The following is a 134,402-nucleotide window of genomic DNA, read 5'->3' as shown; positions in this document are numbered from 1 at the left end:
TAGGAAAATTCTGAAGAATTGATAAATCCCAATAACCCCGACGTGGTCCTGAAGCGGTGATTAGGTTGATGTAAGTTGAATAGTGAGGGCAATGTACTTTGTATTTGCCATGACGTGGTGGGGATATACCAAGATGTGGGAAAGTAGAGTGTTATGTTCTTTCGTGACAAAACTTTTAGTGATAAGACAAAAGTGTCACGAATAATAGGAAAAACGACGACATGCATGCAGAGTTAATGACGCCACAACATGGCAAGGGTATCGTCATGGCATGGCGGTGCGATGAATTAAAATCTGATAAAAGGAATGAGAGGTCCTTTCAACTCTTATTCTTCTTATTTACGTTCGAGAGTTGTAAAACACAAATGAAGGGTGATTTTGGCTATGTTCTAAAGGAATAACAAAAAGAGATTAAGAAATGGTTAATATGTTATCATCCATCACTTCTAGAATCAAAATGAGTTATATGTTTTGCTCAATCTATTATTTAGGGAAAAAACGAATTTGGGGTTTTGAAACTTTAACTGTGTTATAAGATTTCTGTTGTGAAATTTTTATGTGTAATAGTAAGTAAAAGTGATAATTATGTGATTCTAAGAGTTCATAGAGTGATAATAACAAGTATGTTCATGAATTTGTAAGTCGATTATTATAAACCCTAGAAATAGAAGTTTTAGATTTTGGTGAATAGAGTTTAAAATTAGTCAGTTGAAGATACATAGGTGATTTATTTGAGGTAGATGATTAAATGGAACAATTGAATATTGTGTTACACACAATTAAGTATTATGGAACCATGTTATGGTGTTCCTAGTTATGAACGAGTCATAACACTTAAGATTTATGTTGTTGAACTAGGTTCCGATGCAGCAAGAGTTGGAACAGGATTTCACAGAATTGGAACAAGCTCATATCAACCAAATTAAGGCAAGTAGTTTATGGTAACTCACATTATAAGTTGTGTTATGTGGTTTGAAGTTATGTAATCATATTTACATTGTTAAAAATGTTTTATAGAGATATTGATATGAGTATTGCAATAAGATTTATAAGAGCATAAGTCTATTAAGTCTAGAGTATACCAAGAGAAGAGTACTTGTGTTGGTAAAACCATATACGAGTTTCTTTTTATGACATGTTTTAAACACATTATAAACGTCATAATGAGTTATAGGATAGTGTTATGTTATATGATATAAACTTTTAAAGACAGAGAATGTGATTATGTATTAAACTTTACAAATAAACTATTCACTAAGCGTGTGCTTATTTTATGAGTATGGTTTGGTGTTAAGCAGGAAACATTAACCAAAGCAAGGGCAAGACAATTATGGAGAAGTATAATATATTTTAGATAAAAGTTAGTGTTTTTTGTAACACTTTTGTAACACCATACATATCTAGGGTGCACTTTTTGTATGTTTTGTTTATATTACTTTTGTTCTAAATACCCAATTAAATATAATGTTTTGATATATAATATTTGGAAAATGTTTATGCATATTTTGTGTATAATGTCTGATGAAAAATCTAGTTATTACACTATGTGTTGTAGGGTCTTAGTCATTTTGAACAAGATCACTAGTGAGCATATCATTGCTTTTGTGGGCTTGTAGGTTTCCACCATATGTGGGCCCGAAAGTCTGGGCTAGAGCGTGACCTTCATGGCACACGTTATCTTGAAGTTTTACGGGATCTTTATCTTCATAATTCTCATCAATTCTGACGTTTTTTTAAAGGAAATCTACCTTGACAAAACAAAACATCTTTATTAATTGTGATTCTTTTGTCTTAAATGTCATAAACCTTGTATACTTTGGTTCCTATGGGATAACCTAAGAACACACTTAGTTTTCCTTTTCTTTCAAATTTATCTCCTTTTAAATTCATATTTTTTGAAATTTATCAATTGACTAAGTTCAATAAAATCACTTTTAAAAAAAATAAACTCTCAAAAGTTTTCCCTTTGATGAGGGTACTCCAAACATATTTTGAGCCCAATGTGATAAGAAAAAAAGGTCTATTAAAATCCCAAATATAATAAAGATTTGTAAAGAATTTATCAGTTTACTAAAATCATTAATAATATTATCAAAAATATAAATATAGCCGTATCATTTACACACACACACAAAAAAAAAAAAAAAAAAAAAAAAAAAAAAAAACAAAACAAAAAAAAACAAAAAAAACAAAAAACAAAAAACAAAAAACCAAAAACAAAAACAAAAGACACCAACTAATTAAAAAATACTTCTAGTTTTTTTTTAAAACAAAATTATCGATAAACTATTAAATCAATTATATTTAGCGTATCTTTTTTTATGCTTAATATTTCCGAACCATTTAACCTTTAATTTGACATTGATGACCTTAAGAAAAGTTTTACAAACAATGAATCAAGTATCTAAAAGCATATTAACTAATTCAATGAAAGTCTGAAACATGGAAATTTGAGTTTCATTAACTTGAGAAGAATCTCATTTAAAATATTTGATTCCAAAACAAATAGTAATAAGAAACTAAAAGCTTTATCAAACAAAAATCAGAAAATATAAACATATAAAAAAACCTAGAAAAAAAAACCAGAAACGAAAAAACATATATAAGAATCAAAAATTAAAATAAAAAGTTTAATGTTGATCAAATCTTATGTAATATCTTCTAATTACTTTAGAGAAATCAGAGTTTTGCATAAGGGGATGACAAAATCATCAGTTAAACACATAAGAATCTAACTTCAAAAATCGGATTCTAAAACAAACAAAGAAAGAGAAATTATAAGCTCTGACAAATAAAAATTAGAAAGAAAAAAAAACGGTTACAAACAGATGAAAAACAGAAAAACCATAAACGAAAAAACATAAATAAGAATCAGAAATAGGGATGGCGATATGACCCGACCCGTTGGAGAACCCGGTTAACCCTCCCCGACCGAGGAAGGGTATTCCCCGCAAAACCGGGTAACGTGTATGTGGTCGGGGATCCCCGTATGACAGAAAGTGGGGATGGGGACGGGTATGCTATTCCCAACCCTCCCCTTCCCAGTTTTATTATACCCACATATACATATAACATCTTAGTATTAGTATATTTCAATTCATTATACATCGAGTACTATCCTATAAATATAAATATTATAGATTTTAACTGAATTAAGCCCATGACTGACCCAATTTGAAATTTTCATGACTGAATTAATAATATTCCGATCGTTGCATGACTTCATTTTTGAGTTGGAGCATATATGATAATAATGTTATTAAGTCTATGGCATCAACTATGTTGATCAAATTTGAGAAGTATTAGAATATAATACATAATATTATGAGTGTAGCAATTGTCTTAGACCCTAGGTATAAGTTAAAGTTGATCAGTTATTTCTTTCCAAATTATATCGGGAAGAAGCAAGAAGTGAGATTATGCAAGTACGCAACATAATTACTGAGTTATTTGAAGAGTATAAAAAGAAACATGATGAGAAACAAGGTGCTTCTTGGAAACAACAATGTGCAACAAACGTCTCTGAATGAAGGGGTTCTACTTTAAGAAAATCAACATGGGAGTTGGATTTCGAGAATATGCTTTCTGAGGATGATGTATTTGAAAAAACTGAGTTGGATGATTATTTAGCTGAGATATTGTTACCGAATGAGGAGGGCTTTGACATATTAATATAATGGAAGTGTATTGGATCTAAGTTCCCTATATTACAGAAGATTACTAGAGATATCTTTGCCATTCCAATTTCTACAGTTTCTTCAGAATCAGCTTTAGCATGAGCGGGAATAAAGTGACAAAACAATGTAACCGACTCAAACAGGAAACCGTTAGGGCATTAATGTGTAGCCAAAGTTGGTTATGGAAAGAACTTCAAGGTAAATTTTTAACAAATATATCAATTGTTAAATCATACATGTGTATAAATATTATTTTTTTCTAAAAATAAGTTATATATGTTTCAGGTAAAAAGCAAGGAGAGCCAAAGGCTTATGATCAGATAGTTGCATATGATGAGGATGTTGAGTAATTTAAAAAAAAAATTAGAACTAAATACTTGAAATTTCTTTTTTAATCATGTTCTCATTTTAATGGTTATTAAATTTTATGATTTATGTAAACATTCTCATTATAACATATGGTTTTGATAGTTTATTAAATTGGATTCTTTTGGCTTAAGTTGATTTATTATGACATATGGTTTTGAACTTTTGATAGCACGAGGATGAGTTGGAGATGGGCCAGGGATTGGCTGGGGATAAGCCTAAAATCTAAAGGGGAGGGGATTAGATTTCCCTCATTCGTTGGAGATGGGGCTGGGGATAAGGATAAGGTTATAGACTCGGGGATGGGGATGGGGATGGTAAACCCTGCCCTAACCCCACCCCATTGCCACCCCTAATCAGAAATTAAAATCATAAGATTTGATGTTGATCATGTTGGGTTTAATACAAACAATCATATGTGTGCATGCAACCTTAGTATTGGATCTATGTTTTCACCATTAGTTATACAGCTTTATGAACACAAAAGGAAACCTGGCATGCTACTATAATTTTCGAAATTCATATATAAAATTAGAATACATACCTTTTGTTGTTATATAGCAATAACAACTAGTTCCTTGAATTTCCTTAGCTCTTGAAAGCAAGTACCACAAGTGTAGTACCTCTAATGGAGTCACAAACACCATATGCAACTTGGATGAAGAGGAGAAGAAAGGAGAGGCACCAAAAACGGCTGGAAACCCTAATGGAAGTGTTGTCCACGTTTTTGGGGCTTAAGGATCCCTTTTATACATGTAGGCTATTAGGGTTTACAACTAGGAAACCCTAATCTGACTGCTTAGGCCCTAAGCAGCCCATGGACTCCTTAAACATATCCCTTGGACGATTTCTAATGGGCTTCCCATAGAATTCGTTCAACCTATATATTATTAGGTGATCCATAGCCTAATTATAATTATCTTATAATTACAACTTCAGTCCCCTAAGTTTAATTAATCTCTTTTAGCCACAAAATTAATTCTTGACCAATATTAATTAAACAATATGATTTCTCCTTTAATATATTATTCTCATATTAATAAATCATATTTAAACCTTTCTCTTCTTAAATTATCCTACATATTGCTATGGTGAAGGCAACCCAAAAGGACCATGCTCATAATCGGGTCAAGTACATACCAAAACAGTTATGGACTTAGACACTAATCCAACAGATCAAACCTTATCTAGTATCTTCTAATCATTCCAGAAATCAAAGTTCAACACAAATGGGTAGACAAAATTAAATCAAAGTTTAACACAAATGGGAAGACAAAATTATTGGTCAGATACATAAGAGGGGTGAAATCAGCAGTTCAACACGACAACACAGAAGGAGTCGGTAAGATTGTACTTTTCAGTAATTATTTAGTGAGAAGTAGATTACAATGGACTGCAACTCGATAAGTACAATAGAGAAATCGTTTGAACAATTGAAAAAACATAAACGATAATACTGAACTCAAGATTATGTATGCGAGAAGGAGAAACGATTTCATAAAGTCATAGCACAAAAGTCACCAAGACTTGGCTAATGAAATCACAAAGTACTTTCTTAGAAATTGTTACAAGACAATTCCATATACGTGAAGTCTCATATTCAAAGTACATTCCTTTGAACATCCTTCTTGCATAAAGTTTCTAATCTAAACACAGATTCCCAATATCCAACTCCCAATATGGAAACATTTCCACATTTGCCACATGACAACTCATTCTTAATAGAATCTTATCTATTCATAATAATGTCGATATGGTCCATCCAATACCATACTCCCAACTTCTCACAAGCAACCAATCCTCAGCGAACTTTGGATTTTCCTTTGATAGTTGTTTAATTATTTTAGTCAAAACAAATTCTAGTCTTTTTTTTCCTCTTAATGCGTTAGACAGTTGGAAAATTTTAGAATGGTAAAATACTATAGCATTTACAATCGATCCTATACCCAAAGCGTATGGGACACGATGCATAATGTCTTACATAAAGATATGATACTTTACCAATCTTTTGCCATAATATTTTATGTGTCATGTTCTCACAATTCGAACTATGAAGAGGGATGTCGTAATCATAATCGAATTTTAAGAACACACAATGTATCCTTTGACTGAAAATATTAAAATTTCTTAATCTAAGCTTTAGATTTTGAAACGGAGTATAATATTCTCTCCCTTAATGATAGCAAAATAACTTTTCAACCCATGCAACTTTGCGAATGGAATCTTTGTTTTTCTATAATTAATATTGCTAACTTGCAATACTCGCCATAATAATCATACAAGCATAACACTTATGCTCCCACTATCATGATGATTATCATATAAGAATAACATTTATGCTCCCACTAGCTTTGACATGTATTTAGAAAACAAATGACCTTCCAGAAAACAATGCCTATTGAATTTCTGAAATTCATATTTCTAATACCAGATGCTTTGATAAGCCTTTATCTAAGCTTCTTAACCTTATATACCTTTGCCTTAGATAGCCCATATGTGTGTTTAAACAATTCATAGCTTATGTTACTAAGTTCCAAATGTTGAAACTAATTGCCAAATCTCACAATTCGAACTATGGAAAGGGATGTCGTAACCATAATCGAATTTGAGAATACAATTTTCACAATCGCTATCTTCTTAAAATCTCTCTTAGTGAAAGCATTTCCTCACAGTCATTTTCATGAAGGAGGGAATCTTATGACACTTAGATTTTATGGTGTATGAGTTCCTATCCATGTGAATTTGCCAAAACCAAGGTTTGCGACAAATCCAAACTCATATGGACTGAACTTTCTTAATCTTGATTTCTTGCCCTATGGTAACACGAGTGCCCACCATGTCTTCCAAGTAGTTTAGTAACTTGTCCTTACATATCAATGTACTTTCCATCGACTAAGGCTTTAGTATGTATTCAAATGAGAACTCATAGAACTCATATACACAATTAACTCAATTGGAATGGCACAAAATAATGTCAGCACGATAGATTGTAAACCTCAAGTCATGTGCTAGTGATGATCGATAAGGTTTATTCTTGATTTGTTCTTGAAACCTTTCAAGACCATTAAGACTCCCACTGACTCTTTAACATATAAGATTCTCTCGTCAAGAAACATTTCTTGACAAACCAAATATTCAAGAGTTAGTGTAGTTCTTATCAAGACAAAACACTTCACACAATTAGTCCTAGTTGGTCTTTGTCTTATCCAAGACAGCACAACTTACTAATTTCAAATGTGCAAGAATAAGTAAACTTTTCCAAATTCCACATTTGATGAGTGTTATAAACCTACTTAAGACTTTTCACTCAATGTCACAATCTTGACTCTAAGACTTGATATTGGAACGAAGTATGATTGACTTATTGATTTAACCATTTCTACAATACTTGATACCTCTTCTTAGACATGCAATTGCACTAAGACTCACTTAGAGGATCTATTGAGACACGGTTCTTAATCTTTAAGACTTATCATAAAACACAGTAAAAGGTACTCTCCCTTCTTCTTAGAAAAGAGAAACTTTTATCTTTCTGCCTACTTGATTCTTCTTTATTCGTTCTACTATTCATTGAAACTCTTTCTATCAACTTAGAATTACACTTAATCTTATAAGTATAATCATATTTACTAAAATTTAGTAAATCATGACGAATATCTTTGTCACTCTTGTAGTGGACTTGATCAACGCACAACGTAGTGTACTTGATCTCCTAGTCCTTCAATTGACACTTTGTCAAAGAATTAGTCTAAGTTTCCCAAATGTGAAAGTTTTTCATTCATCATACAATACACATTGCATGATCCAAGTTTCTGTCCAATTGAAAGTTGGGTGATGAGAAACTCTCCTTACATGGTATACTCTTGACACTTCCACAAATAATACAATTAAGAATCAAATCCATTATTGCTAATAATAGAAACATTCAAACATCAATTTTTTCATACATGCCATCGCGAGGATAAATAAATAAGATAAAATCAAAATTCATTTTATTGCGGAAAAATTTTGTCCTTACAATGTAATTCAATTGAAAAACTATGTTATTACATATTTCTTAACAATCTATTCTAACTCCAAGTAGTAGCTCAAGAATCCATTCTTCAAGTAATGCGATCGAAATCCATTTCTTCATGATTAGATTCAGCTCACTTCTTTTCTCAAGCTTCCTCTCTTTTCTTCGATCCTACAAAACATTAAAATGTAATCTTATCACATCATGTATTAAGAATCTAGAATGGGAACTCAAAAGAGTTAGATAATGGATTTTACCTGTAGTAGAGCCATACGTCTTGACTCTCCCATCTCTTAGATCTTTCAGGTAGTTAGGGCAACTTCGTCTCCAATGCCCCTTCTCTTGGCAATAAAAGCAAATGGACTCCTTTGGCACAGCACATCGGACAATCACAGACTTAGTTCTTTCTGGACTTCCAATGTTGCCAGTGTCCATTGAAGTTTGGGAGTTTGATTCACTATACAAATTCGCTTGATCAGCACGCCAAATCACTGCTGATTCAGCAGCTATAAGCAAATAGGTGAGATCAATTAGGGTCACATCATGGTCCATCATATAGTACTCTCTAACGAACTCACTATATGATTCAGGAAGTGACTGAAGAACCCAGTCAACAGCCAACTCGCTTGAAATCTCGACACCCAACATGCTTAACCTATCAATGTGTGACTTCATCTCTAAGACGTGTGCACACACAGGTTTCCCATCTTCGTGTTTACTCGCCAAAAGGGATTGAGTGAGCTTGAACTTTTCAAGCCTTTGAACTTTTGGGTCAGGGAGAATAATTGGAGGAGGTGGAGGAAGTGAAGCGTGACTCTTATTTCCTTGATCGTATCTCGGAATGTCATCTTCATTTGGAAAGCTTGTTCCAAAGGATTTTGGAAGACCATTGTAAGATTCAGACATCTACAAAACGGGAGAAAATTCAAGTTATGTTGATTAGAATTCTTGATGTAACACCCAAATGAAACATCAAGCTAGGATCCAACACAATACTCTACAACCTAGAAGAGGGATGCCGTAATCTAGTTGCAGAATATCTGAAGGTAGGTAAATGACGATTTACCAATTTCTACCATGAAAAACGAAAAAGAAGTTTAAGTTTTAAATGAATTGAAACTCCTAGATCTTTTGAGATTCATTGAACTTTTCAATGGCATGTTTAATCTCGATTATGCCCTACTATTTGTGACTGGGATGCCGAGGATCACAAACAAGGTGTGAATAACCATACGAATCACGTGGTGCACCCAATGCTATTATCACCTAATCAATGTGCCGGTGAACCACACACGCTCCATTGATCTATGACAAACATCGAGCCACCCTTCGCCACCAATGTCATCCCTAAATTAGTGTGCCGGTTAACCACACACGCTCCACTAACGTTTGACAAGGGTACAAAGTGTAATTCCATGGGTTAGCATACAATTTCACATTTTGCCTAAAGTAACTATGATTTGGGAATTTGAAAAAGCATTTAGTTACTTTGTACTTCATTATACTTATAATGGAAGGTTTCTGTCCTATCCTACCTGTTCGGCTAACGACCCTCCACTAGTCAAGAGTGCGGTGGGTAAGAGTGGATACCCATTCAATCGCCATTTTATAGGCAATTTCCTTAAACACCCCTTATAGACTAGCTTCGTGAATGAGGCCTACTAACGGTAAGACTGACTTTTTAGTTATACATATATAATATTAAACTTTTAATGTTATACATAGTATAAGGGTGTATTTTACACTTTTAAAATACTAGGTGGTTTAAATTATACTTTTAATTAACCAAAATCATTATGGATTTATTAACTCTCTTTTAATTATACACTTAATTAATTTAATAAAACCATAAGGGTTTAATTTGAACTTTTCAAAATTAGGGTTTTGGAATTTAGACATTCAAAATTAACTTTTAATCAACAATTTAAATTCCAAAACTTGAGGGCAAGTTTTGAAACTCTTCAAAACAATTAGGTTTTAATCTCACTTAAAATTTTCGAATTTAAGACATTTAAATTAAAATTTTAAATATTAAAATCACAAGGGATTATCTAGATCATGAGGATAATTACCATAAATTAAACAATTAATTTAAATTATTTAAGATATCCTAATCCCTTGAATCCCTCTCTAAATCTCGAAAATAAGAGATGGGATAATTCAAGATCTTTAATTACCATATTTAACAATTAAAAGATAATTACAAGATATGAGATTATCCAAATCCCTAAAATTTAGGATCTAACCTTGGGGAAGGAGGTAATTTCGAAAACCAAGGGTTGGATAACCCTAGATTTCAAAATCTTGGAGGCTAAGGAAAGGATTTGGGAAACCCTAGCAAAAATCGTCATCTAGGGTTTTGTAACCCTAATTGCGAAAATTACCTAGCCTTTAGGGTTTATTAGCCATAAACCCTAATATGTCAAGTTCATAAATTTGAATAAAAGTTAATTGAAAACAAAAACCATTGGCTTTGATACCACTGTTGGGTTTAATACAAACAATCCTATGTGTGCATGCAACCTTAGTATTGGATCTATGTTTTCACCATTAGTTATACAGCTTTATGAACACAAAAGGAAACCTGGCATGCTACTATAATTTTCGAAATTTATATATAAAATTAGAATACATACCTTTTGTTGTTATATAGCAATAACAACTAGTTCCTTGAATTTCCTTAGCTCTTGAAAGCAAGTACCACAAGTGTAGTACCTCTAATGGAGTCACAAACACCATATGCAACTTGGATGAAGAGGAGAAGAAAGGAGAGGCACCAAAAACGGCTGGAAACCCTAATGGAAGTGTTGTCCACGTTTTTGGGGCTTAAGGATCCCTTTTATACATGTAGGCTATTAGGGTTTACAACTAGGAAACCCTAATCTGACTGCTTAGGCCCTAAGCAGCCCATGGACTCCTTAAACATATCCCTTGGACGATTTCTAATGGGCTTCCCATAGAATTCGTTCAACCTATATATTATTAGGTGATCCATAGCCTAATTATAATTATCTTATAATTACAACTTCAGTCCCCTAAGTTTAATTAATCTCTTTTAGCCACAAAATTAATTCTTGACCAATATTAATTAAACAATATGATTTCTCCTTTAATATATTATTCTCATATTAATAAATCATATTTAAACCTTTCTCTTCTTAAATTATCCTACATATTGCTATGGTGAAGGCAACCCAAAAGGACCATGCTCATAATCGGGTCAAGTACATACCAAAACAGTTATGGACTTAGACACTAATCCAACAGATCAAACCTTATCTAGTATCTTCTAATCATTCCAGAAATCAAAGTTCAACACAAATGGGTAGACAAAATTAAATCAAAGTTTAACACAAATGGGAAGACAAAATTATTGGTCAGATACATAAGAGGGGTCAAATCAGCAGTTCAACACGACAACACAGAAGGAGTCGGTAAGATTGTACTTTTCAGTAATTATTTAGTGAGAAGTAGATTACAATGGACTGCAACTCGATAAGTACAATAGAGAAATCGTTTGAACAATTGAAAAAACATAAACGATAATACTGAACTCAAGATTGTGTATGCGAGAAGGAGAAACGATGTCATAGATGAGCCGATTTCGAGAATTACGAGGCTACATAATAGAGATTCATGAGGAGTCCATTATGTTCCTTGATGACATACTATTCCCGTTGTTTTACTGTTCCAACCTTCCGATCCATATGTTTTTGGACTGATTTCAAGTAAAATATACATAAACTACATTTTATATGTATACATACCATATAGCCCATAAACTTTGGGCCCCTTAGAGGCATGGTCCTTGGGCGGTCATCTGGGTTGCCCACCGTCAGGATCAGGCTTACGTTTGATGCATGTCCCAGTCGTTATGCCAAATGAAGAAGCCATTCTCATCAAGGTAGAGGCGAATGCACACTCCTAGGAGGAATTAAAGTGAATGGAGTTTTTGTGGTCCAAATTTTAAATGCATTTTTTCCGCTAATCGCTTAAGCAAAGATGGGTATCTGTAGGGCCTTACACTCACAGACTCACTACCAGGTTTTAAGGGAATGTGGTGATCGTGATTCCTCTTAGGAGGAAAAGGTCGGGCTAGTCGCTAAAGGCTTTGAATTTACTCAAAGAAAAGACTTGATACAAGGAACTATACAAGTATGGTGGGAGGCCTAAAGTCTTTCACGTTGACCCGGACCGACATGACGTTTGCTGTGAATCAAGTCTTTTAGTGACCTTCAATGTGGTGTAACTTTATTTCCTAATTTTGTGTAATGTAGGGGTTACGGCCTTACGGACGAGGAACTTAAATGAAGTGGGAATATGAAAAGGGAGATTGTATCGAATGGGGATGGTGGTCCCATGAAATCCAATAGAAGAAGAAAGGGCATGGGCTGCCAAAAGAGAATAAACGGGGAGAGGAGAGACACGGTAGAAGTTTGCCAAGTTCGCAGGGCCGGCCCATGGGCCGCCTGGGCAAGCTGGGCGACCGCCTCGGGCCCCCAAATGCCATAGGGCCCCCATTTTATATCTCTTATATTACATGTATAGCATTAGCCCATTAGGTTTAAACTTATTGGACTGGTTATTATTGAAGCCCAATACAACAATACTCCGTCTCTTAGTCTCTTACCAATGCGCGTCGTCAACCAAAAAGAAAGCGGGAGAAAGAGGAATCAGGAACAATTGGGCGTGCGAGAGTACCGACTTCTAAGGCACAATTAAATCTTCAACGATCGGCTATGAAAATTGATATGTTTTCTCTGGATTCCAAGGTAAGGAATGGTCTCAATAATCGGATTCTTCTATTTCTTCTTCAGTTTCAATTGAATCGATCTATTATTTCCTCCCCAATTCTCCCTTTTCTAATTTCCGATTTGACGATTTAGTATATTTGATTGCTTCTCTTGTACCGATTTCTTCCCCTATTCTCTATTTTCTACTGATTATTGCCTTCTATTTTCGATTTTCAAGTTTAATTTTTTTTTTATGCAATAGAACTAGACTATTGAGAATCTGTGAAGACCACTGAGTCGTCACAGACGAAGACAAGATCAATCGAAGAAGCATTAATCCCACAAAATCGTTGTCTCATTGTCTTCTCGGTTGTGAATCTTTTTTTTATCTGTAAGTTCTAATTTCTAGCATTCATATTTCTTATTTTTCTATGATTTTCTATTTTTTTATGAATCTGATATTCATAATTTTATGCTTTGTAGAATCAATCCAGGAAAATGACCTTTTGATTGTGTGATTGTGAATCCCTGTAACTCACTAACTCTGATTCTATATCTGTAAGTAGCTTTCTTGGTTTGTATTAGAGATAAATTATTATTCATTTGCTTAATTTCAGTTGTTTAATGTTAATATTTTTAATCTAATTTTTTTTAACTTCAGAATTTTCTGTTGTAGTTGTGGGGCTTTTTCAATTGGCATTTGACAATTGCTTAGAGGTTATTTAAAGGCTTACAACATCAACAATTTACCAATTACCATCAAGGCAACACGCAGTACGTATAAAGAACGAGAATCCTTCTTTTATTATTTGTTATCTGTTTGCTTATTGTTTGCCTAATTGCCTTTTATCACTTTATTGAATATGCATCCTAGAAAGTATATGTCTGGAAGTGAAAAAAGAAAGAAAAAACAAAAAATTGAACAAGATAATGAAACTCAAAAAGGGTCTATGCAGAAGTTTTTTTTAAAAAAAATATAGTTCTGCTTATGTACAAGTAAATGAACAAGATAATCTCATACATGAAATTGTTTTTAATGAGCAAGATAATGTCTTCAATGAAAATGTTGATTTTGATGATGAAAATATTAATAATGAAGATGTTAATGTCAATAATGAAAATGTTAAGAGTTCAAATGAGAATGAGAATAAAAATGTCATGAATGATAACAATAAACAATGTATTCCACCTTTAGATATATATAATCCTAGTAATTGGGAAAATCTTGACAATAACTTAAGAGATATTTTGATTGAAAAAGGGACAATAAGAGAATCAAATTTTGTATATCCTAAAGATAATCTATCTAGACATTTTTCTTATGCTTCTTATACTAGAAAGTTAAGTAATGGTGAGACAAGTGATCGAAAATGGTTAATTTACTTAAAAAAAAGTTGATAAAGTGTTTTGTTTTTGTTGTAAGTTGTTTAAACCTAATAATTATGTTACTAAAATTTCTTTAGCAAATGATAGATTTAATGATTGGAAACATTTATTTGATAGATTTAAAGAACATGAAAATAGTTCCCAACATCTTTTTTGTATGGATTCTTGGGATGAACTAATAGCAAGATTGGATAAGAATAAAACAAGTGATAATGATTTACAAAATAAAATTTTAACTGAAAAAGAACGTTGGAGGCAAGTTTTAAAAGAATAATTGTTGTCATTAAATATTTGGCAAAATATAATTTGGTTTTTCGAGGTACGTTGGAGGCAAGTTTTAAAAGAAATTGTTGTCATTAAATATTTGACAAAATATAATTTGGCTTTTCGAGGTTGTAACGAAAAACTTTTTCAAAAATCTAATGGTAATTTTTTGGGAGCAATAGCATGTTAGATACATAGAAAATCATCAAACTCATCTTCATTATTTAGGACACAAAATTCAAAATGAAATCATTTCTGTTTTAACTAATAATGTTAGAAATTCTATAATTAATATTATAAAAAAATCAAAATATTTTTCTGTTATCCTTGATTGCACATCCGATGTTAGTCATCAAGAACAAATGACTCTTGTTATTCGATGTGTGAACATGTCTAATAATAAAATAAAAGTTGAAGAATTTTTATTAGAATTTTAAAGGTAGAAAATACATCGGGTTTAGGACTTTTTAATGAGTTATTAAATGCAATTAATTCTTATGGTCTTAATATTGATGATATAAGAGGACAATGTTATGATAATGGTTCTAACATGAAAGGAAAACACCAATGTGTTAAAAAACGATTACTTGAAATTAATCCAAAAGCATTGTTTATGTCGTGTGCTTGTCATAGTCCTAACCTCACGGCTAGTGATATGGCTCATTCTTGTGCTAAAGCCATTTCTTTTTTTAGAGTTTTGCAACGCATTTTTGTATTATTTTCAAGTTCAACCAAAAGATGGTCAATATTACTCGATATAGTCTCTAACTTAACAGTAAAATCTTTATCTAATACACGTTGAGAGAGTAGAATAAAAAGTGTCAAAACCATTAGGTTTCAAACTCCTCATATAAGGGATGCCTTGATAGAATTAAGTTCATCATGTGATGACGCAAAGTCTAAAAGTGAAGCTGAAAGTTTAGTTCATGCTATTGAAAGTTATGATTTTTTACTTGGTATGGTAATTTGGTATGATATTTTATTTGCTATAAATAAAGTTAGTAAAAAAAGCAAACCAAAACTATGTGTATTGATGCCACAATTTATCTATTAAAAAATATGATGACATTTTAAAACTCATAGAAATGAAAGGTTATACCATTAGTATCGATAATATTAAGGCCATTGCATCAGATATGGAAGTTGAACCTATATTCCCAAAAAAACGCCAAATTACCAGGAAAAAAAAAAACAATTTGATGAAATTAATTGTGAAGATGAATTACTATCACCCGAATAGTCATTTAGAATCGAGTATTTTATATACATTGTTGACGTGACAATTGCATCATTAGAGAGTAGATTTGAGCAATTAACAAACTTTGAAAACATTTTTGGATTTTTATATGATTCAAAAAGGTTAAAGTGATTGGATGATATTGAACTTAAAAAAAGTTGTGCTATTTTTACAATTAAGTTTACTCATAATAACTTATGTGATATGAATTTAAATGAATTTTTTACGGAACTTAAAGTATTACAAAAAACTTGTCAAATGTTGTTATGTCATCGGTTGAAATTTTAGAGTTTGTCAAAGGTAAAGATTGTTATCCAAATGTTTGTATTGCATATAGAATTTTATTAACCATACATATTACTGTAGCATCAGCAGAAAGAAATTTTTCAAAACTAAAATTATGAAAAAATTATTTGAGATCATCAATATCACAAGAAAGATTAAATGGTTTGGTTATGTTATGCATTGAAAAAGATTTGTTGGATAATATTAAACTTGATTCTATAATTGATGACTTTGCATCTAAAAAAAGCCCGTAAATTTAAATTTCTTTAGTTTTTCTTTGATAAGTTTATGTATTAGGGTTTAGAGCATGTTTTGACTTTTTTATTTTATTGTTTTGTATTAATAGTTGATAGGTTGTTTGGCTTGCGGGGCCTGTCCCGAAGTCTTTTCTTTCTATAGGTGAGGAATCCTCAGCCTTCAATTGTATTATTTTTTTAATTAATAAATTTTTTAGAGGTACCAACATTTTTTTTTAAGAAAAAGAAAACAATATGAGGGCCCCATTTTGTCTAGGACCGGTCCTGCAAGTTCGCTAGCCAAGATACGCCTTCCGAGGACGAACCACGGTGTGTGTCGAGTCAACATAGACGGTATCAAGCTCTTTGTCGTATGAATTCGTCTAGCCTAATGTGATATTTATGTTTTGAAGAACATTCTTAAGATGATTATTGTACGATTATCATGTTTCCATGGTGCAGAATGTAGATTCTTTCATTTTTTATGCGGCCAAGGATAGGAATAATAACTATTTTCAAAACACACGATTTTGTAAACTTTAGAAAATAACATATTTATTAATTAAACAATTTAATAAAGTAGACCAATTTTGACCCTCTCTCTACTTTTTTGGAATTTTGTTTAAAATAGTTTCTACTAAATAAATCCAAAACCTATAAAACAAACGTATGTGTTTTTTAGGAAGAATTTAATGCACAATTAACATTCTTGCTATTATAAATCATTACTTAAAAATCATATTTAAATTTTAAACTAATTCCTTAGATATTTTATTACTAACTAACTATTTTAATTAGATATTATATTTTATACAGAAAAGAAAAGAATTTTTTATCAAATGTGCTACTACCCAATTATTGACATTTTTAAACAATGATTTAGACTTTAGATCCAATCTTGTGATGAACCCTTCAATAATTAAGCTCAAATAAATACAAAAAGGAACAAAACGAAAACAAACCAAAAGCAAATTATAAGCCTACCAATTGCAATAATTCTGAACACAGAAAAAAAATATAAAAATAAAAAGATTAAAAAAAGAAAGTAAAATTATCAATATTCCAAAGTAGTAAAGGACCCCCAATAATGGATTTAACTTCATTGCGATCTTTGGTCAAAAGTTATAAAAATAAGTCGGTTTGCTTTGTTTTCCAATTGAAGTAGTCCTTACTTTTCTAATTAACCTAAAGATCAAGTTTTAATTTCACAATATCTCTTTAATATCACATAATATAAATTAATGTCACCTAATTCATTTTGACCAACGATTATCGGTTATATTATTCTAATTTTGAACATGTCAAAACTAGTTACTAATCAAATATCACATAATATAAATTAATGCCACGTAATTCATTTTTACCAAGGATTATCGGTTATATTATTCTAGTTACTAATCAAATATGATATGATTACTTAAATGTGGACAAAAACTAAGGTTCCGTTTGATAGTTTCTGTTTGGGAAAGTGTTGTTCAGTAAAGTGCTGTCTGGGAAAGTTTTCTGACTGGGAAAGAAACCATGCTGTTTGATTATACATTTGATTGATTATGCTGAATGATGAAAAAAAGTAATAATTCAATAAAAAATAAATTTTAAAAAGTTATTTAAAAAAAATTAATAATCCAATAATAAAAAGAAAGAAGCGGGGTTTGGTGTATAATTGTCTTTCCAGCCCATTCAGCCAGAAAGATATGATTTTGGGGCTTTCTGGGAAAGACATATCTTACCGGGAAAGACCCATTTTTTTGTGCAAATCAAACAGTCTTTCCGGTCCATTTAACCAGAAAAATCTGTTTGAACCTGGAAAGATGCGTATCAAACGGAGCCTAAAAGGTTATTGTCCTCTTAACCGTTAATCCATAAAATTATATATATTTTTTTCGATATCTATTTTTTGTGTTTTCCTAAAAATTTACTTGATGCTTATAACTTATTATAACAACATTTTAGAACATTTAATTTGCAATCTTCTTCTAAATATTGTATAGACAGAAGATTTTAAAGAAGAAAAGCGAGTGAAAAAGAAAAGCATGAAACATGGAAGCTTGGTTTGTATGTTCCCCAACCTTTGGACATGCTCATGTACATTTTAATCATGTTTGTACCAATCTTACAAATGTACCCCCACCAATTTTAGCCATATACAACTTTCTTAACTGGATTGTAGAGGCTAATATAGGAAACAAAATGTTCTTACATTATATAATTATTTTTTATTTTTTATAAAAGGATTTTCTGATATGTATCCTAAAGGTACACATAAGAAGTATTAATTATGAAAAATATTAACATAATTAAATTTGAAATACATTTATTATGAAAATTATTAATGCATTTCACATTTAATTATGATAATATTTCTTATTATTACTATATTTTATAATTAATTATAGTAATGTATATCATCAATTAATGCTTCTTATACGTACCCTTATACGTACCCTTAAAGTATATATTAAAAAATCAGTAATTTTTTTTGACATCATCTATCTACTTTCCAATATCACTAGGCACGCATCATAAACTATTAGCAAGCTAGATTTTGATTGGCTAATTGAGTAAATTAAATTTTAAAACAGGGAAAAACATTAAAATAATCAAAATGTGTCATTTTTTTATTATTATTAAATAACCATATTTTCTAATTTTATTATAAAATAGTTTGTTTCTCTTACAATTTTCGATATTCCTCAAAGTCGGAAAATTATACACTTTGTATATTTCATAAAATCTTTGTAATCTTGTGATTTTTGTTTCTATTCGTTTTCATATATACTTTTTTCCTATCACTATCAACAAGTCTCTTGCTAGTTTTATTAAATATTATGTCAGCCTTTTTTCGGTTTAGGAAAAAAAAAAGTTTACTTGATTTTTTTTTTTTTTTTTTTTTTTTTTGAATTAAATCAACACATTGTAACTTTACATTCAAAACATTTACATAGAAGAAGAAAAAGAAGGAGAAGAAGAAGAAACAAAATACAAATACTCTCGCCTTATGATTTGCTCTTCTTTTTAGCTTTTCCATTACACAAAAGTGAACCAAATCCAAAAAAACTTATAGTCCCCTTTGAAATATTGTAAGCAGGTGGAATGTTCAAAACCGGAATAATTCTAATTCCTCCTTTTGAATTCCTTGAACTCGAATTTTGATAACTATAATACATATGAGTGGAAGAAGAAGAAGAAGAAGTGGGATTTTGAGTTTGAGCTACGCTAGAACATCTTCTTAATGACACAGGCTCCTTTGATCTTTCCATGGATTTCGGACCTCCATTTCCCTTTGGATTCAGAGCTGAACCAGTTGAATAGCTTCGTGATAAGCTTTTTATCGATAAGGATCTAAGCAACCCTTTTGGGCCCTTACCATTGTCGCAATTAAGACTCGTGCTTCTCCTGAACTGCCAAAAGGATCTCGATGTGGATGTCGATTTCTGTTGTTCTTCGTCATTGAATATGAACTCCTTGAGGCGTTTCTTCTGGGTATCCGTATTTGGTGGTGAAGTTTCCGATTTGGGAACTGGGTGGTGAATGATTTTGGGTTTTTTGATTTGGGTAGGGAGGATTTTTCCATTGGAGAAGAGCTCATCCGCAGGTGTGAGATTGGAGGTGGTGCAGAAATCGAAATCGAAAGTGGGAGACAGAAGAAATTGGTCTGATCTGTTGGGATCGGATTGAATCGAGTTGATATCTGAAGATGGGTCATTGATATCATGGGAGAAGGAGATTCGTGGGCTTATAGGAACTTCGGAAGCAGAGCAAACATCGACAGCCATGGATGATGGATGGAGTTTTGAATGGAAAACTGTTGTAAGAAGGAAGAAAGGCTGATTTATAGGCAAGAGGAAATACTTGGTGAGTGAGAGTAAAAAGGTTTTTATTTTATTTGTATAATGTTAAGCTAACGAATGTACGAGCATTTTGAAAAGATTCCTGGTCTCGAGTAAAATATTTCTCCCATCTCAAAATTATTTATGGGGTTTTCAATAAATATTGTTAATAGAAAGATTCTATTAAGAATGTATAATTGCTTGATGTTTCTATTAATCAATGGTGGAATATATACTATAAGAATAACTCAACCTATGAAAAGTAGTCGTATGGTACAAGGGTATGTTCCACAAAATTAGAAGCGAAATACTATAACTTTTAATTATTTTAATTATATAAAACTCAATAGTAAAATCTTTCAAAAAAAAACTATGTTATATAACTTCTTTAGATTTGTGAGCTTTTTGCTTAAAATAAGAACGGAATATGTTCTTTAATTCCAGTTTTTTTTAATAAACTTGTTACAATAACACATAAATATGACCATGTATATCTAATTGTCATCTGCAATCAAAGTTGTATGTGGTCGTATATTGAGATCTTGTGAAAATCATCAAAGAGAACTCTGAGTTAACCCTTTAGTGAAGATATTGGCTAACAAGTACCATGTCGAGACATGTAGAACTCTGACTCTGCCCTTTGCAACCGTTTCATGGATATACTATATCTATTTCAATATGCGTACTATGTTGATGTTCCACAAGATTTCCTGAATGAAAAGTAGCACTAACATTGTCATGATACATAATAGTGGTCTTTGGTAGGGAACAATTGAGTTAGAGTGATATGTTGTGAAGCCACCAAGCATCGAAACGACATTTGCGATGCTACTGTATTCGGCCTCAACACATTATCGTGGGAGAGTTGGTTGTCTTTTAGAAGATCATGAAATAAGAATGTCACTTAATAGCACATGATATCCCGAGGTTGATCTTTGACTATCAGAACACCCGTCCGATCTGCATTTGTATAACATAGTAAAGTAGAGGATACAAATTTTGATAAATACAGTATGTGAGTAAGGGTGCCTTGTAAATATCAGAATATATGTTTGAGAGTATTCGTGTGATATGTTTTTTGATTCTACATATGTAGACAAATCTATTATAGCGTGGAAGTGATGTTGAGGCAAGTAAAAGTGAGATATGGAAGTGCACGAACCAAACTTCGATAGGACTTGGGTTTGGAAAACGAGTCATCATAGAAGGAGCCAATACCGACCCGTTAGATTGTATATCTTGGTATATAGGATGTTGATATGTTGTAGTGATCTATTAGATCTGTGTCCTAGTTTATAGGATGTTGATATGCGATAGTGATCTATAGATATGTGTCTTTGTCTGTTGATTGGTTATATGATTATATGTTGTTGGGTATATGTTATTTGTTATGTATATGTCAACATGGTATGGTGGGGTTGAGACTGTACTGTTGTGTGTTGTCAGCCAACAAATCGGGGCATTCCAACCGGGAGGTTGTGGGCCAGGGGTAATCCAACCGGGAGGTTGTGGGTCAGAGGTAATCCAACCAAGATGTTGTGGACCCGTTATGTATTGGGCAAGCCAACCGAAGGGTTGTGGGCCAAAGCATTCCAACTGAAAAATTGTGGGCCAGGGGTAATCCAACCAGGAAGTTGTGGATCTGGTATCTTTTTGGTTATATGTTTGTGATATGGTACTTTTGGGGGAACTCACTAATCTTTGGTTTACAATTTCATTTTATTGTTCAGGTACTTCAAATGAGTGTGGCATGGCGATGACATGATCATGCACATCCTTCGAATTTTATGTTATTTGGATTTTAGGATACTTTAATTATTGATCAACACTTTTGGAACAATGTTTTGTAAACAATTATGGTAATTTAGTTGTTTTAAAAAATGAAAATTTTACTCTGATTTTGAGATGTTACACCGTGCCCTCCCAAATAATAAGAAATAATACCTCGAGGATCCCGATGTTACAATGTATATCGTAAATATCGACTATTCCCATCCTAGAATCATTTATTTGGTTTTCGATAAATATTGTCTAAAGATTTTGTAAGATTGTATTGGTATAACTACTTCAAGGTTCTCATTAGTCAATGAGTATATACACAAAGAATAATAAAAAAAAATTAAAATTAAAAAAAAAAAAAACCAATTAGGTATATCTAATATATTCCAAAAAAAAACATGGAAAACCAAAATACAGTTATTACCTTATCAAATTTTTAATATCATTTTTGTTAGTAATTATGTTTTTAGAAGTTTGAATGGTCTTATTGTTGCAAGGTCGAATTTTAATCTCCAGTGATACCTAATAAAAATATAACAATTACATGAATCTGGAGGACAGTCTCTAAGAATCCGCTATAAATGTTAAATCTGTGATGATTTGGGCGTAAAAATTATGATAACTGGAAATGAAATGTAAGATACGAGTTTAATGTGCAATAAAGGACTTCTTCTGGTCATTTTTAGAGATCTTATATCCTAGGTTTTTCTTATCCGACTAATTTCAATTATATTTTGACATGTTTTACACATTCTACCTTTTTTATGGTGCCATGCAACACTTCTTCTGATCATTAACATGCAACTCATTCACATACCATGTCAAAGGCCTGCAACTCCTTACTCCTGCATAACCATTTTCATGACATGGGGAAACTTCTTGGTTGGATAAGAACTCAAAGGCGAACAAACTACACTTAACCTAAAGAAATCGTATGGATATATTGCCCCCAAGCACTAGAATTTAGAGAGTGTTTTAGTGTTCTTTTTCTAAATTCGAAAAAAATGACAGTGGTAAAATTTTCGGAGTAATATTTAAACTAAAATTAAAGTAGTAAAAATCTATATTGGTTTTTAATAGAAAAAGAAAAAATATATAAATTGATAGCGGTAGGGAATGTGGGCACCGAAAGGCTATATTAAAAGTGAAATTGCGGCAGGTTTCTTTAAGATAAATTTTAATCGTTTATTTATTGGTTATTTACCATTTTTGATTATAAGTACTATAGGAAAACAGTAATTATTTGCTCGATTGAGGGTTAAAGGACATAGTGATTAACTGATATTATAGAGGCATGTGGGTACCGAGTATTATAGGAAGAATCTTTGTGAGGGCCCGAAAATGAAAAAGACTGATTAACACGTACACATTACACAACTCATGACATGTTGGTAGAGCATGGGTGTTACCATATCATCCGACCCACATATTACTTCTTTTCTGAATCAGTTGTCATAATTTTACGAGGTGAGATTCAAATTATTATCATATGTTTGGGTCTAACAGAACTTTTCTATTTGTGAAATTATTAGTGGTAGGGTGGTAATCCATGACACTCGCATGACAAAAAATATCTATGTCGAGTGTAAAAAACATGATGTTTGACCGCATTGTTATCGTGTTCAAAATTAGGCATGGTATTAACATGTGTATGTGGTGTTTATCGTGTTTTATAAGATTAATTTTGAATTAAATAAACTAAATGTGTATTTTATTTCACTTTTATCGTGTTTGTCGTGTTGATCATTTTTATCGTATTTTAATTGGGTCGTTTTCGTGTTAGCAGAACAAAACACAATAGCACATCATGTTTGTGTTATATAAAAATTGTTGTACCGTGTCGTGTCAGCTAAAAACACGAAATAATTGCCCGATTTATATCCCAAATTAGTGGTTGTGTTAAATATTTAACTTATTTCTTATTTTATATATCATGTATAAACTACGGTTCCTTATGTAAATTAATGTACCATTTACAGTGATGCAATACAACGCAAACCCTAACGGGTATTTTTACACTTCAACATGATAACAAAGTCACCTTACATAAGGGTTTCGATCAAGTCTCTCAATTTCCCACCAAGTTAAAGTTTTCTTTCTCCATTTGATCATTTCTCTGGCCTCACCTATATTCAGTGACTCATCTATGTTCAACACAGCCTTGTTGCCAATTTGCTCACTTCTCAAGGTTGCCAACTTCATTATTGATGGTCGACGCCATCAAGGTTCTTCCCATCGGGTTAGAGTGTCTAATCTTTATGATCCTTCTACTATGGTAAGTCTTCTTGTAGTTTGTTACTATTATTTATTTATTTATTCCAAATTTCTCATTCGCCATCATGATTACTCTCGTTGTTGCATCCTCTATCGACTCTTCGTCTCAACAGTTTGTGTACACCTTAACACATGTTTACTCTAATGTAGTTTCAAACTTTAGTGTCGAATTTTCATAAATATGTGTAAAGATGCAAAAGTTCCTCCTCGTCATATGAATGGAAAATCCAAACCTTTCAGTGATGATGATGACGATTGAGAATCCATTGATTCAAATGTCAAATATTGGATCTACTATACGTATGAACTTGGTCTCCTTCAAATTATATATAACGATAATTGCACCACCAAAAATGTGTGGAACAAACAAGATGAATTCATTTTATATAATAAAATGTCTCGAACGTTACAAGTCCAAGATCAATTCCGTAATACAAAAAGGTACAAAAGCAAAAATTAAAAGGAATAAAGAGCAACAGTCAGGTTTCGTGGCTAAAATCGACTCAACTAATTAAAAGTCTGACTTCTTATGAAATAACCAAAAATATAAATACATAACAGATTTGTTGAAACATCTTTCCTTGTCTTTTGTGTTCCAAAGATCAAAGAATTACGAGGGTTCCAAATCGCCCAAATAATAGTAAGAATCACCACGTTCAAACAATCTTATTGATTTTTGTTTAAAGAAGAAGTTTTGTTCCATGTTAGCCGCTCATTAATTGTTTGACTAGTGGGAATGTCAATATTCCATTAATGAACAACCAAGGGCGGAACTAGCATGGAGCAGGGAGTAACAAATGCTACGCCTTAATTTTTTCGAAGAAGTGTCACATCCCCTTTCTTCTTTCTTGTGGCAATAAGGTATCATGATCATGGAGCAAGGAGTAGCATGATTAGGTATGAACTCTATATCTTTAACGATTTCTCCTTCTTATGGTCTTCCTTTTAAAAAAAATCTTCCTATTCTTTGTTCCTTAAAATTACACTTTCACATAGAAAAGCACATAATCACACCATTAAATTAATTGGCTTAATCGTCTATTTTTGAAATTTTGAACTCCAATTAGATGAATTTAATCTAAAAATTAAAAAGGGTCATGTAAGCTTTTGGTGCATGATGAATTTAATAATAAAATTAAGAACGGTACATGTTGCTACGTGACTATCCATGTACATTATAGTCGGTCGTTGACAACCTCTTTTTAATGAGCAGTCAGATCATCCACTGCAAAAGAAGGGTAAACGCTAGGTTAAAAAGCAGCACTGAGGGTTGGATCTCGGTATTTCTCTTCGATGCCTAATTAAGTTAGATACCAGTTGAAGCTATGATAAAAATTGCTTATCCTTGGAAGGATAGTTCTCTTAGTTGTTTAGTGCGTGCTCGGTCCCCTTTTATACATACGAACCATTTCGGTTTATTGCGTTTATCATTGGGTGTTTCCTGTATCCAGTGGTTGCAAGGGTAGTACCCTTAAATATAATAATATTACTTTTTCCATGTTTCTCGGGATGCTGCCTAATGATTCGTACAAAAGATTTTCTTGTCATGGTTTAGTTCTATTCGGTGCAATTGGTCGGATTTTGCTGTCAGCCAGCCTGTAAATGTATTTGGGCTTTTGTTGGCGTTGTCTGATTCACTTCCTATCTTGTTGGCTTGTCCTTGTATGTGGGTCCATCCCTATACACCATTAGTGCCCTTGATGGTGTTGAAGATCATTTTTTTATTGTTGCAAATATGGATTCCAAAGTTTTGAGTTGCCTATGTTTTTTGCACATTTGAATGATGGATTCATGTTGCGCACCAAATGTTTGATTTAAGTCCTTAAAGAAATCAAAAGTTTTTTTTGATCAAGAACATGCCTTTGATAGATATAGAAATCTCAAACTAAATCCTCTCAACATCTTTCCAATTATATGACTGAAGGTTTGGCTTCTAATTTGTATCAATGGCAACTATAGCGAAGAAATTTAGTACTTCATATAATCATGTCGTCCTTATCTTTTTGTTGATATTCTTGTAGCTTTTTGTAATTTAATTACGCTTCTCCTCAGGTTGTTGGAGATCTTTTTATTTTTGTCAATTTGTCATTTCAGTAGGTTACCTCCTTCAATTATCGATGCAAGGGCAATGTTGTTCAAAATGGAGGAACTTGAAAACTTTATCTATTGTTGCCTTGATGAGATCATTAATGTTGGGTAGGCATATACATTATTTTAAATTATATTATTCAATCAAATTTCAGCCTTTATTATTCTTGTTCATAGTTTTCTTTTCTCAATAAATGGTCACTCTTAGAATAAATAGGTGCTCAAGGTTAAAAGGTAAGAAAACTTTGTGTACCCCTTATGAAATTTTTTGGTTCCGCCCTTGCGAACAACTTGTCTCCAAATTCCAAAAGCCAAAAATCTCTCATTCTAAAAAGCCAGAATTTAGGGGGTGTTTGGATAAATGTGTTTTTAGCTTATTAGTTTATTGTGGTGGGAATAAATAATTTTTTAAAAAGTGTTTGGATTAGCTTATTTAGCTTATTCCTATCACAATAAGCAATAAGCAATAAGTATTTCCCCTCTTGCTTATTAAAATAAGCTTATTTAGCTTATTCCTACCACAATAAGCTGGTTTTTAAAGCTTCTCATCCAAACACTTCAACTCAACTTATTGTGGTGAAAATAAACAATAAACAACCACTTTTTTCCCTATCCAAACACCCCCTTAAAATTTACAAAAGATTATAGACATATGAGTTTTATACGGTGCAAATATAAAATTATTGACAAACTTTTGGCTAATAGTTTATCAAATAGTATTGTGTATGTGCGAGTATGGAACAATATGCTTTTACCGAAGGGTGTTAAAAATTAGATGATCATTTGATGTTGAATGAATCTTTTTGGTGATTTTTGGTCCTATAAACAAGAAAAGACGATTATATAACTTATATTGGTTTTTTTTCTGCCTTTTATATTTATTTTAATGATTTTAAATAATTAAAAATAAAAGAAGGGCTCACCTACCTCCCCCTCTTTCTCTCTCTAACACACACATTAGTCATCTCACATGCTCACTGTAACGAAAATCAAAGACATATCATCCCACATCTAAGGTTGCAACCATGAACCAAAGCTATTTCTCACATCATCTCCATAAACAATCTTCCTTCCCCATGCATCTAATAGAAGCTTCACATAGCTCAACTTTTTCCTATTATGCATCAATCAACACATGATCATTGCCTGTAACATCATATTTATTAGCAATCATATTTATAACATCCAACCAAACATTTGTAGCAAATATATCACCATCATCATTCCTTCAACACACACACACACACACACATCCACCGTCTCTTTTACTTTTCTCTATTAAATCGCCTTCATCATTAAACCCTTAAATTGAACCTGTAAAGACAGGTTTTTCCGGTAAGGATATGTTCAAGGTTGAGAATAATTTTCCATTTTTTACGTCTATGAGTGTGTCTATGATATGATAAAGCGCATTGAGATCGTTGGCGACAAGTTCTTGTTGGGTTGTGGGAGTTATTGAGTGGAAAGGTGTAAAAATGCGTGTAAATAGTTGTAGGAAGGAGGTTTGAGAGGAAGTCAGTGATAACGCAATAATGAAACTTTGTTTTCACCTTTTTTTTATGATGTTGTGCAATACCCATGAGAACATGGGTATTGCACAAACATAAAAACAATGATACTCCCTTGTTTTCACTTTTTTTTGCTGCAAATCAGAATACATACCCAAGATGAAAGATTCTTTGTTCAACGCTCTTTTAATCAAATTCCGTTAAGGCGTTGTAAAAATATCCTCCATCGGAAAAGGATGCTTTGGCGAAGTTGCAACTAATAAAGGTAGGGTTGTCACAACACATGTGGTGGCGGTGGTGACAATGGTGCTGGAAGGATGAGAGAGAGAGAGAGAGAGAGAGAGAGAGAGAGAGAGATCAACCTAAAAGACAAAAAAAAAATCAAAAAACCAAAACTAAATCACCGATAGAAGTCCAAAAAATTTTAGATTAAACCTACCATTTTTCCAAAGCATTCCAAATAGGGAAATTCATTTAATTAAGCACTCCAAATAAGTTGTTTAAAATTTGAAAAAACTATTGTTCTTTATTTTAAACAAATTTAAAAGCATTCAACTATTATTCAAATTTTAGATTTTTATTTAATTCTTTTAAAGAAATCTCTCTATTTATATTTAAAATGTTTATTTCGAAGTGTGTAATATCACTCTTTGAATTTATTTCATAATATCATATATAATTTTCATTTAGTATGTTTGTTGAACTTTTAGTTATACTTTAGTAAAAAAAAATTAACATTTCGAAATTGTTCATCGATTTCGAACTTGATCTTCAAATTCTAGAGTTTTTTTTTTCAAACTTTAAAATCAGAATTCAGTTCGGAATCTAGAATGTTTGACCTAAATGTATTTTTTTGTTAGAAAAAATATTTTTATTCAGCCTAGAATGCATGTTCCATAATTGATGGTTATTTTGTAAAAAAAAAATCTTCAAATATACATTACATTGTAGTTAATTTAATGAATTTCCTAGTAATTTATCCTTTTTTATATGACACCTTAGTTTAAATTAGGGATGTCAAAAAGTCCCGTAGAGCCTCCATCCTGTTTGGGAGTATTTATTAAAAAAAATCGGGGCGGGAGCAGGGATGGGGCAATCCCATCCCGAAACCCCCATGGAGACCCCATTAATAAACTATACATACATTTACATATATTAATTATATAAATAAATATAACAAACGATAACATGATTTTGAGCTTTCAAAATTCAACAAAAACATGGTTTTAAGTTGTTAGTATAATGTTTTTAAGATACCGTAACTTTTTTATTTTTAAATATAAAATTCTACTATAAATAATTATTTGTTACCTAAAAAATAGTGTTGTTTAACCCAAATAACAACTTCTTTTGGCCCAAAAAAAGCAACTCAAAATCAATCAGGGACGGAGCAACGGGGTACTAAGGGGGGTTCTGGGGTGGGGGTAGAAAAGCTGGACATTTCGAGGACGGAGACAGGAATGAGGGAACGGGAAAATTTCGAGGGAAGGGGCGGGGAGTCCCCGACTCCCCGTCCCATTTTCTTCCGTTGACATCCCTACCACCGAAGCTCGGTTATTTTCCCACACCCCATTAATTTTTCACAATATGTTACGAGATAGATGTAATTACGATTCCTTTACTTGCATAATTAACCTTGCAATTGTATTTAAAATCAATGGTCTATTTACGAAAGCATTAATCAAATACTTAATTTTTCGTATTTGAATGTAGTTGTTTCAACAATAATTCCATATTGTCTCTTAAACTATTTGAACAATATTTTAGCTGAAAAAAAATAAAACGAAATAAAGTTGAACATAAATAAAACGACATAAACTTTCTACTTGTTTATTTGTCCAACAAACGAGTGGTTATGAATTAAAACATTATTTTGTGTAGCATGTTTTTATGTGGAATGAATATTCAATTCGTAATACTCCGTATTAGTTTTGGTCCAATCGAGACTTCTAGTAAGACAATTTATATGTATAAAATGCCAGTATTAGTTATATTAGGATGTTTTAAAATTCCGATTGCTCATTGGTAAATCAGGTTTCTAATTCATCTAAAAATTTCTTTTTTATTACATGTCCAATTTACTTGTATTCCTGCCTAGAGCTAACGTATTTATAAACTAGTTTGCATAATACAATTGAGAAATCACGACTATGTCGTCAATTGGGCATCGAGGATAAGGATGAGACCATTCACTTAGACTCACTGTTGTGTTGTCATTAGATTTAAATAAATAACTTATGGTCTTCATTATTTATTGTTATCTCCACATGGTCTTATAAATTAACATTATATCATGTAAATTATTTGATTAGTCTTTAATGGACATGACTACAGAAAACGATTTGTATGATCTACAACCAATGAAATCCCTTGCAATTTCAAAGTATTTATTTCACTTGAGCAATATATTTTTCTACAATAAAATATGATACTCGTGGCTTAGGGAAATTTATTTTATGGATCATTTTGATCTAATAAGTAAATCTAAAGTGATTTTGGTTTTTAAAATATTGATTCGAAAAGTAAGAACTAAATTAAGATATTATTCGAACAGTTTAAATTATTCACAATTTGGTTTTCTAAATTGGAGCCTTTTCAAAATTATATATATATATATATATATATATATATATATATATATATATATATATATATATATATATATATATATATATATATATATATATATATATATATAGAGAGAGAGAGAGAGAGAGAGAGAGGTGGGTTCAATTGATAAAATAAAAAAGCTTGAGAATGGGGGAATCATTCTCAGCCACTCATTTTATTCAAGCATAAAAAGACACGGTGACAAACTTGTAAATATGAGAACAACCTTCAATCTCAAATACGTATCTGTAGTTCAAACCCATTCATCGTTCATCATTCAAATTTCTTCTCCAACTTTCAACAATCATCCAGATTTCTTCAATTAAACCATCATCAACATCATCCAGTGCTAATCAATCATCGATCTTCGTCAATAATCAACACAATTCAACAGTTAACAACAAAAATTCGTTTTTTGTTCTTTTAATTCAACCTTCAATTGTGCTTGAATACGATCAGATCTTCAACACCTATGATTAATTATACTCCCAGCGTTATTAGATCAACATCATCGATAATCAACAAAAATCCACTTCATATCATTCATTCAACATCGATTATCAAATAAAACTTGAAAATTGAGGTTAGAAAAATATCAAATCGTTTTTTTTTTTTTGAAAAATTTCATATAATTCTCTATCAATCTACTCTTTTGTATATTTAAATAGTCAAAATATCATGTTTTTAACATTTTTAAAAAAAGTTAAATTGTATGTACTCCAACTGTTTGATGAAATGCATGAACTAAATTAGCACGTTATATTCATATATGAATATGTTTTCTCAGTATATGATTATTAAAACAAAAAAATAAATATGCAAGTCTGTATGTTATTCATATGTGAATAACATATAAAAATTATATATATTTGTGAAAATACCTTGTAATATTCATATGTGAATATACTGTGTAATATTCATAAGTAAATATATATCATCTAATATTCACAAATGAATATACTATGTAATATTCACATTTGATATACCATGTAATATTCAGATATGAAAATATTATCTAACATTCATAAGTGAATATACCATCTAATATTCACAAGTGAATATACTATGTAATATTCATAACTAAATGCATCGTCTAATATTTAAACATGAATATACTATGTTTATTATATGCTATATTCATATATGAATGATATTTAAACTGTAAAAAAAAAAAAAAAAAAAAAAAAAAAATCATAGTTTTTATTCATAACTGAATAACGAATGTACTGTAGTAAAAATCTGATTCATTTTTATTCACTTATGAATAACGATAGCTGAAAATATAAAAAACACATGTCTATTCCTTTCCCATTTCTGCCGGTATGACGGAGGCTTTTGCGGCAAAAATAAATGAGTGGGTGAGAATGATTCCCCCATTCTCAACATTTTTTTTCTCAATTGAACCCTCCTCTCTCTCTCTTTCTCTCTCTCTCTCTCTCTCTCTCTCTCTCTCTCTATATATATATATATATATATATATATATATATATATATATATATATATATATATATATATATATATATATATATATATATAGGGAGTGGTTCAAATGAGAACAAAAAAAGATTAAAAACCGTAAGAACCTCTAACTTTAGATGTTTATAAATGGTTTAGGGTTTACCCTAAACCCTAAAACCTTTATAAACATCTAAAATTAAAGGTTCTTACGGTTCTTAATTTTTTTTATTTTCATTTGAACCATTACCTATATATATATATATATATATATATATATATATATATATATATATATATATATATATATATATATATATATACACACACACACTATTAGTCTACCCACGCAAAACAACGACGACGAATAGTTTTCGTTTGTAATTAGCTCCATTGGGGAACATGTGATATGCGATTCGGCAACTGAAAATAGTTTTTTAGCACAAATGCTTTAGGTGGCGATTATTTTTCTTTTGACGAGCTATTTTAGGCTAATAGTTTTCTTTCGACGGATATTCTCTTTTAAGAAACATGTTATTGATTTTTAATTACATTTGGAAATCAACCTTCAATTTCTCTCTAGAAGCATAAATTATGAAACAAACTTCATGAAACATTAGTATTATGCGGGGGATTAGCTTGTAAATTTAAAGAGCACACTTTTAATTGTCGCATGAATACGACAATATCAATTCGTTGAACGACTAAATGATTAAATATTTTCAAGATATATGAATCCTAAAAACCGATAAATCGTAACCATTTTTAAATTAACTACAAGATTATTGTGACTTTATTCAATTTGGTTAACCAAATTAATAAAATGTTCGATTTTTTGGTTGGGTTACAGTTTATGGTTTTAAACATAAGTCAATGAGTTACTCACCATATCTTCTATATGTCTTATCAAAATAAGTCACCAAGAAGATGGTTATGATTACATTAGTTAATTTGACTATTTTGAACGGGTCCATACATTACTCTTTCACTTTGTAAACATGTCAAATTTTGAAGATTATTTCTTTAATTTTCTTACACCCGTATAGTTGTAGTAAATTAAACCTTCTATTTAACTATTTTTTTAGTTGGGTTGTGCTTTAATATTTTATGTGTTTAGAGTCTAAGCTGTTATGCAAAGTCTCCTCAGGCAAGATGAAGTCAATACATAATCAATCTTATTTTTAGTTTCGCTTTCTTATTGTTTTCCTTGAGGGGTCCATATAATACGCCTTCTTATTATTTTCCTTGATCATATTCCATGTCTCTCATATTCACTAATAATTGTAAGGCCTTCGTTACCTTCAAATAAAATAAAAAATGATATTAAATTGACTTGATTCGTAAAAACTACTTACATGTGCCACACAAACTAGACACATAATAGTCACTCAAAATTTCTTTGTAATTGCAAAAATAAATAATAAAAAAAAAATAACAAAACGACACAACATCTCTTTAACATGACATTTGAGTCTACATTTTTCATTCATAACAGCTTAATCCTCAACCAAAACAAGTCAAAAACATGATTATACATATACACGTCTTTATAAACTTTTTACATACTAAGACTTTCATAAGGTCAAATAGGTAAAGGGTCTTGCATTCACTTTTGTTCCTTCAACCCATCTCCTTAACTTGCCATTTCCATAACACAAAAAAAGAATTAAAATTAAAATATGCAAAACATATTTTCACCATTTTACCTATAAACTAAGAAGACCGACTTCTTTTCTACAACTTGTAAATCGATATACTCAAGTTCTTCCTTTAGTTTAATTGAAACATGTAAATTAATAGAAACTACTAAAAAATGAAAGTAGGATTGAACATGAAGATGGAAGGGATCAAACGAAAATAATAAGGCACCATGAGAGCAATTCCATGTATTGCAGTAAACCAAATCATTGGAACAGAGAGAATATAAGAAACCATAAAAGTGAAACCAATGTTTGAAAAATCAAGAAAATTCGTAGAAAACATAGAGTTGTGGACCTATTGCTGATATCACGTCCACTTTTTTTATTACAAATCTATATGATTTGGCATAGATTTTGTTCTATGTGGTGGTGCTTATAGGTGTCTATACTGCAAGAATGATAACCACATTACAGTAAATGAAAATGATAAAATGATGATATCAAATGTCAAATAATGACAACAATACCTTTAGGTAAGCATTCCACAATATCAACATCCTTAGTCGCCTGAGTCATTTAATTATTTTTTCTGCTACAAACAAAAGCAAGATTAAATACAAAATTAAGTATTGGGGCGCTATGTGATTATAATTGTGGCATTTCAACTCAAAGAAATGGACTTTTAAGTGCTAGATGTTTATATATTTTTTATTTGTTACCTTGTAATCCCCTTTACTAAGAGGGAGGTTCAGCATTGTTAGATTTGTAGGAAAGTAAAAGAAAACCAAAATTTTACCATGAAAATGTTTTGTTTGGCTAAAGAATCAAAGAAGGAACTTAAATTTTGAAAGGAATGTACAATCGTAAGGGATGAGGGAGTCGTTCCCATTGAACCCATTGAACCCACTGTCACATCAACTTTTCTCTTTGATTTTTCCTTATCTTTCCGAACCCACAACACACGTAAATCCTATCTTTCTCAACCTACTCAACCCACTCAATTAAAAAAATATATACAAAATAATCAAGGTAAAATCTTAATTAGCAATAGAGTTACCGCCGGTACCACTCCCTCTTCGTCGGGTTGTTTAATTGGTTTCACGAACCCACTTCATCCTCTCTCTCTACTTTCTCTCTCTCATTTTCTCTTGTACCATATATTTTAAGACTTATACCTTAGTTGTTTAGTATTTTTTTAATTGAGTGGGTTGAGTGGGTTGAGAAAGATAAGATTTCCGTGTGTTGTGGGTTCGGAAAGATAAAGAAAAATCAAAGAGAAAAGCTGATGTGGCAGTGGGTTCAGTGGGTTCAGTGGGAACGACTCCCTCCTCCCTAATAAATAAAAACATGTTCATGCCTTGATTATGATTTCCCCAACTGCTTTGAACTCAAATTCACCAATAATTTCTGTCATCTCATAATTTTTGTCCCTGTAAGTCCAGATCCACCAGCCGAATCAATTACATTTAGTCAGAAATTAGTCCTAGAAAAATAATTAACTATTACTTTTTATTTGCCTCCAAATGAGGCAACTACTGCATTAGAATATTGATGATGGTAGGCAGTGGCGGACCTTAGTGGTGCCCCAGGGGTCCCGGGCCACTGCTCCGACGCCGGCACGTAGTGTAAAATATTTTTTTTAATGTTTTTTTAATATTTTTTCTATTGGGTGCACCGACTTAAAACACAAGTGACACTACTAATATAGATTTTTTTGGATTTTTTTTAGTGCCACCCCTACGAAAATGTTTTGTGTTCGCCACTGATGGTAGGGTGTGCACCTATCTAAAAGACGATGGTGTAAAAACCTACCAAAAATGCCTCAGTACTTGCGTGATGGAGGAAGGAGCAAGCGGATGTACATGTGTCGGCACAACGAAGGTGAGTGTGTACTCACGACGGGCGAAAGGGATTTAGGGTTAGCTAGAAGAGGGTTGGTACATTCGTTTTCCAAGCCATATATCTATAACACATGACGTTAACCTCCCAACTTGCACCGAGAAGGTTGCAAGTAGTTGGGATCCCTCATCGATGGTGGTCTTGTAATGTTATGGTTTCATTGGGATAAAAGAGATGGCAGATGTGTCATGTGTGTTAGGGTTTATACAAAGAAAGCCTCCCCAACCTATGTCAGGTATAGTGTGTGAATGGTGGTACATGGTGGTGTTTAGGGTTTTCTATGAATCCAACCATCATTTCCGTCTACAAAAATTAAGGGTTTGTTTGGTAATGGTGAGAATCCAGTGATTGTAAGCATAAGTTGATTGTATATTATGTAGTAGGTATCAAGAAATGTCTAAAATAGTTATATATATATATATATATATATATATATAGAGAGAGAGAGAGAGAGAGAGACACACACACACATAGAGGGGAGGGGGAAGGATAATTTGAAAACTTATAGTTTCCCGAGAACCCAAGAACTAAAAGTGGAGCATTAGATCAAAAAAATGGATGGCCAAGATGGATTGTGGCATTTTTGTAAATAAGTCGAAAAATAAAGGGGCAGGGCATCGAAATTTAATGGCATTAAGGGCATTTTAGGGTTAAAGTGTAACACCCGATCCTTGTACGTATTTAAATTCAATTAATGTTGTAATTTACTCTAGGACTCGGCAAGTTGGAGGCCCAACTCGTCGAGTAGACTCGACATTATGCAGGGGTTTTAGTGATCTACTCGCCGAGTCGGGAGACCGACTCGGCGAGTAGGAGCTGTCTGGACAAAACCCTAATGTTTAAGGTTTGCACCCTATTTAAACACCTTATCTCGTCCCAAACCAGCCTCCATCACCCTCCCAACTCAGAGGAGCCCTAGATTGAAACCCTAAACCCTTATTGAGTGTTCTTGAGCCTTTTGGTGCCTTTTTGTGTGTGTTTGAAGTTGGAGAAGAAGAAGGAAGCTTGGAAATTCAAGTAGACGCAAGGAGATCCAGTAGTTTTACTCCATTCTCAGCTTATTCAAGGTAAAAACTAGAACCTTAACCATCTATCTCTTAGATTTTGATTTGGGGCTATTTCTACCCTTTTTATGAGTATAGAGAAGCTAAAATCGGATTTGTGGGTATGCTTGAAGTTGCACTTCGGAATTGGAACTATTGGGGATCCTTATGGCATAAAGGTGCCAACTTTGTTGCCATAAACACCCCATGCATCTTGTAGACCTCCTTTTATGGCTTTTTGAGCCAAAGGCCCCATGCATGTACATCAAGTTTGTAGCTTTACGTATGAAATGGACCCTAGGAGGCTAGATCTATCATTTTGATGCGTTAAGACCCATTATAATTGACTGTATAGTTTTGGATAAAGAGGGACTCGACGAGTCATTCATGGGACTCGAAGAGTAAGGTGTATTTTCCACCAAATCCTTTCTGTTTATGGACCAAATGTTAAGATCGAAGGTTCCCCAGTTGTTTAGGTTCACTAGGGACCTGGAAATCTTAGGACTCAACAAATGGATGAACGGACTCGGTGAGTTCAAGGCAATGTCCCAGCCACATGAAGACGGACTCGGCGAGTTCAAGGGGAACTCGACGATTCATAGACTGAACACCTTCTTATGGATGCAGATGAACTCGGCGAGTTCAAGGACGACGTAAGAGAAGGGATAAAAATAATGTGATCTCCTTACTCCCCCAAGAGAAGGGATCGACGCAAGAAAAATCCGTTTTCATACTTTCCATAAAAAACCTCTTCTCAAAGGAATTTACTGAGTTGACCATTGGAGCCTCGTTCTGTGATCTCCTCCCGGACGACATCTAATGATCTCGTTTTCTTTGTTGTGGTTCTCAGGCTTCTCTTTTCTTCCCCTCAAGAATACGGAGTTTATTCGGAGACATATCACAACAGCACACAGGGGACAAACCCTAATTTGGACCCTATTTAGGCAACATTATGACCCATGATATGTAACATCCCAAAAATACAGTCCAAAAATTTCGTTTTAAACCATTAGTAAAACCATAAATATACTCATCATATAAAAATAATAAGTCATGTATCAAACTCACATGTCAAAATATATCAGAGTATAAACATCCCAGGCCGAACAAATGGTGTGTGCACTGTAATCTTCCCGAGCTCCTCTTTTGAAAACTAAGTACCTGAAACCAAAACTGAAAACCGTAAACACGAAGCTTAGTGAGTCTCCCCAAACTATCACATACCATACACATATAACATGCAACTAGGAGATACGGGCCCCGCCCACACACCGCTAACTAGGAGATACAGGCCCTGCCCACACTCCACTATCTCTAAGATACGGGCGCCGCCCACACTCAATTGCTATGCCAAAACATACAAGTATCACACAGAAAACATGTATAACTAATCTATCATTCGGTCATATATCATAATCAAGTACAGTTATGAGATTCGGGCCCCGCCCACACTCGACTAATAAGAGATACAGGCCTCGCCCACACTCAGCTACTATGAGATACGGGCCCCGCCCACACTCACTAGTCAAGAAAATACATACAATCTCTAAACAAACAACAAGTATCACTAGGTATCTATGAGATACGGGCCCCGCCCACACTCAGCTACTATGAGATACGAGCCCCGCCCACGCTCAGTTACTAACATATCACACATATACGGTTCAGCCTTGGTGCCTTAGACGCGTTCCTACTGGAAGAGGGCTCACCTCGCACTGCTGAAGTCCTGCTGACAAAACCTTAGTTATTGGATGACAGATTCCCGAATCTGTCAACATCAAAATAACACCCAATTAATAATTGGGTTCCACTACATATCCATAATTACATACTTTGGATAATTGCTACATTACCCTAAGCTTGGCCTATTAAGGCCTAAGGCCCAATCCATAAGCCCAAAGTCAATTAGGAATCAAAGCCCAACATCTCATAATCATCAAGGCCCCGACTATGGCCCATCGATGGCCTAATTTTCCAAATTGGACCCAAATTCCTCACATGGGCCTTACCTTAAGTCCATTAGATTATTCTAGTCCATTTGCTTACTCTTGGATGGTCCATTATTATCCCAATCACCAAGGCCCAATAGGAAAGCCCAACTCAAAGTCCAAGTGAAATTAGGGTTTCACATAAAATGGCAATTAGGGTTAAGTGTTTCTCACTTAACCCATTAAGGACTTAATTCATTAAGTCCTTTACTCTATTAGATAAATGATATGGAATAATTTGGGTTTAATACACAATACAATCCCAATGGCCCAAAGGTGGGTCCCAATAAGTCCAAAACCCAAATACTCAAAATTAGGGTTTTCCATCCAAACATGGCCCAATAGGCCCAAAACTAATCATTAAGCCCATTAGAGTTTCATTAGGTCATTTAGAGTTTTGCTTGTGGCGCACCACCCACTACCACCTCGGGTAGTGGTGGTCAACGGCGGCTCGCGGCGGTGGCCACCACCTTACGATGGTGGTTATGGTTCTTTTCATTACATCTTTTACTAATTACAATTACAAGCTTTTAAATCCACAAATAAACACACATTCTAACTACTCTAACACACATACACACACAACCACCCTAGTGGTGGCCGGCGGTGACTTTCTTGATCTATCCGGCCAACAAGCCCAATCATACATCACTGGAATAACACACACCCACCCCTAAGCTCGGAAAAGTAACACAACCACCACCTGGTGGCGCTCGGCAGTAACATCGATGGTCTTGCGGTGGCAGTGGCATTTGGCAGCACCTCCCAACGACAGCCACCATGGTTGGCTGCCATGGTGGTCTTCAAGTGTTTCCAGCCACCCTTTCACCTACACACTCCCATTGTGACGACGGAACACGCACAAACATCACATCCTTGGCAAAAAAAAATAGAAACACACATGAAATGCACACATTACTGCCATCCTATGATGGTTTGCGGCGACCGGAAAGAATATCAACAAAAAGGTGATAGCCATCAGGGTGGAGATGACGAAGGTCATGAGAGAAATGGCAGTGGAACGAGAGAGAGAGGGAGAGAGAGAGAGGAAGAGAGAGAGAAAGGTTGTCATCACCTAAGAAGATAGAGATATGACAACCCCGATGTCGGCCTCATCTCCAGCACTCGCCAGCAGCAAACAGCAGCAACGGACTCTAATGTTATTCTGTTCATTCATAGCCCATACTCCGGTCTCGGTGGTCCTCCAAGCCACACACGGTGTCCTGTTGGTAAGCGGCGACTCGATTAGATCTGAAAAACGAGGGGAAGGGGAAAGGGGTGACCGACTTCACACATGGCAATTGGACCTTGAGATAGGGTTAGGGTTCTCATATAGCTTATATACGTGGTGCCATAAAACATATCCCCATATTAACATAATCGATCCCTCCTTCCTTCTTTTCTTTCAAAATAAGTCCATAAGTTACCCTTTTAACCCCATCCATTTAAAATCTCTTCAGTTGAAGTCCTAATATTTATCGAACATACCATTGCTTCTAAAATTCTTCTCAAATTAACTCCATAATTTACTAACAGCCCTCCATTATTAAAATTCTTCACAAATTAATCCAGGATTACATTTATTAATTTATTTAAAAAAACGGGGTGTTACAACTCTCCTCCACTTACATTAGATTTCGTCCTCAAAGTCATTCCTTACCATTTCTTATGCGCCAAACCACTTTAGTAACATGGTCACCATCTTGGGCACACCCTAGCCTTCTCAGGGAAAGAGTGACCATCCTTTGCAAGGCCCTAAATTTTGCAGATGACCGAATTCCGTGCAACAAGATCACATCTACTCCGTTTGAAATCTGTTGTCTCGAGACGGTCTGAATCCCTGACATACCACTCATACTAAATCATTATAGATGGACCCTGCGGGTAACTAAGCATTACTCTGCAATCTGTTACGCTTATCATACATGAGATCCTCAAATACCATTACTGGTTGAGACCCAAAACTGTCTGAAACACTGATCTGCCTGAAAACACTGAAATGCCTGAAACACTAAACTGCATGAAACTATATGCTGCCACATGGTTGCTTTCCAACATCTACCGAGACCTACCTGGTCTTAATTTTTCGCCAATCATCTGAAATACAGGGTTCCGGCCCGGCTACGGAGCCAAAGGACTCCCACTTAGTCGCCTCACATGACTTTTGAACGAATTTATTCTCTAGAACTAGTTGCCACTAGTTACCATACCACTAAGGCTCTAATAACTTTCTGATCTAAGTGATCGAGTCCATACGTCGAACCCTGACCTCACCAAACCCAAGGTTAAAAGTGATTGCTACATGACCATTGGTAGCCCCATGTCATGGATGTCCTTAAGCAGTCCCTTGCTTCCTTGCTCTGATAGTTGTAGTGGCGCTTCTACAATCTTATCATTGGCTTAACCAGGTCTAATCCGACTAGGTAATTCTGAAATCCAATCTATGTATTTCCATATCCTCACTGCTACTCCCGAACTGGTGGGTACTGCTGTTCCTTCGCGTCTTAACAACGCACTCACGCTATCTACCAACCTAGTCAATGCTATGGCTACACCCGCATACTTACAAAACTCTAACACTATCTGGCTACTAGTGAATGTTACAGCTACACCCACAGACTTACAACACTCTAACACTATCTAGCTGCTAGTGAATGCTATGGCCACACCCACAGACTTAAAACACTCTAACACTATCTGGTTGCTAGTGAATGCTACGGCTACACCCGCAGACTTACAACAGCCTAACACTATCTGACTGCTAGTGAATGCTACGGCTACACCCGCAGACTTACAACACTCTAACACTATCTGGCTGCTAGTGAATGCTACAGCTACACCCTCAGACTTACAACACTCTAACACTGGATCGATACGCGCTTGACCCACACTCAACTGAACTCATGTCCTGACTGGAATCCCCAACCTGATTCCCTAAGGCTTGATGGCAAACATTACAGGAACGCGATCTCCTTATTGACAAGTTTTTCCGAACTTCCATCTTACACTATCCTCAAATCGTACAGCCGCTTGGGGTATCTTCCTTCCTGACAAGGATGCGAAACTTATCCCCGTTTCAAAATTGCTCCTACTTCTGAATCCTTGGATGGTTCTCCCCCATTGTGATTCAACTAACGTCTTACATTACACAATACTAGAAGGATTCTCAATCTTTCTTACCATTTTATGCCTAATCTGTTGAACACCATGTTTACCATTGCTAGTGTTTCAATACTAGCCAGTCCAAAAGATCACACCACCTCCAAGAACCCAAATAAATATCCGGTAATAAACCGCTAGACCCAGGAAGCTCCGAATCTCAATTGGAGACCACAAAATCTCCTACTGCATCACAGCCTCTATCTTGGCCGAAACGACTAGAATACCCTTCTGATTGACAAGGTGCTCAAGAAATTGCACCTCGTGCAACCAGAACTCACATTTGGAGTACCTTGCAAAAAGTCTCTCCCTCCTCAAAGTCTCTAGCACCTCCCTCAGGTGCTTCTCATGTTGCTCCTCAGTCTTGGAATAAACCAAGATGACACTGTACTCTCCCAATCCCGCAATTTAGGAAATGATATTTCGCTATCCGCTAATAATTCTCGGTATGCAATTGGCATATGCCATTTCTTGGAAGTATTATTCAAACACAAACAGATGATAACCCAGAGTGACACTTACTCAAACCCCCTGGAATGAAAGACTCTATCGTGCAGTTTCCCGCATGTGTTGTACTGAATCTAACCCTGCTGGTCTCTCAAAAGCTGATCCAAGATCTAGGGTCCCCTCCCGAGACCCCTCAATATAAGCAACTGATCTGATTCTGTAGCACCTGGTTCCTGGTATGTAAATCTTATTGAGAATTTTCCTTCTTTTTAGCCTTGGACTCGGCGAGTCATAGGTCCGACTCGCCGAGTAAGGACGGGACCCGGTACATGTTTAAGTTGGCGACTCGGCGAGTCCATATTCCGGACTCGGCGAGTCACCGCTGTTGGATGAAACCCTAATTTTCAGGGGTTGCACCCTATTTAAACGACGTTTTGTGCCTCATATCAGCCCCCATTGCGTCCAGAACACTCCCTCTCGAAGCTTTAACCCCTCTTTTAGTAAGTTGGGTGATTTTGGTGCATTTCTTTGAAGTTTTGGAGAGAAGAAGAAGGTAGATCAAGAGGAGAGGAAGAAGATCCAGAATCTTTGTGCCACTTCAGAACTTCTAGAGGTATTGGACTCGAAACCCTCTCTGTCCCTTCATTATTATCTTGTTGAGAGCTTGTGATAGCCATTTCAAGGCTTCTTCTAGTCTTGACCTTTGTGTAAGGAGCTTATAGTGTTGAGAGACTTCGGATCTAGGCATGTTTGGGCTCTAAGGGCTCAGATCTGTAGCCTTTATGGACCCTCATTGCTGGAAGACCTTGGATCTACCATTTTAAGTACATTTTGAACCCTAAAATCCGTATTGGTGAATATCTGCACGTAAAGTTGGAAGCTTTACGTGTGATTCGTGTTCTAGGAGTCCAGATCTGTGAATGGCATGGACTGGAATCGAGCAAATCTGTGTATTTAGTGGGTGCATGGCAACGACTCGGCGAGTCTTTCATGTGACTCGGCGAGTCTGTTCGCGAGTCTCCGAGTTTGTCCCCTTTTCGTAGTGTCGAGTGAACAGTGAGTCACGGGGTGTGACTTAGTGAGTCGGAAGCTGAACTCATCTATGGAGGAACTCAACGAGTTCAAGGCAATCTCCTTAGATCAAGAACAGACTCGGCGAGCTGTTCATACAACTCGGCGAGTCTTAGCATAAGTGTTCATCAGATGAAGATGAACTCGACGAGTTGTTCATACAACTCGGCGAGTAGGATGAAGGACTTAAATATCAGTTTAGAAGGAGAACTCGTCGAGTCGTCGCCTAACTCGACGAGTAGGGGTGGGATCCAGAACAATCGTTTGGATAAGGACTCGGCAAGTTGGAGATCCAACTCGGCGAGTCGGGTCAACGGAAAGTTGACTCTGACCTTGACTTATGACATGATCAGGGGTAAAATGGTCATTTTACCCAATAGACAGTTAGCAGTGATTGATTGAGTATGTTGTGGGATTTGCAGCCGGAGGATTTCCGGAGCAGCAGTAGGCAGTCAGTTCTCGACCAGAGTAGCAGCTATTTCGAGGTGAGTTTCCTTTTCAGTAGGAACGGGTCTAAGGTACCAAGGCCGACCCGTGTAGACGAGATGTTAGTACTACAGTGTGGGCCGAGCCCGTATCTCTGGGTTTAGTCAAGTATGATATATGTGTCAATATGATAGAGTTGCTTATACTTGTTGTCTGTGTGATACTTGTATATTATGGGTTAGCGGTTGAGCATGGGCAGGGCCCGTATCTCTCCGAGGTTGGAGTGTGGGCTAGGCCCGTATCTCCCAGATAGTAGAGTGTGGGCGAGGCCCGTATCTCCCGGCTAGCGAAGTGTGGGCAGGGACCGTATCTTCTCAAGTGTGGGCGAGGCCCGTATCTCCCGGCTAGCAAAGTGTGGGCAGGGCCCGTATCTTCCCGAGTGTGGGCGAGGCCCGTAACTCTTAGCTAAACGTTGTTTGTTATATGCTTGCATGGTATGAGGTATTATGGTGGAAACTCGCTAAGCTTCGTGCTTACGGTTTTCAGTTTTGGTTTCAGGTACCTCCTCAGCTAGGGGAAAGGAGCCGGCGCGGTAGCAGCATGTCACACACACACACACTCTCTTGGTTCCGCAGTTACGAGTTTATTCTGGGATTGATACTCTGATATTTTGATTGATCGAATGTTGTGGTTTTTGATTTGGTTTCCGATGTGAAGTGGTTCAACTAAACAATGTTTTAATTGTTAACGTTTCCTATGTAATGTGTTATAAACGAAATTTTTGGACGTGAAATTTTGGGTCGTTACAGATTCCCTCTTACCAATGTATTCCAAGTCCATATCTCGTTCTAAAGCTTTAAAAGTCATATCATTCAGGGTCTTGCACCGCGAGATACTCACGATCTCCCTGCTATCACTCTACAATATGTTTTGATAACTTACCTTCTTCATTTCCTCATTTGTTGCATACTGTGGTACCTTATAAGCTATTTCCTGAGACTTGGCAGTGATCTCTTCCACAGTTTTAGTCATCTGGTGGAGATTTAACAACTCTTGCGCCAACTGTTGCGCCTCAATCGCCTGGGCACACTCTGCCCAGAATCTGGTCTAAAAGTCATCCCATGACATAGCATCAACTGCATCATCACTCAACCTTCTACCAACCTCTTCCTATCAATCTCGTGCCCTGTTCCTCAGGAGACAGGAAGTAAGTCGGATCTTGTCTCCTTTCGAGACAACGTCTGGTACGAAAAGTGTTGGCGACATCTGCCAACCATCTGCTGCTAACAATGGGGTCCCTATCATGACTACTATCTTAGTGCAGAGTGCACTCATCCTCTCGTCACAAATATCTAAAATTCCCTCCTCTATTATACTGAAGATCACAGGAGTCTAGTCAATGATACTGCGCGTACTATCAGATGGAATGAACTCCCTCATCTAACCATCGAGCTGTCTGGCTACAGAGTCTGAGCCTGATCCCTCGTCGACACCAGAACTGCCATCTGGCCTACCACGTAGCGTCACTATACTCGGTAATATACCATCACTAACATCACAATCCTCATCAAAACTCGAGGGATCTCACATACTACACGTTCCCTGGTCTTATCTCAGCCTTCCTTGATTCAAGTACAGATCCTATGCTTTGAGTAGTATAGGCCCCTACTACCTTCCACATCTATCTGTACTTTCTCAAGAACTACCTCGACTCCACCATGTCCCTTCTACTACTACTGCTGATCTCATGCTCATCTCATCCTAGGCTTGCTCTAGGGTAATCACCAACCCACTCTCCGCCATCAGTTGCATAAGAAGTCCCTGCTTTCTTCTCCTAACTAGCTTGCGAATACTATTACATATTACTCAGACTAGATAATTCTTCGAATGAGAGATCCTACCCTACAATGGTTGGACTCAAACAAGAGCTGCAAAATAAAGGTAGACCTAACCTTCTGAAATTATTTAGTCCTTGCAATATGTAACTTAACATATACGTTTACTAGTTAGTGAAAGATAACTAGAACTCCTAAAAGCACAAAGCAAGCAGCATTCGGACATTGAGTACACATAATCAAGCATATACTACTCTGGCTATCATACTGACTAATCTGTACTAGCATGTAGTTCTCAATAAGTTGGTACACATATAACAGGCACATAAGGCATCCTTCCTAGATCCTTAGCCATAAACTAGCATGCAGTTCTCATAAAGTTGGTACACATATAATAGGCACATAAGGCATCCTTCCTAGATCCTTAGTCCTAATCTAGCATGCAGTTCTTATTAAGCTGATAATCATATCATAACATGAACTTGTATGGGTAATTTGGGAGTACTTACTTGAGCGCGGCTGATTGCATGCATCACACCCTTTTCTCTTTTCAAAGTTCTTGTCTTTATAAAAATTCTTTTCGCTTTTTCTAAAACACTTTTCTTTCCTCAAAATCCTTCTTACAAAATTTGATTTTCCTTTTGAAAATTTCTATACCAATTCCTTAGTTTGAGTTAAGACACACCTGGAAGTGTGCCCGAATCCCTCAAACCAAGGCTCTGATACCAACTTGTAACGTCCCAAAAATACAGTCCAAAAATTTCGTTTTAAACCATTAGTAAAACCATAAATATACTCATCATATAAAAGTAATAAGTCATGTATCAAAGTCACATGTCAAAATATATATCAGAGTAGAAACATCCGAGGCCGAACAAATGGTGTGTGCACTACAATCTTCCCGAGCTCCTCTTCTGAAAACTAAGTACTTGAAACCAAAACTGAAAACCGTAAGCACGAAGCTTAGCGAGTCTCCCAAAACTATCACATACCATACACATATAACATGCAACTAGGAGATACAGGCCCCGCCCACACTCATGGAGATACGGGCCCTGCCCACACTCCGCTATCTCTAAGATACGGGCCTCGCCCACACTCAGTTGCTATGCCTAAACATACAAGTATCACACAGACAACATGTATAACTAATCTATCATTCGGTCATATATCATAATCAAGTACGGTTATGAGATACGGGCACCGCCCACACTCGACTAATAAGAGATACGGGCCCCGCCCACACTCGACTACTATGAGATACGGGCCCCGCCCACACTCACTAGTCATGAAAATACATACAAGCTCTAAACAAACAACAAGTATCACTAGGTATCTATGAGATACGGGCCCCTCCCACACTCAGCTACTATGAGATACGGGCCCCGCCCATGCTCAGTTACTAACATATCACACATATACGGGTCGGCCTTGGTGCCTTAGACTCGTTCCTACTAGAAGATGACTCACCTCACACTGCTAAAGTCCTACTGACAAAACCCTAACTGCTGGATGACAGATTCCCGAATTTGTCAACATCAAAATAACACTCTATTAATAATTGGGTTCCACTACATATCCATAATTAGATACTTTGAATAATTGTTACATTACCCTAAGCTTGACCTATTAAGGCCTAAGGCCCAATCCATAGGCCCAAAGTCAACTAGGAATCAAAGCCCAACATCTCATAATCATCAAGGACCCGACTATGGCCCATCGATGGCCCAATTTTCCAAATTGGGCCCAAACTCCTCATGTGGGCCTTACCCTAAGTCCATTAGATTATTCTAGTCCATTTGCTTGCTCTTGGATGGTCTATTATTATCCCAATCACCAAGGACCAATAGGAAGGCCCAACTCAAAGTCCAAGTGAAATTAGGGTTTCACATAAAATGGCAATTAGGGTTAAGTGTTTCTTTCTTAACTCTTTAAGGACTTAATCCATTAAGTCCTTTACTAGATAAATGATATGGAATAATTTGGGCTTAATACACAATCCAATCCCAATGCCCCAAAGGTGGGTCCCAATAAGTTCAAGGCCCAAATACTCAAAATTAGGGTTTTCCATCCAAACATGGCCCAATAGGCCCAAAACTAATCATTAAGTCCATTACCTTACGGTGGTGGTTATGGTTCGTTTCATTACATCTTTTACTAATTACAATTACAAGCTTTTAAATCCACAAATAAACACACACTCTAACTACTCTTACATACACACACACACAACCACCCTAGTGGTGGCCGACGGTGACTTGTGGCGGTGACTTTCTTGATCTATCCGGCCAACAAACCCAATCATACATCACTGAAATAACACACACCCACCTCTAAGCTCGGAAAAGTAACACAGCCACCACCTGGTGGTGCTCGACAGTAACAACGATGGTCTTGGGGTGGTAGTGGCGTTTGGCAGCAACTCCCGGCAACAACCACCATGGTTGGCTGCCATGGTGGTCTTCAAGCGTTTCCAACCACCCTTTCACCCACACACTCCCATGGTGACGACGGAACACACACAAACATCACATCCTTGGCTGAAAAACAGAAACACACGTGAAATACACACATCACTGCCATCCTACGGTGGTTTGCGGCGACCGAAAAGAATATCAACAAAAAGGTGATAGCCATTAGGGCGGAGATGACGGCAGTCATGAGAGAAATGACAGAGGAACTAAAGAGGGAAAGGTTGTCATTACCGGAGAAGATAGAGATATGACAACCCCGACGTCGGCCTCGTCTCCAGCACTCGCCGGCAGCAAACAGCAGCAACGGACTCCGACGTTATTCTGTTCATTCACAACCCATGCTCCAGTCTCGGTGGTCCTCCAAGCCACACACAGTGTCCCGGTGGTAAGCGGCGACTCGATCAGATCGGAAAAACGAGGGGAAGGGGGGAAAGGGGCGACCGACTTCACACATGGCATCTGAACCTTGAGATAGGGTTAGGGTTCTCATATAGCTTATATACCTGGTGCCATAAAACATATCCCCATATTAACATAATCAATCCCTCCTTCCTTCTTTTCTTTCAAAATAAGTCCATAAGTTACCTTTTTAACCCCAGCCATTTAAAATCTCTTCAATTGAAGTCCTAATATTTACCGAATATACCCTTGCTTCTAAAATTCTTCTCAAACTAACTCTGTAATTTACTGACAACCCTTCATTATTAAAATTCTTCACAAATTAATCCGGGAATTACATTTATTAATTTATTTAAATAAACGGGGCGTTACATGATACCCTCATTTCTCATCCTCCATTACTCGACATTAACATGGAATTTGAATGTGATCGTTGAAAAAAATAGAAGTAAAGTGTTGTAATTGACATTAAAATGAAAGTTGAATGGTAGAATTGAAAAAAAAAATAAAAGTAAAATGCTACAATCTCTCATGACTGAAAGTTGAATACTATAATTAAAAAATAAGAAAGTAAAATGTAATAATTGAGAATAACATGAAAGTTGATTGTTAAAATTGAGAAAATATTGAAATTAAACCACTATAGCAACATTAAAATGAAACTTTAACATTATAATCAACATTAAAATGAAAGTTGAATGCTATTCTTGGAATAATATAAAAAGTTAAACATTATAAATAATGCTAATATTAAAAAAAAATTGTTAAAGAAATTATTTTTTGTTTTTACAACAAACACACAAACAAACACACACACATAGTGAAAAACTACCAAATTATAGCTTTGTACTTTCAAAGTACAATGCTATACTAAGAACAAAGAATTTTAAAAAATTATATAAAAAAAGAATAAGAAATGAAAATGATACAACGATTAGGATAAAGATATAATAATTAAAACACCACCTAATTATAGTGTTGCTTCTGTATTCTAAAGAACATCAAGATATTGGATTTTAATGGGTAAATATGAATAAAAAATAGAAATTTTAATACAAAATAACATACGCCACTTTCATGAAAATGAATACATATAGAGCAATAGATGAAAATTTGATAATTTACTACACTTCTCTACTGCATGAATTCAGAAGCTACGTGACTGAATTTTGGACAGTACATAATAGCCAAATCAAAAATATTCAGTACGAAACAAACTTATAAAATAAAGTATAAACAATATATAAAATATAGTACAAAACGCTATAAAATATATTAAATATATCAAAATGGCTAAATACATAACTAAGTAAATCATGAGTAACCCAAGGAAGGTTAAATATCAAAAAAAGTAAATCATGAGTAACCCAAAGGAAGGTTAAATATCAAAACTTGCATATCTTACCTTTTGGACATGATGATATTGTTTATTCTCGTCAAGAAAGAGAACCAACTGTAAAAAAAAATGAATTAATGATTTCAATAGAAATAATCATGTTTCAATTAGGTTTTCATACTGGATAAAATTACCAACTCCAACCCCAGAAAAGGGGATAAATTTAACTTAACACTTGCTTTCTGTATCATGGTGAAAGACATTTTTCTGGAGTTTTAGGACCTTGTACTTCTAGAAGAGGGATATCCAATACTTCATATTACAAAATGTTTAAAATCTGAAATAAAATAGAAAAGAAAAATGTTTCAATTGATTCATATTACAAAATGTTTAAAATCTAAAACAAAGTAAAATAGAAAAATGTTTTCAATTGATTTATACATTAGTAAGTAAGAGGTCAAAACAATGAATAATGTCAAATAATGTCAACACTTGATAAAAGAAACGAAGAAATTGGAATAATTATATAAGAAAGATTGCAATTGAGAAATAGATACCTGATTACCTTGAAAGTTAGTTTCTTGTCAAGTGTCAACGCATATCAAGATAGCGGTTCTCACAGTACCTAAAGAAGAAATAAATACACTAATTGAAACATACATACAAATACAAATTTTGTGGAACTCTAAAACTAAAAATCCAATTGATTTTCTTACAGTCGAAGAGGCTATAGATTAGTCCAGTAGGAGATTCAAAGAAATCAGTAAAGAAGAGATGTTAGAGCTCGACTTGTAGTAATATAATGTAGATCGGTTATCAAAGAAAAAAAGTAAAGGGATATTGTGTCAAATGGTGGTGAAAGAAAGATGATGACATAATTAGTTGTGGTGAATGGATTAGAGTTGGAAGAAAGAGAAGGGGACCCGATGATGGTGGGGGACAGATTAGGGTTTTAGTAAGAGAGATAGGATATAAGAATCTCTTACGACTGATTTGGTGGCTAATTGTTCGGCTTCAACATGGAAAGTTTTAAAATATTACAGAGATTTTGTCAAAGAAGAATAGTTTTTCTAATTTAAATTCCTCAATTGTAGGAACAAAAGAAATGGAATCCAAGTTATTAACTGATAATATCCAATCCTTAATTTGATTCCTAATTTTTAGGAACGCAATAAATAAAGATGAAGGATATAAGCGGGAAAAACAGTCAAAGGTATTTGGCGGTAATGACAAGTGGCATAGTTATGGTTTAATAGAATGTCGTGTAGTGTTTAAGGGAGGTTTTTATTAAGCAAAATATGTGTAAGACCTGTGTATTATACGAGTTGATTAAAAAAGATTAAATATCAAAGTGTAAACATTAAGTATTTTTTAAAATAAAATTGTGAAATAAGGAAAGAAAAAAGTTTATTACTATCACATTTATTACACTTAATACTTTACATATATAAATATAAGTATTATGTGACTTTTTAATTTTAAAAATTAAAAAAGCAGGAAATTGACATGTAGATATTATTTATTTTAAACATATCACAAAATGATAAGTGTCAAAACTCATGAGAGATTAACATGTGGTAAAATTGATCTTCATTTATTATAGTAGATGGAGATTTAAAATTCCTAAAAAACCGAATAAAGAAAAACACCAATAACTCTTACGCCTTGTTCCCCCGTTATATTTAAGGAGGAAAATGGGAGGATACGGATGGAAAGTCAACGGTGTCGAAAGAAAATTGTGTTCCCGAGTTTCATTAATGGAAGGAAAGTGAGGGGATGGAAAAGATTTTGAAGTCATATTTTCCTTCCAAATTGGGCGGATTTGGGAAGAAAGTGAGGGCAAGGAAAATTTTAAGTTTTATTTTCTTTTCCTCCTAACTCGGGAATACAAAACTTAAAATTTCATTTCATTTCATTCAAACTTGGGAATACGGAATAATGAATATCTTCCTTCCCTTCCCTTTCTTTCTGTCAAAATTTCTCCTCCCTTTTTTTTATTGAATTTATAAATAAAAAACTCGGGAACAAAGCGTTAGTCATTATGGTTTCAAAAATATGTTTTATTCGTCTCTAGTCCATGTAAAATGCTTTTTATACCCTTTTTATTATCTTTTATTTTTTTCGAATTATAAATTATATCAATATTAAACTACAAAGGTCCATACCACCCAACATATTTACGTCATCTTCGCCACCACTACCACCACCACAATAAAACATTATGCCAAATATGAAAAATCACCGAAATCTAACTATTTTCAAGAGAATTAATCAATTTAGCACTTTCTCAACTTCAATGGTGTCTTTTTTTTTAAGAGACCTCAACTTAAATAGCATCTAAGATACCATGTCCTTGATGTGTAATGATTTAAACAAAATCATTGACTTTGACGGTTTTTGATTCTTTACTTAAAAATGCAAATGACTTTGTCATTTCATTAATTTGCAAATCACTTTCACCACTAGAGATTGGGCCGCACTTAAGGCGGTCTTCAAAACTAGTTGTCACATTAGATGTGATTAATTTAACCCTTATCTATGAGAGATCCATGGATCATTGCAAGAAACATAAATTATATTTTAGAAAAATTGAAGAGACTATACTCATATGTCATGTTAAAATAAAACATGAATAAGCGTTAATACCCACGTGTTCTTGAAACAAAAGCTTTAGCATGTTCCGTTGAAAAACCAAGTAGAGATGCCAACTCTGCAACATCATATGGTCATTTTAGTTCAATTAAGCAAAAAAAAATCCATAACAAAATATTTATGCATTTTTTACCTATGGAATTATTACCCAAAATCCCACTACTCATTGTCAGATCTTTATATTTCAAATCCTATTGTTCAACCACCATCTTCTTATATATTGACATAATTTTGGTATATTTTTTACTTTTGGATTAACAGTCATAGAGAAGAACACAACAACACCAAAAAGGAAGAAGATGAGGGCGAGAGGAGTGTCGATGAAGATGAGGGGAGGGAGGCGGTGGAGATGGAAAATAGAAATTTGGTTTTATATGTGGCGTGGGTTGAGTTTTATACTCATATGTGGCGTAAGGTTGGGAGTTCAATTATCTTAAACTTATATACATGATATTTCATCTGTGATTTCGTTCTTTAACATCCGAGAACCAAAGAACAAACGAAATGGAAGATGAGACGAGAGGAAACCTAAGATGTTCTAAACCATCTGCGACTTCATGGGGAAAATGAAAAATTAACAAAAAAAAAAAATATAGGCCATGTAAAAACCGAATGCTAGTTAGTCTCGTCTGCGTTTTCAATAACTATTTTTGGATTAGCACTAACTATGACTAATTTTTTCAAAATCAGTAGATAAAATTGTTAGATTCGTAAATCTCGTAAAGTTGTTAGATTCGTAAATCTCTTAAACGTAAAAAAAATTGTGCCCAAAACTACAAATACCTTAGAATGACGAAATGAAAGCCCTAATTCTATAAGTTAACCTATTTGTAATCTCATCAGCTCCAAAAATCCAAATATATACACTTGTAAGCAGAGAAGAACATACAAGGAAAAACGAAACGAAAATGGTTTCACCACGATCACGACACCCAACTACAATGGAGAACCTCCCAGGCGAAGTTTTATCAGACATATTCATCAGGTTATTGGCAAAACAGCTTGCTCAAATGAGGTGCGTTTGTAAAGATTGGAATGCTCTGTTATCTGAATCCTCCTTTGTAAACTCCCACCTCCATCGTTCTATGCATATCAACCAGAAGATTCTTATGTTCTTCGGTGTTAGGGCTGACTGTACTTCATTCACTGCAAGCCCCTTTTCTTCTCCCGCTATCGAACTCGACAATTTCTTCAAATTCCCCGTTAATCTCGAATCTCAACCTGCACGTTGTTTTGGCAATGTCGTTGGATGTGTGAAAGGGTTAATATGTTTTAAGTATGAATCAGGTGATGATTATATCGTTTGTATTCAGAACCATTCTCTCTCCGCTTTCTTAACCCTTCCGCCATGTTCCATGGGCTCCTCCTCTGAATCAAGAAATATCAATTTCCGGTTTGGGTATGATCCCAAAACCGATGATTACAAAGCGGTGAAGCTTACAGAGCTTTTCAACCCACGCAGAATGGCACCAGTTGAGGTTTATAGCGTGAGAAAAGGTAAAGGTTCCTGGGAGTTGGTATCTCAAAGAATTCCATCACACCTGCAATGCATTAAAGATCAAGATTTAGTTTGTGTAGATGGGCATGAAGGCCATCTTCATTGGATTTGTTATACTTATATTGGTGGGAAGTTGGCAGAATCGATATTGGCATTTGATTTGGGTTCAGAGAGATTCAAGGAGATACCTTTTCCAGATTCTTTAAGAACATGTTGCTTTGGAGATCGGTTGAATGTGGTGGGAGTTTTGGGTGGAAAGGTTTGTGTGATGTCGAGGGTAAGAGATACCGATTGTGAGGTGTGGGTGATGGATGAGTATTCATGGGTCAAACTTCATGTGTTTTCCGGGTTTAGTGGTGGTGATAAAATATTTCCATGTGGATTTACATCAAACAATCAGTTTCTTTTTAGATGTATGAATGAACTTGAGCGTTATGGTTTGTATGATCCAGTTACAGCCAAGAGTAAAAGCTTCAAGATTCGTAGAGGATCTGTTGGATGTAAAATTGTTGAGTATGTTGACAGTCTTGTTTGGATAAATTGAATAATTGAAGAGGCATCAATGATATGTAGTGATATATGGGGAAGTAAATCCTTTAGATTGATTAAACCCAAATTTAGATGATAAAACTTGTCTTTTTATTTGTCGACTATGTTTTGGAGTTTGTATTTGATATTTCAGGTTTTTGTGTCTTCAGTTTTTTTTTTTTAAATAGTTGGGTTGGGTTCATGTTTTGGATTGCAATTAAACCAAAAAAAAGAAGTTAATTATTCCTTTTTTTTTTTCTTAATAGATGCATAAAATTCAAGAGCAAATCTTAAATAGGTAAGGTTATTGTATTCTTAAGATAAACCGATAGGTGGGCGTTTCTGTCATGGGCTTCAATAGGCCTTAATTTTATTGTTTATTGTTTGTAATCTACGGTTAACGTTGTTTTCACGTAAATTGACTCTACTGTTATACATATTTTACTTTGTGAAAAACTTGAGTGAACTTTATTTATGTATTTATGTTAATATTAGTTTTTATGTCTACCTTCTAAAGAAGGTAAATATATATTAACACCTAGTTGTCCTGCAAATTGGCATCTACCACCCTTGATTCAAACTTATAGTGTATTATATTACTATTTCTTTAATTTACATTATATTTGATTATTTAGTTATTTAATTTTGTTTATTTCTAAAAGTTTCAATTTATTCACCAAAATGGTCTTAAATTCTAGGCCCAAATACATGATGTTACATACATCAATCTCAAAGCTAAGAATTTATACAAAGATTAAAATTCCAAGATATTGTGGGTTCAATGGGGATCACTGGCGGATTTAATATATATCTCGGGGTAGTCCGGGATATCTTTCAAAAAAATTTCAGTAGTATAATTTTTTTCGATTTTTTTTTCTTATTATGTATTACGCGGTTTCTTTTTTTGTTGGAAATATCCTTTTACTTTGATCATAGATCTGCCACCAATGGGAATGTTAGTTGGGTTGGAGAAAGTTTATTGAAAATCGCATTTAATATAAACTAGTGGGGATGCTCGCGTGTTGTTGCGAGCTTATTAATCCCATCTTTCCGATATAATTTATGTAGTATTTTGTTATAAAAGGGTCATTTCTATAATTTCTTTATTAAAAAGGGTCCATAAATGTACCTTTGTTTTACATGTAGACTGTTTTATAATTTTGGTATTTCAAAGGGAGCATTTTTTTAAAATTTGATATTACACAAGGACCATTTATATAATCACTTATACACAGAACATTTATGTAATCTAGGGTTTTTTTTGTGTGTGTGGGTGGGTGGGGGGGGGGGGGGGGGGGGATGTTATCTAGAACGTAGGGATGTCAAAAAGTTACATGGGACCCCGATCCGTGGTGGTCCCGTCCCATATGGGGGCATTTGTTGAAAAAAATCGGGATGGGGCAGGGGTTGGTAGTCCCGTCCCGAAACCCCTGTGGGGGCCTCATTAATAAATTATATAAATTGATATATATTAATTATATAAATATAATAAACAATAAAATGATTTTTACGTACAAAAAACATGTTTTTAAGTTGTTAGTAATATATAAAATTAAGTTATAAATATCTATTTGTTACCCAAAAAATAGTTTTTTGTAGCCCAAACAAGAACTTTTTTAACCCAAATAAGATAGTCCAAAATCAATCGGGGGCGGCGGAATAGGGTCGGGGGTGGGGTTCAGAAGGGAAATTCGGGGGTGAGGGCGAGGGCGGGGGAACGGGAAAATTTTGGGGACGGGGTGGGGGATGCAATCCCTGTCCCGTTTATCCCCGTTGACATCCCTACTAAAATGTCAAAATTTTGTAGGAAATTATTGGTTTTAACCAAAAATGAGTTTTTATGTCAATTTATGTCTCAAATTTAGATAAATTTTGTTATTCATAGCCCTTTACTCGGTTTAGGGATTCTCAGTCGATCACCAAGCCCACTGAAATGCTTACCAGGCGGTAAATGACAATGTGTCGCTGACAGGCAAACCGCATCAGCATTGTTCCTTTTACTTAAAACACTTCAGCAAAAGACGAAAAAAGGAATGTGAGGGTCTCGAACTTGATACCTCTCATACTCAGGGTCATCGCTTTAGCCTTCAGGCTACAAAGATGCTATCAATTTATTCCCATTTCTTATATATGTAAGTATATATAACGTATATAATTCAGTTTTTTTTTATTATTATTTTTTTATTGATTTTAATTATTGTTATTATTATTTCTTTATTATTATTATTATTGTTATTATTTATTTCTTTATTTATTATATTATTATTATTATAAATCGTGTGTATAAGGTTATATATATATATATATATATATATATATATATATATATATATATATATATATATATATATATATATATATATATATATATATATATATATATATATATATATATATCAGAAAAGAAAACAAGAAATGATTTGTAGCTTAGTGGATAAGGCACAAGACCTCTTGTAGAGGAGTCAAGTTCTGGCAACCTCATCTCTTGCACCACGCCAACATTTGTGTCCTAGACTCCTAGTAAGCAACCTGCTTAGCTTGGTGACCGGTTGAGAACCCTCAAACCGGATAAAAGAGTATAAATGACAATATCTACCAAAATTTGAACCCTCAAACCAACAATTTTCTGCAAACTTAGGTATTTTATGATGTTAACCCTATTTATCTATTAACCATTTATGCAATTCTGATATTACATGTTACCTATGTATGTAATCTTGCAACACTTATGTCATATCGTTATTATATAGGGACTATTTCTGTAATTATTTTTACATAGACCATTTTTTTGGAATGGGAACTTTCTTAACGAGTGTTTACAGACCAGCTTTCCCATTCCAACTAATCCCCCCTTGCGAACATGAGACTATGCTTCATGCCCTGGAGTCACTGCCTGCGAATTTTCATAGCCACTAAGGCTGAGTAGTGTCAGGATTTGAAACATGAACCATTTTTATGACTGCAAATGGAATAATTTATATAACTAATTTCGAACCATTTCTTTAAGTCTTAGTTTTTTCCAAAATCACTTTTATAACTTCTAACTAGGTATTTTTGTAAATTGTTTGAAAAATGAAGGCCTCTTATGTATTTTTTATTTTCTTTATTTTTCTTGTAAGGATAATAGTAATGAATGAGAACAAATGGTATGAGTAAAATGTTTGGTTTTATGTGACATTTCTTGTAACGACTTGTATTTTCCATCTAAATATATGTGGGAATTATCTGTTTTTTAACTACAAATGCGGAATTCTATAAAATAAACATTTTACATGTGACATCCCCAAAATCATGGCCAGAAAAGACCGGTTTGTTTATGCTTTGTTTAAAAATCAGAGTTACATTTTAAATGAAAGTGTTGCAGAATTTGTCCCAAAACAAAAATATGATAAAGATGTATCAAAAGCATTTCCATAGAAATGTATTTCATTAAAAGACTCGGGATGTCATGTTCATACAGATCAAAAGCATAAACAGTACGAATTTGCCACTGGCAACTTCTACAATCAAGGCATTATCTAGTTTTTCTACAGGCAATGCTAATTTCCCACCAAATTTATGCGACACAAAGGAGTAGTTGGCTCCGGAATCAAATAGTATATTTGCAGGCAAACCATTTACAAGAAAGGTACCTGAAGCGACGTCTGCTGCCTCCTTTGTAGCCTCGAGCGTCATCTGGAAGGCTCTCGCCTTCGGCTTCGGTGGTATGTTGGGTCTTCCTGTCTCCTTCTTCTTCGGGCAGTCCTTCAAAATGTGCCCTTCTTCATTGCACCCATAATAGGCTTTCTGGTTGAGGGTGCATTCATTGGCGTAGTGCCCAGGCTTTCCGCACTTGTAACAAGTGACCCCTCCGTCACACTTCCCAGAGTGCTTCTTCTTGCACTTGTCACACCACTTCGCTTCTGATCCTCCTCCCCTCGAACCATACTTCGAGAATCTACTCTTCTTGTTGGACTTCGAGGATCCATTGAACTTCCGTTTCTCACCAACCTCAGCCCTCTCCAGACCTCTTTCCTTTTGTTGGGTCTCCACGTTCTTAGCTGCTCGAACAACTGATTTCAGAGTGGTTGCCATCTTGACTGTTGGGCCAAAGTCAGCCGGCAGTCCGTTTGCGAATTTCTCAATTTTGGAAAGTTCGGTTGGCACTAGGTATGGAAACAACTTCATCTTTTCCGTAAATGCAGTAGCATAGTCATCGATGCTCATTCTCCCCTTCTTCAAATTTTGGAACTCATTGTTCAGATCAATCAGGTCTATCTCTGAACAGTATTGCGCCTTCAGTTGTTCCAAGAACTCATCCCATGACATTTTCAGAGCTTCTCCCCGTGGCATTGTATCTGCCAATAGCTTCCACCAGCTCAAGACTCCAGTTTTCAATTGTCTCACAGCGAAGACAGTCTTCTGCTTCTCGCTGCAGTCGCAGCTCTCAAACACCATCTCCATCTCGGAGATCCAGTCCATAATCTCAACAGGCTTTGGGCTTCCTGAGAGACTTGGTGGTTTCGCACCCAAGAAATTTTTGTACATCCGCCCATCCTTGTTGTTTCTCCCTTCTGGGCCATCCTTTTGCTCACCTTGAGTCCCTACTTGACTCACTTGGCGGCTATAGTTCCCTTCCTCAGATGGCTCGGGAACTGGCTCCGTCGGTTCAACATGTATGGTAGGTTTGTCCCTATTTTCGTGGAGCATCCGTCTCATTTCTTCCCTTTGTTCAGCTAGCATAGCCTGAATCATGGCTTGAACTCCAGCCATGGTGACTAGCTCAGGTGCAACTTCTTCAACAACAGGTATTTGCTGAACCACTGGGGGTTGGTTCCTACCTCCATTTGCGTTCACGTTTCCGCTACGGGTCCTTGCCATCTTGATCTATACACCAAATAAGGTGAATTTAGATCTTTATTTAGGATAGACGTTTTAAATCGTCCTTATCACTCCGAAACGTTTACATGCTAGTTCTAATATCGTAGTCGTACGTTTAGAATCCTAAACACATAAGGTTTCCAAATCCGGTCGGCAACAGACCATAGATCCGAACAATTAACAGCATATTATGCACAAAGCATTTAGCACATAAAAGCATTTTAGACACAATTCCTAAAATAAGCTAGTGCTCACACCTCACAATCATCGCTTAGCATTCTAAGTTTAAGTCTAGAAATCCTACAAATTCCTAGTTCGCTTAAACTAATGCTCTGATACCAACTGTGACATCCCCAAAATCACGGCCAGAAAAGACCGGTTTGTTTATGCTTTGTTTAAAAAATCAGAGTTACATTTTAAATGAAAGTGTTGCAGAATTTGTCCCAAAACAAAAATATGATAAAGATGTATCAAAAGCATTTCCATAGAAATGTATTTCATTAAAAGACTCGGGATGTCATGTTCGTACAGATCAAAAGCATAAACAGTACAATATAAGCCTTACTACATTATTTCATATCTACAGGCCTATATCCGTAATCCCTCGTCCAAAACATCACACCTATGCTCATGCGCCACTACCTGTAATACATAAAACTGAGTGGGTCAGGCTTGGGAACCTGGTGAGCACATAGGGTTTTCAACCCACAATAAATAAGTTTATTAATTTCATCGATCAACAATAACCCGATTACCCGTTCCCGTTATCCTCACTTTACGTCCCTAAACACCTATCATAAGGGACCTAGCCTAAGGATCATCATCGGGACGGACACTACTGCTAAGGGGATTCCTCAGCAATAAATGTCCTAAAGGCAACCATGTGGGGGATGGAGTACACCGGTGAACATATCGTTCACAAACACCTACAGGTTGCGAGCCTGCTAGTGTTCCACTGGACTGTCTAGAAGAGTCCGTGGTCGTCATCCATACTCCGCTAGATGACAGAATCAACAACATCAACATCGAGGCCTCTCATCATTTTATCACACATCACCTATTGCATCTACCCATGTTTTACCCCAACATTTTCGTAGATATAAAATACATATACAGTTTAAATCATTGAAAACATGTATAACAACGTTCATCTAGCATAGATAGCAAGTATTCAGATAATATGCACACATAGCACGTAATTTATATAAAATACTTCATATCTATGTGTAAGTTGAAAGTAACTATGCACTCACTTGTTAAGGTGATGATTCCAAAATCAGGCAGCGCTTGCTTCTAACGATTCTATTTTCCTTCGACGAAACCTAGCATTATTATCGCTAAATTTTAGTCTAATACTTACCGTGACCAACTATTAGTCTTAGTATTATTATTATTATTATATAAGCGTTAAACAATATTTTCCAACCACTATGTACAGACAGGGGCCAGACATAAAACACCGGAGGGCAGGACCATTTTGGCATATAGCATTTCTGAAATCCAACAACCCTATGCGGCCCTTTAAACCAGATTCCCCGTACCGCGAGTAGTTAAAAAAAAATATTATAACGAAACTTATATAAGTTATAATAATAGCTCAAATATTTATTATAAGTTCATAATAACAATACTAATTTTAAATATAAGCTATATTAAAATAAGGTAAGCATAACTTACTTACAAGGGGGTTTTAGCTAGGAGTCGGGCTCTGCAGGGGCAGAACTTCGTCGCTGAATCTTTCTAAGAAAGATTCGTGCAGCGCTTCAGCGCTCACCTTACTATACTAAGCTACAGAAAGAGAAGTCGAATCACGAGGGACCGAAATGCTCGGGGGATAAGGAGAGAAAGACTCTTGAATCAAGAGAATGGTGCAAGAAATATGAGAGCCCAAGGCTCTTATTTATACTAATTGAATTTTCAAAAACTACCCTCCATAATTACTTAATGACCTTTTAGTTATATAAACAACTAAACACCCCTCTATAATACTATTATAAATGGATTTAATGATATTTATACTAAACTAATGTCGAAAGAACTCAACATTAGACTTATAATGACCGCATCGTCGATACCTTTCTAATGATATATACATATGTATATATATGTGTACGTATACATGATTTATACTTTATTTTAATACGTAAATATGCTATTATAATTTGTAACTCGTTCATACGAACTCCGTTTTTGACGTTCTTTATATCCACGCGTAGGTGAAGACGTACTCTACAACTTTCGTTTAGACTCCTTCGGCTAATTTTGACTTTATTTTTAAAGTTATATTTTTAACAAGCCGGGATAGGGTTGGTCTGTTTAAAATCTCATAACTTCTTCATACGAAGTCAGATTTGGGCGTTCTTTTTATCGATGTTCTTAGTTTAATATTATTCTACAACTTTCGTTTAGATCACTAAGGCTAAATCTCGCTCTATCGTAAATTCACTATTCACGCTTCCCGGTATCGTGCCGGTTCTGTCGTGAAACTTCGACGGGTCATAACTTCTTCGTTATAACTCGGATTTCGGCGTTCCTTATATGCACGGAAACCTTGAGACATATTCTACAACTTTATGTAGAGATATCAGGATTATCTCACACTTTAATTTTGACGCTCATTTTTATTCTTTATTAATTATACATTTATAATTAAATAATAAACACATATAATTCACATAATACTCAAATATTTCATCTTTATTACTTCAAAAAGAGTTACAAGAGTTGACCTAGACTATTACATTGACAAAAATGCTTAGCCCTGAAACCCGGGCGTTACATTACATCCCATGTTTAATCACGAGTTTATAACAAAATCTACTACATAAAAGAACAAGAAGGTAATACAACTAAATAAACTAGTTTAGGTCCTTGTGCTCATGTCTTCTCTTCTGGTACTACAGGTGCTACTACCTACACCCAAGGTTGTAGAACTTGTTACTCAGTACCTGTTCGGCCAACTACCGAGTAGCGAGTTCTCACGAGTACTCGGGTGAAACATCCCAAAAACATGATCCAAAAATTTCATTTTTAATTCATTAATAAAACTATAAATAACATCCTAAAACATGTATCATCACATCAACTGTCAAAATATCAAAATATCATCTCAAATATCAGAGTGAATATCCCACACTATAAAACTATGGTGTGTGTCATGCGATCATCCTGAGTCATTCCCTTTGCTAGCAGAAGTACCTGAAACTAAGCATGAAGCTTAGTGAGCTCCGCCAAACTACCACATACCATACAAATAACATATAACATAACTTTAGGACTCCGCCCAGTTGCGTCGGGACGAATCCGACATCAGCTTACCCGGCATCAGAGTCTTGCCCGGCATCAGGCTCACCCCGGCATACACACTGCATATCATGTATCATAAACACAAAATATAAACATATATCATACATCGGACTGAAGCCCGGAACACTTAACACATAACATGCATGAATCACAAAGACATCAAGCATACATAACTACTTCTCGGGACCGCCCCGACATTGAACCGAAGTCTGGAACATATACTCTTCATCGGGTTAGCCCCGGCACATACTAACATACATAAACGAGTCGACATTGGAGCCTTAGACCCGTTCCTACTAAAGGAAGACTCACTTCTCAAACTGGATGCAAATCTAGTACGTGAGGAAATGTCTGTTGGTTGCTCCCACGACTCCCCGGCTAACTCGATACAATAATACTTAGTCAAAAAACTGAAATCCATCTAAGGGTAAAATGACCATTTTACCGCTGGTCAAAGTCAACATTCTGGGTTGATCAACTCGTCGAGTCATCCTTTCAACTCGCCGAGTTCTATAACTCAGAAATCCTCAAATCGCGACTCAACTCGCTGAGTCGCTCCTCCGACTCGTCGAGTCCTACCATAAACTGGAACGGGACAACGCGACTCGACTCATCGAGTTTCTACATGGACTCGACGAGTCCTTCTGTCTGTTTGGCCATCTTAACAATTTAAGCCCTTTCTCTCTAGACCTAAAGCCCATACTTCGATTGTTCACTGGAAATGACCTTTCTAAGGGTAAAGTCTCTAGGTTTACCCGTTGATAGCCCTTTTCGAAGGGTTTAGCTAAAACACTAATTCCTTTAGGACATAGATCTTGTCCAAACAGCCTTAGTGCCCAAAACCAAAGCATGAAAACCTAGATCTAGGGCTTAGATACCAGTTAACCACGTAAAGTCTCGAGCTTGCTTCCATGCATGGCCCCTTTGGTGTTTAAAAGGCTATAACAACATTCTTAGGGTTTGCATGAGACTCAAATGGCATAAAGTTTGCACCTTTATGCCTTTACAGCCCTTAATTACTCCATATCTGACAGTATAAGCAACTTTGGGACATCCATGACTCATAAATCATTCTACTTGGACAAAAACCCCATAAAAGTGACCATAATGAGATCTATTGAACTATAAAGCAAGTTAACAGCTTTATTACCAGAAAGTAAAGAGGATGGAACGAATTCCCTGGATCTATAACCTTCTCCTTGAACCTTCAAGCTTATTCTTCTTCTGCTAGGCTTCAAAACACACAAAGCCACTCAAAAATGGCTCACACACACTCCCAAAATGCTATAGGGTTTCGTAAATAAGGGTTTAGGACAAGGAGGTTGTAAATGAGGCCAAGGGGTGGGGATTAGGATGCTTAAATACGGTGCAAAACCCTAAAATTAGGGTTTCCCACTGGTCGGGCTACTCGCTGAGTCAGGGACTCGACTCGTCGAGTAGATAAATTAAACCTCGCCGAGTTAGGGCTACAAACTCGTCAGGTCCTTCTTTCAAAATAAAGAAATAATCAAATTAATTGTGTACCGAGAAACCAGGCGTTACATCGGGAGTACTCAGATTCGGTAATTCATGTAGAAATATTTTTATGGAAATTATATATTTCAAAATTATAAGTTAATATCCTAAGTTGATTGAAATATATAACAAAATTAGATACATTTGAATACACCAAAACTGAAAAACACATAACAGTCTCACTTCATGAATAATTACTGAAAATTTAAGATATGTATGTAGTAATAATCACATGTGTGTGTTTTAAATAATAAGTCATTAAGTATATTATACATATTAATCACCGAGTTGACCGAGTCTTACAACATTGCTTAGTTCAGTAAAGGGCTGATCGGGGAGTACTCAGGATTTTGTAACTCGCCTCGGTAAGGGGACGAGTAGCGAGTACTCGGAGGAGAAATCGGCCAACTCGGCGAGTTTTACAACACTGCCTACACCTGCAAAACACAAATCTCGGTAATATCAGACACAATATGTCTGGTGAGTTTTTCTTCTATCTTTTCTCTAATCTTTACTTCAAATCTTTCCCATCTCATCTATCTCTTTCTCTTTCGTCTACTATGTTTCCCATATTTTTCTCTTAGCCTCTTCTAAGGCTCTTCTCGTACTCTTTCTACTCATACTCTATCTCTGTATCTACTTTGTCTCTTACTTTATTATTTATTTTATCTCTTTTCTGCTCTATCTCTTCTTTACTCTTTCTCTTCTCTATTCTCATCTCTAAATGCCTCATCATTATGTTCTCATCTAGACCCAACATTCACATCTCATACTCTAATCTTCTGTATCTTTTGAAGGAACCAACATCTCACTAGCTCTACTGGGTATTCTATTTCAGTCTTACTTCTCTCTCCCTTTCTCTCTTATGATCCCTCACAAATCCTTAATCTTTTCTTCTTATCTTGAATCCCTCACTGATTCCATGCTCTTAATCGCTCACGGATTATCTCTAAGTTCTTACAAAGAACTTTCTTGCCTTTTTCCATTCATGGAACCTTTTCTCTATCTTCTCTTACCATACTCTTATTCCCGAAGGAATCTTACTCTTGTCCCCGTAGGAACCATACTCTTATTCCCAAAGGAATCATACTTTTGTCCCTGTAGGAACCTCTATCTCTTGTCCCAAAAGGAACCTCTATCTATACATCTTTATCTTTGTTATGTGACTCGTCACATAACACTTGTCCCGTGGACAATCTATTCTCTTTATCTCATCAATAGATCTTCTATTAATCATCTAATACTTAACTCATTTAGTACTTAATCTCTCTCTCTCTCTCTCTCAACACACTTGCAACAAAGAATAAAACAGACACCCACCCCTCCCATACCACCATCTCTCTCCATATCAAGCAACTATTAAGGAGAAATTCCTTTATTTATCTATGTATAGTTCTATACCTACCTCAAGATCGAATATACACATACAAACAAACATTCTAAGATCTTTTTTTCTCAAATTGAATTGAATCCTCCTTAACCGATTCAACATATGTTACCTCTATGTCTTTCTCCTGTATATGAATTTCATGTTTTTCTAAAAATTATCAATCTTCAAATCCAATCTAATAAGATCTATAACCGAACTTTTGTTTTTGGAAAACCCTAAAAAATCACAAGAGGCATTAATCATGAAGTCCGAAGAATCTTCGAAACTTTCATCTCAAAATGGACACCAAAACAAGAACACTTGGAACAAATCTCATACACTTTATCACTCTAAACTAAATCAATATGTTTCATGCTATATTTCACTAATCATGAACGGATGATGTACTATGATAATGTTCCTATGGTGGATTAGCATTATCCTAACCCTATCAAAAACCAAATCAAATGAAATAAAAAAGAATATTTAGGTGATTTTAAAATTGATTTGCACCTTTAAAGGTGTAGGTCAGTTGACAAATCGATGTGGATGCAAAAATCAATTTACGTGATTTTGAAATCCATTTCCACCTTTAAAGGCAATAAAATCGATGGTGTATGTGAACAACAGTCTTAATACCCTAACCTATAGAGGGATATGAAGAGGAAAGGTGGTACTTTGTCTCCATCATCGACAAATGTTGTCATCAAATTATAGACTAGTGTTGTCCTAACTTCCTTATAGACTAGTGGTACCTTCTTGGGCCTTGGCATCCGACTCCGACTCGATAGAAGCAACATAAGTGACAATGGTGAAACAATTTCGTTCACCACAATATCACAGTTATTGAAATCCATCTACCACCTGTGATAGTTGTGAAGGAGAGAGTTGCAAATGATGGTTGTGATGTGGTGGGTGGGGCGAGCATAAATGAGTGAAAGGTAAAAGGAAAAAGTAACTAGAAAAGGAAATATAGTTTTTCTATATGGATCAAAGATCTTTGCAAGATTTGGAAACCACAGTGATATGTTTTTTTTCAATTTTCAAATCTTGGACTAAAAAAAAGTCTGACCAAACTAAGAGGACCAAAACTATAATTTAATCTTTAATAATATAAAGGGAAAAATGCAGAAAAGTCCAATCAATTATACATGTATATGCAGAAAAACTTTTATATTATTTTTAAGTTCAGAAAAACCCTTATATTGTTATTTACATTTCAAATAAAACCAAATTGTAGATTTTGAAGAGAAACGATCAGCTAAAAATATGATATGATATACATATCTCTTATACTTCTTCGATTATATGCAAAAACATGTCAAATCGAAATACATTTCGATTACTTTCACTTGATTGTATTCTCTATATGGTTGATTTTTCCCTCCTTAACTAATTTTTTTATCCCAATTAAAATCAATGTCATATTGATAAACAAAAATGTAAGCGACGTAAGATTTTTAGTTGTCAATTTCTCTTAAAATCCCGTATTTTGGTCTTTTTCGAATGGTAACTATTAATATAAGGGCTTTTTGAATATAAAAATAATATATATATATATATATATATATATATATATATATATATATATATATAATTGGTTGGACTTTTCTTTATTTTTCCCTAAATTAAATGTTATATGTGTCGAGAAATATGAATAATACCAAACTTTATTGTCTTATTTTACTTTTTATCAATTTCAAGTCCCCCTATGCCCAGTACCTACACGTCACACTTTACCACTACCCACATACTTATTTTAAAGATACAAGCATTTCAATGTCTTGTAGTCATGAAAAAACGAAGAGAAGTGAAGAAGTCGACCGTGGGTGAAATGATTTGTTTTTTCTTAAATGATTGTTTGTTTCCTCCAACCTAACATATCCTGCCGCCTCTGGGCTAAAAGTAAAATTATTAGTTATTACCCAATTGACAACAAGACTATTCATAAATTATTTGACTCATCTGAGTCTCGAGTTGGGTTGACTCATAATTTTTGAACCAAGTCAAACCAATTTCGAGTCATGAGTTGGTTCGTTTAGGGTTTGAAATAACTCTACACATGTAAGTTTGAACTATGGTTTTTAAGAAATATAAATATATAAAATGCGATTTGTTGATTACTTGCAAAGTTGTGGTTTTAGGCCTATTTTGGCAAAAATAAGCTAGCTTATTGAAATTTACTGTTTGGTAAAACCAAAAAAAACAACTAATCTTAGCTTATTAACTAGCTTTCACTTTTATAAGCTAGCTTCCAAAATACCATGATTCAAAATTTTATGAATCTTACAAGTTCTTTATAGAGAAGTGGATACACCTCACACATCGATCACTATTAATTTAGTAAAAACAGGTAACTAACAATACACCATTTCAAACATAAGCATCAAACAGTTACATTACATTACACTCACTTTCAAGTTTAAACCCTAGATGTTTTCATTAAAAAAAATAAAATTCAAAATAACAAAAAAAAAATTCATTTTTCTTTTTCAAATCAAAATTGAAAAATGCATCGTATGTATGTAGACACAAAAACTATTTTTTATAAATTTACCTGTGTAACTACTTCCAGGCTTTTCCATAGCTGTCACGCAATGTGACAGTCCGGTTAAAAATGAGCTTTTCTGGTGTCGAATCCTTATCAGCCACAAAATAACCTAATAATTTTCAACAAATTAATATTTATTCAAAAAAAAAAAAGATTTATAATTTTTTATATAATTTTACCAAGTCTTTCAAACTGAAATTTGTCCTCTACTTCTGCATGTTTGAGAGATGGTACAGCATATGCACATGGTATCACCACTTTGGAATCCGGGTTTAAATCATCAAGCCACTTGTCAAGTTCTCCAGGATTCTGTATTTATTTATTATATAGAAAAAATGATTAAATTAAATTATTTGGATGGAGAAATTTATTTTTACTATTATTATTATAAGTAAATAAAAATGACAAACCTCAGAAAGAAAGAGTTTGTCAAAAAGTCTGACTTCCACTTTTAATGGATCAACTCCAGGAGAAGGCTCTGCAACCCAATGAAGAACACCCTGTGCGTATATATAAAAACAAAAAAGTTTATTAAAAAAAATAATACCATGAAAGAAAGAAAGAAAACAAGTTTATAAAAATTAAAAAGCTTGGTTGCCTTTGGTTTTGTCTTTTTGTCTGGATCATATTCAACGTGTACTTCAACAACAGTCTTTTTGTCTTGAGAAAGTATTACTTCTGTACACTTGATAGGAAAAGCATATCTGAATGAAAAGATATTGTTTGATTAGAGAATTTGGTATATAATATGGTAAGTAATTGAACAAGGGAATGGAATTGAGATTCCATTCCATCAAAGTAATGAAAATTATAGCAAGACCTGAGTAGGACAGTCTTTCCAGGAGCAAGCCCATAATAGTCTTTTGAATCCTTCATTCTAAAGTCGGATTGCTCGATATAAACAATTTTCGAAAAGGGTACCTGTCAAGAAATAAAAAAAATTTATATAAAAAATCTAAAAAAACAGAAAATATTAATAAAATAAAATGTCAACCTTGTAGTAAGAAGATGGATCATCCCCTGGTGCATCTGGCCACTTCTTTGCATCAAGGTCTGTTACTAAACTGCCCTCAAGATTCGTAATAACAACCTATAAACATTCAAATTCAAAAACAGAATTATTAACATAAAATCACATTTTTGGTGATTTTTTCATTTTTAGTCCCTCAAAAGATTTTTCTTGCACTTTTGGTCCTGCTTTGAGGTTTTCTAACGTTTTTTTATCCTTGTTTCAAGTAAAATGACAAATTTTTTTTGAAAGAGATAAAATGAAATGAGCCATACTCAGACCCAAAATAGTCAATTTACTTGGAACAAATCCAAAAACCTCAAATAAAGACCTAAAATGTAAGATGAAAACTTTTGGTGACCAAAAATGTACCTCTGATATTAGAGTAAATTACATTTTTGGTCCCTAAGTAACCCAAAAGTTTTCTTCGGCAATTTTGGTCCTTATTTGAGGTTCTCATAACGTTTTTGGTCCCTATTCCAAGTGAAATGACTATATTTTAGGACCAAAATTGGAAAAATCAGCTGTAATCAGAGACCAAAAATAGGAACAGGGTCCAAAATGTCACCAGAACCTAAAACATGGACCAAAAATTTAAAAGAAAACTTTTTGGGGTGAAAAATGTAATTTAGTGTACCTTTAGTGGATGCAGCACAACCATTGTACGCGAAGCTGTTTTATTTAACTCTTCACGCACATGATACTCGAGGCGTTCCAACCGTATCATACTACCATCACTAAAAAAAACCACAAGTACAACGCTATTAATTATTATAGTAAAAAGAAAAATAAAAAATAAAAAAGTTACAGATTACTACCTTCTTGTTATCCCAATTCCTCTAACAAAACCATTTATTGCAGTTGAAGTCACACCTCTGCGCCTCAATCCAGCCAGTGTCATCAACCGAGGGTCGTCCCATCCATCAACATACTTCTCAGTCACAAGCCGATTCAACTACCAAAAAAAACTGTAAGTTTGACTTTTGACTTTGACTTTGACTTTGACTTTGACTTACCTTGCGTTTTGACATTACTGTGTTGGTTATATTCAAACGTGAATATTCCCATACGTAAGGCTGGTAAAGGCTTAGGGCGTCTAGCAACCAGTAGTATGATGCGCGACGTGTCTCAAATTCAAGCGTACAAAGCTACAAAAAAAAAGTAAATGTTTTATTTTTTTAATATAAAAACACAAATACAAAAATAAATAAATAAATACCGAATGTGTGATATTTTCAAGGGAATCCACAATGCAATGTGCATAATCATAACTTGGGTAAATACACCACTTGTCTCCCGCATGTGGATGAGGTGTAAACTGAAAAAAAAAATCAATTAATACCAAAAACTAAATATAAGCTACTTATAGTTTTTTTTTTAAAAAAAAAATACTTGCCTTGATTCGATATGCAATGAGGTCATACATGTTGAAATTGTCACTCTGCATATCTTGTTTCATTCTAAGTGTAGCTTTTCCTTCTTCAATTAATCCACATTTCATATCATTAAAGAGTTTAAGTGATTCTGAAATGGGCCTATCTCTCCATGGGCTATTCATCTTTTTTTCTCTGTACTCTTTTATTTCATCACCACTCTATTATTAAATAAAATATGAATATAATCAGTTGAAGTATATTGAAACCATTTAAACAATAAAATATTAATTTAATAATAAACCTGGTGATCCACGTAAGCGTGGCCCCTACGTATGAGCTCCACTGCTAAATCATACAGTTCTTGAAAGTAATCACTGGTGTATGTGATCTGAAAATTTTAAATTCCAAGAATACCCTTTAGGGGAAAAACCAACAACATACTTTACTAAAATCACAGATTTATATTATTTTATAATTTTTTTCTTACCTTGAAAGGTTTCCACCCCATCCACCCTACAATTTCTTCAATATGATCAATGTATTCTTTTTTCTCAGCTTCAGGATTTGTGTCATCATATCTCAAGTAGCATCCTCCATCTCTTTCTTTTGCAAGACCAAAGTCAACAAACATAGCCTGAAAATCATACCCTATAATTAAATATCTTTAATCTAATGAATTTTGTAGGATATTACTATAAATAGAAACATACCTTTGCATGACCTATATGAAGGTATCCATTGGGTTCTGGTGGAAATCGGGTAAGAACTTTTCCTCCTGTTGCCTTTAAATGTTTCTCTAATAATGCTTTTGAATTGCATGCTCTGAGCACAGGTCTATTATCACTGAAGAATACTTCTGTATGCACCTGTTACATATACACAATCTTAAAGAAATTGAAAAACTTGCCAAAAAGAGTAATAAAGATTTATAGAAGAAAGCCATGAGTCAATATAAAGTAAAGATAACCTTATAATTCTCTTCAGGTGAAGGGAATATTAAATAAGGATTGAGTTCTTCTTCAGATGGTGTCTGGAGAGGAGCTTCTTCAGGGGTATTTTTGACCTCTACTTTAACAGGCTTCTCTTTCTTCTTTTTTACAGGCTTCTCGTTATCTGCTGCAGTTTTTTCACCAAGTAAAGCATATAGCTTTGAATCTATAAGACTCTGGTGAAAGAAACATGAAAGATACTAATCAATTTTTGATAAAAAAAAGATAGGTAAAACAAGAAAAGTGAGTTATTTAACTTATTTAACTTATTTAACTTATTTACCTTAACAATCTTTGGATCTGCCCAAGGCTGCTTCTTTCTGACATGAGCAAACAGATCACCAACTGAAACCAATCATCAAATGACACATCAGACTCAAATCCAATAAATATTAAGGAAATATAAGAAAACTGAAACTTACCATTTGTTCGATACCTTTGCTCCAAAATTGCACTCTTTTTCTCTTCAAAGATTTCATTAACTGTGTTTTCTATATCTTCAAGAGAGACCTCAACCCCTGTTACCAAATAAGTATTTCAATTATATTACTTCACAAGAATTAAAGATCTTAGCATAATATACTTTCAATTATTTGGAAAACAATAGCAATAGTTTGAAGTTTCACACCTACTCCACAAGCTTCCTCGAATTTATTAATATCAAGATCCTCTGAACCAGTGACTGTAAGAAATGCAAATGCAGCTTCTACTTGGGCTGGAGTCTTTATCTGAATGATGGGAATATATTTTAGATTTTTAGTATTTCTTCTAGCAGTTTACTGGAAATTTAAACATATATGAAGAGACTGATGTGAAAAGGAATCTTTCAGACCTTAGAAGAAACAATGTATTCCAGCAACTTGGGACGATGAACAAGGGCATTGGCTGGAAATTTTGTAGCAACCTGTTATGCAGAAGCAATCATTGGTATGATACTCCAAACTTCATATGCCTTTTTTTTAATAGAAAATCTAAATCTGGTGGCTTGTAGAAGTGAAATTCAAACTAGAAATTTGCATATCAACATGTTCATGTTAAAGATGAAAGACAAACATTATGTCAAGAGATTTACCGTATAGAGAAGATTGCCTGTAGAACGTTCACATCCATCAGTAACAGCTGCCTGCAGAGACAGCATTGAATATTTGAATATGAAGAGGGGTATGTATACATAATTACATATAACATATCCAAACAAGTTTATGAGAAATATGAAGCTGAAGTGATAGTCTTGTGACAACAATTAAACTGAAAGTAAGAGAGGCTGCTTTAGAAGTGTAACTACTCTCTTAAGCACCTGAGAAAAAGATACAATTTGACTCTCATGAGCCTAAACAAGATCGAAAATGTAGTCAAATCCTTGTAAAAACAATCTGTGTGCGAAAAACAAGTCGAAAACCATGTTTTGTCCTCTTTTTTTCTCAGTAAAGATGTTATTCTGGCAGGAACAACATAATGGGATAAATTTTCACTACAAAAAAAATGCTTTTCACTGTAAAGTTGTTTGCAATTTGTTTCATATGGGAACTCGGAAGACAGAATCATGTTCTTTTAATAAAAACATCTCTATAAATCTCTCCAGAAATACTTGATGTAACTGTTAATAGCAACAGCTCGATTATGATACACAGCCGCAATCCAGATTCCCGAAGGAAAGAATCAAAACTCCTTGAATCTACTTCAGACCAATCACGCGCATACACCAAAATAAGTTGTTCATGATGCAATTGCATGCAGCCTTTTGAGTATCAGTATAAACCATACCTCGTTAATCACAGCGACGAGGTTCGTAGTGACTTTATTGTTGGCGATGGTGTTCTCTGCAGTGCGCTTATCTAACCCGATCTTCAGAAAAAGGTCAAGAGCTTCCACCATCTTTCTCCACCTCAATCTCTCCGAAATCTGTAGATTTTTATAGAGATTGCGTATTGAAATAAACCCCTGTAATAAACCCTGGCAAATGTAACGTTTTGGGGGATGAAATGATTTTAGGGGTTTTCACGTGACGACACTAGGGAAATTTTTGCTTGATTCTCACGGCTTAAGAATTAAAAAGATAAAGTTATATAAATGGTCCTTGTACTTTACAAATAATGTACTTCAATCTAACGTTCTTAATGTGCTACACATAATGTATTTATTTGTTTACTTTTTGTATTTGTGTTTTTATATAAAAAATAGAGATAATTTCATATATATCCTTGCAAACATTAGATATTACGTCTATATCCTTCCAAAATTCATAATTACCTATATATCCTTTTTAACCTATTTAACTCTCATTTATATCCAATCCTATAATTTAATGAGGTATAAATAAATTTAATATGAAAAATATATAGTTAAAATGTTAAATATATATAAATTTACCAAAATATGCTTTGCATATTATATCCAAATCAATATCTATTAGTTTTTTTTGGTAGAATCGTTGCCAGTACCCATGGTCGATTCAACCTCTCTCCTCCGCCAACGAAACGAGTTCCGTCTCCCCCCCCCCTCCCCCCATCTTTCGGTCTCCCTCACATTCTTCTCTCTTATCCCTCTACTGGTTACCACCACCGATTGATACCTAGCTTAACCATCAACTCGTTCACGACAGATGCATCGTCGCCCACACATTCCCCCTCCTGTTATCACCGGTGGCCACCAATTGAAGCCTCAAACCTCAATTTCTAGTATATGTGTGCATCAAGCCTCGATTTCAAGTACAAGTAGGTATCAAATTTATGTTTAATTTTGTATGTGTTGATTGGATTCTAAATTAGGGATTTTATATATCTATTGACCTATATCCTCTTCTTTAGATATACGTGAAACATGAAAATTCAGGGAACATTTGGTGTTTGTAGGCGCAAGCCACTCTAAATAGCTATTAGTAAATTAACTGTGTGAATATGATAATCCTAATGGTTGTATTTGAATAGAATTTCTGGAAAGTAGATGGATTTCGAATAGTATGTGGTTGGTCATCTTATTTGCTTGAGGGCTTGAGGTATGAAGAAAACCTAAACTTTAGTTTTCACTTAATATATTTTGCCACAGTCCACGATTTGTGGTCAATTTTAGTGTAATCTGCAATTGTAAATGTTTGTACACGTTGAATGGTTACCAATTCTTAACTTAATCTGGGGATTTAATGAGGGAAATGTAAACAAATTTTTCTTTGTTTTGTAAACTAATTTAATGTGTGAAAGAGAGAGAGAAAGAAAAGCATAATGATTGCTTTCATTTGATACAACACAAAATGACTATAACACCCTCATTACATAATAATAATGGCTTTAATATGGGTGTTAAATTGTTTGCAGGTAAGAGAAATTAGCAATTACTTTGCCCCTGAAGTCATCTGATGGCAAGCTGAATCTTTACAAGCACTTTAGGAGGTATCATAGATAAATTTCAACAATGGCGAGAACAAAGCAAAACCAACACACATTCTTGAAGGGAGATAAATTTCAACTTGAAGAAGTGATTGAGGGACAATAATTCAATAGAGATACCTTGAGTGCCATACTTGAAGCGGCACGTGAAATTGAAACAATTGAGAAGTAATCATAATGAAAATAAAATGCTATAGTTCACAAATAAATCAATGTATGTTGCTATTTCTTGTGTTTTACCCATTTAGCAATCATAATTTTTTCTTTTTGATCTTTATGTTTTGTTATGCAGGTGGGGACATATGTTGATTCAAGGGATAAACACATCTTGTATCGAGATTAGGAAGTCATCTCATAAGTAGAGTGTTATTTTGGTTTTGGTATTGTTGTTTTGTCAAACTAGATTGTTATTGTGTTAGATTGGTCATTTTTCGACCCTGTTTGTAACTTTCACATCATCATGTTGTTTTTTTATATATAATGCATTTTAGCAATTCATAAAAATCCTAATTGATGGTTCCTGTTGTAGAAGAACAAATCAGAAATTGTCCATGTGGCTGAAAAACATTTGCAGAAATGGTCCATGTGACATAAAATACATTGCAGAAACAGTCCCTATTGCAAAAATACATTACAAAAATAGTCCTTATGGCATAATATTATTACAAAATGCTCCCTTTTGCAGAAATACATTACAGACATGATCCTGTTGGCATAAAATACATTGCAGAAATAGTCCCTATTGCTGAAATATGTTACAGAAATAGTCCCTATTGCATAATATCTTTACAAAATGGTCCCTTTAACATAAATTTTTATAGACATTGTCCCTTTGGCACAAAATACATTGCAGAAACAGTCCATATTGCTGAAATACATTACAGAAACAGTCCCTATTGCTGAAATACATTACATAAATAGTCCCTATTGCATAATATCTTTACAAAATGCTCCCTTTAACAGAAATTTTTACAGACATAGTCCCTGCGACAGAAAACACATTGTAGAAACCGTCCCTGTTGCAAAAATACATAACAGAAACAGTCCCCATAGCATTATAATTTCACAAAAAAGTCCATTTGGCATAAAATATTTACAGATTTTGTCCCTGTGGCAGATATATTTGACAGATGCAGTCATGTGGCATAATGTTTTTACAGAAAAGGTAGGAAAAAATAATTACAAAAATGGTCTCAAAATAAATACACATATTTGATCAAATTTTTTAAAATTCTTTGTTCTTAGTATAGCATTGTACTTTGAAAGTACAAAGCTATAATTTGGTAGTTTTTCACTATGTGTGTGTGTTTGTTTGTGTGTTTGTTGTAAAAACAAAAAATAATTTCTTTAACAATTTTTTTTTAATATTAGCATTATTTATAATGTTTAACTTTTTATATTATTCCAAGAATAGCATTCAACTTTCATTTTAATGTTGATTATAATGTTAAAGTTTCATTTTAATGTTGCTATAGTGGTTTAATTTCAATATTTTCTCAATTTTAACAATCAACTTTCATGTTATTCTCAATTATTACATTTTACTTTCTTATTTTTTAATTATAGTATTCAACTTTCAGTCATGAGAGATTGTAGCATTTTACTTTTATTTTTTTTTTTTCAATTCTACCATTCAACTTTCATTTTAATGTCAATTACAACACTTTACTTCTATTTTTTTCAACGATCACATTCAAATTCCATGTTAATGTCGAGTAATGGAGGATGAGAAATGAGGGTATCATGTAACGCCCCGTTTATTTAAATAAATTAATAAATGTAATTCCCGGATTAATTTGTGAAGAATTTTAATAATGAAGGGTTGTCAGTAAATTACAGAGTTAGTTTGAGAAGAATTTTAGAAGCAAGGGTATATTCGGTAAATATTAGGACTTCAATTGAAGAGATTTTAAATGGCTGGGGTTAAAAAGGTAACTTATGGACTTATTTTGAAAGAAAAGAAGGAAGGAGGGATTGATTATGTTAATATGGGGATATGTTTTATGGCACCAGGTATATAAGCTATATGAGAACCCTAACCCTATCTCAAGGTTCAGATGCCATGTGTGAAGTCGGTCGCCCCTTTCCCCCCTTCCCCTCGTTTTTCCGATCTGATCGAGTCGCCGCTTACCACCGGGACACTGTGTGTGGCTTGGAGGACCACCGAGACTGGAGCATGGGTTGTGAATGAACAGAATAACGTCGGAGTCCGTTGCTGCTGTTTGCTGCCGGCGAGTGCTGGAGACGAGGCCGACGTCGGGGTTGTCATATCTCTATCTTCTCCGGTAATGACAACCTTTCCCTCTTTAGTTCCTCTGTCATTTCTCTCATGACTGCCGTCATCTCCGCCCTAATGGCTATCACCTTTTTGTTGATATTCTTTTCGGTCGCCGCAAACCACCGTAGGATGGCAGTGATGTGTGTATTTCACGTGTGTTTCTGTTTTTCAGCCAAGGATGTGATGTTTGTGTGTGTTCCGTCGTCACCATGGGAGTGTGTGGGTGAAAGGGTGGTTGGAAACGCTTGAAGACCACCATGGCAGCCAACCATGGTGGTTGTTGCCGGGAGTTGCTGCCAAACGCCACTACCACCCCAAGACCATCGTTGTTACTGTCGAGCACCACCAGGTGGTGGCTGTGTTACTTTTCCGAGCTTAGAGGTGGGTGTGTGTTATTTCAGTGATGTATGATTGGGTTTGTTGGCCGGATAGATCAAGAAAGTCACCGCCACAAGTCACCGTCGGCCACCACTAGGGTGGTTGTGTGTGTGTGTGTATGTAAGAGTAGTTAGAGTGTGTGTTTATTTGTGGATTTAAAAGCTTGTAATTGTAATTAGTAAAAGATGTAATGAAACGAACCATAACCACCACCGTAAGGTAATGGACTTAATGATTAGTTTTGGGCCTATTGGGCCATGTTTGGATGGAAAACCCTAATTTTGAGTATTTGGGCCTTGAACTTATTGGGACCCACCTTTGGGGCATTGGGATTGGATTGTGTATTAAGCCCAAATTATTCCATATCATTTATCTAGTAAAGGACTTAATGGATTAAGTCCTTAAAGAGTTAAGAAAGAAACACTTAACCCTAATTGCCATTTTATGTGAAACCCTAATTTCACTTGGACTTTGAGTTGGGCCTTCCTATTGGTCCTTGGTGATTGGGATAATAATAGACCATCCAAGAGCAAGCAAATGGACTAGAATAATCTAATGGACTTAGGGTAAGGCCCACATGAGGAGTTTGGGCCCAATTTGGAAAATTGGGCCATCGATGGGCCATAGTCGGGTCCTTGATGATTATGAGATGTTGGGCTTTGATTCCTAGTTGACTTTGGGCCTATGGATTGGGCCTTAGGCCTTAATAGGTCAAGCTTAGGGTAATGTAACAATTATTCAAAGTATCTAATTATGGATATGTAGTGGAACCCAATTATTAATAGAGTGTTATTTTGATGTTGACAAATTCGGGAATCTGTCATCCAGCAGTTAGGGTTTTGTCAGTAGGACTTTAGCAGTGTGAGGTGAGTCATCTTCTAGTAGGAACGAGTCTAAGGCACCAAGGCCGACCCGTATATGTGTGATATGTTAGTAACTGAGCATGGGCGGGGCCCGTATCTCATAGTAGCTGAGTGTGGGAGGGGCCCGTATCTCATAGATACCTAGTGATACTTGTTGTTTGTTTAGAGCTTGTATGTATTTTCATGACTAGTGAGTGTGGGCGGGGCCCGTATCTCATAGTAGTCGAGTGTGGGCGGGGCCCGTATCTCTTATTAGTCGAGTGTGGGCGGTGCCCGTATCTCATAACCGTACTTGATTATGATATATGACCGAATGATAGATTAGTTATACATGTTGTCTGTGTGATACTTGTATGTTTAGGCATAGCAACTGAGTGTGGGCGAGGCCCGTATCTTAGAGATAGCGGAGTGTGGGCAGGGCCCGTATCTCCATGAGTGTGGGCGGGGCCTGTATCTCCTAGTTGCATGTTATATGTGTATGGTATGTGATAGTTTTGGGAGACTCGCTAAGCTTCGTGCTTACGGTTTTCAGTTTTGGTTTCAAGTACTTAGTTTTCAGAAGAGGAGCTCGGGAAGATTGTAGTGCACACACCATTTGTTCGGCCTCGGATGTTTCTACTCTGATATATATTTTGACATGTGACTTTGATACATGACTTATTACTTTTATATGATGAGTATATTTATGGTTTTACTAATGGTTTAAAACGAAATTTTTGGACTGTATTTTTGGGACGTTACAAGTTGGTATCAGAGCCTTGGTTTGAGGGATTCGGGCACACTTCCAGGTGTGTCTTAACTCAAACTAAGGAATTGGTATAGAAATTTTCAAAAGGAAAATCAAATTTTGTAAGAAGGATTTTGAGGAAAGAAAAGTGTTTTAGAAAAAGCGAAAAGAATTTTTATAAAGACAAGAACTTTGAAAAGAGAAAAGGGTGTGGTGCATGCAATCAGCCGCGCTCAAGTAAGTACTCCCAAATTACCCATACAAGTTCATGTTATGATATGATTATCAGCTTAATGAGAACTGCATGCTAGATTAGGACTAAGGATCTAGGAAGGATGCCTTATGTGCCTATTATATGTGTACCAACTTTATGAGAACTGCATGCTAGTTTATGGCTAAGGATCTAGGAAGGATGCCTTATGTGCCTGTTATATGTGTACCAACTTATTGAGAACTACATGCTAGTACAGATTAGTCAGTATGATAGCCAGAGTAGTATATGCTTGATTATGTGTACTCAATGTAAATTTTTGGAGCTGAGATTACAAATAGGATAACTTTTAAATTAGAGATAGAGGTGCAGATATTTATACACAAGTTTTTCTTTTTTCTATTTATATATTTTTTTTATCTAGAAACGATATACGTTTCAGAGATTTACAAATCTAACAATTTTACCTTATATTTTGCAAAAACTCGCATTAGGTTGTTTCGTTACCCCGACTTTGGTTTCATATTAATATTTTTTTTTATGTTGACTATGGTTTCAAATATTTTGACTACGAATTCTGATATATTTGACTACGATTTCGTACATATTCTTACTAATACATATATAAAGATAATATTTTTTTAGAAAATAAAATTTCAGTGTTATTTTTTTCTCTCATTTTTTCTCTCAAATATCAAAGTATTAATTGCGTTGAATATTTTGTTTTGGTTATCAGCAAGGAGATGTCAATAAGTTGATTCCCAAGTATCATATATATCTTAATTCATAACTGAAAGCCGACTTTAATGTATGTTTAATTTTCTTATTGGCATATATAGAATTGGTCTTGTTTTACAATCTTAAGGATATGATTTCATCTTACTTTAAAATTTTAATAATTGATTTGATGTTGTGTAATTGGTGAGACTTTAGACCTGATTTTTATTTTTATTTTTTTTTATTTTTTTTTTTTTTTCAGAGCAGTATGAATGAAATTTAGATTTGAAATATTAAAGTTGATAAACAACACCAAACCAAAAGTCAAACCGATAAATCCAAATCCATTGTAACAACAAAGAGTATTTAACATCACTTGTCGTCTTCCTTGAGTGCTTTATCCTCCTCTTTCTTCTGCTCAAACTGATAAAATCTCAAATTATTTTTTATTTAAATTAAAAAAAATAAAAATACAATCTTTGAAGTTTGAGCTAACTTAACTAACCTCAAGCTGATTTTGCATTGAAGCAAGCAAATCCTTGATTAAAGGAACATTCGGGTCAACTCCTGGCAGCTTCAAATCCAACAAACATCCCAAATAACCAATTTCTCTCCATTTTTTGTATTATTATTATTATTATTATTATTATTATTATTTTCTATTCACAAAATAAAAATTAAAAAAAAAAAATACAGAAGCAAGAATAGATGAGACAAATGACTGATCAGCCAAAAGCTTCCCCATATCTGATTCCCTTGATCCTAATCCATCTTTTGCACCTTCTTCAACACACAATTGTAGAGCTGCAAGTTGCAAATTAAATTAACACAAAACTAATTCTAAAAATATCAACTATCAAGAAATCTTAATGAGATAGAATGGGTGGTTGGGAGCATATATGGCATGCAAAGGCATAAAGTTGCTAATTTTATGCCTTATGACCCTTAACAAGTCTAAGATCTAAATTTTGAGTGAAAAGTCTTCATGCATTAAGGACTTAATGGAGTTTGATGCAAGACAGTTAGTACACTGGGTGTAATATGTTGTACGTTGTGCGTACAACTCATGGATCCAGTACGTTAAGTGTATTGAAGAGGTATGTTGGGCTTACGCTCTCAGAGAACCTTGGGCTTCCGGTGGAGCTTCGAACCTTTGGGACCTAAAGGTTTGGGCCTGGACTAGCTGAATTTGTGGGCCTAAATTTATTATTTGGGCCATTATTGGCATGTTGGGCCTTTTGGGCCTTGTATCCCAATATAGAATTGGATTTTTATGTTAGGCCCATTAGTGAAGGAAAGGCCTTTGGGCCATTATGGTGGGACTTGGACTTAGGATTTTGGGCCCATGGTTGTGTCATGATCCTAATTAGGGTTATTTGTATATTGTTCAGTTTGGGATTTTGGGTTGGTAGAGTCGAGTAACTATTGTGATCAATAGACTAAGGTGAGTCTTTTCATTATACCAATGGGTCGAAGGCACCAATGTCGACCCATTAGTTGATATGAGATTTCATTAGTTATGTATGCAATGGCTTGTTATCTGGCATGTTATGACTTGGTAAAGACTATGAGGGGAGCCAATGGCACATGGTAAAGACCATAGGGGGGTGCCCATGGCCCATGGGTGTAAGGCCATGGGGGTAGCCCATGACATTCCGGGTGAAGACCATAGACGGACTCCATGACAATCTTATATGTATGTTGCATGACATTATATGGTATATGCTTGTGTATTTTGGGAAACTCACTAAGCGTTTGCTTACAGTTTGTTGGATGCTTTAGGTACTTCAGGGTCTAAGGGCAAGGGCCCAACTTGATGGCGCAACAGGCACTCTCCAGTGTTCTGCATTTCTTGTTTTAGATACTCTGATCTTATGGACAAAAGTTTATGTAATGAAATTTTGGGAAAACAAATATAATTGTGATTTCTGAATATTAAATGAAAATTTTTATTTGAATTTTCGGGTTGTTACAAGTTGGTATCGGAGCCTTGGTTTGAGGGATTCAGACACTCTATCGGATGTGTCAGAACTCAAACCAAGGAAATGGTAAACCCTTTTTCAAAAGAAACAAAAGTTAATTTTTTCCTGAAAACGGTTTTCTTAAGTAAAATGGGGAGAGTGCAATGCGCGTAATCGGTCGAGCTCAAGTAAGTGTTCCCAATGTATTAGCCATGCTATAGATATATTCTTGGAAATTGATGTCGAATATATTATTTGCTAAGTGTATGCTTTCAAAGTTGTATATGTCTAGGATTGCATAGCCCTAGAATGATGGATTATGCCTTATTCTTGTTCCTTGTTTGGTTGTGGTTTAGGGTAGAAGTTTTATTTGACAATCTATGTGATTCTATTTGTGTATAACTTGCATGCATAGGGCAACCTACTATGATTGATTTAAGTTTCTGGTTCGGTGAGGATTGAGAAATCCTAGAATAGTCTAGGATCTGAGTTTGTGTTTTGTTCTGTGGGTCATGTTATTTGTGGTTGGGTGAATTAGAAATACCAGGTATAGCCTTGGGGAAGGTACAGATAGGTGTGGAAGGTAGTGTTTGGCCCGTACTACTGAAAACACAAGACATGTACCCGAAACAAGGACAGACATGGAGGCTCTGAGGAGTCTGGTGAGGAGGAATCCCTTTGAACTTCTTTATCAATTGCTATTTATGTTGTATTTTTCAGTTGAGGATGGTGATGATTATGCGAGGAGGTTCGGGTTCAGGATTATGATCAGGTTCAGGCTCTGGTGTAGAGCCCATTGATGAGAGGCTACGCGATCTTATCGCGGCTAAGGTTACTCGTGGCATACTTGACGCTACCCCAGTGATCTTTGGTACCGTCAAGGAAGGGATCATGGAGATTATGGAGGAGCGGCTCAGGCCTTTTCGTGCCGAGATCGTTGTGGGTCAGATTGGGGCTCGAGCTCCCTCATTTCGGGAGTTCAAGGCGTGTGGTGTGCTTGAGTTCTTTGGGGTTAGGGTCCCATCACTAGTCGTCGTTAGGTTGCAGACATGGAGAATGCCCAGCACACGAGCTTTTGCCGTGAGGCGACAAAGGTGAGGTTCGCGTCTTGTATGCTGAGGGATCGGGCATCTACATCAACATGAGAGAGAGAGAGAGAGAGAGATGTTTATGTGTGTGTGTGTGAGAGAGAGAGAGAGATTTGAAAAGGGACTATCGATGTAATTTCTTCAAACAATAGGGATACGAGGTGTCCATTTTATTGGCTTCATAAAAACAAACACAAGGCATTCCTACTCAAGGTCACCTTTGAGAAGGCTTTTAACTGCCTCACCTAGGATTATCTCGACTTTGTCATGGCATAGATAAACTTTGGTAAAAATGGTGCAATTGATGTCTATGTTCAACTCGTGACTATGTAATAATCAACGGTTTAGCGTCCAAATAATTTTCACTCAAGAGGGGAGTTCACAGAAAGACCCTCTCTTTTGTTTTCTTTTCATCCTAGCGATTGAAGGACTTAACATAGCACTTGAAGAAGCCAAAGAGCATGGCCTTATCCAAGGCATTCACCTTGCCTAACAAGGATATAACCTAGATTTCTGTAGTCTATTTTCATAGTCACCGGTGGTCAAAATCCAATCAAGCTTGTTGGTCATAAGCAATTGCTAAACATCAACATCTTGTGGCAGTTAGGAACTACAAAGACTATTTGGCAAAAATGACAATCCTGCCCCTGAATAGATTGTGGACGATTTTACCCCTAGGAAAGGTCTTGGTGGGTGTTTGAATCTTATTTTATAAGATGGTATCCTTTCTTAGATAAGGATGTACATTTAAAATGTAATTTTCAATAGTTATAATCATTAAAGAACTTTTGTAGCCTCTTTCCTTTTCCCATACAGCATACTTAAAAAACAATTTCAATTTCGTGTAAGACAACTAGACACAAGCAACAACATTGAAATCACAAACAATATCCACTTTGAAAATTATCCATTGAAAGATGAGAAATTAATGATCATCTTATCTTTTACAAATCCAAGTAAGTGCCATGACATGATTAAAGTTGATAAACACCACCAAAAATCACTTGTCATCTTCCTTGGGTGCTTTATCCTCCTCTTTCTTCTGGTCAGACTGATCAAATCTCAAATTATTTTTCATTTAAATTAAAAAATAAATAAAAATACCATCTTTGAAGTTTAAACTATAACTAACCTCAGGCTGATTTTGCATTGAAGCAAGCAAATCCTTGACTGAAGGATCATTCGGGTCAACTCCTGGCAGCTTCAAAACCAACAAACATCCCAAATAATCAAATTTCTCTCCATTTTTTGTATTATTATTATTTTTTTTTCTATTCACAAAAAAATAAAAACATACAGAAGCAAGAATAGATGAGACAAACGACTGATCAGCCAAAAGCTTCCCCATATCTGCTTGCCCTGATCCTGATCCATCTTTTCCACCTTCTTCAACAGACAATTGTAAAGCTGCAAATTGCAAATTAAATTAACACAAAATTAATTCCAAAAATATCAAGAAATATTAATAGTAAGACTTTTAATTTAGTTTACCAAGTGCCAAATCTTGATCATCAGCAGCTGCCTCTGACATGTCAGCATCCCTTGTTGTCACAGTAGCAGCAGCAGCAGGATCATCCATTGACATGGCAAGAGCTTGTTGCAGCAATGCATTCTCATCATCCTGTGCCACCTCACCATTATTAGAAAAATTACCAAAAAGGGTAAACTTAAAACTTAAAAAACAAGAAGAAGAAGAAGAAGAAGAAACCATTAAATCATCTTTTTTATTCTCAGAAGTCCCAACATTTTCAGACATAGTTGCATCTTGTGAACTAGACTCCCCTCCTTCATTCTTTGAAGAATCATCTGCAGCTTTTTTAGCAGCAGCTTCTTGCCTTGCTCTTTCTTCTTCCATGGAGACACGAAGAGCAAGTGCCAGCTCAGGATCAAGATTCGGGTCAACACCAAAGTCAAAACCAGACACACCACCAGCTGCAGCTGCAGCTGCTGCTGCTGCAAATCCACTTCCACCTTCTCCATCTCCAGTAAAGATTGGAGTACTAACAACAGTAAAACATTCATCACCTTAAAGTTAATAAATCATATGTTGGGAATGAAAAAGAAATTATAATTTCTATAATAAATAACCTTAGAAGAACATCAGAAAGAGCATTTGATCCAGCTGGGACATGAACAATGTGACTGCTGTCATTGTTGTTTACAGCTGCAACTAAAGCTTCAAGCTTTTCTGACTTTGATTCATCTTCTTCACCAAAGTTCACAACATCAAGAGCTACACTGTTCTTCTTTAACTTCTTCCCTATCATCTCCAGTACTTTCTTATCGTATTTTACAGGACTGAAATCCAAAACCAATAAATGTTGATTGTTAATAATAAGAGGAAGAAAATCAGAAGATGACAATGTAAAGTAAAAGGACCTTATACATATTACATACCCTCCAGCAAACACAATTATCCTTTGTTGCTGTTTTTTGTTTTGCCGATGCTTTAAAGCTAACTGAGCAACTTGGATCCCAGCTGCTAAGTTCATCTCACCTCCTATTTCTAAACCTGAGTAAGTGAAGAATAAATTTCAGCACTTCAAACTTCATACTAATGTGTTGTAGATTGTAAGTAAATACTCGAATCATTCAAAGAAACTAACCATGCATGCACGCCAGGATTTTGCCAAGATCGCTAGTAGGAGTGACAAGAACACGAACGCCTTTGCCAGCCATTGTCAATACGCCCACAGTATTTTCAGGATTAGACTGCAACATCAAATTTTCAGTTTCTCATCAGAGAATAAGCCCCGATAGATGAATATAAGTTATGTAAAGAGAAAAAAACTGGTAGCCAATCGTCTAGAACTACACAATTCATCGTCTCAATCTACTGAAAACTTTTCCCAATCAAAAATATTTGCGTACGATTTAAACTACTGGCAACAACAAAACAAAAGCCCTATGATTGATTATCAAATTACCTGGGTTTTAGCGCCACAAATGAGATTAACAGCGTCGGCTTGAGCTTGAAACCTAGTGGGTGAGTAATCCCCGTTACGCATCCATTCTGAATTATCGATACAGATCATCGTAGCCTGATTTCAATAACAAATTAAAACCCTAGTTTTTTTTTAAATAGAAGAATATATGGTAAAACTGAAAACGTACCTCGAGCACCATGATTGAAGGTTGACGAAGAAATCAAAAGAGCGAGTGATTACAAGGTTTGAGAGTTATACTTGGACGAAGAGAGGGGAATGGAGAGTTTTCTTGCTCCGGACGATAGCCCTGTTCTCGTTCTGGTCATATGAATGAAGTTAGATCCGTAAATTATACATTATACAATGACAAAACTGCATAATAGTCCCTTTGGTTTGCTCATTTTTTTAGGTAAAATATTCACTCACATAAATGGTCTTTTTTTAGTTTCGGTGCGGTTCTAGTCCAAAAATGCATTAGTTTTTGGATGTTAACTCTTGTTAAAATTACTATTTTGCCTATAGTTTATATAATTTATCAAGATTTATTATTTTATTAAAGTCTAACGACTTGTTCCATTCCTTTAACCCAAAACCATCTTTTACCTTCGACTTGATACATCTATATTATCATCCCCTGCATCACCACGTTGACACGCCTCCGACCATGGTCACTACATGATTGATCTGTCTACTACCTCTTCCCTTCCCCTTTACTTTATATTTTCCGACAACACAAGCCATTTGTAACCTTCCTAGCATGGAAAAGAAAACCTAAAAAACATAACCCCATATGACCACTTCCCCATTCTAATTTACTTATGTCATTCTCTCACCCACCACTTCCTTATCACCGATCAACTCCACCATTCACAAATCACACATATTGTGTAACATGCCGATTTCCGAGAATGAGATTTAGGGATTTCATGCAATTAAGGAAGTCTACTCGACGAGTTGGAGGCCCCAACTCGTTGTGTAGAGTTTTAGTCAGCCCGCGTGATTTATGTGGTCTACTTGACGAGTCGGAGGACCCCGACTCGACGAGTAGGAGCAGGATGATGAAACTCTAATTTCTAGGGTTTTGATATTTAAAGGGTCATTAGCCTCCCTTAACGTCCCTCTTGAGCTCAGAAAACGCTAATCTCGCCTACTCTCCATTTTTGTGTGTAAAGAAGCTTGGAAGGTGGATTTTGTGAAGAAGGCTTGAAGTCTAAGAAGCTTGGAGCAAAGAGAAGCTTGTGGATTTGACTCTACTTCATCTTGGCATCATTTTGAAGGTAACAAGTCGTTACCTTGAGTTATCTTTAGCTAGATCTCTCCATGTAAAGGTTTAGGGCCATTTTCTAGTTGGTTGTGGGTTATTTCGGGTATTGGGCATGATCTGAAGTTGTAACTTCAGATCTGGACTCCTCTAAGTCTCTATAGTCATAAAGTTATCAAATTTATCAAGCTTTGACCCTTCTCTTTGGGTTAAACCTTTCCCTTAGCTTGGTTTTGGCATTTAGGACCATGCATGTACGTAAAGTTTGCAACTTTACGTGGAAACCATGCCCTAAGATGGTAGCTTAAAATCGTCTGAATGAGAAATGGACCGAAGGGACTCGATGAGTTGCATGGTCAACTCGATAAGTCTAATGAAGATTGGTTGTGGTGGGTTTTTGTATAGACTCGGCGAGTCAGTGAGACGACTCGACGAGTCAGTTAGGGTTTTCCCGATATTTGGACACACATGGACTCGACGAGTTGCCTGGAAACTCGGCGAGTCAACTAGGGTTTTCACGACTTCTCGAGTTCTGGAAGGACTCGACGAGTCAGTGAGTTGCACTCGACGAGTTAGGTCAACATGGACTATTGACCTTGACCGTTGACTTTGAATTTGACCAAGGGTTGACCAATTTGACTTATGGGGGTATTTTAGTAATTTGGGAATTTATGGAAGTGGATCATTGGTGGATGTAGGTGTTGGAGTTGGATCTGTATTTAGAGGAGTTTGACATTATCATTCAGAGCAACTTGTGAGGTGAGTTGTCCTCACTATACTAACAGGGTCGAAGGCACCAATGTCAGCCCTTTTGGATTTATATTCGGGTTTATTGCATGATATGCTTATTGATTTGCATCATGGTGGTTAGGATGGTGTTATGCTTAGTGATCTGGTAGGTAGATATCCTGATATATATAGGATAATGTTATGTTAGTGACTGGTTAAGTCGGTATCCTGGTTATAAGATGTTGCTATGATTTATGATCTGTTGGATCGGTATGACTGTTATATATGCTAGTGTATGATATTTATGTGCACATGTTTGTTTGATTCGGGGTTGGGTTGAGGCGGTCCCGCTTAGTGCTAAAGACCAACATACCCAGGGCGGACCGGATAGACTATAAGCCCGGGAGGGCGTACTTGTCAGGCCAAAGGCCCGACGAGCGGTCCGAATAGGTTGAAGGCCTTGCGAGGCGGTCCAGACGTGCTGAAGGCTCGGAGAGTGGTCCAGATAGGCTAAAGGCCCTATGAGGCGTTCCAATCTGTCACACCCCCAAACCGGAACGACGGAAACGTTCGGGGGCGGAGGACGTCATGTTTAGTATCATAACAATGCACAATAGTAAGCAAGCAACAACATCATCCATTGCATTAATAATATAATTTAATACAAGTGTGTTCTGTGTATAGTTTGGAAGACACCAAAATATGAATCAAAATAAAAGACGAGTCTCAAATGTGCCCCGTCTTCTCAAAACCTGGTCCAGTGTACTTGTCTACTGGTGACCTGAGAATACAAGTTATTTTGAAAGAGTAGATCAACATTTAAGTTAGTGAGTTCATAAGTATTTTAGTATCAATGTTTGTATATGTTTGATGAAAGTGTTTGTAAATGTTTGATGTAAATGTTTGTAAGTTGTTTGGTGTAAATGTTTGTATCTCCTAGAAAATCCTATATTTTCTACTTATAATGAAAAGCAGTCTACCACCAAGACCCGACTGTTTTGTATGTTTGTTCTTTTGTAAATGTGAGTGTTTTTCCCAAGTATGACTAGCATTACCAAAAATATAGTTTACATTACCGTTTATGTGAGAAGATCACAATGTGAATGTAACGGGAAAATAAAGATGTATTATAGTATTGTATATAGTAACTACCATTGTACTAACTACCTTAAACCAGTTGTTTAATTAAGGTAAAATGTGATGAGATTATAACCATACTTGATTAACTAGTAAAAGACGATGATCAAACTCGTCAAAATGGTATGACATTTGTCACCCGTAGACCTGCAGGTCCCACTGTAGCTAGCAGCAATGTGTAGGATGGTCAATCCCGTATAGATCTATACACAAATTCACGCTATCCCTCCAGGAGACTATGGTTACAAAACGTGACACAACAGTATATTGCCATGCCATGAAGTAGTGGCTCACATTAATGTTATAGTATTCTTGTATTTGTATAGTATGTTCTATCTGTTCTAGTGTATTGTATGTTCTCTTTGTATAGTATGTTCCTCCCTGTTTCTCGTTATAATATGTTCTTTCTGTTTTCTCGTTATAGTATGTTCTTTATGTTTCTCGTTATAGTATGTTTGAACTGACTCGTGTATGAACTGACTCTTGTATGTTTCATTGTACTAGAAATAGTGAGTAGTAGTCCTTTAAACTATACCTATTATAATTTTTTACTAGTAATGTTGTTTGAATGATTGAGTATGTTTGAACACCTTTGCTACCCAAAGGTGTTGAACTAATGTAAGAACTTTTATCTCTATACACATATACATAATATATAACTAAGATTCAAACGAAACTCGGATAAACAATCAATACCCTAAGTCCACAACCAAACAAGGAACATGAAATAAAGTGAGTTATTAGTCCTAAGCCCTTTCAACCTTATTTATATAACTATATCTATATAGACATGATTTTGACAATATATAAGTTTAAAAGAGTTTGATAACAGAGTTTAGCATATAAAAGAGTTTGATAAAACATTTTGAAATATTTTGTTAGATAACACAGTTTGAAGTATAAGAAATCCACTTGTTTGATAGTTATTAATCACATGTGATTGATACAATAACTATAATGTTTTCTACTTGTACCCCCCCCCCCCTAAAAGCATTTAAAATCATTTAAAAGATAAGTTATGGGTGTGAACTCACCTGTAGTGAGTGATACGAATGCAAGATCGATATAGGATGCTAAGTGTCAAGTGAAACCTCGAGCACAAACAGATCCTATAAGCATATAATGACACATATATGTATATAATTAGTGTATATAACAACTGTGACAACCCTATATTTTCCAAAAGCATTGTAACACTCGAAAGCCAAATACAACGGAATTAACCTCGAAAATAAAGTGTTCAAGTATCTAAGTTGGGATGCATCAAATATTAGATATCATGCCAAGGTTTCCAAAAACATAAAGAACGCTCAAAACCGGGTTATATTGAAGAAAGTATAACCACTCGTATATTTACGACACGACGTTAAAACATTATTTGACGTAAAAAGGTAAAATCTCAATATAATACATTCTTGCCTTAAGTATCTAAACAAAAGTCGTAGATCTCGTTGAAAGGTGAGCGTGCATAAAAAGATCGCCCAAATTGGACCTCGTATGAAGAAGTTACGAATTTTCAAAGTTTCGTAACAGTAGTAGAGGGCTAAAAAACTCGGATTGAAGAACGAGTGTTATTTAGCTATCGCCACCTAAACGGAAGTTGAAGATCTCCTCAGTGGTATTAAAACAATAAAAAGACAAACGAAAACCGACGTCGAATAAAGAACCTATGAATTTTTAACGAACTTTAGGAGGCCCGACCTATTAAAAATATATCATTAAAAATAAAGTCAAAACTAGCCGACGAAGTCTAAATGAAAGTTATAAAGCATAATCTCACCTACGCGTGGATATAAAGAACACGAAAAACGGAGCTCGTACGCGAAAGTTACGGAATTTAGAAGTCGGAAGCAGGGATTACGCCCCGCGTACTCTGGGAGTACGCCCGCGTACTAGACCCAGAGTCGAGTCTCATCGGCCCGCCCAAGCTACACTCGGCTAGACCCAAAAGTCCCATCGACCCGCCCAAGCTACGTTAGCTAGACCCGAGTCGTAAGCCATGACGCCATATTACGCCCCGCGTACTCCAAGATTACGCGCCGCGTACGGGGGTTTCCAGCCCTATAAATAGAAGGCATAAGCTTCGAGTTTAAGCACACATTCACAAACCTCCAGATACTCTCACACTCTTCTAAAGCTCCAGAGACCATTCCATCACCTTGGTTTCCGCACTCGAGCCCCCGACGAAAGATTTACGCTGCAGAGATCCCTGAAGAGCCCGACGACGCAACCATCCACGGTCGAAGTTCTGCTCAACCCTAGCCTCTCTCTTCAAACTTAACGAGTGAGTTCATACCCCTACTTTTCAATTCTTTTCACGTTTTAGGGGGGGAATACAAGTACATTACAAGTCAAAGTATCATTTCATAAACATAATTATAATATCGTTCTTATAGGGTTTTGATACAAAAATAACGTTATGTTTAAAGGGCTAATATATCACCAAGTTGTTCTTACTATATGGAAACATACTTTTGAGAAACTATAATGCGTATAGTATTCAAGTGATTCATACATTTTACATAAACATCTCGACAAATGAAATGCTTTCAAAAGAAGTAAAGTCTTTATTATCGTAAATCTGTTTATACTAAGTAATGTGAGACATTTAAACTTCAACGTACTCGTGTGTATGCATTTCAAGTCCTGTATTATATACCATAATCTCTTGGAGAGAGAGCGTGATACTTGTGTATAGATCTATACGGGATTGACAATCCCACACCTAAGCTGTTAGCTACAGCTAGGCCGGCAGGCCTGGGGTGACAAATGTCATAACAGTTCCAACGCCTGAAGAACGTTGTTACAGGCCATCAATGTCAATAGCATGGTTATAAAACTCACATTAAAGTATAAAAACAAGTTTGATTTACGAGATTCATCTATGCATTTCAGTTTTCCATTTTATTGTTAACACAAAGTTTATCACTATTATACAAGTATGGAAAACACTAACGCATTTCAACACGGGAAACTTTTCAAATCATTTATAGAAAATATTGGATTTTCTGAAAACCTCGTTCATCGATTTACTATCAAAAAGGACATACTTTTCAAAGCAAAACTCTTATGAACTCACCAACTTAATTGTTGACTCTTTTTCGAAACCACTTGTATTTCTCAGGGAATCACTAATACAGGTAACCACCAGCTTTTGGAGAAGGAAACACTAAGGATGTTTTATTATTGAAACATTTATCATCTCATTGTAATATTCTTTTGCTAATATGTATAACACAACAATATACGTTTTCATTATGTATGTGATGGTTGTGTTACTTTCTTTACAATATTCAATGGTTGTGATACTACGTGAAGTCATCCACCCCCGAATGTTTCCGCCATTCTGGTTTGGGGGTGTGACAACAACTAATCATGTTAGGGAACCACCTTAGGGACTAGGAAACACTTGGTATGAATTGTTACAATCACATATGATTGTTCTAAAGGTGTTTACGACCACACAAGGATGTGTTCACGGCCTTAGGAGTGTTCACGACCAAGAACACTTGAAGTGTTCATGGCCCATGCTTGGTCTAAGAAGGGTTTACGGCCCTATCATGATCACTTGAAGGGTTCACTACCATATGAAGGGTTCACGGTCGTAAACTCTTGAAGATCATGCTAAAAAGGGTGTTTGATTCATGGGGATTCAAGATCTTCTAAAGGATAACTAGTATATGGAAAGGATACTTACGTTTTGAAGCTTGAAGGGGTGTTCACGAACCAAAGAACTAGTGTGTGTGTGTGTGTTCCTGGTGTTCTTGGTGGTCTTGAAGATCTAACCAAAAAGAGATGATTTCATGGATTAAATCATAAGGTTTCACTAGATTAAGCAAGGTATCAACTAACAAATGGAAGAAACACTTACAAATTTGTCGGGATTTTGAAGTGTTCTTGATGATACTTGAGAGAGAAATGAGTGTTCCCGAGTTGAAATTGTGAGAAATGATGTAAAATTGAAGGGATATCTTACTTAAGGAGCTAGTTCACAGCCAAGGAAGGGTTTGTGGCCGTGAACCCTAGTTTATGGCTGTAAACTCCACAGGATGGAGTTTTCCGTCTTGAATACTGCACAATGAACTCTAGCAGATAATTCCTAACACCCAATCCTTGAATGTACTAGGCTTAGAACACTCAACAGACCATAAACAATGCTAAAAGATAGCAGAAACAAGTCTGACTTTGATTGAATTGAATAGTTGTATAAGACAGAAATTTCGGGTTGTCACAAGTCAGGCTGAAGGCTCATTATGCATGTTGTTTGTTTATATGATATGATTATGATTGTATAACGTTGGTATTTTGGGGAAACTCACTAAGCTTCGGGCTTACAATTTTTGATGTTGTTTAAAGTACTTCTGGTGATCGTGGGAAGGCGAAGGCGTGATCGTGCACCTCCTTATGTTTCTATGATTTGATTGTAACATCCCAAGTCAGAATTAAGAGTTCAGGGGGCAAAGTGTAAGTTGGAAAAGAGGAACTCGGCGAGTAGGAGTTGCAACTCGTCGAGTCTAAGCGTGTGTCGGACACATGTTAAGTGACCGGACTCGCCGAGTCGGAGGCTGGACTCGACAAGTCCATGCTGGAATGAGAAACCCTAATTCCTAGGGTTTGCACCCTATTTAAGGAGACTTAAGCCCCCATTTCGGCCCCTTATTACTCCCCTGAGAATCAGCAGCCCTAAAATCATAAGTGAGAGACTTGGGAGCATTTTGGGGCTTAGATAAGTGGATTTAGGAAGGAACTCTTGAATATTAAGAGCTTGGATCAACTAGGCTTGAGGAGATTTGGTTTACTCTTCAGTTGGAGGTTGTTTTGAGGTAAGGATTCGTCATCTTGGCTTTATTCCTTCTAGATCCACCTTTCATGGAGCTTTAGGGTTTGTTTGGAGGAATTTATGATGAGATCTTGATGCATGAGCTAGATTTGGAGTTGAAACTCCAGATTTGAGTTCTATATGGATTCTATGTGAAGAAAGCCCGTTGTGTAGATATGCAAAAGCCAACCCTAATGAGTTAAGTTTTAGCTTGGTTTTTGGTGAATGGGTCATGGAAGCACGTAAAGGTAGCAAATTTATGTTGCTAATGAAACCATTGGAACCCTGATCTATTGTTTGGAGCAAAGGAGAAGCTCTGTATTTTCAGATTATGGAATAACCCGTGTGGACTCGGCGAGTCTGGAAGAAGACTCGGCGAGTCGGGTAGGGTTTGGTCTGATTAGTCCCGTGTGGACTCGGCGAGTTGGAAGAACAACTCGGCGAGTCTGTTGAAGATTTCCTTGGACTCGACGACTCCGTTATTGGACTCGGCGAGTCTGGTCGTGGAACCATAACCTTTTCTGGTTAAGCCGTGAATCGGTGAGTTGAGCAGGATGGAACTCAGAGATTGTTGAACTCGACGAGTTGAGTCGTGATATGGGAGTTTTGAGTATGGGAACTCGACGAGTCAACGGGTTGACTCAGCGAGTAGGGTCAACCAGGAAGGTTGACTTTGACTGAGACTTGGACTTTGACCAAGGGTTGACCAATTGACTTCCAGGGGTATTTTGGTAATTATTGGTTTGGTTATTTGGTAATGATCAGTGGTGGAGTTCGTGCTGGTGGTCGGAGCAGCGTGGTCTTAATCCTTCAAGTCGGCAGTTGCAAGTGAGTTATCCTCACTATACTGACAGGGTCTACGGCACCAAGGCCGACCCTCTATCGGATGGAAATCCGGGTATTGTTGTTATGTTATTGCTTTGTTATATTTGCATCTTGGTAGTTAGGATGGTATACGTTAGGGACCTGGTTAAGGTCGGTATCCTGATAGTTAGGATGGTATATGTGTGACCGAAAGGTCTTATGTGCTATGAAGAGTATGAGATATATGTTGTTAGGTGTTATGAGAGCTGCATGTGTTATGTTACGATATGAGCAGTATGTTATGGACCGGAAGGTCATCATGTTATATGCGGTTATATGATATGTATGTGCTATGTATGTCATGTATGATAAGGACCGGAAGGTTAAGATGATATTTATGTATGTGCTATGTGTGCTATGTATGGTAAGGACCGGAAGGTTAATATGATATGGACCGGAAGGTCAACAGAGTATGGACCGGAAGGTCAACAGAGATATGGGATGGAAATCCCCTGAGACATTCGGATCTGATTTTCTGGCAGTGTATTTCCAGTATGGTGGTTACGAGGCATGTCGGGGATGGGTCCGGATCAGGATCGGGATCAGGAGAGGGTGTTCAGGGTGGATCAGCGCCACCCGAGGTCATTGGTCAGATGAGTACGGATGAGTTGGATGCCAGGATTCGTGAGATCCTGCATGATGAGGTTGCTGCTATGTTCCAGACTGAGTTGCCGGAGATGTTTGGGTCGATCAAGACCGCCATGGTTGAGTATTTTGATGAGCGTTATGCGGCTCTTGCAAAGACGACTGTCGCGGCAGCTGCAACGGCTGTAGCAGCGACAGGTGAAGGAGCCGGTCGAGGTTTTCTGTATTGGGACTTCGATAATACGAAGCCCCCTACTTTTGATGGATTTCAGGATCCGATCATTGCTATGAGGTGGTTGTCGGACGTGGAGGGTTGTTTCTGCATGTGTTCATGCTCTGCGGATCAGAGGGTGAGGTGTGCTCTGAACCTTTTAAGGCTCGGAGCAAAGGATTGGTGGAGGTTGACTACGAGATCGTATTTTGATGCGCAGCGGGCTGCGGTTACATGGGATCAGTTCCGGAAGATGTTCAGTACCCATTATGTTCCACGGGTTGAAAGGGAGAGGTTGGCTCAGGAGTTCTTGGAACTGGAGCAGGATTCGGAGTCGGTGACGGAGATCACCAGGATGTTCACTGAGAGGGCAATGTTTTGCCCTGAGTATGTTTCGGAGCAGTGTCAAATGCTCCGATATCTGAGTATGCTTGAAAGGGATATCAGGCAGTTTGTGTCTACGCAGAGGTGCGAGACCTTACTGGAGTTGCAGGAGGCTGCTCGGCGGCATGAGTTGGAGATTGAGTTACAGTTGAGAGAGCAGAGGCAGGCCCCGGTGCAGTTGCAACCGACGCCGAAACGGTCCAAGACCGTTGATTCCAGGTTGGACAGTCAGAGCGGCCGTACTTGTGAGAAGTGCGGGAAGGGTCATACCGGAGTTTGTAGGTCCGGTGGTGCGTGCCGCAAGTGCGAGAGAGTGGGGCATTATGCGAGGGATTGCCGTCAGTCAGCCCCGGTTCAGGATGTGAAGATTTGTTATCTTTGCCATCAAGGTGGTCACCTGAGAGCCAAATGTCCACAGCTTGTTGCTAGACCGGTGTAGGCTCCAGCACCGGCCACTTTGAGGATTACAGGCAGGGGCCTAGGTGGAGCGGAGCCCCCGAGGGCTCAGGGCCGAGCTTTTCAGCTTACTGCAGAGGAGGTCAAGGTAGAGCCATATGCAGCTGCGGGTATGTTTTCTTTTTGTCATCATGTCATCTTGTGATCATTGAGGAGTATTGTATATCTGCTAGTCTTATTTGCATGATTCATGGTATTGTATTTGTTCGTGTTTTCTCCTGGTTATCGTATGATTGAGGGTTTTGGTATTGGAAGTCGTAGTTGGTTAACATCCAGGAGGATGGTTGGTGGGGTACAAGGCTTTTCGGTCAGGATGTCAGGTATAGCAATTGCGTTTTGAATTGTTCCGTGGAGAGTCGAACTCCCTTGGACTTCGTGATGTGTGATGAGGTTTCTCGTTTAAAGGAAATTAGTTCGTGGATGAGGGGAGATGTGTTGAGTAGGGTTGTGAAGTGATGTCGGCTGGGTCACCGGTGAATGGGAGTTCGTGCTCTAAGTTTGGAGAATTGGAAAATTCTCAGGAGGATCGATAAGCGTTAGAGTTTGATTAGCTGTTTGGGATCCAACAGTGTTTTAGTCAGCCAAGAGTGTGGGTTGGTATGAGTGAGTGACAGATTGATGGGGCGGAGTACAGACCAAGGATTCCGGATAGGGTGATTGGTTGTTGTGAGGCCTAGGATTAGGCCGGGACCTGGGTATATGGAATGGAGTTGGAGTTCGGAACCCTTAGAGGGTTAGAACAATATGTATGGGAGAGATTCCCAGGAGGAATAGCTCGGGATGATGTATGGATAGTTTGAGCGGATCGACGAGACTGAAGGCCGGAAGGCGTATCGGTCAGGATGGAAGGCGTATCGGTCAGGCCGAAGGCTTGGTAAGGGGGTCCAGTCATGCTGGAGACTCTGTATGCGTTAGTGGATATGTATGCGGAGAATTGGTGATTATGTCGCCATGCAATAGCAAACAATAGGTCTGGCCCCGGTTATTGATCATGTTAGTGAAAGGTGGGGTATGGACTTCGATAGTCCTTGTGATCAGATTCAGAGTATATGTGATGTATAAAATAGCGATTACTCTACAAGGGATAGTGTAGAGTGGAGTGTGAGCACCGTAGCACTTGTCTGATCATGGGTTATGTATATAGTGGTACGTCCTTGGAATCTAGGTATGGGAGCGATCATGGGTTATGTATATAGTGGTAATTCATCCTGGGGATGTCTGATGGTATCGTCGGTGTGTTGGGTTTTTCCAACCCGAGGATGTAGAGCAGGATCAGCATGTGTATGTGATTGCAAAGGAGAACTCATGGGAGTTGCTCAGGAGATGAAGGGTGTGTCATCCTGTTAGTACGGAAAGAAAAGAGTTGGATTTGGAAAGGGATCGGGATAAGTCCCAATAGTAAATTCGATGAAGTTACGACAATCGAGGAAAGGGATAGCAGTTGGTACCGGGTCAGGACCCGGTGGCTCGTGGTAATATCTAGTTTTGCAAGAGACAAGTGATTGTGTGATTTGGGAAGGATGGAAGTATCATCGGGTGACCATTGGTTGATAAGTATGGTTGTTAGAGAAAGAAGCTGGTGGTCGGCTTGAAGCAGTTGTCATGACTCTGTGAGGGAAGAGTTGGAATTTATAGAGGTTGATAGCAGTGTTCGGAGGAACCTAGGTCGATTGATACCAGGAGGTGCATTGTGGGAGTACTATCTGGAATTGTGTGCTGCAGTAGGCTTCGAGGGCAAAGCCTAATTTAAGTGGGGGAGAATTGTAACATCCCAAGTCAGAATTAAGAGTTCAGGGGGCAAAGTGTAAGTTGGAAAAGAGGAACTCGGCGAGTAGGAGCTGCAACTCATCGAGTCTAAGCGTGTGTCAGGCACATGTTAAGTGACCGGACTCGCCGAGTCGGAGGCTGGACTCAACGAGTCCGTGCTGGAATGAGAAACACTAATTCCTAGGGTTTGCACTCTATTTAAGGAGCCTTAAGCCCCCATTTCGGCCCCTTATTACTCCCCTGAGAATCAGCAGCCCTAAAATCCTAAGTGAGAGCCTTGGGAGCATTTTGGGGCTTAGATAAGTGGATTTAGAAAGGAATTCTTGGATATTAAGAGCTTGGATCAACGAGGCTTGAGGAGATTTGGTTTACTCTTCAGTTGGAGGTTGTTTTGAGGTAAGGATTTGTCATCTTGGCTTTATTCCTTCTAGATCCACCTTTCATGGAGCTTTAGGGTTTGTTTGGAGGAATTTATGATGAGATCTTGATGCATGAGCTAGATATCACTACTAGAAAACAACCCTTTAATGACGCGCAAACAATGACACTCGCTGATAGAGGACGCGCATCTGTGGGTGCCGTAAAAAACAATGTCAATTTTGCAAAAATTTGAAGGATAGAGGACACGCATTTGTGCGTGCTCTAAAATTAGTGTTAGAAAAGAAAAAAATGGAAATGCGGAGGTCGCCTTTCATAAAATGTGTGTCGTCTAAATGCGTCGCTTTATAACATTTTAATGAAACGCGCGTTTTTAAGGCGGGATTTCACCCGCCTATTGAATCCCAAAAATTAACCCCCCCTCCGCCTCTTCCAATCAGCAAGAAAAAGCCCTAGCCTTTCGTCTTCATAGCAGCATCGCACCACCACCCAACCTCCGATCTTGCACCGCCAAGTGTCACCGACCATCTTCTCCAACCATTCTTTCCTGTCGCACTACACCGATAACAAAACCCCCATCACTATTTTAAACCACCCGTGATACACATCCTCACCCTCTCCTCTAGATCCCCATTCTCTGTAAAAACCCTTCTACCATTGATGATCAAATTGCACTCCCAAAAATTACAGAATGAAATCCTAAAAGAATTATAAAAAATCCCGCTACTAAGAAAAACCCCAAACAACCGGTAGTATTTTCCCTAAAATTCATGGACTCTCTCAAGCGATTTTAGCGATTTTATTTCCCCCCTATTTTTTTAGGCATCGATCACTTCTTAGGCGGTCTTTATATAAAGAATCCGAAAACATAAAATAGAGGCAAGGGAAAAAACGAGACGGGGTATTCATGAGGGGCAATCTCGTTTTCTTTGAATCTGTTATTGTGTGCGGTGGATGTTACGGCGATGAAACTCCTGTGGGTTAGATCGACACCCTTGATTTGTCCGGTTGTACCGGATGAGTAAAGTATCCCCTCCGTATCGGCCTGTTGTACATCTCCGCTTGAAGATATCCCATCTCTGCTACAAGATACAAACATTGACATAAGTTCACTGGAAATCAAGTCGCTGGTGATGGTCTATCGGTGAATATTGCCAGAATGTCAAAGAATCAACTCTATGATATCATGTCCCGGATGAAGGTAAAAACACAAACCCCTATTTTTCTGTCTTTTTCTTTCTTTTCAAATTGATGTTTCCTCTGTTTTCCCCAAAATTTACAACAAGTTCGATGTATGTCGTTGCTGGTGTTAAATGAATGCGAGGAGTTTAGACTAAATCGGATTCGTATTTGAACAGAACCAGGATCAAGCGAGACAAATCTTGATTCAAAACCCTTTACTCACTAAAGCTCTCTTTCAGGTCTTGTTCTTATCTAATATCTAGGGTTTACTTTTACTTATAATTTTTGTGTTTTTGTTCTTATGATTCAGACCTATTCCTGGTTTCTAATTCTCCTTCAACAAATCAACGTTTAGGGTTCCATGTAATTCCTGATGTTTGTCTCTCTTCTTTCTTTATACCTTCAGACACAAATAATGCTAGGAATCAAGTAAAATATCACAACTAATTCTTGTTTCATTTTGCATAATCAGTTGCTGATGTGGAATCAAGTAAAATATCATCTCCTACCACACAGGAAGCTGATATAGTTGTTGAAGACCAGCCAAGATCACCTATACTAGGGGTGAGTTTATTGCATGCTAATAATAAAGAAAAAGTGGAAGTAGGAGGAATTGGCGAGAAAGGGACCCCACAAGTTGATAGTAGTCCATTACCATTGGTTAAAAAATGTCTTTTTTCGCTGAGTCCTGTCAATTGTGATCTTTGTACTTGCGACATTGGAGTTTGATCTCTCTTGGGAACTTGCTAGGTTCTCTACTTATTCTATTCGTTCATCTGGAAAGAGGTATTACTCTATATTCATTCATCAGATACAGTAGGACTGCTTAAAGGAAGAAAATATTTATCGCAAGGAAGAACATATTTATCGCAAGGGTATTCTTGTCATTTGTTCTTTGTCTTTTTTAGGGAGGAACCCTAAATCTGATAAGGAAGAAAATATTTATCCGAGGGTATTCTTGTCATTTGTGCTTAACAGACCAAATCCACAGGTCATTGTGTCTTGGAACGGACTTGTAGTTTCATCATTTGCTAAAGCATCCAAGATCCTCAACAACGAACCTGATGTAACAAAATTCAATTTTCCTGTTGCTGGAACTGATGTAAGATTGAATCTTGAAATAAAGATGAAAAAGTTTACTAATTTTCATGTTTTAAATTAATTATTTTTGTAAATTTAGCCACAGGAGTACATGGAGGTTGCAAAGAGATCTTTGGTGTTCATAAAGGAAAATCTTTACGACTCCCAATCTAGAAGGCTGCAACACAGTTTCAGGAAAGGACCTTCAAAAGCTCCAGGAATCTTGGATGATTTAGCATCTTGATTTCAGGGTTGTTAGATGTGTATAAGTATGGTCGTTAGATTCCATGGTTATCCTGGGCAATTGAACTTCAAGAAACACAAGTATTCCATCTCGCAAACTCTGTTATTATATATTTCTATTTAGTGAACCAAATTTTAGCTTCTTTTCTTTATCTGGTTTATAGGATGAGGTGTTCCCTGACAAAACTGGAGGTGGTTATTTTAACACCACAAGAGAAGATGAGAATGATACTCTGCTGCTCAACTCAACCTATCGGTCAACTTGTGCAATATAGGTGGGTAATAGGAGTGTTCACAGTCCGGTTTTTTCGGTTTTCATATTAAACCAAAGCCAAACCGTTAGTAACGGTTTTTGTAAATCAAAAACCAAAGTCAAACCGTTAAAAAGTAAAAGCTAAATCAAACCGAACCGTTACTAACGGTTTGACTCCGGTTTGGTTTCACGGTTTGTCCAGCCCACATTACGGAAAAAACTGTCTCAATGGAGCCTGCTAGCCCCAGGCACATTCGTCTTGTTTTTCTAACCTGATAAATGCTCCTTTTTATAGTCTTTGCATTCCTTTTGTTATTTCTCTACCGGCGATGTGGGAGGTGAGATTTTTAAACTTTTAATTATTCTTGTCTTTTACACAACTCACGTAACATGTTTTCTTCTTCTCTTCTTTTTTGTTCACTTAAGAGGTGCCTGATGATTTGATATGCATATATTATAAACACAAATATTTAATATGCATGTATAAAACAAACAACCGTACATATTTATTTTTCAACCAAAAATGTATTGTATATAACTATATATACACTTCTTATATAAGTGAATATGCATATATAAAACATACACATAACATATTTGTTCTTTTACATATTATCATATTACGTAACACAACACATTTCTTATAAAACAGAATATGCATATATAAAACATACACATAACATATTTATTCTTTTACATATTACCATATTACGTGATACAACACGTTACATATTTATTATTTTACATACAATAAACACACATTTTTTTTTATATATAATTTGTTAATTACATATAAAAAAGTTATATATATATATATATATATATATATATATATATATATATATATATATATATATATATATATATCCTACGGTCCGGTCCGGTTTTATACGGCTTGAAAAATAAACCGTGAGCCAAACTATTCATTATGGTTTCAAGAATTTGAAACTGCAAACCAAACCATAAAGAACAATACAAACCATGAAACCAAACCGATGACCGGTTTGACCGGTTTCAAACCAAACCATGAACACCCCTATTGGGTAATATTAGAAGCCTTGAAATGCATGCTTATGACTTAATCTTACTTAGAGTTAGAGGGGTTGGTATGATTTCATAGGAAGGCTCCACACATGACATGTTGCTTGAGGAGCTTATATATGATGTATGCAACTACTAACCTACCCTTGCAGAAAGGTTAAAGGTATTTCACTAGTAATCCAAACTAGAGGGGTGCATCATGCATGCGTATTCCACCATATATAGTGTGACTGCGATAGTATATGAATACAAGCTTAATACATAAAGAAAAGAAATGTGTAGTGTAGTGTAAACCTACCATTATCTAATCTATTAATTTAATGTAGTAATCTTTGGTTCTTTAACATTCACACTGCTTCTTTTATATGATGTGTTGTTCATCATTTCAATGCAGAATTTCGCAAGATCTAAAAAGTGTTATATAGCCTTTTTCCTCTATTGTCTTGTTTGAAAGAAAGCATGCTCAGGCTTTGGGTTCAGGGAGGAGGTTGTATATTTACATTGCGATGGCGAGGATAACGTCGATGATGAAACCGAATCCGACAGTGAATTAATCTCCGTTGAAAACAATTCCGGCTTCATCACCGCTTCTCAATCTCAAAGTTGTTCCATTGATCCCTAGCCTCAAACTTACAGGTTCTCTTCATTCATTTCGAGCTTTGACCATTGATGTTTCATACTATATCAAATCTCTATGCAACTGTGATCAATTTTGAGTGTAAATTATCAAATCTAGAAGAAGAGCACATAAGGATATCGTGATTTATACGAAAAATTCATACTGTTTATTTTTAAATATCCATGATTCTATAAAATTTTCACTTGAAGAGTAGATATCTCAGTCTTCTATCATGTATGTCATTCTTAATAACAATCAATAGAAAAATATGTGAGCAACAAAGCCAGACTAAAGGGGCATTCAGACCAGGCCTAGAGTAGACCAAATCTGTCAGTAGCAATGAGAGTACCTTTGACTCCTTCCTCCCTCTTTTACTTTGTTTTCTTGTTTTAAATGTGTAAACCAAACTGTTTTAGAAAGAAAAAGAACACATTTGCATTTAAGTAGAGCACTTAAAGGTTTGATTTAAACAAGTAAAAACAAAGGGTAAATGCCACCCTTGGGTTCTCTGGTATGAATTCTGACTAATTATCACTAGAACAAGCATGTGGTGACTATTAATTTCATATGTGAATATTAATTTCATATTTCCATTGCATGATTATATCTAATTAAAAATTTTAATTGTATGCTAATTAATACTACAGTCTTCTTGTGTGGAATATTTGATAATGATGAATGACAATTTATCATCACTTTTCCCACTAGCTCAATTGGATATTGGTGGTATACATCTTGATTCTCATTACTTATGTGCCATTATATCCACCCTTGTTATCCTTCCAACAGTTTGGCTGAGAAACCTCAGTTACTCTCCTATATTACAGGTTCTAATTTCTATATCCTTCAGTAATTTTCCTTTTTTACTCCTGACTGAGATAAAGGGACTAATTCCAGAGGTTTTTTTGAGCAGCTTTTGGAGTTGTAACATTGGCAACTGTGATTCTATTTTGGTGTTCTTCACACTACTTGTAGCTTTAATAGTTCCATATTTTGGTAACGGACTGTTTTTATTAAAACTACATTACATTTTTCGTCCTTGATTAAAGCTGTTTTTTTTTTTATGTAGTTTTGTGTCTTACTTGAGGTTTCTTGTAACATTTTCGGTCCCTGTACCAAGTAAATGACTACTTTTGGTCCCAAAAATTTAGTCATTTTAGTTGGAACATAAACTAAAAACCTCAAAATAAGGACCAAAACTACAAAAGAAAACATGTTGGGACTAGAATTGAAAAAAAATCAGCTATACATAAGAACCAAAATGTAATTTATATACTTCTTTTTATACAAACAACACTTAATATTAATTGTGAATTGGTAATCTTGAACTCATTTACAGGAGTTGTAATGGCCTTGACCGGATTTGTACTCATGATGCTTGTAGTAAGTTTCACATTTTTATTCTTCATTTTATGAATAGTTTCACATTTACGAGCATGATCTTATCAGAAGCCCTTGTTTCATTACTCAAAGTTTGACAATCTCTGTTAGTGCCATTTATTTTGTGATTCTTGTTTCAACAGGTGTGTAATGGCACAAACAATCAAACTAATTTGGTCAGTTTCAGAAGGTCACTAATTAACATGCATGCATCCAATTTGTTTTGTTAGGACAAGTAATAAATATATTGTTCTTGCAGTGGGAATACTATTGTTGCTGAGCTACATGGTGAAGTTGGGTGGCCAGGTAAGCACTTGATGTTTTATTCTAGAAAAATAAATGTTTATGCATATATACATACATACATAAATATGCAGATAAATCTGTTACTTGATCATCAAAGTTTTTTCAAACATCAAAATCGTGTTGATTCAAAACACCTTCCAAATCCCACCTCTTTCATTTGTATATTTGTTTTTTTTTGAAGCATCTTCTAGCTATGGTGAACCAAAATACACTCAAGGAGAAAACATCTAGTGGTATGCAGGGTGTAAACAATGAATGGTGCACACTTCTTCCCCTTCTTGGCTGTTGTCTTCTTTCACAAGCACAACTTCAATCATCATGGGGTTCTACTGAAAAGAAAGTTAATGAAGCCATTTCTTGATTTTTTTAGGTATGTGTTATGTGACATATCATCCACTAATGTATCATTTATCATTCATCATCTTTTAGTTTGATGGGTATAGATACAGAAGGGTAAAATGGTCATTTACTTGCATTCAAACAGTTTATTCATTTAGTAAAAAAAGGGACATATATATAGGTGTGTTTCTTATTGACCTAACAAATACAAAGGGGTAGAATGGTCATTTACTTGCATTCAAATAGTTCATTAGGGGGTGATGCTTTTTGACGTAGCACATACAAAGGGGTAAGATAGTCATTTGATTTACGCACATTCAGACAGTTCATTTAGGCTAAGAAAGGGACATAGGGGTGTTTCTTTTTGAATTCATATGTACAGAAGGGTAATAGGGTCATTTACTCACATTCACATAGTTCATCCAGTCAACAAAATAGACAAATACGTAGTTGTGTTTTCTTTTTGACTTAATGCACTTATTAATATGGCTATTATTATTATTTATTGCTATATGTTAATGTTATTTTTTTTATTAATATATAGGTTAATTCGTTCGGAATCTAACACAGCTAGAAGAAGGTCGTGGATACTTTCATTTGGACTTGGTTATACAAATAGGTTCTATAGTTAGGGAAAACCTCTTAATAGCAATGTACAATTAGGTCCCCTTAATACCAATGTATTACAATGTATTGTATTTTTGTATGACATTAACTTTTGTGCAATGTATTATATTTTTTGTATATGGTATTTTATTTTCTATTATGAGACATGAAATGCAAATTTAATTTGAAAATTAGTAAATCTATAAATAATATTTTTTTAAACATTTAAAATTATGATACGCAAAAATGTGTGTCATCTTCATTTATGACATGGCCTTTCTTGACAGGGGCTTTCTTGATACGCATTGCGTGTCATTAACACGCGCGTCGTAAGGTTACGACACGCGAATGTGTGTCGTCTTCCTTTATTACAGGGCCTTCCTTGATACGCATTGCGTGTCGTAAACGCGTGTCGTAAATGAGCGTCGTAAATGCACGTCGTCTCTCTTTATGACAGGGCCTTCCTTGACGCGCATTTGCGCGTCGTCTGAGCCTTTTACGACGCACAATGAGCGTCGTAAAAAGCTGTTTTTCTAGTAGTGTATGGAGTTGAAACTCCATATCTGAGTTCTATATGGATTCTATGTGAAGAAAGCCCATTGTGTAGATATGCAAAAGCCAACCCTAATGAGTTAAGTCCATTTTAGCTTGGTTTTTGGTGAATGGGTCATGGAAGCACGTAAAGGTAGCAACTTTATGTTGCTAATGAACCATTGGAACCCTGGTCTATTGTTTGGAGCAAAGGAGGAGCTCTGTATTTTCAGATTATGGAATAACCCGTGTGGACTCGGCGAGTCGGGTAGGGTTTGGTCCGATTAGTCCCGTGTGGACTCGGCGAGTTGGAAGAAAAACTCGGCGAGTCTGTTGAAGATTTCCTTGGACTCGACGACTCCGTTCTTGGACTCGGCGAGTCTGGTCATGGAACCATAACCTTTTCTGGTTAAGCCGTGAATCGGTGAGTCGAGGGACGACTCGGTGAGTTGAGCAGGATGGGACACAGAGATTGTTGAACTCAACGAGTTGAGTCGTGATATGGGAGTTTTGAGTATGGGAACTCGACGAGTCAACGGGTTGACTCGGCGAGTAGGGTCAACCAGGAAGGTTGACTTTGACTGAGACTTGGACTTTGACTAAGGGTTGACCAGTTGACTTCCAAGGGTATTTTGGTAATTATTGGTATTTATTGGTTTGGTTATTTGGTAATGATCAATGGTGGAGTTCGTGCTGGTGGTCGGAGCAGCGTGGTCTTAATCCTTCAAGTCGGCAGTTGCAGGTGAGTTATCCTCACTATACTGACAAGGTCTACGACACCAAGGCCGACCCTCTATCAGATGGAAATTCGGGTATTGTTGGTATGTTATTGCTTTGTTATGTTTGCATCCTGGTAGTTAGGATGGTATACGTTAGGGACCTGGTTAAGGTCGGTATCCTGATAGTTAGGATGGTATATGTGTGACCGGAAGGTCTTATGTGCTATGAAGAGTATGAGATATATGTTGTTAGGTGTTATGAGAGTTGCATGTGTTATGTTACGATACGAGCAGTATGTTATGGACCGGAAGGTCATCATGTTATATGCGGTTATATGATATGTATGTCATGTATGATAAGGACCGGAAGGTTAAGATGATATTTATGTATGTGCTATGTGTGCTATGTATGGTAAGGACCGGAAGGTTAATATGATATGGACCGGAAGGTCAACAGAGTATGGACCGGAAGGTCAACAGAGATATGGGATGGAAATCCCCTGAGACATTTGGATCGGAAGATCCCATGGAGTTATGGCCTGGAAGGGCGTATGTGCTGTTATGGCCTGGAAGGGCGTATGTGCTGTATGTAGTATTTTGGGGGTAACTCACTAAGCTTTCGGGCTTACAGTTTCAGTGTATTATTTCAGGTACTTCAGGAGACCGTGGCAAGGCGAAGACGTGATTGTACTGCTCCTCAGTTTTATGTTGATGTTTCTGGGATACTCTGATAATAAATGAATTGAAAACCTTTTGTAATAACTTAATGAATATGGTTGTTTTTGAAAAGTTTAAATTGGTTGTAAATTTTTACGGTGTTACATTGATTCTGGGATACTTTGACATTAAACAATTTTGAAAACATATTTGTAATAATTATCGGTTTTTGAATGGTTTAAAAAGTTTTAAATCGGCTTTATTTTTATGGATGCGACATATTGCTCTTCTGGAACCACTAAACGAAAGAAAATGAGCTAATCAACTTCAACATCACCTTCGATCTCTTACAACACGACCACCGATCTCCTTTAAAACCATCATTGATCTCCTCCAATGTCTTGCATTTTGGATTTTTTGTTGATATGTAATGTCCCAAAAACCATAACAAAAATTTTCATTTTGAAGAGCAAACAAAATAGTTTCATAAACCATAATCATCAAAATCATTGCTTAACATGATATCATAAAGTAAGATATATCAAAACATGTATTTTTCTCAAAATATAAAACCACTCGAAGATGTGTACAATCATGCTTTTGTCTTCCCTTGATCCTCAAAAGTACCTAAAATATTTAAATCCACAACTATAAGCCAAAGCTTAGTGAGAATTCCCAAAATACCTCACACAACAATTCATATACAATGCATGCGCACACACATGAACCTTTAGTCTGACTGGACCACCTCACAAGGCCTACTAGACACTTGGACTGCTTCTTTTGGGCCTTCACTTTGCCTGGATCGCCTCACAAGGACTACAGGACGCCTGGATCAACCCCTTGGGACTACAGTCTGCCTGGACCGCCTTGCCCGGCCTACAGTACAGCTAGACCGCCCCAGGTATCTTGGTCTTCAGCGCATAGCATGAATGCCTCAACCCAACCACAATATGAAGACATATTCACAAAACAAATAATAAACCAACAAATATAGATAATAATAACAAATCTACCAGACTAACATATCACTACAACATAACAACATCCTACCCACAAGGATACATACTGTAGTACAAAGTATAGTGATAAAAATCACCTTGCAGATCAGCAGATAATCAAAACAACTCACACAAGGAAAAGAATTGGTACGATGAGTCACATATACGACGAACATAGGAAAAATCCTCAATCTATAACCCAAACCCTCAAGTTGACCAAAAGCTAACTAGGTCAAAAAGTCAACTTAGTTGGTCACCACGTTGTGGCCAACCACTGGCCACGACAAAACAATCGTTTTCATACCAATTGCCATGCCATGACAAGCATGCCAACACAACATGGTAGCAACCCAAATAGACAGTCACGAGGAACCCCTCTCTCCATGACGTGGGGAGTATGTCGTCATGCCGTGGGAATTGCTCTTGGACAACTTAATTGATTAAGCCCTTAATCCATTAAGCTACACTTTCATCTTTTCTAGAAAACTTCCTAATATCCATAAGCTTCATAAAAATCCTTTATTTAAGGACATGCATGTCCAATGCATGTCTTGAACTTAGTTATGTAAAAAATGGTAAAAATGAGGTCAAAAGCTCATGTAAACCAAAACTCGACCAAACTTCAGATCTAGAACACTAAACCCCAAACGAAAAATGCATAAATCCTAGATCTATAAGCATAACACATAATGGTTTGAACTTAAGGACTTATAATGTACCAAAAATATGCAACATGGTGGTGAGTGAACTTGCTTGCTGGATCTTTGCTCAAGGCCACCTCCCCCTTCTTCTTCAAAACCACCAAAAAGCTTTAAGAGATTAACAATGGAGGCTAGGGTTTGATCTAGGTAAAAAAGGAGTGATGAAGGTTGAGGGTGAGCAAACCCTGGCCATCACATCCCTTAAATAAGGCACAGACCCTAGAAAATAGAGTTTTGCATCAAACAGTTGCCACATCGTGGCCAACACCTTGTCATGTCGTGACGCACATAAGAAATACGTGTTAACGACGAGGCCACATCGTGGTGCCTTCCCTCACCATGTCATGGCCACCCAAAACCTCATATATTTAGTATTTAAATGTCAAAACATAAAATGAAGTATATACATGAAACTAGGTGTTACAATTCTCTCTCACTTGAACTAGATTTCATCCTTGAAATCCTAGGTCGATAATAGCTCCGGGTAGTGCTCGCGCAGCTCCGTTTCGGGCTCCCAAGTCCACTCGGAACCCTTCCGATGATGCGGCTAAACTTTAACCAAGGTAACCACTTCATTACACAAGGCCTTTGTTATCCTGTCCACTATTGTCACTGACCTTTCTACATAATTTAGACACTCATTGACCAGAATGTTGTCCAATGGAACCACTACTGTATCGCCAACCACAAGATGAATACCTGCAAGCCCGAAGTTTCGAATGAAGAAGTGTTAAAACCATCAAAAAATACGTATCGCGAACACCATAACATGAAAGATTCCTACTACGAGACGACTTGAAATATTTTAAAAAATCACATTTTTTTTAGAATTGATTTTAGTTTTCATTAGTTTTTTGTAGTATTTTTTTAGTTATATCGTATGCCGTTTTAGAATTTAATTTATGTCATTATAATGTGATTTTTATTTATGTCAATGTAGTGTCGTTTTCTTTTAATTAAATATTGTTTTTAATATTGTTCAATATATTTTTCGGTTTAAAATTAGTATAAGTTTATTTTAAAGATTAAAAAAATTAAAAAATATTATGTTTTATTTTATTTTGAATTTTTCTAAATAAATTAAATTAAAAATAATGATATGGGTTGAAAAAAAAAAAAAACAGTGAGTGAAGAAAAGATGATGGGGAGGCAGTGGATTGAATGATTTCACTCCGACCACCCTTATCGAATGGTTCTTATGAATCAATCATTGATTATGGCTAGAAATTTCTGAAACTTCCACTTGTTCACTATGATCTTTCTTTTCCCATCTTCTCCTAGCAGTATTCCAATCAAACCTATCTCATCTCATGAGCTTTTCGATTGCGATTGATTTTATGTTATCTTTTTCCTTTGTGATTGTGATGGATGTAGATCTTTCTCTGTGTCGATCGAAAGCAATCATGTAACAGTGATTTGTAATTTCATATTCAAGGTGCACCGCATATTTGACACTTTGACAGGCTATATGTCATTATTTTTTAATATCACACCGCAATAATGGGTGGCATTCTGCAATATAGGCGTTATGTTAACAAAAAAATACACGAAATTTTAATTTAGATTTTAAATACAGATTTTATGCATATAGTCATATTACTTCTTTAGTGGACAAAAGACAAAATATTCATCCAAGAAACCTGATTTTTTTTTTTTTAAATGTGATAGTGACTCTTTAAAATAATTCACAATATCAAGGTATTTAACAAAAAAAAAAGGTAAAAAAATTCCGAAGTACAAGAGAAAGATAAAAGCAAAAAGATTCTCATTAACATTGAATATCATTTGCAAATATGAAGTTAGTAGAGGGCATACACGTCTTCTCACTTCCAAACAAGACTTGAGTAAACAAAGGTGGGTCCTCCTACCAACATGTCGTCACTTCAATCAAAAATATCACTAGCTAGCCCTTGTAATAATTTCTAAAGTTTAGCTTCAAGTTCAATGGTATATGATTTTTCAAGAGAAAATACATAAAAAAAACATATGTTTCCTATCTTTTTGCCAATATAAAATATATATATGTATTATGTTATATCAGGATCGCTTTATTTCCCTATTTACCACAATTGATCCATGTTCCAAAAAGTGTCATTGCTTATCCATTCCGCATCTGTTAACTGAAAGTCTAGGATTGACATGTCACTAGACCCCAACTCTTGCACGTCTGGTTGATTTAGACTAATCTTGTCAAAGTTATTGTTATCCACGTTGTAGCTATGGCTATGGAGTGAGGTTTCATAGACATATGGTAGTTTAAATCCTGAGGATTCTGAATTGCTTGAGCTTGAATTCATGTTCTCCATCATACCTTGTGGTTGAGGAATCAAGTTCTTTTGATCAACTTCCATGGTTGAGGTAGAAGTAGACGATGATGGTGATGTATGATCCACCTTTTCAAACAGTCTTGGTAGCCAAAATTGTCGAAGTGCTTCGACAAATCTCTTGCTATTGGAGTCGATCTTAAGATGTCGAGCTTGCTTTTGTACCTTTGTTCTCCAGTAGTTCTTGATTTCATTGTCTGTTCTTCCAGGCAAGTGTTGTGCGATTTTTGACCATCTTTAAAACAATACATGGAAATTTGATATTAGTTTCAAATTAAACCGTGTACGATAATAAACAAATATATATAATTAGTTTAAAGAGAGCAAAACGTTTTAATAGAAATCATTTGAATATTGCATGAAATTAATATATTAGACTCACCTATTACCCCACTTGGAATGGAGTTCAAGGATCAATAGTTGTTCTTGTGGGGTAAGATTTCCATGTTTTACATCTGGTTTTAGATAATTCAACCAACGTAGCCTACAACTTTTTCCCGTCCTCTTTAATCCTGATAAAAAGATAAACATAAAACTTAGAAATTAAATTAATGTTTATATATATATATCTCCACAAAAATAAACACTTCAAACTTGACATAGTATCACAAAGATCTTCATCATCTTGTTCTTTACTCAGGTACCTGAAGATTTTGCTAGCGAATTCCAACGACCTTCTCCATGACAAGTGATGTAATGAATAAGAAGATTGTCTTCATCAAGTGTCCATGGTCCTCTTCTTAGCTCATCAAGTTCTTGTTCACTGCAAGAATCAGTCATCTTCTTAGAAACCCTCATGGGAGAAAGTAGTGGGAAATAGAGGAGAAAAGTGTGTTTTGATGGTTCTTTTGTGTTTAGAATGATTGGGTGTGTGAAGAAACGAAGTGGAGGTTTTATATGCATTGATGATGTAAAGAGAACCCCAAGATGGGTTTTATTTTAAAAGGTAAAAAGAAAATCATAAAGTACACACAAGAGATATTCCATTGAACTTAGGAGTCATCAAAGTATATTATATTGATATTTTTAGAAAACAGTAAATATAAAACTTTTTTGCTATTTTTCTTTTAAATTTAGGTATATTTGTGTATATTTATTTAGTTTTTTGTTTTCAATCAAGTTATTATCTTTTCCATATTTTTTTTATAACGGCAAGTTATTATCTTTTCCATTACTTTTACAAGTACATTAGAAATTAGATTAGATAGTCATATCCAAAAAAATTAATACTGTAAAGATGACATAATAATGATCTTTTAGATTGATACTATATTTTAAAAGAGAGTTGCCCATATTTCAATGCTACAAGCAGCAACTCGTTTGAAATCTTTATACGGTAGATTAAAATTTTGTCACGTCTATGGCTAAGAGAAGTTATAGTTTAATACATCACCTTAATGAAAAAGAAAACTTTTGGAAATTAATGCCGTTTTTTCTGCAGAAAGTACAGCATTTAATACATAAATTACGATTGATCATCTTACCCATATATATATATATATATATATATATATATATATATATATATATATATATATATATATATATATATATATATATATATATATATATATAAAGGAGAAAAATAATCAATTCTGGATTTATGGATAGATACAAATAGAAGGCGAATGAGAATTTTTCAAGATATGGATTTGTCATTATCCCTACATTACATAATTGAGTAAACTAATCAAAGTGTGCTCTTTGTATGAACATTAAAAATGTGACCCTTTCCAAGTTTCTTGACACTCACAATGGCTGCATGCCTCCCTCTCTCTCTCTCTCTCTCTCTCTATATATATATATATATATATATATATATATATATATATATATATATATATATATATATATATATATATATATATATATATATATATATATATATATATATATATATAGGTTCAAATGTAGATGACATCTATTGTGCGAACGTGTATGAACAAGGTTATTCAGTGAAAATGACGAAAAAAATAGGTTGTTTGAGATTGTGAATACGTTTAACATCGTGAAACTATTGACATTATCACACACACACACACACACACACACACACACACACACACATATATATATATATATATATATATATATATATATATATATATATATATATAGATGACACCTATTATGTGGACGTAAAAACAAATTTTGACCAATGGAAGAAAAAAATGAATGAATACGTCCATGTTATTACAATGAAATAACATCTACCATATAATTACAGAAATTTCATTGTAAATGTATTTTACTCAATTAAACTATATTTAGAAGAACAAAATTTTGAATTTTAAAGGGAAATTAATTCTCTTAACTAAATTCTGATTTTTTATTAATTTAATTTCATTTCAAACGTAATTTTTAATTATATGTGATTTTATTCTATAAGAACGATATTGTATGAGAATGTTAGCCTTAAACTAATAAAAGGTATTGAATCTTGAAAGCTTGAGGTTTTCCTCATTAAAAAAGAATGTTAGATCATTCTCCAAGAATGAGTCGAATAACATAACATTTGAATGGTAAAATATATATTCTTACAATTTTTTTACACTTTTATGGAAATGAACTTAAAATACAATTAGAAACTGAAATACATCTAAAAAAATAAGAAATCTTAAAAAAAACATTCTTGAAATTATTGAAAGAATCTCTTCTTCTTAGTTTGTTTCCAATATATATAAATTTTTTAAGTTGTAATTACAAAAAATAGTAAAAATCTGGATGTTTAGAAAGTGAGAAAGAAATGGAAATAAGTTGGAAAATGACAATAATGGTAATAAAGTGCAAAATGGTAAAAGAGGATAAAATGGTTATTTTACATAACCAACATGGGATATAATAGAAAATATGTAACCATTTTATAAGTTATATAAGTTTTATATGATTATGGTGTAAATGCATTAAGTTCAAGGGCAAAAGTGGGAAAAAATATGAAATTGTAATTCTATATAAAAGTTATAAAATGCCAAGTTTGAGACCATAAAAGCTAACCTTAGAGGAAAGGGGAGGAAAAGGGTACAAATGTGACTTATAGTGGGCTTGATAATGAAGCAATAGCAAAAACAATCATATTAAAAGGAGTTCATACAAAGAATCTACAAGGTTGCTAAGTTGGACAAAAAGTTAATAAAAGCTGATTTGGAAATTTGACAGCTGCAAGGTGCCAACTTTGGAGCTTAATAAGTCAATATGTATAACTAATTAGAAAGAACAATATTATGGAAAATTGTAGTACATAAAACAAGGTATACACATGAAAAGTAATCAGACAAAATGGATGTGTAATGAATGAGATATAATAATTTGAAAATTGTTGATTAAACACTTGAAATGATGTAATATTATGACTTTCCATGTTTGCAGCCGAATAACTCTAGTTCTGGACATATTCAGAAGAAACAAATAATATGGAACTTGTAATACTCCTAATAGGCTTTCTAAAGATATAATGTTTTCCCACAACAGAGTTCGTATGGTTGAGTTACAAGGCTGGAAATATCGAGAAAAATAATAAACTTTTGTTGGTAAATTATTCGAAGTCAAGGAAGTAAGGGTAATTTCGTCATTTTTCCACAATGACTAGATTCAATCAGTATATACATGGGTTTCATACCTAGGAACGCTATGAGTTCATTCTTTTTTTGAGTCACGATCGATCAGAAGGAAAGCAAGAAAAAGAAAACTCTCTAATGGCGATTCTTCATCATTCTTCCATGTAGCGTTTGATTCTAGTGGAGAATTGAGTAACCAAGAAAAGAAAGGAAGGAACAAGGGCTGATAAGGTATAATTTCTCCTCCTTTAACTTGGAAATCAAGTTTGTAAAGTGGGTAAAAACCCAATGTCAAGTTTTGTAGAATTCAATGATTAGGGTTTGGTTTTCTAACCTCCCTTGAGTGGTTTCCATGGTTCTAGTCTCAATATAATCATCCTATTGATGGATTTGATGATTTAGGTAAAAATCTCCATGATCCCTAGAAAACCCAAATTGGGGACATTTCAATTGATGATGAAACTGAATTGCATTCTATGACCTAGATGATATTTAATAGCAACAAATCTAATTGGAATGCTCAAATTCATCCATGACGGTAGAATGTTGCATAAACATGGATTTTAGGTGGTTTTGGGAAAAATATGATAACATCAATGGATTTTATATATTATGGTTTATTTATTGAGAAAATGAAGTTCATAACCATGAATAGATGCTATCATAATGATATGAATACAAAAACATGAAGACTTGAATAATCTTTAGATAAATTTATGGAATATTTGTCTCTAAGGGAATTTTGGGAAATCTACTGATAAGTACATAATGGTTGACATATAATAAGTGAATAACATTCATGAACATGAATTGAAACTCTATAAATAATATTGGAACATAAAAATGAAGGAATGCTAGTGAAGTTATAACTCTAGTGATTCTTTTGGCCTAAGGGCAATTAGGGAACATGGAATAGAATTGAGGATTCCATTGTTACATTAGGTACTTACAATGATATTGGTTGTGGTTTTATGTAATTCACAACACCTAATAATGTATTTAATGATTTAGGAATATGTCATATTGGTTAAAGAGTGTTTTTGAGCAACTTTAGCTCTTAACCCTTTCATTTGATTATTTGTAAGCATTATGAAATTAGCATGGAGGACTTAATGGATTAAGTTGAATGTTTTGACATGATAAAATGTCCTCTATTAGTGCTTGGAAACTTGTACAAGTGTTATCTAAAAGACTAACACCACCCAAGCAAGTTTAAGCCTGAAAAAGTGTGTTTTTGGGTGTGTTTGGGCTACCTCGAGATGTGAAACACATGGTCATGCACATGACCTGTTTTCAGGGGTCCATGATGCCCAGCTCAACCAAAATCTGAACTTTATTATTTTCCTCATAACTTTTGCATACATACTCATATTTACGCACATTTTTTCTTGCATGTATATTTTTACATAAGGAATGAGTTGAAGAAACAAAACTTAGTAATGGAACCTATTAATGGTATTTTAGTAATTTTATTGACCTTTATCTACTTGTTATATAGGTGGTGTTTGAGAGTGTTGCTCTCAGGAAAGGAACTAGAAGAGGACTAGCTAACCTACGTGTGATTGAGCTGAGTACGTGTTGAAAATTTTCCCACTTTAGGGTACATGGAAAAATGAATTAGTAGCTCTTTGATATACGAAAGTTTTTAAATGAAAGTGTTAAATACTTTTGAAAAGAATGTTTTAAAATAATACCTTGAAGGGAATAATGTTTTGAAAGAACGAATGTTTGATATGTAAATTGTGTCTTTTCAAAATATATCCTCCTAATAATCTATGTTAGTATCAATGATTATATGAGTAATGATAATATGGAATGTAAATGCTAAAAAGAAAGTAAAAAAGGCATAATGAATAGTGTCCGGACCATGATACCTCATAAGAGGCCCAAAGAAATCTACTGGGATGATACCTTCCCTTCGCAAAGTAGAAGTCTTGCTACGATACCTTAGTGGACTGATTTGGTTCTATTCACCTTGTCCAATTATATTATGAAACCTTGGTGGAATGATTTAGTTATTTTCACCTTGGCAAGTTTTAGTATGATACTTTGGTGAATTGATTTGTTCTTTTCATATTTGCTTTGGAAATGGAAAAAGAACTTAATGTTATAATGAGATATGATATTTGAATTTATGTAAGAAAATAATTTCTTTGAAAATGCTTTTAAATGTTTTATGGTCTAAAAACCACGTGACTCACGAGACATTTTTATATTACATATCTCTTTTTAATTCCATGTATCTCAGGTTGTACTTAAGGAGCAAATGTGATAGATGGAAGTTAGAAGTTAAGAGATAGAGAATGTAATCGAGCTTGTCAAGTTCTTTATTAATGGTATTGACGTAATTCGTATTTTTTTGCTATGGTTGTATTGATGCTTAATGGCAACACTCATTGTTTTAATTAATGTTTTTTATGAGACCGAGTTTTTATTAAATGCGGGTTAATTCCCAAAATGATTTTATAAGCACAACTTTGAAAAAGTATGAAAATTTTAGGATATTAAAAAGTAAAACTCAATTGTTGATTAATTTTAAACTTAATCAAAAGAATATTGATCTTAAGAGAAAGAACGACCTAAGAAGAGAGGGGAAGGGAAGATCGCCATTACAGGTTAATTTATGAGATACTTTCTATTCTTACCATTGAAATTGAATGTACATATGCCGAAGAAGGCGGAGGAATAAGTTCAACTTCAAAATTGTATCCGAAGATTAGAGGTAGATTGGAGGTGGATTGATGGTGATGGATCGATGGGAGAAGAAAATAGGACATTAAATTTATAAATATATAAGGTTACTAAGATGTAGGTTGTATGTAAAGGGATTTGATCCAATTTCTTAAGGATTATATATTTGGAAGATATTTAATTTTATAGAACAAGACTAAACTACCCTTTACTGATTAATTAATAATTTAATTTTTGTTAAATTTTAATTGGTCCATACGTCCACACAATAGATGTTCATCTACATATGAACCTATCTCTCTCTCTCTCTCTATATATATATATATATATATATATATATATATATATATATATATATATATATATATATATATATATATATCAGTGTTTTAACTAAATCAACTTATGATTTTAACTTATATAATTTTTCTAAAAATATTTCTACATGAATTACCAAATCCGAGTACTCCCTCCTCATCATTCGGCCGAACGAGTATCGAATAGTGAGCTCTATAACCTTGCTTGTTATTATGCAAAAAAACACAACAAGCAATAAGAAACAAGTGTCAACAACTAGTTCGTGATTCAGTCATGTGTACAATGTCAAATTCAAAACGTACATATCTAATAATGGGTTAATCATTCAAATTGTCATCACTTAACATGTTTTCAACTTCATACATTATATTTTATCATATATCACCATTAATCATTACTATAATATATTGCATATATTAACCTTCATTTTGTTCATCGTTGAAATTATTTACTAAGCATTTTTCAACATTTTAATCATCATTGTAATTACTGACTTTTATTCTTTGCTTACATTCATGATCCTTGCTAGTATGAGTCCTTTCACATTGCTAGCCCAAACGAAATTACCCTATTCACTACTAATGTGACCGACTTGACCCAATCCACTAAGTGACGCATGACTCTCACTCATAACATTGCCCCCGATTCGATGAGTTCACTACTCCGATGTTGCATATACAAGTATAGTGTGTTGTTTTTTTTAGTGTGGTACATTTGGTATTTTCCATCATTGATACTGTGACATGCCCAATTTCACGGCCAGAAAAGACCGATTTGTTTATGCTTTGTTTTTAAAATCAGAGTAATCGTTTAAAGAAAATTATTGCGGAATTTGTTCCCAAAACAAAATATGATAAAAATTTATCAAAACGTTTCTCAAAGAGAATTTTTTTTCATTATATAACAAAATCTCAGGATGTCATGTTCCGATATAGACACATAAGCATAAACATAACTTACATTTATTTACACTAATGATTTACATCTCCTTTAATCTCTCAGTGAAATATGTCTTCGTATTGATACCTTTGATACAAAGAAAACTGAGTGCGTTAGGCTTGGGAGCCTGGTGATCATATAGGGTTTTCAACACACAATAATATAATTATTATATTTAATCATCATACAATCAACCCAATTACCCATCCCCATTATCTCTATTTATCTTAAGGATCTACCCTAAGAATCATCTATCCTTCATTCTTAAGGATTGACTTGAGGTATAGGCATGAAGTCACATCGTCGCCAAGGTTTACGCAATAGGCGCTAACTCCATAGTTACCAAAGTTTATACAATAGGCGCTAACTCCATAGTCACCAAGGTTTATACAATAGGTGCTAACTCCATAGTCACCAAGGCTTATACAATAGGCGAGGCGCCAATAGTCACCAACTATCCTATATACCCATGTTCTACCCAACATTTTCGTAGATATAAATACTTACACAGTTTAAATCATTTAACACCTGTATAAAACATCAATTCCACGCCCATCTCAAATAGACAAACAATATATAACACATAGCACGTATTTCATGGCAAACACTTCAAATATATATATATATATATATATATATATATATATGTGTGTGTGTGTGTGTGTGTGTTAGAAGAAAGTAACTACACACTCACACAAAACATATACTTAATACATTCAAACAATACTCATATTAAAATCGTGTTTGTGAAAGGGACTATACACTCACTTTATCAGAAGATGATCAGACACCACTACGGCCAGAAAAGACCGATTTGTTTATGCTCAGACACCACATTCAAACAATGCTCTGATACCAACTGTGACCTCCCCAATTTCATGGCCAGAAAAGACCGATTTGTTTATGCTTTGTTTTTAAAATCAGAGTAATTGTTTAAAGAAAATTGTTGCGGAATTTGTTTCCAAAACAAAATATGATAAAAATTTATCAAAACGTTTCTCAAAGAGAATGTATTTTCATTATATAAAAAAATCTCGGGATGTCATGTTCCGATACAGACACATAAGCATAAACAGAACTTACATTTATTTACACCAATGATTTACATCTCCTTTAATCTCTCAGTGAAATATTTCTTCGTATTGATACCTGTGATACAAAGAAAACTGAGTGGGTCAGGCTTGGGAGCCTGGTGAGCATATAGGGTTTTCAACCCACAATAATATAATTATTATATTTAATCATCAAACAATCAATCCAATTACCCATCCCCATTATCTCCATTTATCTGAAGGATCTACCCTAAGAATCATCTATCCTTCATTCTTAAGGATTGACCTGAGGTATAGGCACGAAGTCACATCGTCGACAGGGTTTACTCAATAGGCGCTAACTCCATAGTCACCAAAGTTTATACAATAGGCGCTAACTCCATAGTCACCAAGGTGTATACAATAGACGCTAACTCCATAGTCACCAAGGTTTATACAATAGGCGCTAACTCTATAGTCACCAACTATCTCATCTACCCATGTTCTACCCTACATTTTCGTAGATATAAATACTTACACAATTTAAATCATTTAACATCTGTATAAAACATAAATTCCACTCCCATCTCAAATAGACAAACAATATATAACACATAGCACGTATTTCATGGCAAACACTTCATATATATATATGTGTTAGAAGAAAGTAACTACACACTCACACAAAACATATACTTAATACATTCAAACAATACTCGTATTAAAATCGTGTTTGTGAAAGGGACTATACACTCACTTTATCAGAAGATGATCGGACAACACTACGGCTCTAAGAGTAGTATTTCTTCAGTAAAACTGGAAGATCTTCACACACCGGGCTTCTCGCAGGCAGAGCTCGGCTCGAAGAGTCTTTTCTTCTCAGGATCTTCGGGCTTCGGGACTCGCTTTGGGTCTCAGGATGATATCGGGGCTTCGGAGGGTTAAAATAGGGCTTAGAGAAGGTATCGGGAGTGAGAGAGATGAGAAGGAGCAACCAAAATCGGCTGACCCTCAATTTCTATTTATAGGGCCAATTTTCTGGGTTCACGTCGTGAGTTTCAAGTGCTCACATCGTGAGGCTTTATCGTCACTGCATGCTCATCACAAGTGGGGTCTGACACAATCTAGGTGACGTTTTTCTGAGTTCACGTCGTGAGTTCTGACATAGGGTCAGATTTCGTGCCCCGAACTTCAGAAATTCATATTTTTCGCATACGAGCTCCGTTTTCGACGTTCTTTATATCGACACGTAGGTAGAAACAAGATCTACAACTTTCATTTAGATAGCTAAGGACAAATATCGCTCTAACATAAATTCACTATTTACGTCGCGCTGTGTCGTTCCGGTTCTGTCGCGAAACTTCGATAGGTCATAACTTCTTCGTTATAACTCGGATTTCGGCGTTCTTTATATGTATGAAATCCTTGTAACATATACTAAAACTTAGTTAAGATTAATCCTTCTAGATAATCTTCCATAAAAAAGTCATTTTTGATGCTTATCATATCTAAATTGACTAGCCCTGATCTACGGGCGTTATAATTATCACACCTTAGGATGATTACGTCCCGGAATCATCAACGAAATAGGGCTGGAAAAATGATTCAATCTTCTAACTTAAGTCAAATGTTACATCGAACTTGGTCCTTTGGACCATGTAACCAACTCATCGTAGTCGGACTCAATTTAATATGACCACTAGGGTCGAAATAACCATCATCCTACTAGCCATTACCGAAACAAGGGTAATGACATATTTGAATAAAACGAGACCAATCACTAGATTCTTGGTAACCTTGTGACTTTCCCTGATCCAAGCATGAGTCATATGCTTCCGGTAGTATAGATCTCTACTACCATTCACACCTACTCATACTCGCCCCAAGTATTGTCTCGCAGTCAACCAAGTCACCATACATAAATCATATAATCATTCAACACATCAGATAACAAAACCAGGGTTTATATTATTTCTTGAAACTATTACACAAAAGTTCAAGTTCACCCTATTCTATGCCTCTAACAGGCTATGCTTCCTGATACATACTTTATATATTAATATGAAGTCTTCATATTTTAATCCTCCCATCGTTTTATGCTTCGTCAAGGAGCATGTGGAATGCCCTCGGCTGTGGCAGTGTGTCTTTCTTTAGGCAGTCTTTAGAAATATGCCATTCTTCGTTACATCTATAGCACACCTTCTTGATAGGCGCACACTTGTTGGCGTAATGCCCTATCTTCCCACATTTGTAGCAAGTCATCTCCTCACTACATTTCCCGAAGTGTTTCTTTTTACACTTCTCACACCACTTAGCTTCATCTCTTCCCCTAGATTTCAAGAATTCGCTTTCTTTGTTGATCACTGAAGATCCTTCATGTTTCCTTTTCTTTCCAACTTCAGCTCTTTCCAGACCCTTTTCCCTTATTTGGGTCTCAACATTCTTGGCTGCCCAGATGGCGGCTTTCAGATTGGTTACTTGCTTGACTATCGGACCAAAGTCCGTTGGTAATCCATTGGCAAACTTGTTGACCTTGGAAAGTTCAGATGGAATTAGGTATGTAATAAGCTTCATCTTCTCCGTAAAGCTTGTAGCGTATTCAATGACGCTCAATTTTCCCTTCTTTAGATTTTGGAACTCATTGTTGATTTCCAGAAGATCCTGCTCAGAGCAGTATTGCATTTTCAGTTGCACCACGAACTCTTCCCAAGACATCTTGCTAGCTTCCCCCTTGGGCATCGAACCGGCCAGTAACTTCCACCAGCTCAGTACTCCAGATTTTAATAGAGGAATTGCAAGAGTGGTCTTCTGTTTGTTGCTCCACTCGCAACTTTCAAACATTGTCTACATCTCGGAGATCCAGTCCATGACTTACACCGGTGTCGGGCTACCAGAAAGACAAGGTGGTTTGGATGCCATGAAATCCTTGTACTTGCATCCACGTCCGTCATTTCCTCCATCCTAGTTGTTTCGGAGAACTATTGGTGGGTTGGATTGACCAACGGTCCCACTGTAGTTCCCTCTTTCCGAATTCCCTCCATTTACTTCGGGCTCTTCCACTTGAATTGACAGTTCTTCACGAGTCTGTCGAAGCAACCGCCTGGTCTCCTCCATTTGACGATCCAACATCGCCTGCATCATTGCTTGTACACCAACCATCGTCATTGGCTCAGGTGCTGCAGCTACAACATGTGTTTGCTCAATCACTGGTGGTTGATTCCTGTTCTCATTTGCGTTTCCAACTTCGCTTCTAGTTCTTGCCATTCTTGATCTATACAGCGAATAAGGTGAATTTAGATCTCTATTTCGATAGACGTTCAAATCATCCTTATCACTCCGAAACGTTTACATGCTAGTTCTAATATCGTAGTCATACGCTTAGAATCCTGAACACATAAGGTTTCCAGATCCGGTTGGCAACAAACCATAGATCCGAACAAATAATATCATATATGGCAACATATAACATTTAGCACATAAAAGCATTTTAGGCAACATTACTAAAATAAACTAGTGCTCGTGTCTAAAATGTAACAGACACTCATCTCACAATCTTCATTTAGCATTCTAAGTTTAAGTCTAGAAATCCTACAATTTCCTAGTTCGCTTACACTAATGCTCTGATACCAACTGTGACCTCCCCAATTTCATGGCCAGAAAAGACCGATTTGTTTATGCTTTGTTTTTAAAATCAGAGTAATTGTTTAAAGAAAATTGTTGCGGAATTTGTTTCCAAAACAAAATATGATAAAAATTTATCAAAACGTTTCTCAAAGAGAATGTATTTTCATTATATAAAAAAATCTCGGGATGTCATGTTCCGATACAGACACATAAGCATAAACAGAACTTACATTTATTTACACCAATGATTTACATCTCCTTTAATCTCTCAGTGAAATATTTCTTCGTATTGATACCTGTGATACAAAGAAAACTGAGTGGGTCAGGCTTGGGAGCCTGGTGAGCATATAGGGTTTTCAACCCACAACAATATAATTATTATATTTAATCATCAAACAATCAATCCAATTACCCATCCCCATTATCTCCATTTATCTGAAGGATCTACCCTAAGAATCATCTATCCTTCATTCTTAAGGATTGACCTGAGGTATAGGCACGAAGTCACATCGTCGACAGGGTTTACTCAATAGGCGCTAACTCCATAGTCACCAAAGTTTATACAATAGGCGCTAACTCCATAGTCACCAAGGTGTATACAATAGACGCTAACTCCATAGTCACCAAGGCTTATACAATAGGCGCTAACTCTTTAGTCACCAACTATCTCATCTACCCATGTTCTACCCTACATTTTCGTAGATATAAATACTTACACAATTTAAATCATTTAACACCTGTATAAAACATAAATTCCACGCCCATCTCAAATAGACAAACAATATATAACACATAGCACGTATTTCATGGCAAACACTTCATATATATATATATATATATATGTGTTAGAAGAAAGTAACTACACACTCACACAAAACATATACTTAATACATTCAAACAATACTCGTATTAAAATCGTGTTTGTGAAAGGGACTATACACTCACTTTATCAGAAGATGATCGGACAACACTACGGCTCTAAGAGTAGTATTTCTTCAGTAAAACTGGAAGATCTTCACACACCGGGCTTCTCGCAGGCAGAGCTTTGGCTCGAAGAGTCTTTTCTTCTCGGGATCTTCGGGTTTCGGGACTCGCTTCGGGTCTCGGGATGATACCGGGGCTTCGGGGGGTTAAAATAGGGTTTAGAGAAGGTATCGGGAGTGATAGAGATGAGAAGGATCAACCAAAATCGGCTGACCATCGATTTCTATTTATAGGGCCAATTTTATGGGTTCACGTCGTGAGTTTCAAGTGCTCACGTCGTGAGGCTTGATCGTCACTGCATGCGTCATCACAAGTGGGGTCTGACAGATTCCAGGTGACGTTATTCTAAGTTCACGTCGTGAACACAATGTTCACGTCGTGAGTTCTGACACAGGGTTGGATTTCGTGCCTCGAACTTCAGAAATTCATATCTTTTGCATACGAGCTCCGTTTTCGACATTATTTATATCGACGCGTAGGTAGAAACAAGATCTACAATGTAACACCGTAAATTTCAAGATAATTTTTCACAATTTATAAAAACATTTCCCATTAACTTTTCTTAAAAACATCAAGTTTAAATCTCAATCCACATTATACAAAATCCCAAGATCACAAGTATAACCAAATCCCATGCGTGTGTACGGATCAAGCCGGCGCCTTCCCACGGTCATCGCTAGTACCTGAAACAACAATACGAACACTGTAAGCACAAAGCTTAGCGAGTTCCCCAAAATACCACACATAAAACACATATTAGCCACTCGAGGCTATAACTCTATGGGTCTGTGCACCCAAACTCTGTGAACCCTCAGGTTCTAACTCTAGGAACCTTCCGGTTCCAACTCTATAAACATGCACATCATAATCACATAGAAATAATGCAGTACAACATATAGCATACATAACATACAATACTCTGTCACATAACTCTGGTTACCTACTCAAGGTAAAGTATAGTGAGAAGACTCACCTTACGTATCTCGATGACTCACAAATCCTGAAATCCCTCGTGCCCGATCCTCCGAGCTATAATCCTCCTATAACATCATATGACTCTAATTAACACTTTTTTATCTCTAAGGTTGACTACCCCTAAGAAGTCAACACATGTCAACTCTGGTCAACGGTCAACGGTCAACTTTGACCGGACTCGGCGAGTGCACGAGGGCAACTTGGCGAGTCTAGACGTTTTCACCAACTCTCTAGGATTCCCTTCTTACACGTCGAGTACTCCCCCTGACTCGACGAGTTCCACCTAGAAGAATCGCGAGGCCACCCCGACTCAACTCGCCGAGTCCCAAGAACAACTCGGCGAGTCCCAGCTCGACTCAGTCCACTCGACCACCCTTCCCTAAATCGCCCTGACTCACTGAGTCAACCCATGACTCGACTGGACCTCTCACTGGCCGATCCAAGGCAATCTTCAAGCTACTCGCCGAGTCTGCTCATCGGACTCGGCGAGTCCATGCCATGCAATCACTCAAACTCGCTTCTAAGGTCAGATCTGTTCCATAAATTCATAGATCTGGCCTTCCTAGACTGATTCACCACGTAAAGCCCCAAACTTGGTGTACATACAACCTCTATATGTCCATATATGAAGAATTATCAACAAATATCACAACTCAAGGTCATAACCTCCATTGTTCTTCATAAAGCTTGATGAATGAGGCCCTCTGGACCTCTATGGATCCAGATCCAAAGCCTCATCACTAGCAAGGGACTATTTGGCCATTAAATCAACCCAACAAAGGCCACAAGAAACCCTAAATCCAAATATACTTCACAAAACAGAAGATGAGCCGAAATCATACCTTTAGATCGATGATCTAAGCTTCAAATCCACAGAATAGCAACCTCCTTTGCTTCCTCTTGGCTAGAACCTCCCTCTTCTTTGCTAAACAACACACAAAGGTCAAGAAATGCTTCCTTTCTCTCTCAAATCACTAAAGCACTCTAGGGTTTCTCTCTATGGACTGCTGGGTACAAATGACGGCCATAAGGCCCTTTAAATAGGTCCCAAACCCGAGAAATTAGGGTTTTATTAAACAGCGCGGACTCGCCGAGTTCAGGCGAATCCCGCGTCCAGAATCGCGTCCCTACTCGGCAAGTCTGAGCTCCAACTCGCCGAGTCCCCTCTCAAAACACCAAAATCATAAACAATAAAGATACCTGGAAATCTGGGCTGTTACAATTCTCCCCCACTAGAAATAGACTTCGCCCTTGAAGTCTCGCTCTGAAAATAGCTCCGGATGCTGCTCCCGCATCTCGCGCTCCGGCTCCTAGGTCATCTCTGATCCCTTCCGGTGTTGCCACTGAACCAACACTAGAAGTACCTCCTTGTTCCTTAGAACCTTGATCTTCCAATCTCTGATGGCCACTGGCCTCTCGGCATAATTCAGGCTCGCATCCACCTAAATATCCTCTAATGGAACCACTGCCGACCCATCGGCTATACACTTCCTCAATTGCGACACATGAAAAGTGTCGTGGATCTGCCCCAACTCTGCTCGCAACTCCAAACGATAGGCTACCCGGCCTACCCTCGCAATCACACGAAATGGCCCAATATACCAGGGTCCCAACTTGCCCCTCTTCCTGAATCGAATCACTCCTTTCCAAGGAGAGACCTTCAGGAGAACGAAGTCGCCGACCTGAAACTCAAGCTCGGACCGGCGTCGGTCTGCATAACTCTTCTGTCGGCTCTGGGCGGTCAATAACCTCTGTCTGACCTGCTGAATCTGCTCTGTCGTCTGAAGCACGATCTCTGCCAAGGGTAAATACGCATCCCAGCTACCCCCGAAATCTAACACACATGCTCGAAGCATGTCCTCAAGCGTCTGAATCGTCCGCTCACTCTGGCCGTCTGTCTGGGGATGATAAGCGGTACTAAAATGCAATCTAGTACCCAACTCCTCATGAAATTTCTTCCAGAATCTGGAAGTGAAACGCACATCACGGTCCGAAACAATCGAGATCGGCACCCCATGCCGAGATACCACTTCTCTCACATATATCTCTGCCAACTTCTCCGCTGAAGAACTCTCACTGAAGGCAAGGAAGTGAGCGCTCTTCGTCAATCTGTCCACAATCACCCAAATTGCATCAACTCCTCTGGCAGTCCTCGGCAATTTGGTGATAAAATCCATAGTGATCTGTTCCCACTTCCATTCGGGAACCTCCAATGGCTTCAACTTGCCATGCGGTCTCTGGTGCTCGGCCTTAACCCTGCGGCAGGTCAAGCACCTCTCAACAAACCAGGCGACGTCCCTCTTCATACAGGGCCACCAATACTCTTTCCTTAAATCCAAATACATCTTCGTGGCCCCCGGATGGATCGAAAATTTCGACCGATGAGCCTCCTCCATCAAAGTAGCACGCGTACCGCCCACAAACGGTACCCAAATCCGACCCTAAAAAGTCATAAGCCCTCGACCATCCGTAACGAACTCTGAAACCAAACCAACGACCCGTTCCCTCTTCTGCATCCCCGGTTGCACAGCCTCGGCCTGTGCCCCACGAATGGCATCTAATACTGGAGCTATCACGGTCAACCTCAACTCATCACTGCCTCAACCTTGGCCGGATCGACCAGAATCCCTTCCTGGTTAACAAGATGTCCAAGGAATTGGACCTCCCGCAACCAGAAATCACACTTGGAGAACTTTGCATAAAGCTTCTCCGATCTCAAAACCCCAAGGACCTCCCTCAAATGCTCCTCATGCTGCTCTCTAGATCTCGAATATACCAGAATGTCATCGATAAATACAATCACCGACCGATCCAACATTGGCCTGCATACCCTGTTCATGAGATCCATGAACACCGCCGGGGCATTGGTGAGCCCAAAAGGCATCACCACAAACTCATAATACCCATATCGCGTCCTGAATGCTGTCTTCTGGACGTCCTCATCCCGCACTCTCACCTGATGATATCCCGACCTCAAATCTATCTTGGAGAACCAAGATGCTCCCTGCAACTGATCGAATAAATCGTCGATCCTCGGTAACGGGTAACGGTTCTTGACCGTCAGCTTGTTCAACTCCCGGTAGTCAATGCACATCCGGTGTGAACCATCCTTCTTCCTGACGAACAGGATAGGCGCTCCCCACGGTGAGCTGCTCGGCCGAATAAACCCCTTCCCCAGCAGCTCCTGAAGCTGCGAGGATAACTCCTGCATCTCTGGAGGTGCAAGACGATAAGGCACCTTAGCGATAGGCGCGGCCCCCGGAACCAAATCAATATTGAACTCCACTTGCCTCACAGGAGGCACACCCGGTAACTCCTCGGGAAAAACATCTGGAAACTCACGCACCACCGGAACCTCCTCAACTGAATTCGGTCTCTCGGAAGCCACCCGCGTATCCATCACATACGCCACAAAACCCTTACAGCCCTGCTGTAGACACTGCCTCGCCCTAGCGGCCGAACAAAAAGCTGATCCTGAACGTGTACCCTCGCCGTACACTGAAAGAACTCCCCCACTAGGGTTTCGTATGGTCACCAGCTGACGCTCACAGTCGATAACCGCGCCGAATCGGCTCAACCACTCCATGCCCACAATGACACAGACATCACCCATCGCAATAGGAATAAGATCAATCGGAAACTCAACCCCGAAAATCTCTAATACACATCCCCGGAGAACCTCCGTGGCACAAATCACTCTATCGTCAGCTATGGAAACTCTCAGAGGCCGACTCAATGCCTCACGGCTAACACTGATATACTGACTAAAGGCCAAAGATACAAAAGACCGACTCGCACCCGAGTCAAATAAAACTAAAGCAGGTACAGAGTTCACAAGAAAAGTACCTACGCATAACATAATATAAGCATAATATCTCAACATCAAAATAAATACATGAAAGGAAACATACCAGCCACAACATCGGGCGCAGCGCGGACCTCCTCCGCAGTCAGCTGGAAAGCTCTCCCTCGAGCTCTCGGCGCTTCGACCTTCACAGGCTGACTCTCTGTAGCTCTGATGGCGGCAGGAGCAGATCCCTGAGATGCTCCGCGCAACTGCGGACACTCGGTCTTCCGGTGTCCGGTCTGGTTGCAGTGAAAACACACTGCAAACCCCTTGGGGCAGTCCTTGGCCATATGCCCTTCCTTGCCACATTTGTAGCAAGATCCCGCTCGGCAGACTCCATCATGACCCTTGCCGCACTTCCCGCAAGTGCGACCCTTCTGGCTCCATGGTTTGGGATCAGCGGGCTTGGCCCGCTTGGCTGCCGGCTGAGACTGTGCCGGTCGCCGATCCCTCCCCTGAGACTCCGCCTCCTCCCTGGCCTGAGTCTCAAGCTCAATCTCCCTCTTCCGGGCATTTGCCTGAAGCTCAGCAAATGTCCGGTACGAGGAGTTCGCAGCGAACTCTTGAATATCCCGCTTCAAAATGCTCAAGTAGCGGCTCATACGTGCCTGCTCAGTGGACACGTGTTCAGGGCAGAACATCGCCCTCTCATGGAACATCCTCGTGATCGCTGTAACTGACTCAGTACCCTGCTTGAGGGTCAGAAACTCCTGTGCCAAACGTTCCCTCTCCACCTGGGGAACGTACTCATCTCGGAACAAATTCTTGATATATATAAAAAATACATTATGTGAATTCTTGATTTCATAACTTTGTATAAAATCAACCAAAAACAAATTCTTGATATATATAAAAAATACATTAATTCGTGGAGCAGTTACCATAAAATCTCATAAGCCTTGAGCTCATTAACCCTACATCACTATCAGTATCTTCTTCATCATCTTCATAAACCACCATCGATCTATTTTCATGAAATCGTTTTGCTTATCTTCCAAGATACGAATGACATCAATATCTTCCTTATTTAACTAAAGAGGTGGTATGATATGGATTTCAATTTAGCAGTGTTACACAAGTTTAATCACTTATTCATGTTTTAGAATTGTACCGAATAAACATTGTTTTTAGTAATGAAAATTAATCTAAAACAACGTAATTACGATTTAATCAAAAATCATAGCTATATATTTTGTATAAGAAAATACATACTTTTTTTATCGGCAATACTAGCTACTTGATAAATGGATTAATAATCAACGTATAATTAAGATAGACATCGACACTTTACAGATATATTGCAAAAAGATTTAGAAAAGTATTAATAAGAGTACGATTGAAAGATTTGTTTCATAGGGTATACGACCTTTTTTTTCACAAATAGTTGACACTTCTATTTTTATCGATTTTAATTAACTAGGAAACTACATGGTTTTGTGTCTAGAATTTGCCACTGATAGGAAACCATGTGGTTTTTTGTTCTAAACTCGCCACTGCATGAAACCTGTATCTTTTCCAACATACTTAATCCACTCAGTTATTAATTATAAAATAAATACACACTAATTAAAATCATTCAAAATTAATTAACAAAAATATTAAAAACATACAAAACTAACTCACAAACTAATTTAAAACATACAAACACAATTTGGTACAAATTTTAAAGCTTGAGGTACAATTAACTAATGCATAGAAGAATAAAAAAAGAAACCTAGAGAGAGAAAGGCATCGGTTCTACAAACTCATTGGAGCGGAACAAATGCTCGAGCCCCTCAACCCGCCGACCAAGGGATCAAAACCCAGCGGTGATGCCATTATCGCCCCAATCAAATCTCAAGCCCACATCACCAGGGGATGAGCTTCTTTAGGGCCAATTACATGTACTAGATGGTACTTTTTAGACAACCAATAAGGCCATGAAGTATGGTCACCACATGTTCACTAGAAAAGTGATGTCACCTATGTGCCACATCATCTCCATTACATGTTCACCAGCATTTGGAAATGGTTATCACTCCATATTATTTATCATTTTTTTGACATTATATTAAATTAAAAACACAATTATTAAACATAAATAAATATTTTATAAATAAAAAAACATTAACTTAAATAAAACTAATATTTTTAAAATTCAACATACATTTTACTAATAAAAAAAGTAACATTAATAAAACAAAGAAATTAAAAAAAATACTACTCGTCGGCCTCATTTTCATTGTTCGCGTCCTCATCCTCCTCGTCGTCATTGTCATTGTGCTCTTCAATTTGTCGTTGCCATATCTACTCAGTCAAATCCTGACATAGATTATGACGTGTGTCACTGTTTTGTATTTCCAAAAGCCTTGTAAAGTATGCTAGACTGCCGACTTGTATTACTGCAGGTGGATTGAATATATCGTTCGGAGTATCTGTACAAATAACCTTGCTCTCTTATTCTATTATCATGTTATGTAAACTAACATACGCTTTCATCACCTTCATCAATTTTCTCCTATCCAATGCTCGTGCTAGATGTTTGATTATGCGTCACTTCTGTTTGAGGACTCCAAACGCTCGCTCCACATCCTTCATTACAGATTCTTGGGCTACCTTGAACAATTTTCATTTTTCATCGGTTGGATATGGGTATGACTTGAAAAATGTAGTGTACTCTGTATATATATGCCGTCACCAAGGTAATATCCATAATTGTATTCATGTCCATTTACAATGTATGTCATGTTTGGTGCTTTACCTTACAAAATATCGTTAAATTAGGGAGATGCTCCAAGCACATTCAAGTCATTGTTTGACCAAGCCATACCAAAAATTGCATGCCAAAACCATATGTCATGTGAAACAACTGCTTCTAGTATAACAGTCGGCACGTCATGATCACCTCGTGTGAATTGCGCTCTCCATGCATTGGGACAGTTTTCCCACACCTAATGTGTATAATCAAGGCTATCAAACATTCCTGGAAAGCCATGTTTAGCTTGATGTTCGGCATACAACTATTTGACATCATTGCTAGTCGGATTTCGCAAATATATGTCACCATAAAGCTCTATAACATACAAAAAAGATATGTGCATTCTTAGCCGGTCCTTGCAAGCATTTTCAAATATTCATCTGAAGCATTTGCGGCTATGCCATATGCCAATTGACTAATAGCTGTTGTGCATTTTGGAAATGTAGTAAAACCACGTTTATCTCTAGCATCTCATCTTAATTGAAAAAACTCATAATTGTTTTCCAAATCTCTAGCTATACGTAGGAATAAATTTCTACTAATACGAAAACGATCTTCGAATTTCGATAGGTAGTATAAAATATCAGCGGTAAAGTAATCATGTACCAAAAGTTCATTTGCCGCGATACGATCCCGGTTGATCGACTTTCTATGCTTTTTCTCGACATTTAAACTTTCGCCTGATGCACAATGTCGTGTGTCGCGGACAACAATGGGTGCATAATCAACTCATCATTGGACGAAGAAGAAGAAATGACAACCAAAAAGTTATTCATATTGTTGAGTGTGTTTGTTGTGAGATATTTGATGTGTATTATGTGTTTATATATTTATATATATATATATATATATATATATATATATATATATATATATATATATATATATATATATATATATATATATATATATAGGTGAAGGTTTTCTTTTTATTTTTTATTTTTTTTTTATTTTTTATAATTATAATACACGGTCCAAAAAGAATGCCCAAACGGTCAAAAATTGAATAACGAATCAAGTGGCCCGTGAAAGTCCGTGACCAACATCAATCCGCGTTACATTACTCTTCGTTGGGGGCGGTGTTCACATGTGAACAAGCACTCCAGCTAGATCCTTACGCACGAATTTTCATCCCATACTTGATGGCCTAAATATTAAAAACGAGCTTAGTTACATGTACTGATGCGATCGCTAGTGTGGAGGATCGGGCTCATGTGTTATTCTAGGCCCACCATCGTGTAACTAAAGGGGCTTCACGGAAATGACCATAACTTTGGCTACATGACTCCGTTTTGAGCCTATGACCAGTCAAATCGAAGCTTGGAGTAAGGAGCACATCTAGATAAGTTCCTGAAGATGACTGACTTACGGATTTTTCAGTCCAGAAATCGCTTTCTAAATGGAGTTATGAACAATTTTGTTATTTTTCCTTAACTTTTGGGTTTGTATTTGGCCCGTAGACCTTTAAGGTTCCGTGTTAATTTTTGCTTCTTATTTAACTATTATTGATGTCATGTTCAATCATCAATTTCATGAACTTGTATTTTCTCCCAAAATTATGTGCGTGTTAACCCAAATTTTGAAGCCAAATCCACGATATTCATAGAATCAAGCGGTTTTGAAAAGATTGACCCGATTATTCTTTTAGAATCAACAGGTTCACTCTTATTTATTTCTGTTTGTTTTTTTGTACGTTTGCACCGTATAACAAATGGTATTTTCTAATTATCCAAAAAATGTCATATTAAAAAAGTAGCTCATATTTTATCTTTATTGTAGGCTTTATTCGTATTATTTATTTAGAGATTTTATTTAATAGTTTTTTTGTATGACGTGGACGAAAGAGATGCGATAGTATGTTTATATACTCGAAAATAAGAATGGATAGTGAGATACATTACGTATATAAAAGAACTAGGTGTGAGACCCATGTATTACATGGGTTTAATTAAAAAAAAATATAAAATTTTAACAATTTGAAAAGTTTGAATTTATAAGAAAAATGAGAAAAAATTGAATTATTAAAATTAATAAGACTTTAATGTATTGAATACATTACATATATAAACTATTTCTAATAAATACTTTACATATATATTACCTTACACATTAAATGTGAAATTTTAAATTAATAAAATGAAAAAATACAATAAAATGACAAATGGAAAATAGAAAATTTAAAAAATCTAGAAAATGTCATGTGTCCAAATGAATGAGAAGAAGACATGTGGCAAAAAAACCTTCGTTTATTATAATGTTTATTATAATAAAATATAACATAAGCAAATTTTTAAGAATCTATATGATAAGGAAAGAACCTAGAAACCTCCTTCAAGGGTGGGAGAGGGAACCAAGAAATTCCCCAAAAGACATCTTCTTAACTTTTTCACAATAACTCTATTAGAAAACTAGGAATGAGACAGACCAAAGAGAGCTACAAGATGGATGAAGCTGCCAAAACTAGCTTTAATTCAACATCAAT

At 35.9% G+C, this 134,402-nt stretch overlaps 6 protein-coding genes and 3 long non-coding RNA genes across 10 annotated transcripts; 4 read left to right on the top strand and 5 right to left on the bottom strand.

The window, feature by feature from the left end:
• The first annotated feature begins 12,686 nt into the window (after window positions 1-12,686).
• On the top strand, window positions 12,687-16,426 carry LOC145012554 (uncharacterized). The gene is made up of 4 exons (XR_013664573.1): window positions 12,687-12,830; window positions 13,054-13,182; window positions 13,275-13,349; window positions 13,468-16,426. It is a non-coding gene; the product is annotated as an uncharacterized LOC145012554 (long non-coding RNA).
• Window positions 16,427-19,195: 2,769 nt separating this feature from the next.
• Window positions 19,196-19,975, bottom strand: LOC145009598 (uncharacterized). Its single transcript, XM_078968264.1, has one exon. The coding sequence runs from the start codon at window positions 19,973-19,975 to the stop codon at window positions 19,196-19,198; it is 780 nt and encodes a 259-aa protein (XP_078824390.1).
• A 33,046-nt stretch (window positions 19,976-53,021) lies between these two features.
• LOC145009597 (F-box/kelch-repeat protein At3g06240-like) lies at window positions 53,022-54,155 on the top strand. The gene has a single exon (XM_078968263.1). It carries the CDS (start codon window positions 53,022-53,024, stop codon window positions 54,153-54,155), a length of 1,134 nt encoding a protein of 377 aa, XP_078824389.1.
• A 13,373-nt stretch (window positions 54,156-67,528) lies between these two features.
• On the bottom strand, window positions 67,529-73,128 carry LOC145011386 (glutamine--tRNA ligase-like). Its single transcript, XM_078970096.1, has 21 exons — window positions 72,879-73,128; window positions 72,187-72,237; window positions 71,947-72,018; window positions 71,743-71,842; window positions 71,537-71,632; window positions 71,398-71,459; window positions 71,093-71,290; window positions 70,836-70,991; window positions 70,613-70,759; window positions 70,427-70,513; window positions 70,146-70,343; window positions 69,969-70,067; window positions 69,766-69,897; window positions 69,568-69,704; window positions 69,387-69,486; window positions 68,735-68,830; window positions 68,561-68,661; window positions 68,339-68,444; window positions 68,151-68,240; window positions 67,920-68,049; window positions 67,529-67,849 (listed from the first exon to the last, which is right to left on the bottom strand). The coding sequence occupies exons 1-21, from the start codon at window positions 72,987-72,989 to the stop codon at window positions 67,755-67,757; spliced, it is 2,364 nt and encodes a 787-aa protein (XP_078826222.1). The 5' UTR covers window positions 72,990-73,128; the 3' UTR covers window positions 67,529-67,754.
• Window positions 73,129-79,945: 6,817 nt separating this feature from the next.
• LOC145008603 (uncharacterized) lies at window positions 79,946-80,457 on the bottom strand. Its single transcript, XR_013663564.1, has 3 exons — window positions 80,366-80,457; window positions 80,177-80,245; window positions 79,946-80,094 (listed from the first exon to the last, which is right to left on the bottom strand). It is a non-coding gene; the product is annotated as an uncharacterized LOC145008603 (long non-coding RNA).
• Window positions 80,458-83,592: 3,135 nt separating this feature from the next.
• On the bottom strand, window positions 83,593-86,005 carry LOC145011181 (26S proteasome non-ATPase regulatory subunit 4 homolog). Its single transcript, XM_078969841.1, has 10 exons — window positions 85,835-86,005; window positions 85,648-85,761; window positions 85,327-85,432; window positions 85,118-85,232; window positions 84,809-85,018; window positions 84,429-84,720; window positions 84,212-84,341; window positions 84,018-84,127; window positions 83,853-83,921; window positions 83,593-83,771 (listed from the first exon to the last, which is right to left on the bottom strand). The coding sequence occupies exons 1-10, from the start codon at window positions 85,844-85,846 to the stop codon at window positions 83,721-83,723; spliced, it is 1,209 nt and encodes a 402-aa protein (XP_078825967.1). The 5' UTR covers window positions 85,847-86,005; the 3' UTR covers window positions 83,593-83,720.
• Window positions 86,006-100,389: 14,384 nt separating this feature from the next.
• Window positions 100,390-101,011, top strand: LOC145008170 (uncharacterized). Its single transcript, XR_013663283.1, has 3 exons — window positions 100,390-100,522; window positions 100,601-100,824; window positions 100,908-101,011. It is a non-coding gene; the product is annotated as an uncharacterized LOC145008170 (long non-coding RNA).
• Window positions 101,012-103,363: 2,352 nt separating this feature from the next.
• On the top strand, window positions 103,364-105,352 carry LOC145013183 (nuclear pore complex protein NUP160-like). 2 transcript variants are annotated; one of them, XR_013664872.1, is made up of 7 exons: window positions 103,364-103,483; window positions 103,570-103,652; window positions 103,996-104,039; window positions 104,180-104,212; window positions 104,296-104,342; window positions 104,524-104,712; window positions 105,226-105,352. XR_013664872.1 is itself a non-coding variant. In XM_078971987.1 (7 exons), the coding sequence occupies exons 4-6, from the start codon at window positions 104,187-104,189 to the stop codon at window positions 104,701-104,703; spliced, it is 267 nt and encodes an 88-aa protein (XP_078828113.1). In that variant the 5' UTR covers window positions 103,364-103,483; window positions 103,570-103,652; window positions 103,996-104,039; window positions 104,180-104,186; the 3' UTR covers window positions 104,704-104,712; window positions 105,226-105,352. The 2 variants fall into 2 exon arrangements, 1 of the variants encoding a protein (XP_078828113.1); XM_078971987.1 differs by having other exon boundaries at window positions 104,180-104,226.
• Window positions 105,353-110,778: 5,426 nt separating this feature from the next.
• On the bottom strand, window positions 110,779-112,138 carry LOC145011461 (transcription factor MYB62-like). Its single transcript, XM_078970188.1, has 3 exons — window positions 111,865-112,138; window positions 111,603-111,732; window positions 110,779-111,455 (listed from the first exon to the last, which is right to left on the bottom strand). The coding sequence occupies exons 1-3, from the start codon at window positions 112,121-112,123 to the stop codon at window positions 110,957-110,959; spliced, it is 888 nt and encodes a 295-aa protein (XP_078826314.1). The 5' UTR covers window positions 112,124-112,138; the 3' UTR covers window positions 110,779-110,956.
• Window positions 112,139-134,402: the final 22,264 nt, after the last annotated feature.

This window comes from Lactuca saligna, chromosome 8, assembly GCF_052625555.1.
Source record: "Lactuca saligna cultivar CGN05327 chromosome 8, ASM5262555v1, whole genome shotgun sequence".
Classification (NCBI taxonomy): domain Eukaryota; kingdom Viridiplantae; phylum Streptophyta; class Magnoliopsida; order Asterales; family Asteraceae; genus Lactuca; species Lactuca saligna.
Note: the sequence above shows the minus strand (reverse complement) of the source record. Positions and strands in the feature narration are given on the sequence as shown.

Bases quoted from the DNA above. Each gene is read 5' to 3' on its own strand.
- LOC145009597 (XM_078968263.1), top strand. From the start codon at position 53,022: ATGGTTTCACCACGATCACGACACCCAACTACAATGGAGAACCTCCCA.
- LOC145013183 (XM_078971987.1), top strand. From the start codon at position 104,187: ATGGCACAAACAATCAAACTAATTTGGTCAGTTTCAGAAG. The intron at 104,227-104,295 runs GTCACTAATTAA...TTGTTCTTGCAG, and splicing joins AATTTGGTCAGTTTCAGAAG to TGGGAATACTATTGTTGCTG. The intron at 104,343-104,523 runs GTAAGCACTTGA...TTTTTTTTGAAG, and splicing joins TGGTGAAGTTGGGTGGCCAG to CATCTTCTAGCTATGGTGAA.
- LOC145009598 (XM_078968264.1), bottom strand. From the start codon at position 19,975: ATGGCTGTCGATGTTTGCTCTGCTTCCGAAGTTCCTATAAGCCCACGA.
- LOC145011386 (XM_078970096.1), bottom strand. From the start codon at position 72,989: ATGGTGGAAGCTCTTGACCTTTTTCTGAAGATCGGGTTAGATAAGCGC. The intron at 68,831-69,386 runs GTACACTAAATT...GAATGTTTATAG, and splicing joins TTGTGCTGCATCCACTAAAG to GTTGTTATTACGAATCTTGA. The intron at 68,241-68,338 runs GCAACCAAGCTT...ATATACGCACAG, and splicing joins ACAAAAAGACAAAACCAAAG to GGTGTTCTTCATTGGGTTGC.
- LOC145011461 (XM_078970188.1), bottom strand. From the start codon at position 112,123: ATGCATATAAAACCTCCACTTCGTTTCTTCACACACCCAATCATTCTA. The intron at 111,733-111,864 runs GTACCTGAGTAA...TCTTTTTATCAG, and splicing joins TTCGCTAGCAAAATCTTCAG to GATTAAAGAGGACGGGAAAA. The intron at 111,456-111,602 runs GTGAGTCTAATA...ATTGTTTTAAAG, and splicing joins CATTCCAAGTGGGGTAATAG to ATGGTCAAAAATCGCACAAC.
- LOC145011181 (XM_078969841.1), bottom strand. The intron at 85,433-85,647 runs GTAATTTGATAA...TTGATGTTGCAG, and splicing joins TTTGTGGCGCTAAAACCCAG to TCTAATCCTGAAAATACTGT. The intron at 83,772-83,852 runs GTTAGTTATAGT...AGATTTGATCAG, and splicing joins CAATGCAAAATCAGCCTGAG to TCTGACCAGAAGAAAGAGGA.